The 144,179-nt window shown below is 40.9% G+C and overlaps 2 protein-coding genes and 1 pseudogene across 5 annotated transcripts; 2 read left to right on the forward strand and 1 right to left on the reverse strand.

Moving 5' to 3' along the window:
• The first annotated feature begins 8,904 nt into the window (after positions 1-8,904).
• On the forward strand, positions 8,905-26,771 carry LAS1L (LAS1 like ribosome biogenesis factor). 3 transcript variants are annotated; one of them, XM_081222798.1, is made up of 14 exons: positions 8,905-9,344; positions 10,125-10,250; positions 11,258-11,327; positions 12,157-12,238; positions 12,688-12,972; positions 13,257-13,303; positions 14,169-14,278; positions 16,020-16,105; positions 16,468-16,518; positions 16,852-17,058; positions 17,415-17,562; positions 20,856-21,412; positions 24,293-24,443; positions 26,377-26,771. In XM_081222798.1, exons 1-14 carry the CDS (start codon positions 9,154-9,156, stop codon positions 26,507-26,509), a joined length of 2,244 nt encoding a protein of 747 aa, XP_081078924.1. In that variant the 5' UTR covers positions 8,905-9,153; the 3' UTR covers positions 26,510-26,771. The 3 variants fall into 3 exon arrangements, with proteins under 3 accessions (XP_081078924.1, XP_081078925.1, XP_081078926.1); XM_081222799.1 differs by lacking the exon at positions 16,468-16,518; XM_081222800.1 differs by lacking the exons at positions 16,468-16,518; positions 16,852-17,058.
• Positions 26,772-35,758: 8,987 nt separating this feature from the next.
• On the reverse strand, positions 35,759-78,000 carry ZC3H12B (zinc finger CCCH-type containing 12B; the record flags this gene model as incomplete). Its single annotated transcript, XM_081222670.1, has 5 exons — positions 35,759-37,179; positions 38,365-38,471; positions 39,134-39,368; positions 40,796-40,935; positions 77,393-78,000. 5 exons carry the CDS (start codon positions 77,998-78,000, stop codon positions 35,759-35,761), a joined length of 2,511 nt encoding a protein of 836 aa, XP_081078796.1.
• Positions 78,001-124,004: 46,004 nt separating this feature from the next.
• Positions 124,005-124,864, forward strand: LOC308608937 (peptidyl-prolyl cis-trans isomerase FKBP1A-like; annotated as a pseudogene). Its single transcript has one exon. The product of its transcript is annotated as a peptidyl-prolyl cis-trans isomerase FKBP1A-like (transcript).
• Positions 124,865-144,179: the final 19,315 nt, after the last annotated feature.

The following is a 144,179-nucleotide window of genomic DNA, read 5'->3' on the forward strand; positions in this document are numbered from 1 at the left end:
GGATTCTGTTTGCTAGTATTTTGTTGAGGATTTTTCCATGTATGTTCATCAGTGATATTGGCCTGTAGTTTTCTTTCTTTGTGACATCCTTGCCTGGTTTTGGTATCAAGGTGATGGTGGCCTCATAGAATGAGTTTGGGAGTGCTCCTTCCTCTGAAATTGTTTGGAAGAGTTTGAGAAGGATGGGTGTTAGCTCTTCTCTAAATGTTTGACAGAATTCGCCTGTGAAGCCATCTGGTCCTGGGCTTTTGTTTGTTGGAAGATTTTTAATCACAGTTTCAATTTCAGTGCTTGTGATTGGTCTATTCATATTTTCTATTTCTTCCTGAGTCAGTCTTGGCAGGTTGTGCATTTCTAAGAATTTGTCCATTTCTTCCAGGTTGTGCATTTTATTGGCATAGAGTTGCTTGTAGTAATCTCTCATGATCTTTTGTATTTCTGCAGTGTCAGTTGTTACTTCTCCTTTTCATTTCTAATTCTATTGATTTGAGTCTTCTCCCTTTTTTTCTTGATGAGTCTGGCTGATGGTGTGTCTATTTTGTTTATCTTCTCAAAGAACCAGCTTTTAGTTTTATTGATCTTTGCTATCGTTTCCTTCATTTCTTTTTCATTTATTTCTGATCTGATCTTTATGATTTCTTTCCTTCTACTAGCTTTGGGGGTTATTTGTTCTTCTTTCTCTAATTGCATTAGGTGTAGGGTCAGGTTGTTTGCTCGAGATGTTTCCTGTTTCTTAAGGTGGGATTGTATTGCTATAAACTTACCCCTTAAAACTGCTTTTGCTGCGTCCCATAGGTTTTGGGTCGTCGTGTCTCCATTGTCATTTGTTTCTAGGTATTTTTTAATTTCCTCTTTGATTTCTTCAGTGATCACTTCGTTATTGAGTAGTCTATTGTTTAGCCTCCATGTGTTTGTATTTTTTACAGATCTTTTCCTGTAATTGATGTCTAGTCTCATAGCATTGTGGTCGGAAAAGATACTTGATACAATTTCAATTTTCTTAAATTTACCAAGGCTTGATTTGTGACCCAAGATATGATCTATCCTGGAGAATGTTCCATGAGCACTTGAGAAAAATGTGTATTCTGTTGTTTTTGGATGGAATGTCCTATAAATATCAATTAAGTCCATCTTGTTTAATGTAACATTTAAGGCTTGTGTTTCCTTATTTATTTTCATTTGGATGATCCATCCATTGGTGAAAGTGGGGTGTTAAAGTCCCCTACTATGATTGTGTTACTGTCAATTTCCCCCTTTATGGCTGTTAGCATTTGCCTTATGTATTGAGGTGCTCCTATGTTTGGTGCATAAATATTTACAATTGTAATATCTTCTTCTTGGATCGATCCCTTTATCATTATGTAGTGTCCTTCTTTGTCTCTTCTAATAGTCTTTATTTTAAAGTTTATTTTGTCTGATATAAGAATTGCTACTCCAGGTTTCTTTTGATTTCCATTTGCATGGAATATCTTTTTCCATCCCCTTACTTTCAATCTGTATGTGTCTCTGGGTCTGAAGTGGGTCTCTTGTAGACAGCATATATATGGGTCTTGTTTTTGTATCCATTCAGCCAATCTGTGTCTTTTGGTGGGAGCATTTAGTCCACTTACATTTAAGGTAATTATTGATATGTATGTTCCTATTCCCATTTCCTTAATTGCTTTGGGTTCGTTATTGTAGGTATATTCCTTCTGTAGTGTTTCTTGCCTAGAGAAATTCCTTTAGCATTTGTTGTAAAGCTGGTTTGGTGGTGCTGAACTCTCTCAGCTTTTGATTGGCTGTAAAGGTTTTCATTTCTCCATCAAATCTGAATGAGATTCTTGCTGGGTAGAGTAATCTTGGTTGCAGGATTCTCTCCTTCTTCACTTTAATTATGTCCTGCCACTCCCTTCTGGCTTGTAGAGTTTCTGCTGAGAGTTCAGCTGTTAACCTGATGGGGATTCCCTTGTGTGTTATTTGTTGTTTTTCTCTTGCTGCTTTTAATATGATTTCTTTGTGTTTAATTTTTGACAGTTTGATTAATATGTGTGTTGGCGTATTTCTCCTTGGATTTATTCTGTATGGGACTCTCTGTGCCTCCTGGACTTGATTAACTATTTCCTTTCCCATATTAGGGAAGTTTTCAACTATAATCTCTTCAAATATTTTCTCAGTCCCTTTCTTTTTCTCTTCTTCTTCTGCAACCCCTATAATTCGAATGTTGGTGCATTTAATATTGTCCCAGAGGTCTCTGAGACTGTCCTCTGTTCTTTTCATTCTTTTCTCTTTATTTTGCTCTGCATCAGTTATTTCCACTATTTTATCTTCCACCTCACTTATCCGTTCTTCTGCCTCAGTTATTCTGCTATTGATCCCATCTAGAGTATTTTTCATTTCATTTATTGTGTTTTTAATCGATGCTTGATTCATCTTTAGTTCTTCTAGGTCCTTGCTAACTGTTTCTTGCATTTTGTCTATTCTATTTCCAAGATTTTGGAGCTTGGAAATAGAATCTTGGATCATTTTTACTATCATTATTCTGAATTCTTTTTCAGGTAGACTGCCTATTACCTCTTCATTTGTTAGGTCTGGTGGGTTTTTATCTTGTTCCTTCACCTGCTGTGTGTTTTTCTGTCTTCTCATTTTGCTTATCTTACTGTGTTTGGGGTCTCCTTTTTGCAGGCTGCAGATTCGTAGTTCCTGTTGTTTTTGGTGTTTGTCCCCAGTGGCTAAGGTTGTTTCAGTAGGTTGTGTAGGCTTCCTGTTGGGGGGGACTAGTGCCTGTGTTCTGGTGGTTGAGGATCGATATTGTCTTTCTGGTGGACAGGTCCACGTCTGGTGGTGTGTTTTGGGGCGCCTGTGGCCTTATTATGTTTTTAGGCAGCCTCTCTCTTAATGGGTGGGTGGGTTCCTGCCTTGCTAGTTGCTTGGCATAGGGTGACCAGCACTGTAGTTTGCTGGTCGTTGACTGCAGCTGGTTGCTGGTGTTGAGATGGAGATCTCTGGGAGATTTTCGCTGCTTGATATTATGTGGAGCTGGCAGGTCTCTTGTGGACCCGTGTCCTGAAGTTGGCTCTCCCACTTCAGAGGCGCAGCACTGACTCCTGGCTGCAGCACCAAGAGCCTTTCATCTACCCGGCTCAGAATAAAAGGGAGAAAATGTAGAAAGAAAGAATTAGTAGAAGAAAGAAAGAGAGAGAGAAAGAAAGGAAGAAGGAAAGAAAGGAAGGAAGGAAGGAAGGAAGAGAGAAAGGAGGGAGGGAGGGAGGAAGGATGGAAAGAAAGAAAGAAAGAAAGAAAGGAGGCAGAGAGGGAGGAATGAAAGAAAAAGTAAGAGTGAATGGAAGAAGGGAGGGAGGGAGGGAGGAAGGAAAGAAAGAAAGACAGGAGGGAGGGATGGAGGAAGGAAAGAAAAGAAAGTGAAAGGAACAGGGGTGTGAGGGAGGGAGGAAGGAAAGAAAGACAGGAGGGAGGGAGGGAGGGAGGGAGGAAGGAAAGAAAAAGAGTGAAAGGAAGAAGGGAGAGAGGGAGGGAGGAAGGAAAGAAAGAGAGAAAGAAGGAAAGGAGGGGCGCAGGGAGGGAGGGAGGAAGGGAAGGTAGGAAAAAAAGAAAGAGCAGGTAAAGTAAAATAGAATAAAGTATGAAATATAGTAGCATTATTAAAATTAAAAAGTAATTATTAAAAAAAACGGACCGATAGAACCCTGGGACATATGGTGGAAGCAAAGCTATACAGAGAGAATCTTACACAGAAGAATACACATACACATTCACAAAATAGAGCAGGGGGAAAAATCAAAAATCTTGCTCTCCAAGTCCACCTCCTCAATTTGGGATACTTCGTTGTAAAAAGAGGAAAAGGGCGGGAAGTCTGAAATCTTGCTCTGTAAGTCCACCTCCTTAATTTGGGATAATTCGTTGTAAAAAGAGGAAAAGGGGGGAAAGTCTTAAATCTTGTCCTCAAAGTCCACTTCCTCAATTTGGGATGATTCGCTGTCCATTCATGCACTCCACAGACACAGGGCATATCAAATGGACCGTGGAGCTTTAATCCGCTGCCTCCGAGGCTGCACAGAGAGATTTCCCTGTCTCTTCTCTGCTCTCACAGCTCCCGGGTGTCAGCCTTGGACCTGGCCCCGCCTCTGCTAGTAGGTCACCGGAGGGCGTCCGTTCTTCGCTCAGACAGGACGGGTTTAAAGGAGCCGCTGATTCGGGGGCTCTGGCTCACTCAGGCAGAGGGGAGGGAGGGGCGCGCAGTGTGGGGCGGGCCTGCGGCAGCAGAGGCCGGCGTGACGTTGCACCAGACCGAGGCGCTCCATGCGCTTTCCCGGGAAAGCCGTCCCCGGGTTCCGGGACCCCGGCAGTGGCGGGGTGCACAGGTCCCCCGGAAGGCGGGGCGGACAGTGACCCGCGCTCACACACAGGCCCCGCGGCAGCGGCAGCAGCAGCAGCCCCAGCGTCCCACGCCCGTCTCCGGGGTCCACGCCTTTAGCCGCGGCTCGCGCCCGTCTCTGGCGCTTCCCAAAGCAGCCCTCTTAATGCCCTCTCCTCGCGCACCAGGAAACAAAAGGGAAAAAAGCCTCTTGCCTCTTCGGCAGCTCCAGACCCTTTCCCCGGACTCCCTCCGGGCTAGCTGTGGTGCACTAACCCCCTCAGGCTCTCTTCCTGCCGCCAGCCCCAGTCCTCTCCCTGCGCTCTGACTGAAAGCCGATACCCGAGCCTCAGCTCCCAGCCCCGCCCGCCACGGCGGCCGAGCAGACAAGCCTCTCGGGCTGGTGTGTGCCTGAGGGCACCGATCCTCTGTGCCGGAACCTCTCCGCTTTGCCCTCCACTCCCCTGTTGCTGTGCTCTCCTCCGCTACTCCGAAGCTTTCCCCCTCCGCCACCTGCAGTCTCCGCCGGCGAAGGGGCTTGTAGTGCGTGGAAACCTTTCCTCCTTCACGGCTCCCTCCCACTGGTGCTGGTCCCATCCCTATCCTTTTGTCTCTATTTATTCTTTTTTCTTTTGCCCTACCCAGGTATGTGGGGAGTTTCTTGCCTTTTGGGGGGTCTGAGGTCTTCTGTCAGCGTTCAGTATGTGTTCTGTAGGAGTTGTTCCACGTGTAGATGAATTTCTGATGTATCTGTGGGGCGGAAGGTGATCTCCGCGTCTTACTCTTCCGCCATCTTCCCCAGGACAAGTTATTAAATGCTCCTTCCACTCTGCTCTCCTGGTATTCACTGGAAGCCAGTCCCAGCCATCAGAGGATTTCACCTGCAATGAGCTTTCAGTGAAGCTTTCTCTCTGTGCTGATGAGATTCATGCTACCTGAGTTGCCCAAAGCCATAGAGCGCTTAACTGTTGGGGCTGGGGTACAAACCCAGCAAATCTGCCTCCAAGGTCTGTGTTACCTCACCCTAAACGCCTCACTCCCGAGAGCCGCCTCCTTAAACCCACCTCCCCTCCTTTCTTAATGGCACCACTTAAAGCCATGCAGCTGAGATTTGGTTTTCTCATCTGTAAACTGATGAGAATAAAACCAACTTCATAGAATTGTGAGCACTACGTGAAAGATAAAATGCACAGGGCAGTTAAGGAGATGATTTTATTCAGGTTATAGCCATAGGGAGAAGGCTCAAAGAAAAGAAAATAAATTTAGAGTTTTATAGAGGTAGGTAAACAAAAGTGTCTTCACAAGTCTATGGGAGTCATGAGAAAGTATGGAGAGGGTCTGATCTTGGAATATGCCAGGGCAGTGTGTTACTATACAATTAGCATCATTTTTAGAACAAGAAAGGGTGAGGGAGTTTTTCAACTGTGGCTGCTTTCTTGGAGCCCTGGGCTCAGATAAAGTTTAATGTTATCAAGCACTTAGCATGGGGCCTGGCCTGTGGTAGGCATTCAGCAAATGTTTCCTTCCTTCTCTTCCTCCAACAGAAGGATGTGGATAGTGGTGTGGTGGTTCAGAGAAGGGTCTGACAGATTTACTCTGCATGAGAGAACTAGATTTGACAAAGGATGTTGAGTCTTAAAGGATGAATAATTGTTTGCCAAAAAGAGGGAGGAAAGAACATTATTGATAGTGCTAATGTAAGAGATAAAGGCATAGAGGCTTACAGGAGATTTGCATGTTCAGAGACCAGCTGTAACTTCAGTGTGCTACAAGGAGTAATGAGACATAAGGTATGTTAGAACCAAATTGTAAAAACGCTTCAAAAGCCATTTAATGCCTGCTGTTTCAGGAAAATAGTCCAGGAATTTATGATTCTGACAAGATTAGGTTCCAGTTTATGAGAACCCTTTCCCTGCTGTGTAAGGGATGGAGGCAGGGAGACCAGTTAGGAAAGTAGTACATGATCCAGAGAGGATCAAGGCCTGAACTAGAGCAATGGCCATGAGGATGTCAAGGAGAGGACTGAATTTTAAAAAAATAGTAAGTAGAATTTACTGGACAGATTATGTAGTTGTGGGGAAGGTCAGCATGGAGGTGAGGGAGGAAGTGGAATAGTGGATGATGATACTGTTAAAAGCAGTATAGGCTAATATTTCAAGTACTTACAATGCGCTGAGCACAGTTCTAAGGGCTCTACACTTATCTCTCTTAATCCACATAAGAGTCCTATGAAGTAAGTGCTCTTTTTTTCTCAATTTTTAAATGAAGAAAATGAGGCATATAGAAGTTAAATAACTTGCTCAATTTTTACAGATAGTAGGTGGTGAAGCTAGAATTCAAGCCCAAGCTGTCTGAGTGCAGAGACTGAACTTTGGATGACTGTGTGAATAGTGTTGCCATTTACTGGGATTGAAGGCTATTGGATGGGGGCAGACTTACAGGGAAAATATTTTAGTTTTGGACAGGTTGATATTGAGTGCAATGATTAAGTGGGTCTGGAGCTCCAGAGAAAGATTAGGATCAGAGCTGGAGATTTGAAGGGCATCTACTTATAGGTAGGTGCTCAGAAGGGGCCTTAGGACTGCCTTAGGTGAATGGGATGCACAAATTGGGGGTGGGTAGAGGGAGGGAAATGGTGAAACATATAAGGGGAAGCAGTAGCTTGAAGACAAATTTGATCCACTTTAAGATTTTACAAACAATGCCTTAGACTTGGAGAGTGCTCATTTAATTCAAGCCCACTGGTACAGCTAGAGGTGTGCTGCAGCATCAAATGTCTAGGGATTCCTAGGATTCTTGAGCATGTGCTAGGATAGATTCCATAGTGCCTATGGTAGGCTGAATTGCACCCCCTACACACACTGACAGAACATCCACATCCTAATCCCTGGTACCTGTGAACATTACTTTGTATGGTAAAATAAATAAATAAAAGAATGCTATTTTATACAGTAAAATTAATTTTAAAAATAAATTTAATTGCAGATATAATTAAGTTAAAGTTCTTAAAGTGGGGAGATTGCCCTGGATTATCCAGGTGGGCCCTAAATACAATCACATGTAGTAGAGGGACGCAGAGGGAGATCTTACACACACCAAGAAAAGGTGAAGTGAAGACAAAGCAGAGAGACATTTGAAGATGCTGGTTTTGAAGATTGAAGTGATGTGGCTATAAACCAAGGAATGCCAGTAGCCTCCAGAAGCTGGAAAAGACAGGGAATGGATTTCCCCCTAGAGCAGCCAGAGGGACTCTGGTCCTGCCAGTACCTTGATTTCAGCCAAACAGTACTGATTTTAGACTTCTGACTTCCAGAACTGTGAGATAATTTCTGTTGTTTTAAGCCACCAAGTTTGTGGAAATTTGTTATAGCAGCCACAGGAAACTAATACAGTGCCTCCTCAAAGCTATCACTACTTAACAGACTTGATCCAGTAATTCCTAATTCTCAATAGGTGTCAGGCCTCATTTGCCACATATTAGGCATGGTACTCTGTTATGTACTTTGTCAAGTTTTCTTGGAACACATGGAATAGGGAGACCCTCAAATTCATAGGGAAGGAATGGGGAAGGATAGGGACCTTTACCTGAAAAGTACTATCCAAAAATATCCTCTAAACCAAAATGTTCATGAATGATTCCTGTAGACCTGGCAACTCCTCTGACTGGATTGAATCTTAAGGGGTCATATAAGCCATCTCCCTGTCTTTGCCTGCACACAGCTAAGAGCCTGAACATGGAGAGGGTATCTGGTTTCTGGAAGACACCTGGCCTACTGTTTGGCATGGCTACTCAGGACAGAGTAACTATCATTCAAGAACCATGGGCAGACTAGATCTTAGGAGAAGATGGCTGGAGAAAGAAGCACATATAGAGAATGGATTGGAATTTATTGCTGTAAAGTGGAAAAGAGTTACTCCCAGCAATGCTGTTAGAGTGTTAGCAACAGTTCTCTCTCATGTGTTAGATTGGGAAATAACTTCTGTGAGAAAGATTGGGACAGAGTCTTGAACATATTTTAGCCAACCCATAAAATCAGAAGGGTTTCATAATATTGCTTTCCCCTCCAGAACTCCAGAATCCCAAGGAATTGTGCATAAAAACTAAGTATACCTTTGTGGATGTTGAAACCAACATAGCAGTGGAATGCTGGCAGAGTAAAATCCTACAATTTTCAGTTATGGAAAAGAACCTAGAGATCACTCAGTCTAAGCTCCTCACTGTACAGATGGGAAACCCAGCAGATTTTTTTAACCCAACTTTAGATATTTAGATACTAGATATTTGCTCTGCAGTCTTGCTTTAGAGTCCATAGTGTTTTACTGGATCAGGTATTGATTCATGGCAATGAAAACATAAGCGCATTTCCAGTACACTGGACGACCACAATCCCTCCCCCTCCCGCCAGGGGGTGCAAACTAAAATTTCTCCTGCAGTCCAGAAGTGTCCCTCCGGGTCTGGGACAGAATCCGGTTAGCAACCAGGAAATTAGAGGAACCTTGAGGCTGAACGCTTGCAGCTGGTACGGTTGCTTTGAGGAAAGAACACTTCCGGTCGGAGAGGCCGTTCCAGACATTTGTAGTTAGGTCAGCCTCTAGCTCTCGCGTTTCGATTTGCCGTGCTAACGGTGGGAGGCGGGCTTGCGTTTGGGTCACACTCCCACTGGTTGCTGGTGCGGCGGCGGTTTGGAGTGAGGGTAGCACGTTGAGCTGGAGGCTGTTCGGAGTGCGGTGGCCCAAAGCCTGACAACGAGCCCGGTGTCTGCTAGGAATCCGGGATTGAGCCAGGCCTGAGTCCCCGGGGGATGGATCGCGTGTGGAGTGCGTGGTGCGGGAAGTGCATCAAAGAGAAAGGGTCGCCGCCACTCTGGGCCCAGCGCATCGTGGTCGCCTGGCTCAGTAGGGCCGAGTGGGATCAGGTGACAGTGTATCTGTTCTCTGACGACCATAAATTGCAGCGGTACGCGCTGAATCGCATCACCGTGTGGAGGAGCAGGTAAGGCGGCAGGCTTAGCCCTCCTGCCTGCGCGCTGGTGGCACTTCACCTCTTCCTTTGTAGAATTTCCGTAAGGCCTTATTACCCAGTTTTCTCCTAAATGCCTAATGGCCCCCCTACGCGTGGTTTGGGCATTGCTTGTCTCCCAAGTGCCCGGGGGAAGGTCGCAGCCAAGCTCGTGCACTAATCCCTTTTGCGGAAAGAAACGGGATGTGCCTCAACAGCCCTTTTGTCAAGTCTGTGAGCTTTGACCCTTACCTTCTCGCATCTTGGGGTGGGTGCCGATGAGAGGGCACCGCTGTGGCTGAGCCAGCCTGGTCTTAAAGAGTAGCACTCTAGGGTGGATTTCTGATTCGAAATAGGAAGGGGGTGGGGTGGGGGGAGCTTGCCTGCAAAAGCATGTTTGAATGGAGCACTTAAGTCCAGTTGGTAAGATTTAGTTGGGAGCAGACAAGGGGCTAATGTCTCCAAGAATAAGGTCTTTTCTAGGTGAATGAGTTGAGGGTTTCAGGGTGAAAGAAAGGGGTGTGCCCACGCTTAATTATTGATTGGCTGTGTAGCAGTTAGATATCCTTTGTATGCCCTAAACCAGCCTCTCATGTCCTGTGTAGTATTGGATCCCAGGGACATTACCCTCCCTCTTCCCAGCTTCTTGATTTGTGTCTATCCACGCACTCTTGAGCCGGTATATAATTGCAATAACCTACAACCTAGGTTCTGAGATGGAGGGTGGGCCTGTGTAAAGGACCTTTATGATGGTGCTGGACTGTGGCCCTTTAGGTTAGGCAACGAACTCCCCCTGGCAGTGGCTTCTACTGCTGACCTGGTACGCTGTAAGCTCATGGATGTAACTGGTGGCTTGGGCACTGATGAACTTAGACTGCTCTATGGCATGGCATTGGTCAGGTAAGACCTACATGGGTAGGGGTGTGGGGGGTGGTTTTTTGAGGGGCGGGGTGTGGGCTTAGCACATGATAAGCAAAGTTTGGCTTGGGGTTCTACCTGAAGCAAAAAGCCTTGTGTGTCCCTGTGTATGGGTCACCTTGTGATTGCTTGCTGTGACAGATTTTGGTGTCCCCCTGTTAACGCACATTCTTCTTTTTTCCTGAGAGCCTTCTTTCTTCCGTTTTTCTTCCCCTCTCTTTGGAATGTTGGGTGGGAGTGGTTCAGACCAAGTGGTCTCTATGGGTCTCTTCCAGCCTTGACAGTTTGATTTACTTTCCCCCTTTTACTCTTTAACCCAGAGGAACTTTTCTGCATGGTTCAATGTCCTTGGCCATGATTTAATGTGGATTTTCTAATCCTACCCCTATCTACACCTTTTTTCCATTCTCTCCATGAACACTGAACGGTTACTGAACTGTGGAAATGGAGACATGGGCCAGGAGTTCCTGATTTACAAAGTGACTCAGAGTGGTTCTAGCTGTATCATGTACACTAGGAAAAAGATTGCCTCTGAGTTTTCTCATCTGTCAGCGTCTTTGCTTAGCTCATACTGTTTGCCTTGTCTGCCTTGAGGTCCTCCCTAGCTCTTCTTACCTTCTCCATTGTTTAGCTGTGCTCCCCGTGTCATTTGATGTAGTCCTTTGTTGTAGCATTTATAACGTATTATGTTCTAGCATAATATGTTATATTATGTCATGATTATTTGTCCTAGACTGAACTCTTCAAGGCCAGAGCAGTGTCTTATTCATTTGTATGGCTTCAGTACAGGGCAGAGTCTCAGTAAATGTTAGACTGGATGGAACCATTCCTGCTCTGGCTGACACCAACCATAAGAACAGGACAAAACAGTCATTGGAAAGGTTGTGGAAATGCAAGGTGTCAGTAACTCAGCAAGGTGTTTTAAAGCCCCATTGCTTTGAATAAAACAGTTACTTGGGCTATGCCACTTATTTCTCCCGCACACTCAGGTTTGTGAACCTTATCTCGGAGAGGAAGACAAAGTTTGCCAAGCTCCCTCTCAAGTTCCTGGCTCAGGAGGTGTGTATGATAAAGTGGCCTTGCTAAATTCTCTCTTCTCAGGAGGACTCACTAAATGGGGCATGGGGTGATGTGGGTACAGTCAGACTAGCTCATCCCACCACTGTCAGCCAAGCCCAGCAAGAACCCCGGAGCCTCAGCTTCCAGCTTGAAAGAAGCAGAGTTGTTCCCTTGCTCATGGCTGCTATCTTCAGTGGGCTTGGCCTGCCCAGCTTGCTGGGAGTGGCCCAGGTGAGGCTGAAGCACCCCAATGCACCCCTGAGTGGGGACAGGAAAGAGGTGGCAGTTAAAGTGCCTGCCCTCTGGTTGACAGTCTGAAGGAGGAGACAAACTCAGCCAAGCAGGGTGAAAATGCAAGACATTCCTGCCTTGAGTGAGTATGGGAGGTGTGTAGAGATCCAGATGGCAAACAAGTTCTCAGCCATCAAAAGAAGCTTCCTGGAGGAGGTCTGGGAGAGAAGGAGGAAGGGAGGAAGAGAGGGGAGAGTAAAGGGTACCCTGGGAGAGCAACTGGTACAGACAAGGGCAGAGGGAGGCTGAAGAAGGTGATTGTTAATGCTCATTCACAGGAATCTCTTCATTGGAGGAGGGTAGTTGGTGGTTGGGGGAGGCGAGTGTCTTCCGATTTTCAAGATCACTTCCACAGAGCGTAAAGAGAATCAGGAGACCTGGTTTCTAATCTTGGCTCTGCCACTAAGAACGGAACCTCCTCTCAGGAGCTCAGTTTCTCTATCTGTAAAATGGGGAGAAGCCAGGTTAATTCATCTCTGTGGCCCTTTCTGCTTTAATATTTTCTACTTTCTGCACTCACACCCTCCCCCACAATCAGGTGAACATTCCAGATTGGATTGTGGAACTTCGCCATGAGTTGACCCACAAGAAAATGCCCCATATAAATGACTGCCGCAGGGGTGAGTCCCCAGGGAGTATACCTATCACAGTTAAGCCCCGAGGCCTGGGCTAGGTGGCACTGTTGGGGGAGAGAGAGGGAGGAGGGTCTTCACTTGGGGTCAGAGCTGAGACTAGGGTGAGGTGAGTGAGGCATTTGCCTTGGACACAAACTTTAAGGGGTCTCTGTTCTCCCACTTGCTAGCCCCGTGCCATTTTTGACATCCCATCTTCAAGTCTGGTATAAGTTTTTTCTAGGAAATGTGCTGGTGAGTGGGAGGAAGCAAAGAACTGGGGGATAACCCAGAGCAAGAGGGACTGCTTCTAGATATTTGAGATTTGTGCCTCCTTGGAGCCAAGCCTCTTACCTGGGGCCTCCCCATAATGTTTGCAAGATGAGGCTGGAGGCCTGCTAGGAGCTGCTTGCCTGGGCTGTTACTATGGCACTGCCTTCCTTCCTCCCCTCCTTTAGGCTGTTACTTTGTCCTGGATTGGCTCCAGAAGACCTACTGGTGCCGCCAACTGGAGAACAGCCTAAGAGAGACCTGGGAGTTGGAGGAGGACAGGGAAGAGACAGATGAAGAAGACCAAGAGGAAGATAAGAACATTGTCATTGATGACATCACAGAACAGAAACCAGAGCCTAAGGTTGAGGAGAAAGGTGCAGAGCTGGATATTAAGGCTGATGGAGACAGCGAAGGCAACAAAGAGGTTGATCCGCATTGGCAAAAGGCTCTGAGACATAAAGAGTTGTATGGTAGGTGTCCTTGATACAGAAAGGGGCCCATGAGCTTGGAAGACTCAGGCTTACGGTTGACTCTGGTTATTTCCCTGGCTCAGTATTTCCTCTGGGGTTGTAGTGAGGCTTAGCTTAAAACAATTACTGTCACAAATCATCTTCCTTGAGCCCCGTGAGGCAGGAGAGCCAAGAATTCTAGTTCCCAATTTACAACTCAAGAAATGAGGTCAGAGGGCTCAAAATTCCATCAGGAGCAAGGCACAGGGCTGGCTGCTCTATCTGTTTCCCTATTCTGTTTTCAGAAAGAGCCCGAGAACTGCTGGTATCCTATGAAGAGGAGCAGTATAAGGTAAGAAAGTGCCCTTGACTTGGCCTGTTCTCATCTGCCCCAGCCATTTCTTCCCTCTTGCCAGCTACCTGAGAGAAGTCTTGAGAATGAAATTGAAAGAAAAGTGGCAAAGCTTGGAAAGCTCTTCCAAAGCTCTTCTTGGAAAGAGAGAGGGGGGAAATAGGAAGGAGACAAGAGGAGAAGAGCCCAGTTGGCTGATCCTCCACATCACTGGAAGTTTGTGGATAATCGGTCCCACCGGGTGGTAGGGAACAACAGGGCTTAGGTGGTTGCATAGACCTGCGGTACTACAGCCGATCAGCAGATGGCGTCCAAGAACCTTCCTAGATCAGGTGAGCTTGAGGGGTGCTGTTTTAGCAGGAAGGGAGGTAAGCTTAGAAACCTTTCACCTCAACCCTTCCTTTTCACAGATGAAGAAATTGAAGGCACGGATGAGTGAAATGACTGGCCCAAGGTCACATATGCAGTTAGTGATAGAACCAGTACAAGAACCTGAGTCTCCTGATTCACTTTCTTCCATAACCCATTGCTTCCTTTCACCCCTTGGTCCAAGGGTCTCTGCCCAACTCCAACCAAATGCCCCCATTGGATATCTATGTATTGGATTATCTGGTTATTGACAGCCACAATAACAAGGGAATTTGGGGGGTGGGGAGGGAGGAAGAAGAGAAAGTCTGGATGGAGTCTGAGGGTCAGGATATTTTTAGTTGCAGGACCAATAGGGACATCGTGGGCTCACCTCTGCATACCCTGCCATATCCCCTGAAGGGACATGCTGAGAGGTCCTATGAGAAGGAATCCTGGAGGGATGGGGGGGTGTTACCTGGCTGAACCAGCCTTCTGATGGGACCCTCTTTGCTGGCAGGTGTTGGAGAAATTTAGATATTTACCTCAAGCTATTAAGGCGTGGAATAACCTGTCCCGACCTGTAGAATGCATCCTGGCAGAGCTCAAGGGCATTACATGGGAGAACAGGTGTGTAACTAGGTAATCAGGGGCTGCCTACTCTCTAGGGTAGAGCGTAGCAGCCTCACTGAAATTGGTTTTCATATCCCAGCTTGCCAACCTCTGCTGTAGGAAATCCCAGGGATAATCTTGACCCCCCCACGGGTGACCCTGCATTTCACATGATCCTCTTCCCCAAGCCCCGCCAGCTACCAGGTGGGGTTTGCCTACTCTGAGTAACTGAAATGGCCAGAGGCAGGAATGTCTACTGTCATCCATCCCCTGGCCAGCTTTGTTCCTGTTTGTCCAGTGGTATGTGGAGCTCTTGGCAACTAGGAAAAGCCATTAATCTTTTGCTTTTTCACTGCCGATCTCTTGTCCGAGTTTGAGGTAAAAGATATATGGTAGGCACTGCTGGTCTCTTGAGCTGCTGTTAGAGGGGATCAACATCCCCTGGATAACTGTGGTTGAGGAGAGAGAGGAGGGGCCTTCCCAGGGCCTGGATCCTCCAAAGACTAAGTCCTCACTGACCCACCCAGTATGGCCATGAGCCTTATTTTCCCCTCAAAATAGTACTCAGTTCAGTCAGAGCAGACAGTGTCTATCCATTCCTTTCCTCCCTGGCTCTTTGGGTCTTGCTACCTACATTCAGCTGGAAAGGGCTTTGGGAAGAGGATGGAAAGAATCTGGGATGGAGCGGAGAGTATAGGAAGGTGGTGTATGTGGCAGAGTGGGCCTGGGTGGGGACCCTGCAGTGCAGGTTAAGATTGTCCCTGGCGTCTTCTTTATTCCCGGGATACCAGTAGTTCCAAAGGTGTTTTATCAGTGTCTGCCCAGCCTAGGCTTCTTAGCTGTACCCTTCAGTAACGGGGTGAGTGGTGGCCCCCTCAGTAGCTTGGAAAACTATGCTTGTGCTATACAGTAGTGTCTGCCTGGTCATGCTGAGCAGGCAACTGGCTGACTGTTTTAAGTGCTCTTCCTGCATACTGACCTGAGGAGATGGGAGATGGACGGAAGGACAACTCTTTCCTCCTTGGGCCTGGTAGAGGGAGGGATCTGAGCATGACAACCCTCCAGACATTGAGACACCTTGGGAGCTCTTGTTCCCCCTCAGCCCAGTCAGCTAGGAGAGCCTCTTATAGGGAACTGCTACCTCTGGAGGAGACAGCTGGGTGTTGCTGGCTTTGGTTTGAGCTAGACGGGGTTGAGAGATTACCCCTATAGCTTATACTCTTAAACTCTGTATCTTAGTTCTGGGTTCTTGGGGGCCGTAGGAATGAGGATAATATAATATTTGGCCCAGCAATTGAGTCCCCAAAGTTTCTGCTTGTAAGATCTGAAAGAGGGTAACCAGGGCGAAGGGGAGGGGTAGGAGACTGGAGGACTGTCAAGGGAAACAACGACTGAGCAGGAACTAAAGTCTAAAAGCCCTTGACCCTATAACCTCAGGCATTTAACTCCTTTGTGGGCCTGGGACTTTTCTTCATCTGTGCTTTCGGGCTTGTTAAGCCACTACTGCCCTTGTTATGGGCCTTAGATTTGCCTGTGCTTGGTAAATGCTTGTTGAAAACCCACAGATCCCAGTCTTTGGCTCAGCCCCTGACTCAGGGAGGCTGAGGCCTGAGGACCAACTGTCAGCTGCCTTCCTTTTCCCCCATGCTGGTTTGGCCATTTGAGTCAGAGGCATTAGCTGCCTTGGGAGTGGGTAGGGGAGTAGGAGAGGGTCTTCTGCCTGTTTCCGTTTACTTAATTTAGTGTCCTCTTGCTCCAGGGAGGCTCTGCTAGATGCTTTTCTGGATGACGGCTTTCTCATCCCCACATTTGAACAGTTGGCAGCTTTGCAGTTAGACTACGAAGGTAGGGTCCTGGAGGCTCGATGCAGCCTTAGGGTACTGTGTATCCTGGGCAAGAACACCAGGGGTGGGCTGGGTGGCTCTGGACTGGGAGGTAAGGGCTGTTTACTGCTGTTCCATAGCTACTGGAAGCCCTCTTGGCTGAGCAGAACATGTAGCACCACTGATAAGTAGTTGTTGGGCTATCCTTAGGTGGCCTGGAATTGGGTGGGGTGAGGTGGGCTGGGGTGGGCTGGGGTGGGGGTGGGGGTCTTAATGCCATTATTGTGCCATGTTAATTGTGATCTAGCCACTTGCTAGAGAGCTAGAACAGCAGAACTGGAAGGGCCTTGTGAGGTCATCTAGTCCAACATCCTCATGTTACAGATGGGCAGACTGAGGTCCAGAGAGGGGAAGGTACTGACCCAAAGTCACACAGTGAGTTATTGACAAAGCCGAAGCTAGAACCAGAGCTCTTTTTCTTTTATATTCTATTTTGAGTCAGTTGTTGTTTACCAGATACTAACTGGTTTCTCTCCCCGCTGTTCTACTTTCCTCTTTCCTCCTGTTCTGCGGTGGCAACTCTGTTATTGTTGGTGGGACCCCCTCTTCTTCTCCATCTCTCTCTCCTCCTCTTCCTCCCTTCCTTCTCTCTCTCTCTCTCTCTCTCTCTTTCCCTTTCTCGCCCTCTTCTCTCCTCTCCTTCTTCCCTCCTTCTCTCTCCCTCCCTGCCTCCCCTTTTCCTGTCAATGGGTGTTTCTCACAAACCAGAAAACGTGGACTTGAATGATGTCCTGGTGCCAAGGCCGTTCTCTCAATTCTGGCAGCCCCTGCTCAGGGGCCTGCACTCCCAGACCTTCACGCAGGCCCTGCTGGAAAGGATGCTCTCTGAGCTGCCAGCCTTGGGGGACACCGGGATCCGGCCCACCTACATCCTCAGATGGACCATTGAACTGATCGTGGCTAACACCAAGACTGGTGAGGGAGACTAGCCCTAGCCCCAGGGCCTAATGCAGCCCAGGCAAGAGCATCTGCCACTGTGCTCAGCTCTCGACTGAATAGCACCAGGAGGACACATCCCTTGTGAAAGGTTTAGGTCTGCCCAAGAAGGCCCCGCAGCAGCAGTGGACAAATCTCCCTTCACATTTTTCTTCTCAGAGCCAAGTAAACTGGACTGGGGCAAAGGGTCCTGAATACCTTGAGCAGTTAGGAGGTATAGACTGGGGAGTCGGAGTCTGGGGGGACAGGGATGGGCAGAGCCAAGCTTTTCGAGGTGCAAGATTGGGTGGGGGGCTTTCTAGTTCCTTCTCCTCAGGCCCTCTCTTCTCTCTCAGGACGGAACGCCCGCCGGTTTTCTGCAAGCCAGTGGGAAGCGAGGAAGAACTGGAGGCTATTCAACTGCCCTGCCTCCCTTGACTGGCCCCAGGTGGTTGAGTCCTGCTTGGGCTCACCTTGCTGGGCCAGCCCCCAGCTCCTTCAGCTGTAAGTCTCTTGAATTCCATCCGGTAAGAGGGTGAGACCCTGCAGGCCTCAGGGCCACACAGCCCTAGAATGGCACAGTTGGACGAGCCCTTGCAAGGACACCTAGTCCTGTCCCCGTCCTACTAACAGATGAGAGAATTGAGTCCCAGAGAGGGGAGGGGTAGGGTATTCTTGCCTAAGATCACAGAGCTTAAGACGTGGCCGAACTGAGTCCAGTATGAAAATGGACAAGAACCCCCCTAGAGCGGTTAGCACAGTGGCCTGTACAGAGTAAGTGCACAATAAATGGTAGCTGCTGTTTATTATTGAACCCATTCTTCTGACTTTACGCCCAGTGCTGTCTCTATTATCTTCCCAAAGTATACCTCTCATAGGTGCTTAACAACCTTCAGTGGCTCCTTACTGCCTTCCTAATGAGGTCTAGGCTTCTTAGCCTGACATTCAAAGATCTTTCCGATTCTGCCCCAACCTATCATGATAACCATACCTCCTGTGATTCCCCTTTACCCAGTCTACCCTGGGCGCTGCGGTCAAACTGAATATTGCGCTGGTTCCCGTAAATACCTGTGGTTATCTCCCTTTTTTTCTGTCATCTCCTGACCCTGAGCCACTTCCCTCATACTCATGGAAGGCTTTAGCACCCAATTCTCCTCCTGCTTTCTGGAATGATATCTGTTTCATTTGAGTGACCCATCTGACACTGCAGCTCTCACCTCCAGTGACCTTCATTCTCCACTACACTCAGCAGCCCATTTCCATCACTGAGCTATTCCACCTCTGAAAGCTTACATCCCAGCATCCCACTCAGTGACCACCACCTCTTGTCCTACCAGTTCTCACCCTCGCATCCCACAACATCTGCTCTTTGCCTGCCTCCAGACCTCCGTCCCTCCATTTCTTACCCGCCTCAATTTTGCTTCCCCTCAGTCCTATCTGTGGTTGATCACTTCAGCCACCCATCATCAGCATCCTCAGCTCTGCCCATCCTTTGACGTGTCTGACTTGCAAACCCCCGAGCTGGGAGTGATCCTCCCCACTCTGCTTCTCCCACTCCTCAGTCTGGGTAGCTGAGCTCTGCTGGAGAAAACCACATAGCCCTGCGGATTGCTGCCACTGCAGAGGTGTGATTTTTAATCTCAAGCCAGGCCTCAGTTCTGCTTGTCTGAACTTTTACTTGTTTTCTGCCCACTTTCTCTCCTGTTTCCTGACTGTTCGGAAAACCCTTACCACTGATCTCAAGCCCGACCCCCCCTCCCATTTCACCCTAGCTTCCTCAAGCACATGGAGGCCTCCAGCAGGGCCCCCTTGACCTGAGGTCCAGCCCTCGTGAACTGATCTTCGGCTACCCTCAACGTTGTCGCCAGTCTCAGTGTGAGGTGGCCTTGCCCAACCTCAAAGCCTCCTCTCCACCTGTGCTCTGGAGCTACCTCTGCTAGCATCACTGGGGCCTCACCCCAGCCTCTCCCTTGCTCTACTGGCTCTTACTCTTCAACCTGTGAACAGTGCCTGAGTTTTTCTTATCTTTAAACCAGACAACAATAACAACAACACAAGCAAAGTCTCCTTTGACCCTGCATCCCTCTGTTGGGTTATCACTAGCTTATCACTCCTTCCTCTCCTATCAGAACATCTCAAAAGAGTAGTCTGCACTCAGCGGTCTCAATTTCCTCACTACCTTCTTACTCCTCAAGCTGCTGCAATTTGGCATTCATCCCCAGAGCTGCTTTGACCTAATTACCAAATCCAGGGGGCCCTTGTCCATTGCCTGTCTGCCGCATTGATGCTGTTTACCACTCCCTCCTTCAAATGCCTGTGCTTTTTTACTAGTTCCAGTAAAATACCAAAGCTCAAATCTCTTTATCTAGCTCAGGCCTTTCCCCTAAGATTCAACATCCTGCGTTTGACCGCATGCCAGATATCTCCCCTTAGATGGCCTTCAGGCACCTTACTGTGACCGAAAGAGCATGGGTCATCTTACTCCCCACCCCAGCCCCAAAGTGAACTTCCTCCTCTGCTCCCTATCTGACTCGGTGGCACTACCTACTGTGTCATGTTGATTCTCTCAAGTACTTCTCAAGTCTGAGATTCTGTCTTGCCATGTCTATTTCCCCTAGTGTCTCCTTCCCTCTATCAGACTAAGCTTTTCAAGGACAAGGATTCTGCATTAGCCATCTGTGCCCCAGCACGCCATGCAAGTCCAGGCCCCAAACAAACCTCAGTAAATGTTGTTGAACTGAACTGTACTCTGCTGTCTCATTGCCAGCAGTGCCGTCTTTGGTGGGAGCTGACTCCATGCTTGAGGAATAAATGAAGTAGGAGTCTGGATGCTAAGACCGTCTTAGTCCCCTGATCTTTCCCACGGAGTCAGAAAGTCTTTCTTGAACCCTAATGACATTTGGGGCACAGTTGTATCTTATAAGTAACTTATAAGAGAAAAAAGTAGCCTTGTTGACAAAAGACAGCCAGTGCAAGACCTCCAGGAGATGGGACTGAACCAAACAGCCAGGTCTCCAGATGTGTATGCTCTAGACTGGAAGTGATATGGATGGGTGGGAAACTGGGAGGAGAACCAAAAAATCCTAGAGGCATTTGAGCAATTCCAGCAAGAGAAAGAGTAAAGGAAACTTCAAAATTCTGAAGGAACATGGCATGTGTATGTAATGGGGGGAGGGAATGAAAAGAGCAGCATGGAGAGGTTGGATAAGTGGCCTTCAAGGTACTTTCCAATCCTGAGTGCCTACAGAGTGGAAGCTGCTGGTCTTGGAGAAGTCTGGACCACAGAGGTCTCCTCCCAACCCAAGCATACCAGCAGGATGGGACACATGCCAGCAGTAACAGCAGCTCACTTGGGTACGATTTCTTGTGCACAGATCCTGCCTTTCGCAGATAATCAGTGAATCTAGTCCTAATCATCCTGTTACACAGATTGGGAAATGGGGTTTCCCCAGGTATTAGGCTGCAAGTCAGTAACAAGTCTGCAAGTCAGAGCTGGGGCCAGAAACCAGAATCCAGATATACTGTCCTTACTCCTGTGCTCTTTCTACAGTGTTCCATTAGATTGCACATACAGTGCCCTTATTGTCCTCATTTTACTGAGAGTGGAAGTGAGCCACAGAGATGAATTACGGAGCTCATTCAGGGTCCATGGTCCTGTTGTATCTGTGTTCTGTCTGCTCTACTGCACTGCATTTCAGAGGCAGGTCTGGAAGCTCAGAGACCAAATTCAAACTGGAGTTTTGGGATATAAAATGACTTGAGATTTTGAATCTTTCTTACTTCATCCCTCTGCTCAGCATCTTCAAAGCCATGGGGCAGGTCCTGCCAGACGAGGAGCAGGAGAAGCTGCTGCGCATCTGTTCCATTTATACCCAGAGTGGAGAAAACAACCTGGTGCAGGAGGGCTCAGAGGCTTCCCCCATTGGGAAGTCTCCATACACACTGGACAGCCTGTATTGGAGCCTCAAACCAGCTGGCTCGAGCTCTGGACCTGAAGGAGAAGCCCAGCAACAGGAGGAACAGGGCAGCCTTAATGATGCCAAGGAAGATGAGAAGGAGAAGCAAGAGGCCTTGGAAGACCAGATGGAAGAGGATGATGAAGAGGAGGAGGAAGAGGAAAATGATGACCAGAAGTGGGAGGAGGGGGAGGAAGGTGATGATGACGACGACGATGACGACGACGACGACGACGACGACGACGATGATGACGACGACGACGAAGATGAGGAGGAGGAAGACAGGATGGAAGTGGGGCCTTTCTCTATGGAGGAAGAGTCCCCCACTGCTGAGAATGCCAGGCTCCTGGCCCAGAAAAGAGGAGCTTTGGAGGGCTCTGCATGGCAAGTTAGCTCAGGTAAGAAGCCTGATACCCACTTTCTCCCCACATCTCTCTTCCCTCTCTGGCTGGCTCTTGAGGCTTCCCTTCACCCTAGAGAAAGGATGGAAAGTAGCAGGAGGTAGCTAGCATGAGGCAAGCCTGGGAGACAGCCTGGTGTGTGGATGACAGCTGGTTTCCCTCCCCCTTAAGATGGAGCATGTGAGCGCCAGGGACCTTAGCACTGTCATGCTGCCAGCTGCCTCATGCAGAGAGCACATTCAGAGAGGTTGGTGTGGGTGTGGGCACTGGGCAGCAAAACACAGAAAGCTAGAGTTAGGTGGTTGATATATGTATGATTCTGCGTGTGTTTTTCATGTGCAGTGATCAGGGCAAGGAGCCGAGGAATACTGCTTTCTGTGTATATGTGAATGTGTATGGACACTTGGAGGCTGGTTGGTGATAGGACAGAATTTTTCTGTGTGTATGAGAAAGAAGGAACCCAGGGGTATTCAGTCAGTGGAAGTGGAAATGAGATCAGAAGGGGGAGAATAAGGAGCAGTGCAGTGTTTTGGTGAGTATACAAGTTAGTGAGACAAAGCCAGGAGGGAGCAGGGGGTTGAATGGTAGGTGGGGGAACATGAGTCAGCTCCTGAGGTTGGTTTTTTGAATGCCCTCATTTGGCTTGGGGAGCAGGAACCTTAAGGCAGGGGGACTCTGCAGGAATGAACAGTCTGATGTGTGCACATGGGCATGTGTGTATGTGTACATGCTGGAGGCAGGGTTAGACACGGGGCACAGCCCATGTGATGGAGCCTGGGGCTGGGACTGGGTATGGTGTGGGGTAGGCATGGTGGGGAACAATAGGGAGAGAAAGGGGAAGCAGTGAAAGAGCTTAGGGGGAAAGTGAAGTCTTTGCCCTTATATGGACGTGTGTGTGGAAGGGCTGGGACATAAAGACCCTGAGTGCTACGGATGGGGGAACATATTTATGTGTGTGTGTGTGTGTGTGTGTGTGTGAATGGGTATGTGCTTGCATCTCTTAGAGCAAGGAGGGCTGTGTTTGTAAATATTCGAAGGAAGGGGCAGTGACAGGCAGAATTGTGTGTGTGTGTGTGTGTGTGTGTGTGTGTGAGAGAGAGAGAGAGAGAGTAGGGGTTGTGAAAAGAGAAGGTGTGAAGTGGGCTGTATGTGCATCTGTGCATACATGCACACATGCACACATGGTCATATATGTTTTTGGAAGAGGAGGCAGGGTTGCTAAGACCTATGGGGACCAGGAGGCATCTGTATGAGGGAGAGAAGTGGAAACAATAAGAGGTGGGGGGATATGGAAAGGCCTGAGAACAGGCAGTGAAACAGCCATCTTGAGATGGCCTATGTGGTCTGTGCTATCACTGAGGGGACATGTACAAAGGTATCAGGCTAGAGAGCCAAGGGCAGTGATGTAGACAGGGTTGGGAGTAGGGAGGATGGTCAGGTCAGTGACAAACATGGGGGAATGGTCCCTGTGTACAAAGGTGTCTTTGTATGCATAGGGTAATGCAGGGTGTTAAGAGAGTCACAACTTCCTTCATGTAAGAGAGCCAGGGATGGGGAGATGGGCAAGCAGAGGTACAGCCCTCCCTGGGGGGGTTCTTTGAGTAACATAAGACTCTAGTCCAGGGTTGATACTTTCCAGAATGCCAGGGGCATAATGACAGGGAGAATTCTTTGGGTACCAGGGAGATGCGGGAGGCCAGAAACTGGATCTACTTGGAGGAGCTCACCAGTGAAGGCTTCACCTGAAAACACTGGATGCACTAGTGTAAGGATGGGGAAGGAATTTAATATAATACTGTGTGGAGGGTACTTAAGTGATAGGACAGAGTGGGTGGGGAGTGCCTGACATGGTCCATTCCGAAGTGGAGTATGGCAGGGGCGGGGAGGGGTTGTGAACGTGGAAAGGCTAGGGCACTGAAATCTTTCCCTCTCCCCCTTGCTGTTACTTCCTCTGTATGTGTATACACATATGTGGAGATGCAGGGACGTTAATATCTCTGGTTCGTGTGCCTGTGCATGAGAAGTATGAGAGGCAGGGAGTAAAACTGGAAACATTTGTTGAGTGGAGGGTTTGGTCTGTGTGCTTATGTATGTATACTGAGGCATCTGTAGGGGGTGGGATATGCAATGAGACAGGCGGGATGTTCTTTGTGTGCACATCTGGGGCAACAAGACCTTGCAGGGGGCAGGGAGAGCATGATAACTGCTGAGAGAGTGTTCACCCTGAGGTGGTATGTGGGCCTATATGTATATCTCTCAAGGCAAGGCTACTAAGAAATGATGTGGCGCTCAAACACGTTGGGAGGGGAGGGGTGGTTGTGCATAGATGTGTAGGATATCTAGGTCATTCAGATATGCAGAGGTATCTTTCAGTTTGGGGAGGAGTTGCGGTGGGAATTCTGGGGCATCCAGACTCTCCAGGATATATATATATATATATGCGTGTGTGAAAACAGCGGTGAGGGTGAGCGATTGAGGCAGTGATACAGCCAGGTCTGAAGAAGGTGTCATCTGTATCTGTGTAGGGACGTGTTTGGGGAAATGGGAGAAGAAGAGTGGAGAGGAACAAAAATGTCTACAGTTGTGATAGTTGTGTGCATGGTATGCGGGGGTTGGGGGTGGCTGTGGTGGAGGTGCTGCATGTGAACACATAGAAGGACCATGAAGAGTGTATGGGAGGGTGTGGAAGGGACGGGGAGTGCTAAGGTGGGGAGGAGAAATGATGAGAAATGATGAAGAGAGGAGTGAGGATGAAGATACACAGCCTGTGCTGAGCAGGCTAAGTAAGGTGGGTGGATGGACAGAGTAGGTGGGCTTGTGCACCCATATGAGAACTAGCTCATCAGCCCTCTCTTGCCTCCTCACTTTGCTCCACAGAAGATGTACGATGGGACACTTTCCCCTTAGGCCGAATGCCAGGTCAGACCGAGGACCCATCAGAGCTTATGCTGGAGAATTATGACACCATGTATCTTTTGGACCAGCCAGTGTTAGACCAGCGGCTGGAACCCCCAACATGCAAGACTAGGTGAGTGCCCATAGCAGCAGGATTTCTCACCCCTTTCTCTGCCTCCCACAGGAGGGAGGGAGGAAGGGAAGGACACAGAGTGGAGTGGAGTGGATGGGGGAGGTAACTGTCCCCAGTCAGGGCCTAAATGAGTGAAATATAAGCTCCAGTCCCTGGCTGGGCCCTTGCCAGGAGTCCCAGCCCCTAGTGTGGGGGACCAGTGAGGCAGCCACATAGAACTGGCTTGGCATCCCTCTCAGATTGCATCTGGTTTGTGCATGCGTGCATGTGTGTGTGTGTGTGTGTGTTTGTGTGTATGTATGTGTGTGTGTGTGTGTATGGGGAAGGGAGAGGTCCATAGCTTTCAACAGATTCTCTAAAGGATCCACCACTCCTAAAAAGTCAAGAACGGGTGCTCTAATTAACTTCTTCATGTTCCTGAGGAGAAAACTGAGGCCCAGAAAGGGGAAGGGATTTGTCCAAAGGTGCACAGAGTAATCAGTAGGCCTCCTTGCACTGTCCAGGCATCTTGGTAGCAAGGCCTATGCAGGGCTCCATGCTGTCCCTCGAAACTCATCTCTGGATCACAGGCATAGGAGCCCTTGGGTCATCAAGGAGGCAGGAACCAAGCAGCCCTTGCTGAGGGGCTCTGCTGGTAACACAAAGGAGCCCGTCCAGAGGGCCTGTACATTCTGGAATGCGGGGCCATTGTGACCAGAACAATCCTGTGAGTACCAGAGAGAGACCTCTGTGGGCCCCTGAAACAGTCTGTCCCTGTGCTGCCTGCCCACTTCATGGGAGATGAGCCCCTCTTCCTCTGGACATTCAGAGAGAGGGCTACGGAACCCAGGGACCCCAGCAGCAGGCCAGGCCCAAGGCAGTGTCATGGACTCTCTGTTGTAAGCCAGGGCAGCAGGCCTCTTGGAGAGGAGAGGAGGCAGTGGGGGAAGCCAGGCTGTCTGTAGTTGGGAGTGGGGCCCACATGTCTGAGAGAGAGACCTCCTCTCCCTTGAGTAGGGCTGTCTTGATGAACATCAAGGTATCAAGGGTGAAGTGTGGGTAGGTAGAGCTGTTATATCCAGAAGGAGGCCCACTCCCACACCCCCTGTAGTAGGGAGACTTCCTCAGCTGGAGCCAGTGTGCCCGCCCCTGCTCCTTGTCGCAGCTCCACCCCGACTTGGCTGTGTGGCCTTGAACAGGTCCCTTTTCATCTCTGAGCCTCAGTTCCCTTGTCTGTGAGATGGTGAGTGATGGGAGGGGATGGGGCTAGATCATCTCTAAGGGTTTTTTCAGCTGCATTAGTGTAACCGTGGATCTCCCTGAGAGGAAAGATGATGGCTTTGCTCTCAGCTGTCACCCCCATCTACCTGGAAGGACTTTTGACCTGCAGGAAGCAGGGGAAGCAAGAGTGTTCTGAGCAGCGCCAGGGAGGAGGAGGGCAGTCTTCTCCCTAGGGCAGTTCTGCAATCCTGAGATGGGAGCTGGGCCTAGCCCTGCAGCCTAAGCCTGGCCTTGGGCCCCTTAACCTGCTATTGGGGTGGGAAGGATCCAGCCCAGGGTCCTCTGGGCCCCCAAGATCTAGGGCCTTAGAAGAGAGCCTATTAAGGCAGCCACTTTTAATACCTTCCTGGGGGTAAGGTGGTGCGGGTCTCCCTTTCCTACCTCAACCCAAATAGCTCTGCTTTAATCTGGTTTTTGTACTGGGGTTCTATATAAAGTTTCATTTGAAAAGTTCCACTCCTTTTCTCCCTCCTCCCTCAACTGAGGGCAGGGCAGAGCCACCCCTGGGGCCCATCTTGAAGTGGTTTCTCAGATGTGTTCCAGTCTCTTTGTAAAGCCAAGCAAGAGGGTGGGCCCTTCCCATAGACACACACATATCGAGCACCCTTAGCCCCTCCAGAGCCTAAAGCTGCCTCCTTCCCTGACTGACCTCCCCTCTCGCCTCTCTTTGCAGCACCCTGGGCCTGAGCTGCAGCATTGGCAGTGGCAACTGCAGCAACGGCAGCAATGACGGTGGCAACTTGGACGGCCTTCTCTGGAGCCAGGGCCAGCTGCATGGGCTCAAAAGTGGCCTACAGCTCTTCTGATGCCAGCCCTGGTGCAGGTGTTCATCCAGTGCTACTGGGGCAACAGCCCACTCTCCCCCACTCCCCCAGTGCACCTAATGCTCCAGAAAACAAGCTGGGAGACAGCCTGCATCAGCCATATCAGCTCAGCTTTCAAAATCACAGTAGGATCCAAAATCACAGTAGGTTTTTGAATATGTTTTGTTTTGTTTAGCTTTGTTTCATTTTGTTTTTTGTTTTGAAAAACAATAAACAGGCAACTGTTCTGGTGTTTGTGAGATGAGGGGTTGTGTGCTTCTTCCTTTATTCTGGGGGCTCCGGAAAAGGTGGGATCATAACAGAGCAGGATCTGGGTCCACTGCCCCTTTTATGCCTTTTTTCTGACTCAAACCATATTCACTCCCCTCACTGGAATGTAGTGTGGGGCCAGCTCACTAGGAAGCATCAGGCCCCAGAAGAGGCATTGTTGGCCATAAAGCCCAGCCAGCATCAGGGGAATCTGCTCAGAACCTCCCTGACAGCTGGAAGACCCAGGTCTTCCTGTTGCTATTCAGCAGGCTTCTGACTCATTTACCTGCCTGCCCTCACTGGGCACCAAACAGCAGTTGAAAGTCAAAGAGAAACCTTTCTTTGTCACCTTTTTGCCTAGAAAAGATGAAGTGGACTTCCCTGTGGTATGCACGGGAGCGCAGAAATGTCTAAGGGACTGAACCAGAGTTCTTCTATGGTCACCCAACTCCTTCAGACACTCAAGAGTGCCTTACTTACCCTGTCAGCCCTGAGCTGCCAAGAGACAGGGATGAATAAAATATGTCTCACCCGTCAGAGCCCTCTGCCGGGCGGAAAAAGGACAAAGTCCACCAATTATGGTAATCTGCTGCCTTTGCTAAGTGTCTTAAGAAAGCCCCAGTGTACACAAGTTGTTTGTTTTTCTCAGGCAGGGTGATATTTCCAGGGTGGTGGTTGACTGAGGTTAAGATTGGCTACAGTATCTCCCACCCCAACTTGGGAAAGTGATAGCTGGGTGAGAGAGTGGGCATCTGTGGGGCCCGTTTGGGCCCAGACAAGGTGAAACAAGGGACAGAACCAGGCCACATTCCAGCCAAGAAGCTGGCTCTAGAAGTGGCTGAGCCAAGGAATGGTGAAAGGAAGGAGAGGGCATATGCTATAAAATGCCAAGGAGGAATTGAGTGTAAGTGTCCTGCCAGAGCCCAGTCAAGGGTTTCAACTAGTTAAGGCTCTAGGGAGTCCCCAACACCTCTTAAAAGATATCCTGGATATCTTTGTGGGTATGTATGTGTAATCATTTTTCTAGAGCCACTTCACAGGTTTAATCAGATTATCAAAGTGGTCCAGGAGCCCAACAGCTGAAAAGGTTACAATTTCCTATCCTGTGTGGACCCAAGCACCAGGCATGGGCCAAGCAGTCTCCTGCACAGGTTAATGCAAAGTCACTTTCCCTCCAACTCTTCCCTCTCCTGCCAAATGCTAAGTCTTAGCATCCAGGAATGTCAGATCTAACTGAGCCCTCAAGGAGTATCTAGGCCACACCTAAAGGGATTTGCAAATGTGTATTCTGGGACATAGCCTCAGCATCTGCCCTGTGGGGAGATGGGTGCTGCAAGCTCTTGGTTCTGTCCAGCACTTCTCTAAAGCAGCCTGGATTTTTATCTATTGTGTATGTATTGGTATTGTATATAAGATTTTTTTTCAAAGTGGGCTTTGCTGCTAAAAAAAAGTTTAGAAATCATAGTTCTGGTCTAGCCCCCTCGTTTTATACATTGAGACACTAAGGCAGAGAAAAAGGGAAGGGATTTGCCTAAGGAGAGAACAAGTTAACAGCTTGGTGTAGAACGAGTTTCTTGTAATATCAGCATCACCTGGGTACTTGATAGACATGCAAATTATTGAACCCCACTCCTGGCCTGGATCAGAAATGTTGAGGGTGGCCAGCAATCTGGTTTAACAAGCCCTTCACATGATTCTGATGCACACTGAAGTCTGAGATGCTCTGGTATAGAGGAAAAAGCTACCCAAAGACCTAGATTCCAGGCAAGCTCCACCACTTAACGAGAACAGCCTTGGGCAAATCATGTCACAGTTTCTTGATCTGTAGAAGGAGGATATTTGCCTCATGGGCTTGTAAGGATCAAATAAGATCATAGATGTTCAGTTGCTTTCTAAAGCTTTTCATGCTTTGTATGTGTGAGTGGTGTGGATTCATGCCAGGGTTCACAGGCCTTGAACTCAGGATTCAGGTCTCCGTATAACCTAGGACAAAGAGCTCTCCCCTGGCCCTCAAAGACTGATCTAAAGATGAGAAGTAGGCTATCATCAGAGCCATTTTTAGTCCAGGTCCAGGGAGAGTAAGAACCAAGCGTTATTGTTGGCTGGAGTCCTCCTGAAACCTGGGATTTGTGAAGCCAGGTCCCTGGGAAGGGCTACTTTAGATGGCGGGGGCTGGGGGTAGGAAGGGAGGGAGGGGGGTGTAGGGGAGGACAGGCCAGGAAGCAACCTTAGCTCAGTACCCTTGCACCTTTTCCTTCTGACTAGAGGCCAGAGACTGATTAGAGAAAGTCTTTGAACTGCACACATTTAACCGAGGAGCAGGGTTCGGGGTCAAGGGAAGGGAGCACTGATTATATTGCTATTCAACAACAATAATGAGAGTCACCTGATAAATGGAATATAAGTGGAATGGAATATTCATAAATGGAATATTTCCTGCCTTATCAATAAACAAAGGATGTCACAGTTATCAACGACTGCAGCCCTCCAACGTGAGCTGGTGAGCCCTGAGGAAACTCAGGATGTGAAAATACAGGATACTGGCCCCAGACGGCTGAGGTGCATGTCAAAGGAATGATGTCAGTGAGCCCAGACTCTTGCATCTTCCCATACACAGAAAAGCACTAAATTCCTTAACTTGAGCTATCTGGTTTTCTTTAATTAACAGTAATCTTTTGATGTTCCCGACTACCTGTCCTGTGTTGCAAAACTCCTCTATATCCTGGCTCCTCCCCTTGCATCCTCGGATCAGTTTCTCAGAGCTATCTGAAACGCTGTCTCCCCGGGCTTCAGTCCTCATTTTGCCCCAGATAAAACTTAACTCGCAACTCTCAGGTTGTGTATTTTTTTTAAGTCAACACACCCCTTCTGATAGGAGTTAATTTCATCAGTAATGAAGAACATGGTTCCTGCCCCTCAGGAGCTGCATGTTTTGTATGGGATCTGCATGCCAACATGATTGTAACAGAGTGGCAAGTGCTAAAATAGACATATTGATCAAGATGCCTGCAAGGCCCCCAGGGGGAAAGGACTCACGATGTCTGGACAAGGAGGTGGGACAGCTTAATAAGGAGGTGACTTTACTAGTCAAAACAAAGAGTGGAAGGAAGGTAAAGGTCTGGAGGGTTATAAGAAAGACCATGGCCTGTTGGGGCACCAGTGAGGGGTCCAGAATAATTGGAATATGGGTTAAGCGAAGAACGTGGGAGGTCCTGAGGCCAGAGAGGTTAAGCTAGAGAGGGATATTGTCAGACTCATTGATTTTCTGCCTGTGATTAGGGAGAAACATTGGACGTTGAATTGTCCCTTCTTAGAATTCTAATTATTCTTATCACTTCCTCCATCCTCACACTGTCACTGCCCTCTAAGAAAGGGAATTCATTTATTTTCTAAGCATGTTTCATTCCCTCACTGCAGTGCACGTTCCAGAAGACAGGAACTGTTTCCTCCTCTTCAGTCTCTCCCTAGCCCAGTATAGACCAAGCTCCTATTTGGTACTCAGTAAGAATTTGTTGTATGTATGTCTGAGAAATGTGAGAGGAGGCAGCAGGAGTAAACAGACAGAAGAGGAAAAAGATGGGGAGAGATGAACACACTTAGTCCCAAGAAGGATGATAAAAGAAAAGAAGATTCACAAATACTAACCCCTTCTGAAGTCTCCTAGCCTGGGGTCCCCTGCAGCCACTGTGTCCACCTCTGCCTTTAGAATGAGACTGGCCTGTTGCGTCGGGGAGGGGAGGAGGAGTGCAGGGGTAAGGATGAGGCTTCAGAGAGGCCTAAGGGAAGAGCAGCCACCACTGTGATAAAGGGCTCACTGGCCTGAGAGCAGTGAGGCCTGGGGCTCCAGTCCTGGCTTTGCCATTAACTCCCTGTTAAGCCTTGGTCGAATCTCTTCAGTTCTTGGTGCCTCAGTTCTCATACCTATAACTTGATTGCGTCCATGCAACTGAGCACTCCCCATGTGACTTCTCTGTGAACTGTAGGGTGCCAGGCTGCTTCTAGCTCTGATATTCTGGCTAAGGCTCGGCAGATGATGTCTCTGTGGCCCTGAGGCTATTCAGGGGGGAAACAGTAGGTTTTTACAGAAATAAACCTGAGCCCTGAGCCCTCCACCAGTTTCTGACCCACCAGTGGAGGCCTGGTCCAGCCCAGCCCTTCAGGAAACACCGATTGATCAGCACTTATAGATGTGTTAGTATACAAAAATTAGAGGGCATATGTTCGCTGTGACGAGATTCAGATGAACTCTGAATGGGGGAGTTCCCTCCCATTATAGCTTATCTCAAGATGCAAATCCCAAGGACAGAAATGTAATTTCTTAGGAGCTAAGTGTGTGTATTTATAGGTGTGGTATGGCTTTTGTTGGTGATATTCTTAAAGAAACAGAGCCCTTAGTGGTTAGTAAACAAAACATTTATGCAGTAATTAAGTGTGGTTACAGTTCATTGTTGTCAATGACACAGCATTTTCCATCATGATGATAGATGAAACAAATTAAAACCTCATGAAGTAGTCGTAGCACATTCATGCTAGTGAGAACATATTGCAAAGCCTTGCACATGCATTGGAGGGGCAGACAAAACTGGGGACCCAATATATTTTCACTCACCTCAGGTTAGCTTTGTGTATTTTGTCGTTGAGACTTACATGATGTTTGGGTCAAACAAAAAACCCAAAGAGATTTTATAAAAGTTTACAGCCATTATACAGTATCATTTAACCCCACAAATGGATAAAGCAAACTACTATAGCTCAGTGATACACAAACCAGGACTAAAATTAGTCAGTCTGCCTATGTATATAGCTAGCTACACTATGATAGATATGGAGTATGCTGAGTCTTTTGGCATCAGCTATTTAGATAAGCAGGTTCCCAAAATATACTAGTTTGGTTTCCAATGAGAACTAAGTGTAGTGCCTTTTCAGTTGAAGATTATTCACACCTCAGTGTCAGACCTGAGGAGAAGCAAACTAGGGGGAAGGCAGAGGAGGGTTGGGAGGACACCTGAGCAGGGCTCTTTGGACAGCTTGGCATTACTTTCCCTGTGCAGTTCCAGACCTGGTTCACAGAGTTAAAGTGTATTGAAATTGTTGGCCCTCAAAAAGGGTGTTTATACAAAGTCCCATACTTAAAGCATAGAGACACAGCACCTGAGCGCCTCTCAAAATGAACTCTTCTATATTAGAAGAAAACCCAGTGCCAAAGGTTAGTGGATATCAGTGTTTGAATTACTGTATAAAGATAATTTATTCTAAAATAGAAAAAATGGATTTAGAAGTATTCTCCTGGAAACTAGCAGAAAGAGAGAGAGAGAGAGAGAGAGAGAGAGAGACAGGATATATAGATATCGATATAGATATAGATATATAGATGTATATTTCATTACATAGAATAAAAGTTTTATATACCATTTCCATAAAGCATCTGTCATCCTCCCATTTCTTGCACCTTAAGAGAGAGTGCAATGGCTATATGTTACCTTTGAAAAAGCTCACTTTCCTTTGAGCAGTTTTACAGAAATAGTGCCCTGGATTGACCATGCCACTCCAGAGTCACACTTCTTCAGTCAAAATAAAAATAACAACAACAACAACAAAATCACAAAAAGAAAAAACAATTCACAAAATCTACAAAGTATAAGGCCTGAACAAGCACAGACTTGCTATGAGTTCAGAAACTCAGTGAAAGAATTAAAATTACAAAGCACCTCTTGCAAAATATACTTCTTGAAAACCACACAGAACACTGTGCAGTAACCCCTGCTTAGTGCTTGGAGGTAAGTATCCTGAAGGACACACACTTAGCCCTAGGAAGGAAGCTTGATTTTATTATCAAGGGAGCCAAAGGGGTTCCAGGGTTTCTTTGTATTTGCTGTTTTATAATTGCAGACCAAATGGAAGTCAAGAAGTGTGCAGACCTCAATGCATTCATAATTGTACAGCTCCATTTATATATGTTTTAAAAATATTTATTTATTTATTTATTTATTTATTTTGGCTACACCGGGTCTTAGTTGCAGCACACAGGATCTTCATTGTGGCATGCGGGATCTTTAGTTGCGGTACATGGACTTCTTAGTTGTGGCATGCAGACTCATTTGTGGCATGCGGACTTCTTAGTTGTGGCATGTGAACTCTTAGCTGTGGCATGCAGGTGGGATCTAGTTCCCTGACCAGGGATTGAACCCAGGCTCCCTGCATTGGGAGCATGGAGTCTTACCCCCTGGACCACCAGGGGAGTCCCCAGCTTGATTTATAGATTCTTGCAGATGAACCACTAATACTGACACTTTTTTTTACACAGTCTCTTTTGCAAGGATATATTAAACTTAATAGGCTAAAGAGAAACTTATGCAATATAGTGCTTGAAACTGTATGCACAATAGCTGTTGGACATAGTAATAAAGAGGCCTTGAAAAATTGTCTTTGTCTATAAACTGCTGCCCTTTGGAAATAAAAGCTCTCTCATGACCCCTGGGCTACTCCCTTGTGACACACAGTGCCACACACATCATAGTGAAAAGTCAATACCAAACCTAGTTTAAGATGAGTTTTGTACATTTGCTTCTATACAATCAGGAAAAAAAGAGATACAATTTGTATCAACAGAAGGTCATTTCTGGTTATTTGAGACATTGCTCCTAGCCGCTTTGATTCATACACATTTTATGAGAAGAATGACAATTGTTTTTGGAAGTAAGAAATACATACGCTGCCCTAAAAATATTTCCTGTATTTGGGGGAGCTTACAATTTTTTTGAGTACTAAACATGAACATGTTCCAGATGAACTGCAGCTGACAAGATTAATCTTGTGCTTCCCTGTACGTTGTGCAGCTAGTGGATACAGTGGTGTCATTGATGGTTTTGGTAGGAAGATGAACTAACTGGCACAAAGTCATCTAAGATTGTCAAATACCCTGATTTAGACATGGGACAGATTTAGAAGGTCCAAGAAGCTGAAGGTATGAAATGCTGTTTGTGTGAACTAGCAAGCGCTTCACTCTCTATGGACCTACCTGACAGAAAATAATTTTACATCTCAGTATGCTGGGGGATAGAAAGATCAGAGGGTAGGGGATGAATGTGAACTGTGGTTAACTGAAGAGAAACACCGAGATGAAGTTTTGAACAACTAGGACAGAGACACGAAGCCAGAAAGCAGCATGCAAGCCATTTTCAAACCACCAGAAACAACCCTGACTACAGTCTCACATTCGGAGTGTTTCACAGTAAGAAACATTTATAGGCAGTGTCACACCTTCTCATGAAGAAACAAAAGGCCAAGACCAGGCCTTCTCAACTTTCATGAAAAAACGACCATAGAAATTAGCAAGTTCCAGCTCAAGAAATACTGAGCTGGTCATGGTTCAAAATGTTGCAATATACAATGGATTCAAAAAGGGGTTCATTTAGTGCAGCTGTTAAAAAACCAAAAAACGATAAACGCCTCTTCTAGAGGCATTTAGCTACAAAGGTTCCCACCCTGAGCAAGATACAAGTTGCGCAGATTGTGCCGTCAACACAAAGTCCTGCCTTCTTTAGTAATGCATGTAAGAATTACCTAAGGTCAAGTGCACACTCTTTGTATGCATTTGAAGTGTGTAACTGAGCCAGCTATTAGCAAAGATGTAGCATCCCCTTTTGGAAGCTGCCTTTTCTCCACCTAGAAAATCCCCTAATTTTGTTTCCTAAAGAAATTCTGCTCCACCAATGATCAACCTTATTGCCCAAAGGGTGGATGGCAGGACAAAGTGGATTACATGGCTGTGCATTACATTTCATCCTGTAGTGTTGAATACTGCATAGGTCAGAAGTCCAAAGAGCATCCATTAGACCCTCCTTGAATGCAGCTTTTGTGTTCATCATTTAACGCCAAATGAGTTTGGCCATCTCTCCTGGGATTAAGGGAAGCGGATTCTGGTAGGAAATCCCTTGGTCCTGGTCAAACTCTTCTGTGCTTGTCTAGCGCACGCATCTACTATGCTTGGAACTTGAGCTTATCCGTCAGCTCCTCTGCAGAAGAAGGCTGCAATCTGATCCCTAATTTACTGAGGTGAAGAGACTTAAAAGCTAAGAACTGTCAATAAATGTTGACGAGTAAAAAGTGCAAAGGAAATAGAGCCAGTTTGCTCTGGTGCCTAAGAAAGCAATGTTCAAACATTAGGATGTAGTTTCACTTTCAAAACTAGTTGAAACTATGAAACGTGACATAAAATCAAGTCTGATTTGTGATCTACACAGCTGTAGACTAAGGGCTGTGCAGAGCCTATCTTTTTGTCATCACTATATAAAAGGTTATATAGAGATACACACACACACCTCTCAAACAAATACATACAGTCATACATGCAATATAACTGCTAACAATAAGTTTGAAATATAGCTCTAGAAGCTTCTGTGTGACCCTATACCTCGGTTAATAAAGGTATTGAATGGTCAGATATCCATGCAATAAAGTATGCATTTACTTTTAAATAGCTTTAAATATTCCTATTAAAAATCCTAAAAGGTTAATTCAACATATGGATTGATCCTGATGCTCTTGCTCTCTAAAATTAGATATATCATCGATACTTTGTAATATAGAATGTGTGACCAAGAAAACAGTTGGTAATGGAATCCCTTGGAGTTTCTTGCATTTGGGCCCTTCCCCTGGGTTTTGTCCTCCATTACCTGCATGGTGCAGTGCAAAAGGGCATAGGACTTGGAGTCAGAGGACTTGGGTGTGGGTCTTGACTTGGTCAATTGCTAGCAGTGTGACCTCGGCAAGTCACCTAATCTCACTGAGCTTCAGTTTCCTTGTCTAGAAAGCAAGACATTAGTAAGACTTACCTCACAGGGTTGTTATGCACGTCAATGACATAAACACTCCATAACTTGTAAAGTGTAACGCAAAATTATTAGTTACTATTATCATAGTATTAGTGCATTATTGGTATTCATATTTATATTTGTATAATGAAATAAGTCCTATGTCATGTCAACGTGCAGCCCTAAGCTTAGAAACAATCAAGGCTGCTAGTTGCTGGGCATCTGCTGTGTGGGGATTCTTCTCCATCACTGCAAGGACGATGTTTGAAGGGAAAATATTGCAGAGGTTCTTGTAGGTCTGATACTGGTGCTCTGGGATCATATGCTCCCTGGAATCATTGCACATTCCAACCCAAGGATTCATCCAAAGCTGCTCCATCTTTTCAGGCACGCTCCGTACCATGACTGGCTCATAGCATGGTTGCATGAGGCTGTTACTCAAGGGATAGGAGTGGTAGCCATAGGAGTCAGTTGCACAGGGCAGTGGGTCCCAGCTGGCATGTTGTTCCCGGCACAGAGGAGGGCGTCTTTGCCTCATGGGGTTGCTCTCATACAGGCGGGAATCAGAAATGCTGTCCATCCGAGTCATCACCAGGGCACGTCCTGGCTGGGGAGTTGCCCCAGGATGGATATTGGGAGGCATGGGATAGTCTCCAGGACAGCTGGAGTGTGCTCCAGTTGTCGGGTGCTGGGCATGCAGAACTAAGTGGGGGACTGATTGCTTGTTGGGGGCTTGCTTAGAGTCCTCTGGGCCATAGCTCTGCACTCGCGTTAAGGCTTCATGGTAACCATGAGGAAAAGGCTGAAGATGGTTCTGAGATGCTGAGCGATGCAGCTTCAAACTACCTTCAGGATGAGTATCGGCTACAGCCAAATACAGGTTGTTGTAAGAGGAATAGCTGTCGTTCCTGCTATGGCTCATACGATTGTCAGGACAGAGGTTGGGATTCCGGGCATACAGCCCCCGGTCTGTTTCAGCCATATAGTACTCTCTGTTATGCATGCTGTTGATGTTCAGTTTGGAGAAGTCACCTAACATTGAATAGTAGCCATGGTCCCCCAATGACTCAAACTTTGGGTATTGCTCAGCGTAGCTAATAGGGGTCCCATGGCTATTGGTAACCAGGATCGGGGGGTACTGCATGCTGGTCATGTGCTCCAGTGAGGACTTCTGGTGGGAGAAATGAGAGGATCCTGGCACCGGGCTGCTGGCTGAACGGGTGTTGAGTGCACCCACTGCATGGCTTTTGGGGGGTGGGATTGTGGGGACACTTAGAGCAGTCACAAGTGAGGGGACAGAGCTGGCCTCAGGCTTACGGGCAATGGACAGCCATTCCTCAGGCTCCACAGCCACGGAACGGATGCTGGGGTCCGATTGGCGCTTGGGGGCCACACGTTTGACTTCTGAGGTTATGTCACCTTTGGTACTAGACAGCCCTGTGCCACACTTGGCCAGGGTGCCGTCACTCATGGTTTTCACTGTGGACAGTTTGGCACTGATGCGGAGCTCATCAGCCACCGAACGCTGCGGTTGGTTGGCCCGCTCCGGATGGTAGTATTTGCACTTGTGGCCGTAGGTGCATTTTTTGCCTGAAAAATAACGCCTTGTGGTAAGACTCTCTCTCAGAGTGGTGCAACTCTCTGTGCCAGAAGCTGTCGTAACAATCTGGTCACTCAAGTTAGAGTTTTACTGTTTGGGGTTAAGGCAGAAAATTAACTGTTCATAAAGATGGGAGACAGACAACACCATGGTGGCATCACACACTGTGAGGGGAGAGAGAAGAAGTGGAAACCTAGGGAGGAAACTGCAATGCGAAAGCTAAGAGTTGAGCCGTTGAACAGCCTTCATTTTCCTGTAATTCACAGCTTTGCCTAGGCATAACCCACATGCTGAGGCAGTGTAGGGCAGCAGCAGGCAGGGTGGTTCAGTGCAAAGGGCACCGGCTTGGAGGCCAGTCAGACCTGAGTTTGAATTCCAGCTATGTCACTTACTAGCCCCGTGACCTCGGTAAGCGATTTTACTTTCTGTGCCTCATTTTCCTATTCTGTAAACAAGGTTCATAATAATGCCTTTATTACAGGGTCATTGTGAGGATTAAATGAAAATAATGAACATGAAATACTCTATGATATGAATAAATGATAGTTGAGAACAAACACCTAGTCATCCTATAAATAAATGACTATCCAAAAATAGTGAACATTCAGAGTAGCCTCAGACCAGGGAGCCCATGTCATACTATTAGGCTCACAAACTTTGTATCCTAGGGACTTGGGTAAGATCATGAAAGCACTCTAGAAAACTATATTTAAAAAAGGAAATGAAAATAAAGTTTGGAAGCAAGCTGGAAAGTACAGATTGGAAGAAAAGGGTATTATTAGTTGATAGAGTGTGCAGTCACCTGCCTGAAAGACACGTCCTTCTTCAGGCCAAACCCAACTTGGCATTGCCCTTTCTGATTCCATAGGCCAAGTGGGTTTCTGCACTTCCCTACACCCAGCAACCCTGCTCAGGACAGAGGCAGCTAGAACACATGCATAATTTTAACTAGTGACAATTATTCTTTCCTTCAATTCTAGTTACCTTTTCCTCATGTAATTTCTAAGATGTTTCTTTAAATGCCTAACTGATAATACATGAAGACACAGACTTTAACTCAGAAAGTGGACAAGCCAGGATTTCCCCTTTGGAAGGGAAACCTTGAAGAGAAAAGTATTCACAGAGTTCTTATGTTTCTCTCAGTACAGAACTTTGTTCTGCACGTAGGTACTCACCATAAGGGCATGGTTGCTTCTTGTGTTCGGGAACAACGGGTCTCTTTCTTAAGAAGTTTTCAAGGCTTGGGCCATGGCGTCCTAAAGGATCATCTGGAGGCATAAATCTGAAAGCAAGCAAGCAAGAGGCAAACGTCTTCCATTCTGTCCCCACTATCCCTTATCAGGAGTTCAGACCATCACTACCTCTTGCCTATACGGTTGTCACAGCCTTCTAATGGCCCTTCTTGCCTCAAGTCTATCTTCTGCTAAGCCAGCAGTTCTTCCCTCTGTTTCCACTTGAACACAAAAAAGGAATGATTTTCCCGTGCATCATTCTTCTGTGGATTATAAATTCCAGCCATACTGGCATGCCTGCTGCTTCCCCCAACATGCAACCCACTTTCACATCTTTACAGCTTTATTCATGATGTCTTCTTTACCTGAAATGCCCAGCAGCCCTCTTTCCTCTGCAGTAAACTTCATCTCAAATGTTATCTCCTCTGTGAGGCTTTTTCCTATCATTTCACATGGACAAAGCAATTTGAACAAATTCTAACCATAGCACATATCATGACACATTGTGGGAATCTCTCTCTCTTCTCCAGTACACTTTGAGCCTCTTAAGGGTGAGTCCTGTTACTCGTTCAGCCTTTTATCCCCATGGTGACCAGCATAATGCACTGTACACAGTAAGTGTCCAGCAAATGTTTATTGAAATGAAATGAAATCTATCCCTAGTAGTAACTGGGATTTAGGCTATTCAGAGCCTTACAGGAAAGAAACATACTTGTCATTCACAAAAGAATACATCAGCAACCGCTCCTCTATAAACTTCTTCCATTCTGGCTTTTCAATTTGAAGGTCTCTGTAGTTATCATTGGATACAATGATGCCATCAGAATCAAAAGCCAGTTTGACTATGAACCGGTCATCATAGCAAACAACTCTCCTGCCCTGGACCCTTCTGGATGGTGTGAAGACAAGAATCTTTTCCTTCTCCAGTTTACGTAGGATATCTTGATCTGTTGAAATATGGATTATATGCCAGAGGGTAGAAATAACCTTTGGAAATCAACAGCATTATCCCCATATTACAAATACAAAAGTTGGTACTAGATTAATATATTATTTGCCCTTAGAGAGAAAGTGGCCTCTATTCCTGGCTATGGCACCAAGTTGGATTGTGACCTTAGACGAGTTACCTTCCCCTTTGCATTCCAGTTTTCTTTCTGATAAAATGAAGGAAATAGATTCAATGACATCTAAGTTTTTAAAACCTACCATGAACAGCGAGAAATATCCTAGCACTCTTGAGGCTTGTTTTGCCCTTTCGCTGAAGCACCAGCTTTTTGTTGCTGAAGAAACCAGGGCAGTATGCTGAGGATGTGTCTGCCAGGAGGAGAATAAAGCATCCCTCCTAGGGACAACATTTTGCCTTCTGCCTGAGGGAAAGCCATGACTAAGGAAAAACATTAAGCGGTAGCATGTGAGTACTGACCCCTTTCCTTTTAGCTTCTTAATTACTGAGGAAAGAAGCCAGGATCCACTCTCAGACTGAGGCTGGGAGCCTGTTCAGCAGCTGGCAGAAAGCTCCATGACACAGTTCTAACAGCCATTCACTGAACCTTCTCATTTTGCACAACAGGCAAGAGCTGATACTCAGAGGACTGGGCTATTTATGCTCTCAAATGCTGTAAAGAGCTAGCTTCATATACTGCTACAAGTGAATGTAGTGATCCTCCTGCCAATAGGGCCACATCATGACTTTTGTGGACTTTAGGCACTTTTGCCTTCATGGGTCCCTTCTTCCATTAAAGAAATATTAAAATTTATACTTTACAACTGGGTTGGTATAAAAACAAATAATCCAGTTAGGTACATTATTATACATTCATTGTTATATTCAATTTTCCCCTCTGATGTTAAAAAAATAATAAAATTAAAACTTTTACATGGGACCCTAAAAGTATCTATCATGGGCCCTAGGCACTGGGCCTCCTGGGCCTCATGGATAAGTTCGCTCTGAATGCCATGGGACTTTTCTCTTTTTCTATTCTACCCCCTAATCTGCAAATCCCACAGTCACTTATCTGGTACAGAACAAGATCCATTGTCTACCATGGCTTCTTTAGTATTTTGGAAAACTCAGATTCATCCCCCTTTAGTCTGAAGTCTGTGGTCAAATAGAAAAAAACACTCCCTTTTTTCAACTGTGTGCTTTATTCTTTGCTTGAAATTGAAGTCTCTATTTAACTGCTGTATGCCACAGCACAATGGTTTATTTGGATCAGGAAAAATATGCTTTAAAATATACTTAATAAAAAACATTTTAAGTATACTTAATAAATTTAGAAGAGTAATTATCTAATTTGGGAACATCAAGCTCTCCCCAAACTGTCTTGCCAGCCTTGCCTCTGGATGAGAAGAAATGTCTTATTTGAAATGGTACCTGTAATTGGTGCATCAGGGCGGGATTGCTCCTTTCTCCATGCAGGCACAAATACAGTAATGTCTTTATGGCCTTTATCTAGAAACCATTCCACAGCAAGTTGTATTCCTCTGCAGGAGAACTCTTCTTTATTCCCATGGCTTCAGGAAGATAGAGAATGAGAGTAGAGAAGATTGACAACAGGTAGCAAAGAAATACTCTGAACAGGCTTTTTCTTAGCACCAAGGCATTAACGACAGACATATTAGTTCTTGAGGATGCCAAAAATGGTTTTTTTTTTTTTTTGCGGTACGCGGGCCTCTCACTGTTGTGTCCTCTCCTGTTGCGGAGCACAGGCTCCGGACGAGCAGGCTCAGCAGCCATGGCTCACAGGCCTAGCCGCTCCGTGGCATGTGGGATCTTCCCGGACCGGGGCACGAACCCATGTCCCCTGCATCGGCAGGCAGACTCTCAACCACTGCGCCACCAGGGAAGCCCCAAAAATGTATTTTAAAAAAAAACAAATTCTTTTTTTATTCCATCATTACAAATATTGCCGTTATTATTACACATTCATTCAAGGCCACAGGTAACACCTCCCAACTTATAGCAGCCTTAGTGACTATTTCCTATCATTATTTCCATTTTCTCTCATCTCTTTCTGTTTTTATTACCACTTTCTTTTCAAAGATTCAGATATTTATCAGATGAAAAAAGAAGAGGTGTCACCAGAGGTTTAGATAAAGTTTATATTGAGGATTAGTTGGAGATGAATTTTAAGCACATATAGTAAGCTTAAAAAATAACTGATAGCAAAAAAGACACACATAAATGCTGACTGAAAATAGTTATCACATTTAATTAAATATGATGTGCCACAAAAAGTCACAGTCTTGAAAATTTTAAGATGTGGGAAATGCTCACAGTGTAATGCTAAAAGAGAAAAGAAAGGATTTGGACTACATGTAATGTAATCCAAATTCTATAGAAGAAAGTCTATGTACAGTATTCTTTCCTTATTTTGGTTTCACTATGTGCAGTTCCACTTACCCACGGTCAACTGCAGTCCAAAAATATTAAATGGAAAACTCCAGAAATAAATAATTCATAAGTTTTAAATTGTGCACCATTCTGAGTGATGAAATCTGGTGCCATCCCATTCCATCCCACCCAAGGAGGTGAATGATCCCTTTGTCCAGCATATCCCATCTGTGAGTCACTTAGTAGCATCTCTGTTATCAGGCTGACTGTTGCAGTATCATAGTGCTTGTGTTCAAGTAACTCTTATTTTACTTAATAATGGCTCCAAAGTGCAAGAGTAGTGGTGCTTGCAATTTGAATATACTGAAGAGAGGCCATAAAATGCTTCCCTTAAGTGAAAAAGTGAAAGTTCTTGACTTAAGGAAAGAAAAAAAAAATCATATGCTGAGGTTACTAAGGTCTACTGTAAGAATGAATCTTCTATCCATGAAATTGTGAAGAAAGAAGAAATTCATGCTAGTTTTGCTGTCACACCTCAAACTGCAAAAGTTAAGACGGAAAAGACACCGAATTTGTACAATAAGATATTTAAGAGAGAGACACACTCATACAACTTTATTACAATATACTGTTATAATTGTTCTATTTTATTATTAGTTATTGTTGTTAATCTCTTACTGTGCCTAATTCATAAATTAAACGTTATCATAGGTATATATGTATAGGAAAAAGCAGAGTATGTACCAGACAGGGTTTGGTATTATCCCTAGTGTCAGACATCCACTGGGCTTCTTGGAACGTAACCCACGTGGATAACAGGGGACTACTGTAGAAAGTTAGAAAAACTATTGTAGCAGGGAAGAGCCAATTTTGACTCCAGTTTGGATCTGTTTCTTTGACTTTAGCCTTTGCTTTTCGTTGCTTTTGTTACTATAATCATACATAATGGCCTGCCTCAGAGAACCCTACCCACCTGTGAATGGCTGCAAGAAAAAAGAAATGAACACATCCATTCCCCAAGCCTGGCCATTCCAGGAGATGTTTTGCAAGACTGATGGCCCTTTTTACTTTACTTCCTCCCCACCTCTCCCTCTCTATTCTGCCTTTTTACTTTACTTCCCTCTCTGATTCTACAAAAGAAACTGGCATCCAGACCCCAATAAGATGGGTTTTTGGGGGACCCTAGTCTGCCATCTTCTCAGTCTGCCAGCTTTCCGAATACAGTCGCTATTCCTTGTCTCAACACCTCGTCTCCCAATTCATTGGCCTGTTGTGCGGCGAGCAGAGCGATCTTGGACTCGCTAACAAATTTAGCTTAGCCAGCCAGGAGGAGCCTTGCTGCTCGTGGCTAGGCCGCGCCAGGCAGGGAATAATGGGGCAAGGCCCTAGCAGCTGCGGGGACCATTTGTCCTGAGGATCTTCCCTTCAAAATTCCCTGAAGCGGCACCAGCTACCCCAGCTCCTGGCAGTTGAAGCAAGGAACCGACAAACTTCTATGAGTCGACAGACTCGATTTTGGAGAGTAAGTCACTCTGCCGTGCACAGTAGAACATATTCCCCCCTCAATTTGGGCTTTTCCTTTACGGGACAAACCAGTTTGTTTGGTTGGGGTACCCTGTTGGAGAGGGGAATTGTTGTGGGACTCTACCTGATTTTGGGAACCGGTTTGGTGGGTTTGGTTTTGGTTTTGTGTGTCTTGATGTTGGAATGTGTGCTTTTTGTGTTGGAATATGTGTCTTTTGTGTTCTGGTGTTATCAAACTTATGAAAATGAGAAATACTCCATCTATCCCAAAGGAGAGCCCTTTGGGGCATATATTAGATAAATGGGCAAAACATAACTGTGAGCCTATGACTAAGAAAGATATGATATACTATTGTAATAGGGTGCAGATCCAATATATGTTAGGAACAGAAGAACAATGACCCCTGAATGGCTCACTCAATTATTATATGATATCTCAGTTAGAAGTGTTTTGCAAAAGACAGGGAAAAGAGATGAGATTCCACATGTAGAAACATTGCATCAGGAGGAAAAGGAGTCAGAGGGCTGCCACCTTATGGTGCAGCGGTCTGAAAGAAAACCTAAGGGGGAACCTATTCTACAAGGGGAAGAAGGAGAAAATGAGAGTGGGGGTATGCTATTTCAAAACTTAAACCTCCCTCTAGCTTATCCAGCTCCCCCAACAGCTGAGCAAGCTGCCCTGGCAGTTGTTCCAACTGCCCTCCGACCCATGCTGCCAACATATTCACCACCTCCTAATTTCCTTACCCGTGGGGATCAAATAGTAGTTTCTATGTTAACCCCTGGAGCACAGGAACCTGGTTTAGTATCACCATCTAAGACCCGACAGAGCACCCAATTTGGACCGGGAGCCGTTTCCGCAGCAGGGCAATTTCCCTTCCTCCGATATCCTCTAAGAGGCGCGGGGACTCCCTTGGATTTGAGGCGCCCGATTCTAACTTTCCCACAAGAGCGCCCAGGTAACATTGACAGTGAGGAATAAGTTGATTGACTTTCTAATAGATACGGTGTCACATATTCTGTTGTAAACACCATAATGGCACAGAAAACATCTCAGTCTATTCCGGTCATGGGAGTTTCTGTAGAAGTACAAAACCATTTGTTCTTACAACCTCTAGAATGCCAACTAGGGGGCCTCACCCTACAGGGCCATGGATCCCGAATGAACGTGTATCCCTCCTCCCCCTAGGTACAGGCCCTTTTGGCTATGAATTTCATGGCCCAGTCTGCCCCAGCCATCAGGTGCAAAATTCAGAAAGCAACTGCTGGTCTTCAGACTCCAAAGAACGATTTGCTCCAATTGGCTTATTTGGTTTTCAATAATAGGTATATGGCCAAAAATGCTGAATGCATGGAGAGAAATATGCAAAAGGCCCAAATGATTGCAGTGGTTTTGTCCGCTCAGAGACCACCAACTGCGAGGCCGGCTTTTCCTGGACCACTATGCCCATGGATACCCAGACAGGACCAATGTACCCTGTGTGGACAAAAGGGGCACTGGAAGGAGAGTTGCGATCGATGTGCCCTTTGCAAACAGCCAGGGCACTGGAAGAAGGAATGCCCCAGACACCAGAGAGTGATGGGGGCCCCTCGGCCATTGACGGTTTCACAATCAGAAGACTGAGGGGGCCCGAGGCCAAAAGTGGCTTTGCCTAGAGATACCGTCTACATAATAAATATTGAGCCTTGGGTGGTCATTGATGTGGCAGGCCTCCTGACAGAATGTTGCTTATAGATACTGGTGCAACCTTTTCGGTCTTAATCCAAAGTATTGGAAAACTTAGTAACCATAAAGAGTATGTAATGGGGGTGTCAGGGAAAAGGCAGGGGCACACTCTCCTGGAACCCCTTTTGTGCAACATCAATGGCCAGTTGTTTTTACATTCCTTTCTGTTTGTGCCTGATTGTCCCATCCCTTTAATGGGAAGAAGTTTATTAACTAAGTTAGGGGTCACTATGTTTCTTGAGGGGCAAGGAAGCCACCCTCACAAATTTCTTAAACCTAGGGAAGATCCTCAAAAATGTTTGTACATAGATTACCAAAATAGGAGGCCACTGGTCTGACTAAATTAACCATAGCTGATATTCCGAGCCTGATTGGAATTTTGGAAGAGGCCGTCTCCCCTAAGCTAAATGAGGAAAAGTAAAACTTTCCAACATAGGTAAATGGGTATGTTAGTCCTTCTATATCATTGAGGTAGCCACCCAATTCTTTGAAAAAAGAAAAACAAAACTGTCCTTGTTTTACAAATGTTGTCTTTCCAAGACCAGGAGTGTGGCTCCAAAAAATAATCCAAAGCCCACCAATCCTTTTACCACTCCCAAACCTTCCCTATTTATCTTAAGAGGCTTGTAAGTATTAAACAAAGGGGAAACAAGATCATCCTAAGAGAAACTTGCCTGTACCTTTGAGATGCCAATGTGCTATCTGGCCTTCTAGGACCCCTTATCTCTGTCATCGTTTTAAAATGCAAATTTTGAAAAAGAGGGTAAAGTAATTTAGAACTTGACTTGTTTTCCATAAATATTAGTAAAAAGGGTTTAGCCATCTAGACAAGCGAGCTTGATTTGTTCCATCTGCCAGAAACCCAACTTTAATCCAGCCTCTTAAAAGATATGTTCCTTACCCAGAGAGGGAAAAGAGGAAAGAAAATAGGCAGGCCCAATTATTGGCAGCCCTACAGGGGCAACCCCCATCCAGAGAAACCCTGACCCGTCCCAGCAGAAGCCAAGACCGATGCTGGGTCTGCAGAAAGCCTGGCTATTGGGCGAGGGAATGCTCCCACAAAGACAAGCCTCCTAAGATGCCTTGTCCAAAATGCCAAAAAAGTGGCCATTGGGGAGCCAACTGCCCCTTGGTCCAAAGGGCTCAGGGGCCAGGGGAAGCCCCTCAGATGACCCCGGATTGACGGGACCCTCCGTTCCAAATGAACCCCCTGTTTAACGTCAGTATTACTGGATTGGAACCAAGGGCGAACCTGGATGTGGCAGGTAGGACCATATCTTTCTTATTGGATACGGGGGCCACCTACTCTGTCCTAGTTTTCCTTCTCTGGACCCTTCTCCTCCGACTCCTGTCAGGTTACAGGAGTCTCAGGTAAACTTACTACTAGGTCCTTTACTGTCCCTTTGTGTTGTTACTGGGAAGGATACACTTTCTCTCATTCCTTCCTGGTCATACCTGAATGTCCCCTCCTGCTGTTAGGTAGGGACATCATGAACAAGCTGGGAACCAGACTGCTATTTGGGGGAACCACCCCAGTAAAACCTCTGCAGTTCTTAGTCTTAGAGACACAGCCCCCTCTGAGAACTGGCACACCAGCCTTAGCTAAGTTGCCAGTAGACCCCCAGGTCTGGGCTGATAGAATCCCGGGGAGAGCTATAACCGCCTCCCCAGTGCTTATCACCTTAAAGGAGCCAACCTCTTTCCCCAGTCAGAAACAATATCCAATTTGCCCAGAAGCCCAAAGGGGACTGCAGCCTCTCATATCCAGATTTTTACAACACGGGCTACGTATTCCTTACAGTTCTCCTTGCAACACCCCTATCTTACCTGTTAAGAAGCCAAACGGAGAATACAGACTGGTCCAAGACTTAAGAGCTATCAATGAGGCAGTTGTCCCACTCCATCCAGTAGTCCTCAACCCATACAACTTGTTGGGGACCATCCCAGGCACAGCCTCCTGGTTTACTGTGTCACACTTAAAGAATGCTTTCTTTTCCATACCTCTGGACCCCCAGTCCTACTTCCTCTTTGCTTTTGAGTGGCATGAGGAAGGGCATAGAGGACAAAAACTCACCTGGACAGTCCTACTTCAAGGGTTCTGAGACAGCCCTCACCTTTTTGTCCAGGCCCTGGCCAAGGACCTCCAAGATCTACACCTGGAGGAAGGGACTATCATCCAGTATGTGGATAACCTTCTTATTTGCTCCCCAGACCATGAGAGAGCCTTAACTCATGCTACCCTGACCTTCAATTTTGGGGCCAAAAAAGCTATAAAGTTTCTAAGTCTAAGGTCCAATTGGCACAGCAGGAAGTCAAATATCTGGGAGTAATCCTCTCCCCAGGGGAACGAAGTATCTCCCCAGATAGAATACAAGGGATTTAGATCTGCTGGAACCAACTATCTGAAAGCAGCTCTGAGCCTTTTTAGGCCTCATGGGATATTACAGACTATGGATTCCTAACTATGGATTAAAAGCACAACCTCTTTATGAGGCCTCGAAAGGAAAATCTGACTCTAAACCTCGGCTCTCGGGCCCTAACCAAACCCAAGATTTCTAACAGCTAAAGACATTACTATCTCAGGCCCCAGTCTTGGGAATCCCAAGAACTGATAGACCTATCCAACTATTTGTGGCAGAAAAACAATGGATGGTTTTAGGAGTCTTAACTCAGGAACTTGGCCCTGTCTGGAGACCTGTAGGATATCTGTCAATGAGACTGGACCTGGTGGCCACTGGATGGCCCAACTCTCTTAGGGTAGTTGCTGCCTTGGCCTTATTAGTGGAAGAAGCCTCCCCTGACAGTATATACCTCCCATCAGGTTACCTCTCTCAGAAGAGAAAGACCATTTCTGGCCCACAGATAGCAGGATCCTCAAATATCAGGCATTACTGTTGGAGAATCCAGACTTACATGTCATGGTCTGTTCCTCTTTAAATCCAGCTAACCTGCTCCTCCTATCTGAAGAAGGTCTACCAGTTCACCAATGTGAAGATAATATATCATTCATTGTTGCCCCGGCCAGATCTATCTGATATTCCACTACAAAACCTGAGGAGGTTTGGTTTACTGATGGAAGTAATTTTGTTTCTGAAGGATGTAGAAGGGCAGGGTATGTGGTGGTCTCCTTGACACAGGTTATTGAGGCCCGGACTCTTCTCCCAGGGACCTCAGCCCAGTTGGCAGAAATAATTGTTTTAACCCAAGCCTTAACTGTGGCTGAAAATAAGGCCCTTAATATATATATATACTGACTCTAAATATGCTTTTTTGGTTCTGCATGCTCATGCTGTTATCTGGAAGTAATGTGGCTACTTGACGGTCCAAAACAACCCAGTTAAGTATGGACCTCAAATTCTCTCCCTCTTGGAGGTAGTCCTCAAGCCTTTCCAGGTAGCAGTGATTCATTGCAGAAGTCACCAGAAGGGTGATGATGAAATAACAAAGGGAAATCGGCTAGCTGATCAGGCTGCCTGACAGGCAGCCCTTCAGCCCTTTGTGATAGAGGGTGCCTTAGTTCCTTCCCTTAGTTCTCTTCCTTCCCTGTCTTACCTGCCTAAGGAAATCAAATGGGTCATAAATCATGGGTACCACCTTGACCCAGATGGATGGTACTGGAGAGAGGACTTAACTCACCTGCCCCAATCACTCCAGTGGAAAAGTATTAAATTTTTGCATGAGGCCTGTCACCTAGGGAGAGATGCCTCATACCAGATTGTTTCTTCTATCTTCTCTGGGAAGGGACTTTACAATGTAGTTAATAAGGTAACCTCATCATGCCCTATTTGTCTGACTAACAATCCTCAGGGAAATAAGCCACCCCCATTGGCCCTTCTATCTCAGAGACACAGAACATATCCAGGGGAAGCCTGGCAAATGGACTTTACAGTGGTTCCTCCCTACTGAGGATATAAGTACATTTTGGTGTTTGTGGACACCTTTACTGGTTGGGTGGAAGCTTTCCCCACCAGGACAGAAAAAGCTTTGGAGGTAGCCCAGATGCTTTTAATTGAAATCATCCCTAGATTTGACCTCCAGTTGTCTCTTCAGAGTGATAATGGTCCTGCCATTGTTTACCAAATTATTCAGCAGATATCCAAGGCTCTAGATATTGAGTACCACCTTCAGTCTTCCTGGAGACCCCAATCCTCAGGAAACGTAGAAAGGGCCAACCAACATTTAAAGAATGCCTTAAGAAAAGTAACCCAAGAGACCTCCCTCAGTTGGAAGAAAGCCTTCCCTATTGCTCTTTTAAGGGTCAGAACATCCCCAAAGGCCTTACTTAACCTTAGCTCTTATGAAATGCTGTATGGTAGGCCTTTCTTATGAGGGGACCTACTGATGTACTCTGTTACCTCCTTTGGACAATTCCAAAAAGCCCTCCAGAAATATGTGGTAAAAAGGCTTCCTTCCCCAGAGTCTTCTCCTTTTCTCTACTCTCCAGGAACACAAGTATTCATCAAAACTTGGAAGGATGGCTCCCCTGGTTCTCAACTTCAGCTGACCTGGAAGGGACCCTATCCAGTCTTGCTCTCTTCTCCTACAGCTGTTAAAGTACCAGGAATCGCCAGTTGGATCAGCCTGAAGTGATCCACAGTGTCTTTAGAGGAATTTTTTTGGTTTGCGGGTATACACCCCTTTGAGAGAAGCATTCTCAATCTTACCATCATGGTCCAGGAATCCTGGAAGGCTATGGTAGCAGCCACTGAAGAGCAACAGTCAGCCCTAGATTCTCTGGCTGAGGTGGTTTTACAAAATAAGAGGGCCCTCAATGTTATAACACAGTGGTCCCCAACATTTTTGGCATCAGGGACAAGTTTCATGGAAGACAATGTTTCCACAGACCGGGTTGGGGGCAGGGATGGTTCAGGCAGTAATGTGAGCGATGGGGAGGAGCAGATGAAGCTCCACTCACTTGTCTGCCACTCACATCCTGCTGTGTGGCCTGGTTCCTAACAGGCCACAGACCAGTACCAATCCACAGCCAGGGAGTTGGGGACCCCTGTTATAACAGCTGAGGCTGGGGGTGTCTGTGCCCTGCTAAATGAAACATGCTGCTTCTATGTTAATACCTCCAGCCAGGTTGAAGAAAACCTTCTGGTTTTAAAGCAAAACATCAAAATAATAGAAGATCTGAAAGAGAGAGCAGGACAGGGCCCTAGCTGGCTTTCTACCTTCCTCTCCTCTATGGAGACTCAGATATGGACATGGCTGTTGCCCTTGTTGGGACCATTAGTCCTGACAGCCTTTGTTTTGTTATTAGGCCCTTGTATCATAAACCTACTTGTTCGACTCATTTCAGAACGCATACAGGCTGTTCGATTCCAAATGGTTCTGCGAGGTAGCTACCAGCCCATTCAGCCTGGCCCTGAGACCAAGATCTACATGGGACCCCTTGATGGTCATCACTCAAACCTACCTCCTAGCTGAAGGAGAGCAAAAGGAGGGACCCAATCAAGACTCCACCCCTTAAAAGCAGGAAGCAGCCAGAGCAGTCATGGCCCATGTCCCAGAGAACTGGGTCCCATACTCTTTTTTTTTTTTTCACTGAAGAATGTCCACTTTTATTAAATTTCAATTCTTGAATACAAGTCTTTTTAATATTCTACGTGAAGAAATTAGAAGTATGCAAAAAGTGCCTCTGCTACTTATAAAGTGAGGAACTGCACTTGTGATACTATTTGAGTTGCACGCTGCGCTAGCCTTATTATTATTATTATTATTATTATTATTATTATTATTATTATTATTATTGTAGAACAATAGTTTTATTTGAAAGAACAACTGACAGGCAAACTGTGATTATTCAGGCTTGGGAATTTGGCAGATATTTTCTCAAAGAATGAAGTGAGCCTGTCACTTCAAGGAAGAAAACTGACAGTATATGTTGCCAATGATAAAATTTGAGTTTGCAAGCAAAAATTAGAATTTGGGTAAAATTATAGCTGCCTCCATGAGTTTGACAACTTCATACTAGTTACAGAATTTTCTGATGCAATTAGAGGTGATATGAAAGAGTGTAATTTTTTTTATTAGTTTCTGCTTTATAACAAAGTGAATCAGTCATACATATACATCTGTTCCCCCATCCCTTCCCTCTTGCGTCTCCCTCCCTCACACCCTCCCTATCCAACCCATCCAGGCGGTCACAAAGCACCGAGCTGATCTCCCTGTGCTATGTGGCTGCTTCCCACTATCTATCTACCTTATGTTTGGTACTGTATATATGTCCATGCCTCTCTTTCGCTTTGTCACAGCTTACCCTTCCCCCTCCCCATATCCTCAAGTCCATTCTCAAGTAGGTCTGTGTCTTTATTCCTGTTTTACCCCTAGGTTCCTCATGACATTTTTTTTTTCTTAAATTCCATATGTATGTGTTAGCATATGGTATTTGTCTTTCTCTTTCTGAGTTACTTCACTCTGTATGACACACTCTAGGTCTATCCACCTCATTACAAATAGCTCAGTTTTGTTTCTTTTTATGGCTGAGTAATATTCCATTGTATATATGTGACACATCTTCTTTATCCATTCATCCGATGATGGACACTTAGGTTGCTTCCATCTCTGGGCTATGGTGAATAGAGCTGCAATGAACATGTACTAACATGTCTCTTTTTGAAGTATGGTTTTCTCAGGGTATATGCCCGGTAGTGGGATTGCTGGGTCATATGGTAGTTCTATTTGTAGTTTTTTAAGGAACCTCCATACCGTTCTCCATAGTGGCTGTACCAATTCACATTCCCACCAGCAGTGCAAGAGTGTTCCCTTTTCTCCACACCCTCTCCAGCATTTATTGTTTCGAGATTTCTTGATGATGGCCATTCTGACTGGTGTGAGATGATATCTCATTGTAGTTTTTTTTTTTTTAAATTATTTATTTATTTATTCATGGCTGTGTTGGCTCTTCGTTTCTGTGTGAGGGCTTTCTCTAGTTGCGGCAAGTGGGGGCCACTCCTCATCGCGGTGCGCAGGCCTGTCACTATCGCGGCCTCTCGTTGTGGAGCACAGGCTCCAGACGCGCAGGCTCAGTATTTGTGGCTCACGGGGCCAGTTGCTCCACGGCATGCGGGATCTTCCCAGACCAGGGCTCAAACCCATGTCCCCTGCATTGGCAGGCAGACTCCCAACCACTGCGCCACCAGGGAAGCCCTCATTGTAGTTTTGATTTGCATTTCTCTAATGATTAATGATGTTGAGCATTCTTTCATGTGTTTGTTGGCAGTCTGTATATCTTCTTTGGAGAAATGCCTATGTAAGTCTTCGGCCCATTTTTGGATTGGGTTGTTTGTTTTTTTGCTATTGAGCTGCATGAGCTGCTTATAAATTTTGGAGATTAATCCTTTGTCAGTTGCTTCATTTGCAAATATTTTCTCCCATTCTCAGGGTTGTCTTTTGGTCTCGTTTATGGTTTCCTTTGCTGTGCAAAAGCTTTGACGTTTCATTAGGTCCCATTTGTTTATCTCTGTTTTTATTTCCATTTCTCCAGGAGGTGGGTCCAAAAGGATCTTGCTGTGATTTATGTCAAAGAGTGTTCTGCCTGTTTTCCTCTAAGAGTTTGATAGTGTCTGGCCTTACATTTAGGTCTTTAATCCATTTTGAGCTTATTTTTGTGTATGGTGTTAGGGAATGATCTAATCTCATACTTTTACATGTGCCTGTCCAGTTTTCCCAGCACCACTTATTGAAGAGGCTGTCCTTTCTCCACTGTACATTCCTGCCTCCTTTATCAAAGATAAGGAGACCATATGTGCGTGGGTTTATCTCTGGGCTTTCTATCCTGTTCCATTGATCTATCTTTCTGTTTTTGTGCCAGTACCACACTGTCTGGATTACTGTAGCTTTCTAGTATAGTCTGAAGTCAGGGAGCCTGATTCCTCCAGCTCCATTTTTCGTTCTCAAGATTGCTTTGGTTATTCGGGGTCTTTTGTTTTTGCAAGCATATTTTGAAATTTTTTGATCTAGTTCTGTGAAAAATGCCACTGGTAGTTTGATAGGGATTGAATTGAATCTGTAGATTGCTTTGGGTAGTAGAGTCATTTTCACAATATTGATTCTTCCAATCCAGGAGCATGGTATATCTCTCCATCTATTTGTATCATCTTTAATTTCTTTCATCAGTGTCTTATAATTTTCTGCATACAGGTCTTTGGTCCCCTTAGGTAGGTTTATTCCTAGATATTTTTTTCTTTTTGTTGCAATGGTAAATGGGAGTGTTTTCTTGATTTCACTTTCAGATTTTTCATCATTAGTGTACAGGAATGCCAGAGATTTCTGCGCATTAATTTTGTATCCTGCTACTTTACCAAATTCATTGATTAGCTGTAGTAGTTTTCTGGTAGCATCCTTAGGATTCTCTATGTATAGTATCATGTCATCTACAAACAGTGACAGCTTTACTTCTTCTTTTCCAATTTGGATTCCTTTCATTTCCATTTCTTCTCTGATTGCTGTGACTAAAACTTCCAAAACTAAGTTGAATAAGAGGGGTGAGAGTGGGCAGCCTTGTCTTGTTCCTGATCTTAGTGGAAATGGTTTCAGTTTTTCGCCATTGAGGACGATGTTGACTGTGGGTGTGTCATATATGGCGTTTATTATGTTGAGGAAAGTTCCCTCTATGCCTACTTTCTGCAGGGTTTTTATCATAAATGGGTGTTGAATTTTGTCAAAAGCTTTCTCAGCATCTATTGAGATGATCATATGGTTTTTCTCCTTCAGTTTGTTAATATGGTGTATCACATTGATTGATTTGCGTATACTGAAGAATATTTGCATTCCTGGAATAAACTCCACTTGATCATGGTGTATGATCCTTTTAATGTTCTGTTGGATTCTGTTTGCTATTATCTTGTTGAGGATTTTTGCATGTATGTTCATCAGTGATATGGGCCTGTAATTTTCTTTCTTTGTGACATCCTTGTTTAGTTTTGGTATCAAGGTGATGGTGGCCTCGTAGAATGAGTTTGGGAGTGTTCCTCCCTCTACTATATTTTGGAAGAGTTTGAGAAGGATAGGTGTTAGCTCTTCTCTAAATGTTTGATAGAATTCGTCTCTGAAGCCATCTGGTCCTGGGCTTTTGTTTGTTGGAAGATTTTTTTTTTTTAGCTTTTTTTTAAATTTTTTGCTTTATAAAAAATTTAATCAGCTATACATATACATATGTTCCCATATCCCCTCCCTTTTGCGTCTCCCTCCCACCCTCCCTGTCCCACCCCTCCAGGTGGTCACAAAGCACCGAGCTGATCTCCCTGTGCTATGCGGCTGCTTCCCACTAGCTATCTACCTTGCGTTTGGTAGTGTATATATGTCCATGCCGCTCTTTCACTTTGTCACAGCTTACCCTTTCCCCTCCCCATATCCTCAAGTCCATTCTCTAGTAGGTCTGTGTCTTTATTCCTGTCTTAGCCCTATGTTCTTCATGACATATTTTTTCTTAAATTCCATATATATGTGTCAGCATACAGTATTTGTCTTTCTCTTTCTGACTTACTTCACTCTGTATGACAGACTCTAGGTCCATCCACCTCATTAAAAATAGCTCAATTTCATTTCTTTTTATGGCTGAGTAATATTCCATTGTATATATGTGCCACATCTTCTTTACCCATTCATCTGATGATGGACACTTATTTTGTTTCCATCTCCGGGCTATTGTAAATAGGGCTGCTATGAACATTTTGGTACATGTCTCTTTTTGAACTATGGTTTTCTCAGGGTATATGCCCGGTAGTGGGATTGCTGGGTCATATGGTAGTTCTATTTGTAGTTTTTTAAGGAACCTCCATACCGTTCTCCATAGTGGCTGTACCAATTCACATTCCCACCAGCAGTGCAAGAGTGTTCCTTTTTTTCCACACCCTCTCCAGCATTTATTGTTTCTAGATTTTTTGATCATGGCCATTCTGACTGGTGTGAGATGATATCTCATTGTAGTTCTGATTTGCATTTCTCTAATGAGCAAAGATGTTGAGCATCCTTTCATGTGTTTGTTGGCAGTCTGTATATCTTCTGTGGAGAAATGTCTATTTAGGTCTTCTGCCCATTTTTGGATTGGGTTGTTTGTTTTTTGTTATTGAGCTGCATGAGCTGCTTATAAATTTTGGAGATTAATCCTTTGTCAGTTGCTTCATTTACAAATATTTTCTCCCATTCTGAGGGTTGTATTTTGGTCTTGTTTATGGTTTCCTTTGCTGTGCAGAAGCTTTGAAGTTTCATTAGGTCCCATGTGTTTATTTTTGTCTTTATTTCCATTTCTCTAGGAGGTGGGTCAAAAAGGATCTTGCTGTGATTTATGTCATAGAGTGTTCTGCCTATGTTTTCCTCTAAGAGTTTGATAGTGTCTGGCCTTACATTTAGGTCTTTAATCCATTTTGAGCTTATTTGTGTGTATGGTGTTAGGGAGTGATCTAATCTCATACTTTTACATGTCCCTATCCAGTTTTCCCAGCACCACTTATTGAAGAGACTGTCCTTTCTCCACTGTACATTCCTGCCTCCTTTATCAAAGATAAGGTGACCATATGTCCGTGGGTTTATCTCTGGGCTTTCTCTCCTGTTCCATTGATCTATCTTTCTGTTTTTGTGCCAGTACCATACTGTCTTGATTACTGTAGCTTTGTAGTATAGTCTGAAGTCAGGGAGCCTGATTCCTCCAGCTCCATTTTTCGTTCTCAAGATTGCTTTGGCTATTCGGGGTCTTTTGTGTTTCCATACAAATTGTGAAATTTTTTGCTCTAGTTCTGTGAAAAATGCCAGTGGTAGTTTGATAGGGATTGCATTGAATCTGTAGATTGCTTTGGGTAGTAGAGTCATTTTCACAATGTTGATTCTTCCAATCCAAGAACATGGTACATCTCTCCATCTATTTGTATCATCTTTAATTTCTTTCATCAGTGTCTTATAATTTTCTGCATACAGGTCTTTTGTCTCCTTAGGTAGGTTTATTCCTAGATATTTTATTCTTTTTTTTGCAATGGTAAATGGGAGTGTTTCCTTGATTTCACTTTCAGATTTTTCATCATTAGTGTACAGGAATGCCAGAGATTTCTGCGCATTAATTTTGTATCCTGCAACTTTGCCAAATTCATTGATTAGCTCTATTAGTTTTCTGGTAGCATCCTTAGGATTCTCTATGTATAGTATCTTGTCATCGGCAAACAGTGACAGCTTTACTTCTTCTTTCCGATTTGGATTCCTTTTATTTCCTTTTCTTCTCTGATTGCTGTGGCTAAAACTTCCAAAACTATGTTGAATAAGAGTGGTGATAGTGGGCAACCTTGTCTTGTTCCTGATCTTAGTGGAAATGCTTTCAGTTTTTCACCATTGAGGACGATGCTGGCTGTGGCTTTGTCATATATGGCCTATATTATGTTGAGGAAAGTTCCCTCTATGCCTACTTTCTGTAGGGTTTTTATCATAAATGGGTGTTGAATTTTGTCGAAAGCTTTCTCTGCATCTATTGAGATGATCATATGGTTTTTCTCCTTCAATTTGTTAATATGGTGTATCACGTTGATTGATTTGCGTATATTGAAGAATCCTTGCATTCCTGGAATAAACCCCACTTGATCATGGTGTATGATCCTTTTAATGTGCTGTTGGATTCTGTTTGCTAGTATTTTGTTGAGGATTTTTGCATCTATGTTCATCAGTGATATTGGCCTGTAGTTTTCTTTCTTTGTGACATCCTTGTCTGGTTTTGGTATCAAGGTGATGGTGGCCTCGTAGAAGGAGTTTGGGAGTGTTCCTCCCTCTGCTATATTTTGGAAGAGTTTGAGAAGGATAGGTGTTAGCTCTTCTCTAAATGTTTAATAGAATTCGCCTGTGAAGCCATCTGGTCCTGGGCTTTTGTTTGTTGGAAGATTTTTAATCACAGTTTCAATTTCAGTGCTTGTGATTGGTCTGTTCATATTTTCTATTTCTTCCTGATTCAGTCTTGTCAGGTTGTGCATTTCTAAGAATTTGTCCATTTCTTCCAGGTTGTCCATTTTTTTTGGCATAGTGTTGCTTGTAGTAATCTCTCAAGATCTTTTTTATTTTTGCAGTGTCAGTTGTTACTTCTACTTTTTCATTTGTATTTCTATTGATCTGAGTCTTCTCCCTTTTTCTCTTGATGAGTCTGGCCAATGGTTTATCAATTTTGTTTATCTTCTCAAAGAACCAGCTTTTAGTTTCTTTGATCTTTGCTATCATTTCCTTCATTTCTTTTTCACTTTTTTTCTGATCTGATCTTTATGATTTCTTTCCTTCTGCTAACTTTGGGGGTTCTTTGCTCTTCTTTCTCTAATTGCATTAGGTGCAGGGTCAGGTTGTTTACTCAAGATGTTTCCTGTTTCTTGAGGTGTGATTGTATTGCTATAAACTTCCCCCTTAGAACTGCTTTTGCTGCGTCCCATAGTTTTTGGGTCGTCATGTCTCCATTGTCATTTGTTTCTAGGTATTTTTTTATTTTCTCTTTGATTTCTTCAGTGATCTCTTCGTTATTGAGTAGTGTATTGTTTAGCCTCCATGTGTTTGTATTTTTTACAGATCTTTTCCTGTAATTGATGTCTAGTCTCAGAGCATTGTGGTCGGAAAAGATACTTGATACAATTTCAATTTTCTTAAATTTACCAAGGCTTGATTTGTGACCCAAGATATGATCTATCCTGGAGAATGTTCCATGAGCACTTGAGAAAAATATGTATTCTGTTGTTTTTGGATGGAATGTCCTATAAATATCAATTAAGTCCATCTTGTTTAATGTATCATTTAAAGCTTGTGTTTCCTTATTTATTTTCATTTTGGATGATCTGTCCATTGGTGACAGTGGGGTGTTAAAGTCCCCTACTATGAGTGTGTTACTGTCGATTTCCCCTTTTATGGCTGTTAGTATTTGCCTTATGTATTGAGGTGCTCCTATGTTAGGTGCATAAATATCTACAGTTGTTATATCTTCTTCTTGGATCAATCCCTTTGTCATTATGTAGTGCCCTTCTTTGCTCTTCTAATAGTCTTTATTTTAAGTTTATTTTGTCTGATATAAGAATTACTACTCCAGCTTGCTTTTGATTTCCATTTGCATGGAGTATCTTTTTCCATCCCCTTACTTTCAATCTGTATGTGTCTCTAGGTCTGAAGTGGGTCTCTTGTAGACAGCATATATATATGGGTCTTGTTTTTGTATCCATTCATCCAATATGTGTCTTTTGGTGGGAGCATTTAGTCCATTTACATTTAAGGTAATTATTGATATGTATGTTCCTATTCCCATTTCCTTAATTGTTTTGGGTTCATTTTTGTAGGTATTTTCCTTCTGTTGTGTTTCTTGCCTAGAGGAGTTCCTTTAGCATTTGTTGTAAAGCTGGTTTGGTGGTGCTGAACTCTCTCAGCTTCTGCTTGTCTGTAGAGGTTTTCATTTCTTCATCAAATCTGAATGAGATCCTTGCTGGGTAGAGTAATCTTGGTTGCAGGTTCTTCTCCTTCATCACTTTAATTATGTCCTGCCACTCCCTTCTGGCTTGTAGAGTTTCTGCTGAGAGATCAGCTGTTAACCTGATGGGGATTCCCTTGTGTGTTATTTGTTTTTTTTCCCTTGCTGCTTTTAATATGATTTCTTTGTGTTTAACTTTTGACAGTTTGATTAATATGTGTGTTGGCATATTTCTCCTTGGATTTATTCTGTATGGGACTCTCTGTGCCTCCTGGACTTGATTAACTATTTCCTTTCCCATATTAGGGAAGTTTTCAACTATAATCTCTTCAAATATTTTCTCAGTCCGTTTCTTTTCCTCTTCTTCTTCTGGAACCCCTATAATTCGAATGTTGGTGCATTTAATGTTGTCCCAGACGTCTCTGAGACTGTCCTCTCTTCTTTTCATTCTTTTCTCTTTATTTTGCTCTGCAGCAGTTATTTCCACTATTTTATCTTCCACCTCACTTATCCGTTCTTCTGCCTCAGTTATTCTGCTATTGATCCAATCTAGAGTATTTTTCATTTCATTTATTGTGTTTTTAATCAATACTTGATTCATCTTTAGTTCTTCTAGGTCCTTGTTAACTGTTTCTTGCATTTTGTCTATTCTATTTCCAAGATTTTGGATCTTAGAAATAGAATCTTGGATCATCTTTACTATCATTATTCTGAACTCTTTTTCAGGTAGACTGCCTATTTCCGCTCCATTTGTTAGGTCTGGTGGGTTTTTATCCTGCTCCTTCTCCTGCTGTGTGTTTTTCTGTCTTCTCATTTTGCTTATCTTACTGAGTTTGGGGTCTCCTTTTTGCAGGCTGCAGGTTTGTAGTTCCCGTTATTTTTGATGTCTGTCCCCAGTGGCTAAGGTTGGTTCAGTGGGTTGTGTAGGCTTTCTGGTGGAGGGGACTAGTGCCTGTGTTCTGGTGGATGAGGCTGGATCTTGTCTTTCTGGTGGACAGGTCCACGTCTGGTGGTGTGTTTTGGGGTGCCTGTGGACTTTTTATGATTTTAGGCAGCCTCTCTGCTAATGGGTGGTGTTGTGTTCCTGTCTTGCTAGTTGTTTGGCATAGGGTGTCCAGCACTGTAGCTTGCTGGTCGTTTAGTGAAGCTGGGTGCTGGTGTTGAGATGGAGATCTCTGGAAGATTTTCGCCGTTTGATATTATGTGGAGCTGGGAGGTCTCTTGTGGACCAGTGTCCTGAAGTTGGCTCTCCCGCCTCAGAGGCACAGAACTGACTCCTGCCTCTCAATTTTGGATGATTCTTTGTGTATTTATGTATTCCACAGATGCAGGGTACATCAAGTTGATTGTGGAGCTCTAATCCTCTGCTTTTGAGTCTGCTGGGAGAGATTTCCCTTTCTCTTCTTTGTTCTCATAGCTCCCGGGTCTCAGCTTTGGATTTGGCCCCATCTCTCCGTGTAGGTCACCGGAGGGCTTCTGTTTTCGCTCAGACATGACAGGGTTAAAGGAGCAGCCGCTTCAGGGACTCTGGCTCACTCAGGCTGGGGGCAGGGAGGGGCACGTAGTGCGGGTGGTGCCTGCAGCGGCAGAGGCCGGCGTGACGTTGCACCAACCCGAGGCATGCCGTGCTTTCTCCCAGGGAAGCTGTCCCTGGATCCCGGGACCCCGGCAGTGACGGGCTACACAGGCTCCCCGGAAGGGGGGCATGGACAGTGACCTGCGCTCGCACACAGGCCTCACGGTGGTGGCAGCAGTCCCAGCATCCCATGCCCGTCTCTGGGTCCACGCTTTCAGCCGCGGCTCGCGCCCATCTCTGGATCTCCTCCATGCAGTGCTCTTAATCCCCTCTCCTCGTGCACCAGGAAACAAAGAGGGAAGAAAAAGTCTCTTGCCTCTTCAGCAGGTCCAAACTTTTTCCCGGACTCCCTCCCGGCTCGCCGTGGTGCATTAGCGCCTTCAGGCTGTGTTCACGCCACCAGCCCCAGTCCTCTCTCTGCGCTCTGACTGAAGCCCAAGCCTCAGCTCCCAGCGCCACCTGCCCCGGTGGGCGAGTAGACAAGCCTCTCAGGCTGGTGAGTGCCAGTTGGCACCGATCCTCTGTGTGGGAATCTCTCCGCTTTGCCCTATCCAGTTACGTCGGGAGCTTCTTGCCTTTGGGGAGGTCTGAGGTCTTCTGCCAGCATACAGTAGGTGTTCTGTAGGAGTTGTTCCACGTGTAGCTGTATTTCTGGTGTATCTGTGGGGAGGAAGGTGATCTCCGTGTCTTACTCTTCTGCCATCTTCCCCGGAAGTCTGGGTCCCATACTCTTGAGGGGGGAATGTTAGGTAGTTAGTCAGACATTAGCAACAAGGAGGTGACAGTGGTGAAAAGACAAGAAGGAAACTATCAAGTCACACCCCAACCCTCTGGGCACCCTCCCCTGACATTAGGAGCAAGGAGGCAACAGTAGCAAAAAGACAAGAGGGGAGTAGTTGAGTCACACCCCAACCATCTGAGGACCCTCCCCTGACATTAGCAGCAAGGAGGTGACAGTGGTAAAAAGAAAAGTGGGGAATAGTCAAGTTACACCCCAATAATCTGAGGACCCTCCCCTGACCCCACCCAGAATGGGTGAAACTATGGTCAGGTGGTGGGCAACTTGTCCTGATAAAGATAATGAGGGAACCCAATAACACGAAGGAACTTCTTTGGGCTGAACATGCCCAGACCAGACAGGCGTATAACCTACAGTAAACCCAAACTCATTATACCATCATTATAATAAAATCTGTAAGTAGTTTTGCTCCCCCACTTCCGGGTAGGCTTTTCTTAGTGAATTAAGGGTAAGGGCATGCACAATAATGAACTTGTTACACAGTTCAGGACTGTCAATCAAATAATGATCCCCTGTCACCCATGATCATGACCCACCTCCTCACAGAACGCTCCTTACAAACACTCTTAAGCCTGTACAGGAGTGCTGGTTTCACTTCACAGAAATAGCCCACTCTCTCTCTGAGAGTGTAACTATGTTTTAGTAAACTTTGCTTTGCACTTAAGCCCAAAGTGGTAGCCTGTAATTCTTTGCTTGCTATCACAAGGACAGAGATTGCTGGTCTGGGTCTTCCTTTGACCTCCTTAGTTGAAGCTATTTGACACAAAGCACGCCAACCCAGTAACATGACATAAGGGCCCAGTATGCAAAGTTTAGAGATCAATACATATTTAAGGAATAAATGAAATAAAAAATGGAAAATAAACAAATCCTGCAAGATGACCTGTTTTAGCCTGAACCTGCAAAATGTCCTTTTGCAAGTTTAAAAAGCTAGGACCTAAAATCCTATCTAAAAAACAATATAAAACCTAGGACCTGAAAGTTACAGAATGTTTTAGTGACACTACAACTCACTTTGTTCTGTCAAGTGGCTTAGATATGTCTCACAATCTAAGTTCCAAGCCAAATTCTGTCTAGCAGATGGGTCACTGACCTCTCTCTCTGACTTTTTTTTTTGTAGGGTTCAAATATTTGGGCTTCTCCTAGACTTAAAAAAGAATATGGTGGGGTGGCTTCCTTGGTGGCCCAGTGGTTAAGAATCCACCTGCCAATGCAGGGGGCACAGGTTCAAGCCCTGGTCTGGGAAGATCCCACATGCTGCAGAGCAATTAAGCCCATGCACCACAACTACTGAGCCTTAGTGCTACAACTACTGAAGGCTGCATGCTTAGAGCCCATGCTCTACAACAAGAGAAGCCACTACAATGAGAAGCCTGTGCACCACAATGAAGAGTAACCCCCACTCACCGCAACTAGAGAAAGCCCATGCACAGCAATGAAGACCCAACACAGCTAAGAAAAAAAAATGGTGGTGTTTACATTTGAAAGCCTTAACTCCACTGAAATGGATCCCCCCCAACCCCCAAGGAAACAGCTCTCTGAATGAACAAACCCTTTAGGATTTTACCATACATCAGTATGTGAATTACAGGTACACCACTATTGCAAATGTTAAACAAATGCTATTAACGAGAAAGCATCATGATTTCAATGCAGTCTCATCCAATACACTGAGGAACAACAGAAATCAATATGTAGTTTGTTTAAGTACCAGTCTCATGATAAAGTTACATGAGAATGGGGAAAACAAAATGAATTGGGATTAATGGCACTAAAAAATCATGAACAGACTATGGCACTGAACTTTTGACCATGTGAAATGTGATTGCAGAATAAATGGGACTCATCAGTAACTTTGCTAGTCAGACAAGGAAGAGATGCTAACAAGCACACAGTTGTCAATTAAAAAAAATCATGTTGTCCATTACGCACTATTTTAACCTGCTCTTAAAAGTAAGGTTGAGTGCTGATTTTTTTTGCTTTCTTCAAATTGTGTGAGGTATCTTTAATATAGTAAATCAACTACTATAAAAGACAACAGTTTATCTTCCTATCAGCATGAGAGTTTACTATTGGCAAAGACTAGATATGTTGAAACTAATTACCTTGGTAATTAATCTCTTCATTATTCCTTACAAAGAAAAAGAACCATAAAGTGTCCTTCATAATCAGCAATCCTTGAACAGAACTCCAAATACAAGGAAGATCTTATATCACCATGAATTCAAAGTTCTCAAAGAAGTTCTGGGTTCTTCTCATCCCCACCTCCAAAACACAAAACACAAAGAAGAGTGGGTCTTGGGAAATGGGTCCAATCTAAAGTGTTTTGGGTGGCCTGATCTGGTAAAAAATTGATTTTAGCAGACCCATACCTCTTCCCCTCAAGAATCACTCTAGTTTATGCCTATTAGGGAGGGGGGCGAAGTTACCTTTGGTCCTTTGGACACAGAAATCACTCTCTGCTTTTCACCACCCATTGCATCAATCTGATTCCTGGAATATTGTGTACAGGTCACTTAACTTTCTTGTTACTATGCTTCTAGTTTCCCTCATTAAAACAGGGGAGATGTCTAGCCTCCTTCACACAGACTATTATGATGCTGTGATATTTAAACATATTTTAAAAGGGGGGAATCAAGATGGCAGAGTAGGAGGACGTTTGTGGGAGCTCACCTCCCCCAACAAACACGTCAAAAATATGGGCTTCCCTGGTGGCGCAATGATTGAGAGTCCGCCTGCTGATGCAGGGGACACGGGTTCGTGCCCTGGTCCGGGAAGATCCCACATGCTGTGGAGCGGCTGGGCCCGTGAGCCATGGCCACTGAGCCTGCGCGTCTGGAGCCTGTGCTCCACAACGGGAGAGGCCACAACAGTGAGAGGCCCGCGTACAGCAAAAAAAAAAAAAAAAAAAAAAAAAAAAAAATATATATATATATATATATATATATATATATATATATATATATATATATATATATATCTACATGTGTAGCAACTCTCACTGAAAACTAACTGGAGGCTGGCAGAAAGGCTCTTCTACAACCAAGGCTATAAAGAAAGATCTGCAAGGAGTCAGACAGAGAGGAGAAGTGATCAGGTTGGGACCTGCACTACTAGCAGGGGACACAGAAGAAGAGGGGTATATCATAGGCTTAGAGATACTTCCTAGGAAGTGAGTGGATGCCAAATATATGGTTCTAACCACATATTTGGCATTCCAGCACTGGGGTCTCACACTGGGAAGATGAGTCCCCTTACCTTGTTTGAAAACTGGTGGGACTTACTAGAGGGGCTGTGAGAAACTGAGACTCCATCTTGAACAGTATGCATGCACACTTCCTTACTCCCAGGAACAAGGCAAAGAAAGCATATTGAAAACAGCCTGGGACTCTGGCTGGTTTCTCACAACTGTCCCAGCATCCACTCCAGCTCTCACTGGGCTACTGTTCCAAATCTACTTGCTCTGGCTCTGCTCTCCACTAGGGTGAAAGTGCTGTTGCTGGGGGAGAATGCACACTTAGAGGGTATGGGACTAGCTTGGACCCAAACCTTAGGGCTTCTACTCCAGCATCTTGGACTCCAGCCCTATGCCCAATAAGGTGGTGACAACCATTGACCATAGGAGAAGCCCCAGCTCACATTTGTCTCTGGCTGTAGCTCCTCCATATCCAGCCCTACCACCAACTAGGGTGGTAGCTGTCAGCACACCCCAGGGGAAGATGTGACCTGTGTTCATTTCAGATCCAGCTCTCCCACCAAAGTCACTGGGCACACACAGACTGCATAAGGACACTCCCACAGAAGGACACCCCTTCAAGATGAGGATAAGTAACAGTTTCACTTAATTCTATAGAGACAGAGAAAGTTAAACAAAATGAGAAGACAAAAGAATGTGTTTCAAATGAAAGAAAAAGAACCTGCCTCTGAAAAAAACCCCTAATGAAACAGAGGTAAATAATTTACTAGATAAAGAGTACAAAACCTTAGTAATAAGGAGGCTAACTGAACTTGGGAAAAGAATAGACAAGCAAAATGAGAATTTTAACAAGGAACTAGAAAATATAAAAAAGAACTGGTCAGAGCTGAAGGATACAATAACTGTAATGAAAAACACACTGGAAGGAATTAACAGCAGACTAAGTGATACAGAAGACAGCATAAGTGATCTGGAAGATAGTCTAATGGAAACCACCCAATCAGAACAGCAAATAGAAAAAAAATTTAAAAAATGAGGATAGTTTAAGGGATCTATGGGACAACATCAAGCATACTAACATTCACATAAGGGTCCCAGAAGGAGAGGAGAGAGAGTAAGAGGTAAAGAATGTAGTTGAGGGGCTTCCCTGGTGGCGCAGTGTTTGAGAATCTGCCTGCCAGTGCAGGGGACTTGGGTTCGAGCACTTGTCTGGGAAGATCCCACATGCCGCGGAGCAACAAAGCCCGTGAGCCACAACTACTGAGCCTGCGTGTCTGGAGCCTGTGCTCCACAACGGGAGAGGCCGTGACGGTGAGAGGCCCACGCACCGTGATGAAGAGTGGCCTCTTCTCTCCACAACTGGAGAAAGCCCTCACACAGAAACGAAGACCCAACACAGCCAAAAATAAATAAATAAATTTATTTTTAAAAAAAGAATGTAGTTGATGAAGTTATGGTTGAAAAATTCAAGAAGAAGAGATTTCCATTCACAGGGAGCACAAAGTGACACATACCAAGGAATATCATAATTAAAATGGCAAAAGTTAAAGACAAAGAAAGAATTTTAAAGGCAGCAAGAGAAAATCAAAAGTCACATACAAGGGAACTCTCCCAAAGCTATCAGCTGATGTTTCTGCAGAAACTTTGCAGGTCAGAATGGAGTGGCATGATATATTTAAAGTGCTGAAAGCGAAAAACCTACAACCTAGGATACTATACCCAGAAAAGATATTCAGAATTGAAGAAGAGAAAAAGCACTTCTGAGACAAACAAAAACTAAAAGAGTTCATCAATATTAAACTGACCCTACAAGAAGTGTTAAAAGGTATTTTCTGGGCCTCCCTGGTGGCGCAGTGGTTGAGAGTCCGCCTGCCGATGCAGGGGATACGGGTTCGTGCCCCGGTCTGGGAGGATCCCATATGCCGCGGAGCGGCTGGGCCCGTGAGCCATGGCCGCTGGGCCTGCGCATCCGGAGCCTGTGCTCCGCAACGGGAGAGGCCACAACAGTGAGAGGCCCGCATACCGCAAAAAGAAAAAAAAAAAAAAAAAAAAAAAAAGGTATTTTCTAAGTAGAAAATAAAAGGTTACAACAAGAAGTAAAAGTTTATAGGAAAGAAATAGTCCTGCTAGTAAAAGCAAATATATAGTAGATGTGGTGGATCAACAATTTACATAAGCAAGTATGAGATTAAAAGACAACAGTTGTAAAATAAACTATAATTACAATAGAGAGTTAAGGGGTAGACATGATGATATAAAATATGACATGAAACACAAACTGTGGGGAAGGGGATTATAAAATGTAGATTTTTTTAGAATGTGTTTGAACTTAAATGACTATCAGTTTAAAACATGACCTATACATTTAGTTATAGGTCAACATATACAACCCTCATGATAACCTCAAATCACAAACCTATGATAGGGACTTCCCTGGTGGTACAGTGGTTAAGAATCTACCTGCCAATGCAAGGGACATGGGTTTGAGCCCTGGTCTGGGAAGATCCCACATGCCGCAGAGCAGCTAAACCTGGGTGCCACTACTACTGAGCCTGTGCTCTAAAGCCCATGAGCCACAACTACTGAGCCCATGTGCCACAACTACTGAAGCCTGCGCGCCTAGAGCCCGTGCTCCACAACAAGAGAAACCACTGCAATGAGAAGCCTGCACACTGCTACGAAAAGTAATCCCCGCTCACCACAACTAGAGAAAGCCCACATGCAGCAATGAATACCAAACACAGCCAAAAATGACTAAATAAATTTATAAACAACAACAAAAACCTATGATAGATACAGAAAAACTAGAGAGAAAGGAACACAAGCATACCATTAAAAAAATCATCAAACCACAAGAGGAAGAAAAGAATAGAGAATAACTACAGAAACCATCAGAAAACAAGCAACAAAATGGCAATAAGTACATACTTATCAATAATCACTTTAAAAGTCAATGGATTAATGCTCCAAATCAAAAGATACTATATATACAAAACCCTAAAATCTCCACAAAAAAACTACTAGAATTAATAAATTAATTCAGTAAGGTTGCAGGATACAAAGTTAATGTAAAGAAATCTGTTGCATATCTATACATTAAAAATGAACTGTTGGAAAGAGAAATTCAGGAAACAATCCTTTCCACCATGACATCAAAAAGAATAAAATAGCTAGGAATAAAGCTACTTACAGAGGTAAAAGGCATGTAATCAGAAAACTGTAAGACACTGATGAGAAAAATTGAGGAGGACACAAACAGATTGAAAGATATACCCTGTTTTTAAATTGGAAGAATTAATACTGTTAAAATGACTATATTACCCAGTGCAGCCTACAGATTCAATGCAATCCCTAACAAAGTATCAAGGACATTTTTCACAGAACTACAACAAATAATTTAAAAATTTTGTATGGAAACACAAAAGGCCCCTAATAGCCAAAACAGCTTGAGAAAGAAAAACAGAGCTGGAGAAATAATGCTACTTGAATTCAGACTATACTACAAAGCTACAGTAATCAGAACAGTATGGTACTGGCTCAAAAACAGAAACATAGCTCAATAGAAAAGAATAGAGAGCCTAGGAAAAAACACACACTTATGGTCAATTAATGTACAACAAAGGAGGCAAGAATATACAATGGAGAAAAGACAGTCTTCAATAAGTGGTGCTGGGAAAACTGGACAGTGACATATAAGAAAATGAAATTAGAACATTCTCTAACACCACATAAAAAATAAATTCAAAATGAATTAAAGTCCTAAATGTAAGACCTTAAACCATAAAACTCCTAAAGGAAAACATAGGCAGAACACTCTGACATAAATCAGAGCGATATGTTTTTGGATCTGTTTCCCAAAGCAAAGGAAATAAAAGTAAAAATAAACAAATGGCACCTAATTAGACTTAAAAGCTACTGCACAGCAAAGGAAAGCTTTGACAAAATGAAAAGACAACCTATTGAATGGGAGAAAATATTTGTTAGTGATATGACTGTTATGGGGTTAATGTCCAAAATATATAAACAGCACATACAACTCAACATTAAAAATCCAAACAACTCAATTAAAAAATGGGCAGAAGACCTGAATAGACATTTTTCCAAAGAAGACATACAGATGGCCAACAGGCACATGAAAAGATGCTCAACATTTCTAATCATCTCCGAAATCCAAATAAAAGCTAAAGTGAGACATCACCTCACACCTGTCAGAATGGCTATTGTCAAAAGGACCACAAAAAATAACAAGTGTTGGTGAGGATGTGGAGAAAAGGGAGCCCTACTGTACTGTTGGTGGGAATGTACACTGGTGTAGCCATTATAAAAATACTAAGGAGATTCTTCAAAAAACTAAAAATAGCACTATGATATGATCCAGCTATTCCATCCCTGTGTATACATCTGAAGAGAACAAAATCACTGATTTGGAAAAAATATATGCACCCCAATGTTCATAGCACCATTAATTACAATAGGCAAGATATGGAAGCAACCTTAGTGTCCATAAACAGAAGATTGGATACAGAAGCTGTGGTATATATTCAAGGAAATATTACTCAGCCTTAAAAAAGAATGAAATTTTGTCATTTGCAACAATTTGGATGAACCTAGAGGGTATTATGCTTGGTGAAAAAGTCAGACAGAGAAAGGCAATTACTATATGCTACCACTTATATGGGGAATATAAAAAATAAAACGAATGAATATAGCAAAACAGAAACAGACTCACAGATATAGAGAACACACTAGTGGTTATCACTGGGAAGAAGGATGGGGGAGGGGCAATATAGGGGTAGGAGATTAAGAGGTACCAAGTACTATGTATAAAATAAATAAGATACAAGGATTTATTGTATTGCACAGAGAACAGTCATAGAGAAATAGTCAATATTTTAAAATAACTTTAAATGTAGTAAAATATTGAATTTTACTATACTGATTCAATACTATAAAACACTGAATCACTAAGTTGTACACCTAAAACTAACAAAGTATTGTAAATAACTGTACTTTAATAAAAAATAAAATATAATATTTGAAAAAAGAATTCTGTAAATGTATTCCCTGATACTAGAAACTATGTCAGATGGATTTGAGAAGATGGTGGAAGAGTAAGATGTGGAGATCACCTTCCTCCCCACAGATACATCAGAAATACATCTACACGTGGAACTGCCCCTAGAGAACATTCACTGAATGCTGGCAGAAGATCTCAGACCTCCCAAAAGGCAAGAAACTCCCCACATACCTGGGTAGGTCAAAAGAAAAAAAGAAAAGACAGAGACAAAAGGATAGGGATGGGACCTGCACCAGTGGGAGGGAGCCATGAAGGTGGAAAGGTTTCCACGCACTAGAAGCCCCTTTTCGGTCTGAGACTGCAGGTGGCAGAGGGGGGAAGCTTCAGAGCTATGGAGGAGAGCACAGCCAGAGGGGTGTGGAGGGCAAAGCAGAGAGACTCCCACATGGAGGATTGGTGCCGACCAGCACTCACCAGCCCGGGAGGCTTGTCTGCTCACCCACCGGGGTGGGCGGGGCTGGGAGCTGAGGCTCTGGCTTCAGTCAGATCACAGGGAGAGGACTGGGGTTGGCGGCATGAACACAGCCTGAAGGGGGCTAGTGTACCATGGCTAGCCAGGAGGGAGTCTGGGAAAAAGTCTAGAGCTGCCGAAGAGGCAAGAGACTTTTTCTTCCCTCTTTGTTTCCTGGTGCGTGAGGAGAGGGGATCAAGAGCGCTCCTTAAAGGAGCTCCAGAGACCAGTGCGAGCCGTGGCTATCAGCACGGACCCCAGAGATGGGCATGGGATGCTAAGAATGCTGCTACAGCCACCAAGAAACCTGTGTGCAAGCACAGGTCACTACCCACACCTCCCCTTCCCAGAGCCTGTGCAGCCTGCCACTGCCAGGGTCCCGTGATCCAGGGATAACTTCCCCAGGAGAACGCATGGTGTGCATCAGGCTGCTGCAACATTATGCCGGCCTCTGCTCACCCCGCATCCGTACCCGTCCTTTCCCCCGTCCTGAGTGAGCCAGAGCCGCCAAATCAGCTGCTCCTTTAACCCCGTCCTCCCTGAGTGAAGAACAGATGACCTCAGGCGACCTGCACACAGAGGCGGGGCCAAATCAAAAGCTGAACCCCGGGAGCTGTGCGAACACAGAAGAGAAAGAGAAACCTCTCTCAGCAGCCTCAGAAGCAGCAGATTAAAGCTCCACAAACAACTTGATGTACCCTGCATCAATGGAATACCTGAATAGACAGTGAATCATCCTAAATTGAGGAGGTGGACATTGGGAGCAAGATACCTTATTTTTCCCCCTTTTCCTCTTTCTCTGAGTATGTATATGTATGCTTCTGTGTGAGATTTTGTATGTATAGATTTGCTTTCACAATTTGTCCTAGGGTTCTATCAGTCCGTTTTTTTTCCTTCAAAAATTGTTTTTTCGGGCTTCCCTGGTGGCGCAGTGGTTGAGAGTCCGCCGGCCGATGCAGGGGGCACGGGTTCATGCCCCGGCCCGGGAGGATCCCACATTCTGCGGAGCAGCTGGGCCTGTGAGCCATGGCTGCTAAGCCTGCGCTTCCGGAGCCTGTGCTCCGCAACGGGAGAGGCCACAATGGTGAGAGGCCTGTGTACCGCAAAAAAACAAAAAACAAAAAACAAAATAAAAAAATTGTTTTTTCTTCATAGTTATTTTCTATTTTAGTAACTTTATTTTATTTTATTTTATCCTCTTTTTTTCCTTTCTTTCTATTTTTTCTCCCTTTTATTCTGAGCCAAGTGGATGAAAGGATCTTGGTGCTCCATCCAGGAGTCAGTGCTGTGCCCCTGAGGTGGGAGAGCCAACTTCAGGACACTGGTCCACAAGAGACCTCCCAGGTACATGTAATATCAAAGAGTGGAAATCTCCCAGAGATCTCCATCTCAACACCAACACCAAGCATCACTCAACGACCAGTAAGCAACAGTGCTGGACACCCTATGCCAAACAACTAGAAACACAGGAAAACAGCCCCATCCATTAGCAGAGAGGCTGCATAAAATCATAATAAGGCCACAGACACCCCAAAACACACCACCAGACGTGACTATGCCCGCCAGAAAGAGAAGATATGACCTCATACACCAGAACACAGACACTAGTCCCCTCCACCAGGAAGCCTACACACCCCACTGAACCAACTTTAGCCACTGGGGACAGACACCAAAAACAACAGGAACTACGAACATGCAGCCTGCAAAAAGGAGACACCAAACACAGTAAGATAAGCAAAATGAGAAGACAGAAAAGCACACATCAGATGAAGGAGCAAGATAAAAACCCACCAGACTTAACAAATGAAGAGGAAATAGTCAGTAAACCTGAAAAAGAATTCAGGATAATAATACTAAAGATGATCCAAAATCTTGGGAATAGAATAGAGAAAATGCAGGAAACGTTTAACAAGGATTTAGAAGAACAAAAGAGGAAACAAGCAATGATGAACAACAAAATAAATGAAATTAAAAATACTGTAGAAGGGCTCAATAGCAGAATAACTGAGGTAGAAGAACGGATAAGTGACCAGGAAGATAAAATAGTGGAAATAACTACTGCAGAGCAGAGTAAAGAGAAAAGAATGAAAAGAACTGAGGACTGTCTCAGAGACTTCTGGGACAACATTAAATGCACCAACATTCGAATTATAGGCATCCCAGAAGAAGAAGAGGAAAAAGAAACGGACTGAGAAAATGTTTGAAGAGATTATAGTTGAAAACTTCCCTAATATGGGAAAGGAAATAGTTAATCAAGTCCAGGAGGCACAGAGAGTCCCATACAGGATATATCCAAGGAGACACATGCCAAGACACATATTAACCAAACTATCAAAAATTAAATAAAAAGAAAACATGTTAAAAGCAACAAGGGAAAAACAACAAGTACCACACAAGGGAACCCCATAAGGTTAACAGCTGATCTTTCAGCAGAAACTCTGCAAGCCAGAAGGGACTGGCAGCACATATTTAAAGTGATGAAGGAGAAAATCCTGCAACCAATATTACTATAACAAGGAAGGATCTCATTCAGATTTGATGGAGATATTAAAAACTTTACACACAAGCAAAAGCTGAGAGAGTTCAGCAACACCAAACCAACTTTACAACAAATGGTAAAGGAACTGCTCTAGGCAAGAAACAAAAGACAAGGAAAAGACCTACAATAATGAACCCAAAACAATTAAGGAAATGGGAATAGGAACATACATATCAATATTTACCTTAAATGTAAATGGATTAAATGCTCCCACCAAAAGGCACAGACTGGCTGAATGGATACAAAAACAAGACCCATATATATATGCTGTCTATAAGAGACGAACTTCAGACCTAGGGACACATATAGACTGAAAGTGAGTGGATGGAAAAACATATTCCATGAAAATGGAACTCAAAAGAAAGCTGGAGTAGCAATTCTCATATCAGAAAAAACAGACTTTAAAATAAAGACTATTACAAGTGATAATGAAGGACACTACATAATGATCAAGGGATCAATCCAAGAAGAAGATATAACAATTGTAAATATTTATGCACCCAACATTGGAGCACCTCAATACATAAGGCAAATACTAACAGCCATAAAAGGGGAAATCGACAGTAAGACAATCATAGTAGGGGACTATAACACCCCACTTTCACCAATGGACAGATCATCCAAAATGAAAACAAATAAGGAAAAATAAGTTTTAAATGATACATTAAACAAGATGGACTTAATTGATATTTATGACATTCCATCCAAAAACAATAGAATACACATTTTGCTCGAGTGCTCAGGGAACATTCTCCAGGATGAATCATACCTTGGGTCACAAATCAAGCCTTGGTAAATTTAAGAAAACTGAAATCATATCAAGTATCTTTTCCAACCAAAATGCTATGAGACTAGATATCATTTACAGGAAAAAAAATCTGTAAAAAATACAAACACATGGAGGCTAAACAATACATTACTTAATAATAAAGGGATCACTGAAGAAATCAAAGAGGAAATAAAAAAAATACCTAGAAACAAATGAAAATGGAGACACGATGACCCAAAACCTATGGGACGCAGCAAAAGCAGTTCAAAGAGGGAAGTTTATAGCAATAAAATCCTACCTTAAGAAACAGGAAACATCTCAAATAAACAACTTAACTTTGTACTTAAACAATCAGAGAAAGAAGAACAAAAGAACCCCAAAGTTACCACAAGGAAAGAAATCATAATGATCAGATCAGAAATAAATGAAAAAGAAATGAAGGAATTGATAGCAAAGATCAATAAAACTAAAAGCTGGTTCTTTGAGAAGATAAACAAAACTGATAAACCATTAGCCAAACTCATCAAGGGAGAAGACTCAAATGAATAGAATTAGAAATGAAAAAGGAGAAGTAACAACTGACACTGCAGAAATACAAAGGATCATGAGAGATTACTACAAGCAACTCTATCCTCATAAAATTGACAACCTGGAAGAAATGGACAAATTCTTAGAAATGCAGAACCTGCCGAGACTGAATCAGGAAGAAATAGGAAATATGAACAGACAAATCACAAGCACTGAAATTGAAACTGTGATTAAAAATCTTCCAACAAACAAAAGCCCAGGACCAGATGGCTTCAGAGGCGAATTCTATCAAACATTTCGAGAAGAGCTAACACCTATCCTTCTCAAACTCTTCCAAAATATAGCAGAGGGAGGAACACTCCCAACCTCATTCTATGAGGCCACCATCACCTTGATACAAAAACCAGACAAGGATGTCACAAAGAAAGAAAACTACAGGCTCATATCACTGATCAACATAGATGCAAAAATCCTCAACAAAATAGTAGCAAAAAGAATCCAACAGCACATTAAAAGGACCATACACCATGATCAAGTGGGGTTTATTCCAGGAATGCAAGGATTCTTCAATATATGCAAATCAATCAACGTGATACACCATATTAACAAATTGAAGGAGAAAAACCATATGATCATCTCAATAGATGCAGAGAAAGCTTTCGACAAAATTCAACACCCATTTTTGATAAAAACCCTGCAGAAAGTAGGCATAGAGGGAACTTTCCTCAACATAATAAAGGCCAAATATGACAAATTCACAGTGAACATCGTCCACAATTGTGAAAAACTGAAAGCATTTCCAGTAAGATCAGGAAGAAGACAAGGTTGCCCACTCTCACCACTCTTCTTCAACATAGTTTTGGAAGTTTTAGCCACAACAATCCAAGAAGAAAAAGAAATAAAAGGAATCCAAATCTAAAAAGAAGAATTAAAGCTGTCACTGTCTGCAGATGACATGATACTATACATAGAGTATCCTAAAGATGCTACCAGAAAACTACTAGAGCTAATCAATGAATTTGGTAAAGTAGCAGGATACAAAATTAATGCACAGAAATCTCTGGCATTCCTGTACACTAGTTATGAAAAATATGAAAGTGACATTAGGAAAACACTCCCATTTCCCATTTCAAAAAAAAGGATAAATATCTAGGAATAAACCTACCTAAGGGGACAAAAGACCTGTATGCAGACAATTATAAGACACTGGTGAAAGAAATTAAAGGTGATACAAAAAGGTGGAGAGATATACCATGTTCTTGGATTGGAAGAATCAACATCGTGAAAATGACACTAGTACCCTAAGCAATCTACAGCTTCAATGGAATCCCTATCAAACTACTACTGGCATTTTTCACAGAACTGGAATCAAAAATTTCACTATTTGTGTGGAAACACAAAAGACCCCAAATAGCCAAAGCAAACTTGAGAATGAAAAATGGAGCTGGAGGAATCAGGCTCCCTGACTTCAGACTATACTGCAACTTTACAGTAATCAAGGCAGTATGGGAGTGGCACAAAAACAGAAAGATAGATCAATGGAACAGGATAGAAGGCCCATAGATAAACCCACGGACATATGGCCACCTTATCTTTGATAAAGGAGGCAAGAATATACAGTGGAGAAAAGACAGCCTCTTTAATAAGTGGTGCTGGGCAAACTGGACAGCTACGTATAAAAGAATGAAATTAGAACACTCCCTAACACCATACACAAAAATAAACTCAAAATGGATTAAAGACCTAAATGCAAGGCCAGACACCATCAAACTCTTAGAGGAAAACATAGGCAGAACACTCTATGACATAAATCACAGCAAGATCCTTTTTGACCCACCTACTAGAGAAATGGAAATAAAAACAAAAATAAACAAATGGAACCTAATGAAACTTAAAAGCTTTTGGACAGCAAAAGAAACCATAAACAAGACCAAAAGACATCCTTCAGAATGGGTGAAAATATTTGCAAATGAAGCAACTGACAAAGGATTAATCTCCAAAATTTACAAGCAGCTCATGCAGCTCAATAACAAAAAAAACAAACAATCCAATCCAAAATAGGCAGAAGACCTAAATAGACATTTCTCCAAAGAAGATATACAGATTGCCAGCAACACTGAATGAATGCTCAACATCTTTAATCATTAGAGAAATGTGAATCAAATCTACAATGAGATATCATCTCACACCAGTCAGAATGGCCATCATCAAAAAATCTACAAACAATAAATGCTGTAGAGGGTGTGGAGAAAAGGGAACATTCTTGCACTGTTGGTGGGAATGTAAATTGATACAGCCACTATGGAGAGCAGTATGGAGGTTCCTTGAAAAAGTAAAAATAGAACTACCATACGACCTAGCGCTCCCACTACTGGGCATGTACCCTGAGAAAACCATAATTCAAAGAGAGCCACATACCAAAATGTTCACTGCAGCTCTATTTACAATAACCAGAACATGGAAGCAACCTAAGTATCCATCAACAGATGAATGTTTAAAGAAGATCTGGCACATATATACAATGGAATATTACTCAGCCATAAAAAGAAATGAAATTGAGTTATTTGTAGTGAGGTGGATGGACCTAGATTCTGTCATACAGAGTGAAGTAAGTCAGAAAGAGAAAACCAATACCTTATGCTAATACATATATATGGAGCCTAAGGAAAAAAACGTCACAAAGTACCTAGGAGTAAAATGGGAATAAAGATGCAGACCTACTAGAAAGTGGACTTGAGGATATGGGGAGGAGGAAGAGTAAGCTGTGACAAAGTGAGACAGTGGCATGGGCATATATACACTACCAAACGTAAAATAGATAGCTAGTGGGAAGCAGCCGCCTAGCACTGGGAGATCACCTTAGTTCTTTGTGACCACCTAGAGGGGTGGGATAGGGAGGGAGGGAGGGAGAAGCAAGAGGGAAGAGATGGGCTTCCCTGGTAGTGCAGGGGTTGAGAATCTGCCTGCTAATGCAAGGGACATGGGTTCAAGCCCTAGTTTGGGAAGATCCGACCTGCCAAGGTGCAACTAGGCCCGTGAGCCACAACTCCTGAGCCTGCACGTCTGGAGCCTGTGCTTTGCAACCTGAGAGGCCACAATTGTGAAGAGGCCCATGAACCGCGATGATGAGTGGCCCCCACTTGCCACAACTAGAGAAAGTCCTTGCACAGAAACGAAGACCCAACACAGCCAAAAATAAAAATAAATAAATAATTAAATACAAGGTTACTATTAAAAAAAAAGGAAGAGATATGGGAACATATGTATATGTATAACTGATTCACTTTGTTATAAAGCAGAAACTAACACACCATTGTAAAACAATTATGTTCCAATACAGATGTTAAAAGAAAAAAGAAATTATGTCAAATATTCTTTTTTTTTTCTTGAGGTACACGGGCCTCTCACTGCTGTGGTCTCTCCCGCTGCAGAGCACAGGCTCTGGATGCACAGGCCCAGTGGCCACGACCCATGGGCCCAGCCGCTCCGTGGCATGTGGGATCCTCCTGGACCGGGGCACGAACCCATGTCCACTGCATCGCCAGGCGGATTCTCAACCACTGCCCCACCAGGGAAGCCCAATGTCAAATATTCTTAATAACATTAATAGCCACGTACTGTTGCATGATATTGCAGAAGGAGCATTGGAGTCAGATTCAGGTTTTAATACAAACTGCCATTTATTACTTGTGTAACCTTGGCGGTTACTCAACCTCTGAACTTGAGTTGGCACACCTGCAGGTTAAATCATATATGCAAAGTACTTTGCACAAAATAGATTACAAATGTTAATTTTATTTCATTCATCTGAAGCCAGAAAACTTAAATTTAAATCCTCACTTTGCTACATATTACCTATATCAAGTGTTCTCAAGGAAGTCATTTAACCTTGCTGAACTCTAGTTTTCTCATTTGTGAAATAAAGTTGCTATGAAGATTATATAGAACTGTATATTAAAATGTACCTCCAGATAGCCTGCTAAGCAATGCCTGCATACAGGGCAGTTTTAAAGAAAGAGAAAGAAAATATACCAGTCTTACCTCATTGCCACATTACTTCCATCTATGACAACTGGCCTCAAATTGTCACTGTTGTCTATTTCATCTTCAAGAGACTGTTCAGGGCTTGCAACTTCTCTGGAGCTGGGACCCTGAGGCACTAACAAACTCAAGTTGACTTGCCCTTCCAAATCACCTTTGTTTCCAAGTCTGACAAGCTCTGCCAGTACATCATTAATAAGCGATTCTGGACCCAGCTTGTTCAGCACTAATTGAATCTGTTCCTCTGCATAGCCCAGCTTTAAAGCAAAATCCATCTTGGTTTGGTATTCTTTTTCCAAGTCAAGCTTCCCATCCTGTAGAATGCTACTCTGGGAGAAGCTTGGATGATCTAGGCAGGGTGATCTACAAAGCTGGCGGTGTGGCTTAGAGGGAATCTCCTTTTTCTTCAACTGAACATCTCCAGGTTGGCAGCTGTTGTCATTACTGCTGCTTTTAAGGATCATCTGTTCAGGGTCACTCTCAGAGCTCAACAACTCTTCAGAATCAGCATTATGCTGCTCTGTGTTCTCTTGCTTAGGCTGCTGCTTCTGTTCCTTGGAGGCATTCTTCTTCATTTTTGGTGTTTCCACTGCAGCGGTGGCCGTCATCCCGTTCAGTGGGCAATCTGAGGTCTAATCAGCTCTTTTTCTTTTTAGCCTTCTTGCAATCCATGTACATTGGCCTCCCTTTGTGTAAAATGGGGTGGTAGTGATGGCGCAAGGGTTTGCCTGTTTGGTTTGTTATGTTTAGATGTTACCAGTTCCTACAAATAAACACACATACCATAATAATGTTTAGTAAACTTATGAAAAAGTATTTTAGAGTACAGTGTTTTCTTCCTAAGAAACTACAGTTGTCTGACATTATATTTTTCTGCTTAAAATGATTGGACTCTTGAAATAATACCAAGCATCTTTTCAGACCACAACAATATGAGACTATAAAATCAACTACAACATAAACAACTAAAAGAAAATAATCAAACACATGGAGTCTAAACAGCATGTTACTCAATGACAAATAGGTCATTGAAGAAATCAAACAGAAAATAAAAAATATTTTGAGATAAATAAAAATGTAAACACAATGATACAAATATTTATGGAACTGAAACAAAGCAGTTGTAAGAGGGAAGTTTATAGTGATGCAAGCCTGCCTCAGGAAACAAGAAAAGTCTCAAATAAAGAATCTAACCTAAAGGAACTAGAAAAAGAAGAAGAAGAAACAAAACCCAGAGTTAGTAGAAAGAAATTAATACTAAAGGTTAGAGAAGAAATAAATGAAATACAGACTAAAAAGCAATAGAAAAATCAATGAAAGTAAGGCCTGGTTCTTTGAAAAGATATATAAAATTGACAAAACTTTATCCAGACTCATCAAACAAAAGAGACAGAGAGGGCCTAAATAAATAAAATCAGAAATGAAAAAGATGTTACAACCGACAGCACAGAAATACAAAGAATTATAAGAAATTACTACAAACAATTATATGCCAAAAATTGGACAGCATAAAAGAAATGGATTAATTCTTAGAAACACAGTTTCTCAAGACTGAATCGGGAAGAAATAAAAATATGAACAGACCAATTGCCAGTAATGAAATTAAATCTGTAATTAAAAACCTCCCAACAAACAAAAGTCTGGCACAAGATGGCTTCACAGGTAAACTTCACAGGTAAACATTTTAAAAAGAGTTACTGCCTCTTCTTCTCAGACTATTCCAAAAGTTGAAGAGGAGGGAATGCTTTCAATGCTGCTTCCAAGCCAGCATTACCCTGACAAGAAAACTAGACAAAGACAGCATAAAAAAAAAATTACAGGCCCAAATCACTGATAAACATAAATGCAAAAACACTCAACAAAATATTAGCAAACTAAATTCAACAGTAAGTTAAAAGGTTCACACACCATGATCCAGTGGGATTTATCCCAGGGATGCAAGGATTTTTCAATATCTGCAAATTAATCAATGTGATATACCACATTAACAAATTGAAGAATAAAAATCATATGATCAGTTCAATTGATGCAGAAAAAGCTTTTGACAAAATTTAACACCTGTTTATGATAAAAACTCTCCAGAAAGTGGGTATAGAGTTAAGATACCTCAACATAATAAAGGCCATATATACCCCAACAACGAACATTATACTCAACTGTGAAAACCAGAAAGCATTTCCTCTAAGATCAGGAACAAGACAAGTTGGCCTACTCTCACCACTTTTATTCAACACAGTATTGGAAGCTCTAGCCACAGCAATCATACAAGAAAAAGAAATAAATATAATCCAAATTGGAAAGAAAAGTAAAACCTCTTGCAGATGACATTATACTATATGTAGAAACCCTGAAGACTCCACCAAAAAAGCTATTAGAACTGACAAATGAGTTCAATAAAGTTGCAGGATACAAAATTAATATACAGAAATCTCTAGTGTTTCTATACACTAAAAACCATCTATCAGAAAGATAAATTAACAAAACAATCCCATTTACAATTGCATCAAAAAGAATCAAATACCTAGAAACAAATTTAACCAGGGCAGTGAAAGACCTCTATTCTGAACGGGATAAGATACTGATGAAAGAAATTGAAAACAACACAAACAAATGAAAGATATACCTTGCTCATGGATTGGAAGAATTAATATTGTTAAAATGTCCATACTACACAAAGCAATCTACAGATTCAATGAAATCCCTATCAAAACATCAATGGCAGTTCTCACAGAACTAGAACAAATAATTGTAAAATTTATATGGAACCAAAAAAGACACTGAATAGCCAAAGCAATTTTGAGAAAAAAGAAAAAAGCTGGATGTATTATGCTCCTTGACTTAAAACTTTACTACAAATTTATAGTAATTAAAATAGTATGGTATTGGTACAAAAACAGACACATAGATCAATGGGAGAGAATAGAGAGCTGAAGAATAAACTGAAGTCTATTGGGTCAATTAATTTATGACAAAGGAGACAAGAATATAAAATAAGGAAAAGACAGACTCTTCAATAAATGGTGTTGGGAAAACTGAACAGCTGCATGTAAAAGAGTCAAAATGGATTAATTTCTTACACCATATACAAAAATAAATTCAAAATGGATTAAAGATTTAAGTGTAAGACTTGAAACTATAGAACACCTAGAAGAAAACATAAGCAGTATGCTTTTTGACATCAGTCTTAGCAACATGTTTTTGGATCTGTGTCCTCAGGCAAGGGCAACAAAAGAAAAAATAAACAAATGAGACTACATCAAACTAAAAAGTACTTGCACAGTATCAACAAAAGAAAAGCAACCTACTGAATAGGAGAAGATATTTGCAAATGACATGTTAGATAAGAGCTTAATATTCAAAATATATAAAGAATTCATACAACTCAATAACAAAAAACCCCAAACTTTCTGATTAAAAACTGGTCAGAGATATGAAAATATTCCTAACTTCATTAATCATCAACAAAACACATCAAAACCACAATATCACCTCACACCTATCAGGATGGCTATCATCAAAAAGACAGCAAATAACTAGTGCTGGTGAGGATGTGAAGAAAAGAGAATACTCCTGCACTGTTGGTGAGAATGTAAATTGGCACAGCCAATATGGAAAATAACATGGAGGTTCCCCCCAAAATTTAAAATAGAACTACTAGCATTTCGACTTCTGGATATTTACACAAAGTAAGCAAAAACACCAATTCAAAAAGATATATGCACCCCTATGCTCATTGCAACATTATTTATAGTAACCAAGCTATGGAAGCAACTTAAGTGTCTATCAATAGATGAATGGATAAAAAAGCTGTGAGATATATTTGTGTACACACACACACACACAGAATATTATTCAGCTATAAAAAAGAATGAAATCTTGCCTTTTGAGACAACATGAATGGACCTAGAAGGTATTATTTTTGTTGTTGTTGTTTTTTGTTTGTTTTTAGTTCCCTGATCAGGGATCAAACCTGGGTCCTTGGCAGTGAAAGCATGGAGCCCTAACCACTGGACCTCCAGAGAATTCCCTAGAAGGTATTATGTTAAGTGAAATAAGTCAGACAAAGAAAGACAAATACTGTAAATTTCACTTATATGTGGGATCTAAGAAACAAATCAAATGAATAAACATAACAAAACAGAAACAGACTAATAGATACAGAGAACCAGCTCATGGTTGCTGGTTGGGGCTGGGTGGTGAGAGTGAGGGGTTGGGTGAAACAGGTGAAGAGGATTAAGAAGTACAGACTTCCAATAATAAAATAAATGTCACAGCGATCCAATAAACAGCATAAGGAATATATAGTCAACAATGTCATAATAATTTTGTATAGTGACAGATGGTTATTAGACTTTTGGGGTGATAATTTTGTAATGTATTTAAATGTCAAATCATTACGTTGTAAACCTGAAACTAACATAATATTGAACATTAACTATAATTCAATAAAAAAATGCTTGGACTCACATTAAAAAAAATAGAGTCTCGAGAAGTCCGATGTTCTATCCATTGCACTACAGAGCCACCTAAGGGTCTCTAATTCTCTACTAAATCTAGACACAAAATTTTCAGTGGTGGCCATAGTGCTTTAAGGACCCCCCCCACAAAAATCATATCTAAAGTTAACTGCTTATCACAAAAACGAAGGAAGAGAAACATGGTATTTCAACAGGGTGCAGAAACATATACATCTTTTAAGAACTCTTTTTTACTTTCTGCCAGGTAAATTCTCCGAATACCACACCATATTCTTCTAGCTAAAGCTGAACTCCACTCCTGAAGAGGACAACTTCTCTAGCATTACTTTTTCCAAAATATCAGGGTCCCCATCTACTGGGGAGACTGGTAAACCATTAAAATTGCTTTAAAGCAATTGAAGCTGGCTATAAGGGTCACAAATAGAGACGTGTGCTCCAGATAAGAAAAAAAGGTGTGTGCACACTCATGAATTGTATCTTCAGCCTCTTTTATCTATTGTAATTTTATTTATTATATTGTAAAAAGGAGAAAATCAACTCACTTTGCATGAGAAACTAGAATACTTTAAAAGAACATTAATTACAGAAGAGAAATAGGAGTGTTTTATTTCTAAACTCCTTTCACCTACATCATCTGTCCCCTCAGGTTTGAGTTCTAACCTGTCCAAGGTGTTTCCTTTACTTTGAGCCTCAGTTTCCTCATATATGAAGTGAGGATATGGATAGTTACCTCACAGAACAAGGATTACATTAAATGAGTAAGGAAAGTGCTTAGAAAAGTGAACAGAACATAGTAGGCTCTCAATATATGTAAAGGGTACAACAGACACCACCAGAAGTTTGGTTTAAAAAAAGAGAAGACTGACAGTGCAGCAAGACTATAGACCTGTGAGCATTGATAAGCTCTTCAGGTAGCAGCTGTGCTCACTAATCTAAAACCAGACTATCTATGTAACTAGTGTACTAGGATTTTCCAGTTACACTTTAATTCTATTCATTTAAACAAGAAGAAAATTAATCAGTAGTTTTATCTAAGAATAATATAGATAACTGCATACTTATCTTAGGAAAGTCACGTTTGGAAACAATATATGCACACAGAATTGACATCTCAGACCTGACATTCAGGCAGCATACAGTGACTTCCCTAATGATTATATCACCACTTGTTACTTCAAATTTTTCCCTTAATGAATAGACACATAGACACCCATTTCACTGTCACTTCTCCATTAATCTTTGTTACATAAATTTTAAATCCTATTTCCCTTATAAGTTCCATATTTACTACTGACTTACATTTTATTATCTTGAAAATAATTTCTAGTGCACACAGGAAATTGAGAAATTTCCTCTTGCATTTATTCAAAGCTCCAAAGTCACTTAACAACTGTTTGTAAGACTAAATGTGTATTTTCCTGGCAAATGACAGGTACCTGTAAAAGACAAACTTGACTGCTCTTAGCTAGGAGACCAAATGTCTAGTTATTACTGTGAAATTTTCTTACTCAATAACCTAATGTAGAAGAGAAATAAATGACTTGGCAGACATAAACTTTGATTTACTTTTTAAAGCCTTAAGCGAGTTTTTAAGAGAAATGCTGGTTGTCTGTCCTAAGAGCTACGTAGGTATGTAAGTATCATGTGTTTTTTTTGTGTGTGTTGTTTTACAATGCAAAGTTCTTGAGGCAAAGATAGCAGGAAAGTCTTTTCCTTCAAAAGAACAATCACTGAGCGCCAGAGACTGTGATAAGCCCTGGGTCTAGAAGGAGAGATCAGAACTGATCCTGTCCTCAAAGAACTCTCAAACTAATTTTTAAAATGGCTATAAATGTCCCTAGGGAATGCTGAAACACAATTCTATAGAAGGTGATCATATCAATTTTAGTTCAAGTTGGGACAACTTTGAGAATGAAAGATCATTACTAATAATTATGTCAGAACAATAGGCATGAACTGGGGAAGTCACAGGCAAATATGGATATATGGTTGGTGCTTCAAGTTACTTGAAAATTTCCATTGACATACAGAAGTGGGAAAGTTCAATTCTATCCACAGGGTGGGAGATGAGTGTAGTGGTTGAAGGGATTATGAAGAATTCAAGAAAGATACAATAATTGGAGTAATTTTCTGACTAATTAATTAATTAACATCTACTTAGTGCTATGTACCAAGAGACATGTTAGCTGGTAGGGTGAAAAAACAGACAAGGAGGTAACCCTTCGGAAGATGGCAGAAGAGTAAGATGCGGAGATCACCTTCCTCCCCACAGATACACCAGAAATTCATCTACATGTGGAACAACGCCTACAGAACACCTACTGAACGCTGGCAGACCTCAGACATCCCAAAAGTCAAGAAACTCCCCACATACATGGGTAGGGCAAAAGAAAAAAGAATAAACAGAGACAAAAGGATAGTGATGGGACCTGCACCAGTGGGAGGGAGCCGTGAAGGAGGAAAGGTTTTCACACACTAGGAAGCCCCTTCATGGACAGAGACTGTGGGTGGCAGAGGGGGAAAGCTTCCGAGTCACGGGGGAGAGCACAGCAACAGGGGTGCGGAGGGCAAAGCGGAGAGATTCCCGCACTGAGGATCGGTGCCGACTGGCACTCACCGGCCCGAGAGGCTTGTCTGCTCGGCCGCCGGGATGGGCGGGCCTGGGAGTTGAGGCTCAGGCTTTGGTCAGAGCGCAGGGAGAGGACTGGAGTTGTTGGCGTGAACACAGCCAGAAGGGGTTAGTGCACCAGGGCTAGCCGGGAGGGAGTCAGGGGAAAAGTCTGGAGCTGCCGAAGAGGCAAGAGACTTTTTCTTCCCTCTTTGATTCCTGCTGCACAAGGAGAGGGGATTAAGAGTGCTGCTTAAAGGAGCTCCAGAGACGGGCACGTGACGCGGCTAAAAGTGCACACCCCAGAGAAGGGCGTGGGACGCTGGGGCTGTTGCTGCCACCACCCAGAGGCCTGTGGGTGAGTGCAGGTCACTGTCCATGCCCCTTTCTGGGGAGCCTGTGTAGCCCGCCACTGCCGGGGTCCCAGGATCCAGGGACGGCTTCTGCGGGAGAGTGCACGGCGTGCCTCGGGCTGGTGCAATGTCACGCTGGCCTCTGCCGCTGCAGGTTCGCCCTGCCCTCCGTACCCCTCCCTCCCCCCGGCCTGAGTGAGCCAGAGTCCCTGAAGCGGCTGCTCCTTTAACCCTGTCCTCTCTGAGAGAAGAACAGACGCCCTCCAGCGATCTACGTGCAGAGGTGGGGCCAAATCCAAAGCTGAGACCCGGGAGCTGTGAGAATAAAGAAGAGAAAGGGAAATCTCTCCCAGCAGCCTCAGAAGCAGCAGATTAAAACTCCACAATCAACTTGATGTACCCTGCATCTGTGGAATACACGAATAAACAATGAATCATCCAAAATTGAGGAGGTGGACTTTGAGAACAAGTTTTATGATTTTTTCCCTTTTTCCTCTTTTTGTGAGTCTGTAGGTGTATGCTTCTGTGTGAGATTTTGTCTGTACAGATTTGCTTCCACCATTTGTTCTAGGGTTCTATTCGTCCGTTTTTTTTCTGAATAATTACTTTTTATTTTAATAACTTTATTTTATTTTATCTTACTTTATTTTATTTTGTGTTATCTTCTTCCTTCCTTCCTTCCTTCCTTTCTTTCTTTCTTTCTTTCTTTCTTTCTTTCTTTCTTTCTTTCTTTCTTTCTTTCTTTCTTTCTTTCTTTCTTTCTTTCTTTCTTTCTTTCTTTCCTTCCTTCCCTCCTTTAGACAACGAAACATCCCAAATTGAGGAGGTGGACTTTGAGAGCAAGATTTATGATTTTTTCACCTTTTCCTCTTTTTGTGAATGTGTATGTATATGCTTCTGTGTGAGATTTTGTCTGTATAGCTTTGCTTCCACCATTTGTCCCAGGGTTCCATCTGTCTGTATTTTTTTAATAATTATTTTTTTATTTTAATAACTTTATTATATTTTACCATACTTTATTCTATTTTACTTTATCTTCTCTCTTTCATTTTTTCCTACCTTCTATCCTTCCTCCCTCGTTCCCTCCCTCCCTTCTTTCTTCCTTTCTTTCCTTCTTTCTTTCTTTCTTTCTTTCTAGTTTTACTACTTCTTTCTTTCTACTTTTTCTCCCATTTATTCTGAGCCATGTGGATGAAAGGCTCTTGGTGTTGCAGCCAGGAGTCAGTGCTTTGCCTCTGAGGTGGGAGAGCCAAATTCAGGACACTGATCCACAAGAGACCTCCCAGCTCCACATAATATCAAATGGCGAAAATCTCCCAGAGATCTCCATCTCAACACCAGCACCCAGCTTCACTCAACGACCAGCAAGCTACAGTGCTGGACACCTTATGGCAAACAACTAGCAAGACAGGAACACAACACCACCCATTAGCTGAGAGGCTGCGCAAAATCATAATAAGTCCACAGACACCCCAAAACACACGACCAGATGTGGACCTGCCCACCAGAAAGACAAGATATAGCCTCATCCACCAGGACACAGGCATTAGTCCCCTCCAACAGGAAGCCTACCCAACACACTGAACCAACCTTAGCCACTGGGGACAGACACCAAAAACAACAGGAACTATGAAACTGCAGCCTTCAAAAAGGAGACACAGGGCTTCCCTGGTGGCACAGTGGTTGAGAATCTGCCTGCCAATGCAGGGGACACGGGTTCGAGCCCTGGTCTGGGAAGATCCCACATGCCGCGGAGCAACTAGCCCAGTGAGCCACAAATACTGAGCCTGCGCGTCTGGAGCCTGTGCTCCGCAACGAGAGGCCGCGATAGTGAGAGGCCCGCGCACTGCGATGAGGAGTGGCCCCCACTTGCCGCAACTAGAGAAAGCCCTTGCACAGAAACGAAGAGCCAACACAGCCATAAATAAATGAATAAATAAATAAATAAAAATTAAAAAAAAAAAGGAGACACAAAACACAGTAAGATAAGCAAAATGAGAAGACAGAAAAACACACAGCAAGTGAAGGAGCAAGATAAAAACCCACCAGACCTAACAAATGAAGAGGAAATAGGCAGTCTACCTGAAAAATAATTCAGAATAATGATAGTAAAGATGATCCAAAATCTTGGAAATAGAAGAGACACAATGCAAGAAATATTTAACAGGGACCTAGAAGAACTAAAGATGAATCAAGCAATGATGAGCAACACAGTAAATGAAATAAAAAATACTCTAGATGGTATCAATAGCAGAATAACTGAGGCAGAAGAACGGGTAAGTGACGTGGAAGATAAAATAGAGGAAATGACTGCTGCAGAGCAGAATAAAGAAAAAAGAATGAAAAGAATGGAGGACAGTCTCAGAGACCAGTGGGACAACGTAAAATGCACCAATATATGAATTATAGGGGTTCCAGAAAGAAGAAGAGAAAAAGAAAGGGACTGAGAAAATATTTGAAGAGATTATAGTTGAAAACTTCCTAATATGGGAAAGCAAATAATTAATCAAGTCCAGGAGGCACAGAGAGTCCCATACAGAATAAATCCAAGGAGAAATACGCCAACACACATATTATGCAAACTGTTAAAAATTAAACACAAGGAAAACATATTAGAAGCAGCTAGGGTAAAACAACAAAAAACACACAAGGAAATCCCTATAAGGTTAACAGCTGAACTTTCAGCAGAAACTGTGCAAGCCAGAAGGGACTGGCAGGACATATTTAAAGTGATGAAGGAGAAAAACCTGCAACCAAGATTACTCTACTCGGCAAGGAATTCATTAAGATTTGATGGAGAAATTGAAAGCTTTAGAGACAAGCAAAAGCTGAGAGAGTTCAGCACCACCAAACCAGCTTTACAACAAATGCTAAAGGAACTTCTCTAGGCAAGAAACACAAGAGAAGGAAAAGGGCTACTATAACGAACCCAAAACAATTAAGGAAATGGGAATAGGAACATGCATATAGATAATTACCTTAAATGTAAATGGACTAAATGTTCCCACCAAAAGACACAGACCTGCTGAATGGATAAAAAAACAAGACCCATATACATGCTAACTACAAGAGACCTACTTCAGACCTAGAGACAAATAGAGACTGAAAGTAAGGGGATGGAAACAGATATTCCATGCAAATGGAAATCAAAAGAAACCTGGAGCAGCAATTCTCATATCAGACAAAATGGACTTTTACAAGAGGGAAAGAAGAACACTACATAATGATCAAGGGATCGATCCAAGAAGAAGATATAACAATTGTAAATATTTATGCACACAACATAGGAGCACCTCAATACATAGGGCAAATACTAGCAGCCATAAAATGGGAAATAGACAGTAACACATTCATAGTAGGGGACTTTAACACCCCACTTTCACCAACGGACAAATCTTCCAAAATGAAAATAAATAAGGAAACACAAGCTTTAAATGATACATTAAACAAGAAGGACTTAATTGATATTTATAGGACATTCCACCCAAAAACAACAGAATACACCTTTTGCTCAAGTGCTCATGGAACATTCTCCAGGATAGATCATATCTGGGGTCACAAATAAAGCCTTGGTAAATTTAAGAAAATTGTAACTGTATCAAGTATTTTTTCAAACCACAAAGGCTATGAGACTAGATATAAATTACAGGAAAAGATCTGTAAAAGGTACAAACACATGGAGGCTAAACAATACACTACTTAATATCAAAGTGATAACTCAAGAAATCAAAGATGAAATAAAAAAAATACCTAGAAACATATGACAATGGAGACATGACGACCCAAAACATATGGGAGGCAGCAAAAGCAGTTGTAAGAGGGAAGTTTATAGCAATACAATTCCACCTTAAGAAACAGGAAACATCTCGAGTAAACAACCTGACCGCTCACCTAAAGCAATTAGAGAAAGAAGAACAAAAAACCCGTAAAGTTAGCAGAAGGAAATAAATCATAAAGATCAGATCAGAAGTAAATGAAAAAGAAATGAAGGAAATGATAGCAAAGATCAATAAAACTAGAAGCTAGTTCTTTGAGAAGATAAACAAAATTGATAAACCATTAGCCAGACTCATCAAGAAAAAAAGGGAGAAGACTCAAATGAATAAAATTAGAAATGAAAAAGGAGAAGTAACAACTGACACTGCAGGAATACAAAGGATCATGAGAGATTACTACAAGAAACTCTATGCCAATAAAATGGACAACCTGGAAGAAATGGACAAATTCTTAGAAATGCACAACATGCCAAGACTGAATAAGGAAGAAATAGAAAATATGAACAGACCAATCACAAGAACTGTAATTGAAACTGTGATTAAAAATCTTCCAACAGGGCTTCCCTGGTGGCGCAGTGGTTGAGAGTCCGCCTGCTGATGCAGGGGACGCGGGTTCGTGCCCCGGTCCGGGAAATCCCACATGCCGCAGAGCAGCTGTGCCCGTGAGCCATGGCCGCTGAGCCTGCGCGTCCGGAGCCTGTGCTCCGCAATGGGAGAGGCCACAACAGTGAGAGGCCCGTGTAACGCAAAAAAAAAAAAAAATCTTCCAACAAACAAAAACCCTGGAGCAGATGGCTTCAGAGGCGAATTGTATCAAACATTTAGAGAAGAGCTAACACCTATACTTCTCAAACTCTTCCAAAATATAGCAGAGGGAGGAACACTCCCAAACTCATTCTACGAGGCCACCATCACCTTGATACCAAAACTAGACAAGGATGTCACAAAGAAAGAAAACTACAGGCCCATATCACTGATGAACATACATGCAAAAATCCTCAACAAAATAGTAGCAAACAGAATCCAACAGTACATTAAAAGGATCATACACCGTGATAAAGTGGAGTTTATTCCAGGAATGCAAGAATTCTTCAACATACGCAAATCAATCAATGTGATACACCATATTAACAAACTGAAGGAGAAAAACCATATGATCATCTCAATAGATGCTGAGAAAGCTTTTGACAAAATTCAACACCCATTTGTGATAAAAACCCTGCAGAAAGTAGGTATAGAGGCAACTTTCTTCAACATCATAAAGGCCATATATGACAAACCCATAGCCCACATCGTCCTCAATGGTGAAAAACTGAAACCATTTCCAGTAAGATCAGTAACAAGACAAGGTTGCCCACTCTCACCATGCTTATTCAACATAGCTGTGAAAGTTTTACCCACAGAAATCTGAGAAGAAAAGGAAATGAAAGGAATCCAAATTGGGAAAGAAGAAGTAAAGCTGTCACTGTTTACACATGACATGATACTATACATAGAGAATCCTAAAGATGCTACCAGAAAACTACTACAGCTAATCAATGAATTTGGTAAAGTAGCAGGATACAAAACTAATGCACAGAAATCTCTTGCATTCCTGTACACTAATGATGATAAATCTGGAAGTGAAATCAAGAAAACACTCCCATTTACTATTGCAACAAAAAGATTAAAATACCTAGGAATAAACCTACCAAAGGGGACAAAAGACCTGTATGCAGAAAATTATAAGACACTGATGAAAGAAATTAAAGATTATACAAATAGATGGAGAGATGTACCATGTTCTTGGATTGGAAGAATCAACATTGTGAAAATGACTCTACTACCCAAAGCAATCTACAGATTCAATGCAATCCCTATGAAACTACCACTGGCATTTTTCACAGAACTAGAGCAAAAAATTTCACAATTTGTATGGAAACACAAAAGACCCCGAATAGCCAAAGCAATCTTGAGAACGAAAAATGGAGCTGGAGGAATCAGGCTCCCTGACTTCAGACTATACTACAAAGCTACAGTAATCAAGACAGTATGGTACTGGCACAAAAACAGAAAGATAGATCAATGGAACAGGATAGAAAGCCCAGAGATAAACCCACGGACATATGGTCACCTTATCTTTGATAAAGGAGGCAAGAATATACAGTGGAGAATAGACAGCCTCTTCAGTAAGTGGTGCTGGGCGAACTGGACAGCTATATGTAAAAGAATGAAAATAGAACCCTCCGTAACAACATACACAAAAATAAACTCAAAATGGATTAAATACCTAAATGTAAGGCCAGACACCATCAAACTCTTAGAGGAAAACATAGGCAGAACACTCTATGACATAAATCGCAGGAAGATTCTTATTGACACACTTCCTAGAGAAATGGAAATAAAAAGAAAAATAAAAAAATGGGACCTAACGAAACTTAAAAGCTTTTGGCCAGCAAAAGAAACCACAAATAAGACCAAAAGACCTCCTTCAGAATGGGCAAAAATATGTGCAAATGAAGCAACTGACAAAGGATTAATCTCCAAAATTTACAAGCAGCTCATGCAGCTCAATAACATAAAACACAAATAATCCAATCCAAAATGGGCAGAAGACCTAAATAGACATTTCTCCAAAGAAGATATACAGATTGCCAACAACACTGAAAGAATGCTCAACATCATTAATCATTAGAGAAATGCAAATCAAAAGTACAATGAGATATCATGTCACACCAGTCAGAATGGCCATCATCAAAAAATCTAGAAACAATAAATGCTGTAGAGGGTGTGGAGAAAAGGGGACACTCTTGCACTGCTGGTGGAATGTAAATTGATACAGCCACTATGGAGAACAGTATGGAGGTTCCTTAAAAATCTACAAATAGAACTACCATATGACCCAACAATCCCACTACTGGGCATATACCCTGAGAAAACCATAATTCAAAAAGAGTCATGTACCAAAATGTTCATTGCAGCTCTATTTACAATAGCCAGGACATGGAAGCAACATAAGTGTCCATCAACAGATGAATGGATAAAGAAGATAGGGTAAATATATACAATGGAATATTACTCAGCCATGAAACGAAACAAAATTGAGTTATTTGTAGTGAGGTGGATGGACCTAGAGTCTGTCATATAGAGTGAAGTAAGTCAGAAAGAGAAAATGAAAAATCTTATGTTAACACATATATATGGAATCTAAAGGAAAAAAAAGTCATGAAGTACCTAGGGGTAAGATGGGAATAAAGGCAAAGTCCTACTAGAGCATGGACTTGAGGATATTGGGAGGGGGAAGGGAAAGCTGTGACAAAGTGAGAGAGTGGCATGGACATATATACACTACCAATCGTAAAATAGATAGCTAGTGGGAAACAGCCACATCACACAGGGAGATTTGCTAGGTGGTTTGTGACCAGCTAGAGGGGTGGGATAGGGAGGATGAGTGGGAGGGAGGTGCAAGAGGGAAGAGATATGGGAGCATATGTATATGTATAACTGATTCACTTTGTTTTAAAGCAGAAACTAACACACCATTGTAAAGCAATTATACTCCAATAAAGATGTTAAAAAAAACCCCACAACCTACCTAAGGAGACAAAAGACCTGTATGCAGAAAACTATAAGACACTGATGAAAGAACTTAAAGATGATACAGGTGGAGAGATATACCATGTTCTTGGACTGGAAGCACCAACACTGAGAAAATGAATATACTACCTAAAGCAATCTACAGATTCAAGGCAATCCCTATCACACTACCAGTGTAATTTTCACAATACTAGAAGAAAAAATATCACAATTTGTATGGAAACACAAAAGACCCTGTATAGCCAAATCAATCTTGTGAAAGAAAAACGGAGCTGCAGGAATCAGGCTCTGTGACTTCAGAGTATACTACAAAGCTACAGTAATGAAGACAATATGGTACTGGCACAAAAGAGAAATATAGATCAATGGAACAGGATAGAAAGCCCAGAGATTAAGCCATGCACATATGGTAGCCTTATCTCTGTTAGAGGAGGCAAGAATATATAATGGAGAAAAGACAGCCTCTTCAATAAGTGGTTCTGGGAAAACTGGACAGCTACATGTAAAAGAATGAACTTAGAACACTCCCTAACACCATACAAAAAAAATCTCAGAATGGATTAAAGACCTAAATATAAAGTCAGACACTATGAAACTCTTAGAGGAAAACATAGGCAGAACACTCTATAACATAAATCACAGCAAGATCATTTTTGAACCACCTGCTAGAGAAATGGAAATAAAAACAAAATAAACAAATGGAAGCTAATGAACCTTAAAACCTTTTGCACAGCAAAGGAAACAAGAAACAAGGAGAAAAGACAACCCTCAGAATGGTAGGTAATATTTACAAATGAAGCAACTGACAAAGAATTAATCTCCCAAATATACAAGCAGCCCATGCAGCTCAATATCAAAAACCAAACAACCCAATAAAAAAATGGGCAGAAGTCCTAAATAGACAATTCTCCAAAGAGGACATAAAGATGACCAGGAAACACATTTAAAGATGCTCAACATCACTAATCATTTGAGAAACGCAAATCAAAAATACAATGAGGTAACACCTCACACCAGTCAGAATGGCCATCATCAAAAATCTACAAACAATAAATGCTGGAGAGGGCGTGGAGAATAGGGAACGTGCTTGCACTGTTGGTGGCAATGTAAATTGATACAGCCATTATGGAGAACATTATGGAGGTTCCTTAAAAAAATTAAAAATAGAGCTACCATATGACCCAGCAATCCCACTACTGGGCATATACCCTGAGAAAACCATAATTCAAAAAGAGTAATGTACCCCAATGTTCACTGCAGCACTATTTACATTAGCCAGGAAATGGAAGCAACCTAAGTGTCCATTGATGGATGAATAGATAAAGAAAATGTGGCACACATATACAAAGGAATATTACCCAGCCATAAAAAGAAACAAAATTGAGTTTTTTTGTGGTGAGGTGGATGTACCTAGAGTCTGTCATACACAGTGAAATAAGTCAGGAAGAGAAAAACAAACACTGTGTGCTAACACATATATATAGAATCTAAAAAAAAAAAAGTTTCTGCTGAACCTAGGTGTAGGACAGGAATAAAGACACAGACCTACTAGAGGATGGACTTGAGGACACAGGGAGGGTGAAGGGTAAGCTGGGACGAAGTGAGAGTGACATTGACATATATTCACTACCAAATGTAAAATAGATAGTTAGTGGGAAGCAGCTGCATAGCACAGGGAGATCAGTTGGGTGCTTTGTGACCACCTAGAGGGGTGGATAGGGTGGGTGGGAGGGAGACGCAAGAGGGAGGAGATATGGGGATATATGTAAATGTATAGCTGAGTCACTTTGTTATAAAGCAGAAACTAACACACCACTGTAAAGCAACTATACTCCAATAAAGATGTTAAAAAAAAAGATTGCTTTGGCTATTTGGGTTTATTGTGTCTCCAAACAAATTTTAAGATTTTTTGTTCTAGTTGTGTAAAAAATGCTATTGGTAATTTGATAGGGATTTCATTGGCTCTGTAGATTGCTTTGGGTAATATAGTCATTTTCAGAATATTGATTCTTCAAATCCAAGGACATGGTGTATCTCTCCATCTGTTTGCATCATCTTTCATTTCTTTCATCAGTGTCTTATAGCTTTCTTAGTACAGGTCTTTTATCTCCTTAGGTTGGTTTATTCCTAGGTATTTTATTTTTTTTGCTGCAATGGTGAATGGAATTGTTTCCTTAATTTCTTTTTCTGATCTTTCACTGTCATTGTATAGGAATGCAAGATATTTCTGTGCATAAATTTTGTATCCTGCAACTTTACCAAATACTTTGATTAGCTCTAGTAGTTTTCTGGTGGCATCTTTAGGATTCTCTATGTGTAGTATCATGTCATCTGCAAACAGTGACGGCTTTACTTCTTTTCCTATTTGGATTTCTTTTGCTTCTCTGATTGCCATGGCTAGGACTTCCAAAGCTATGTTGAATAGTATTGGTAAGAGTGGGCATCCTTGTCTTGTTCCTCATGTTAGAGAAATTGCTTTCAGTTTTTCACCATTGAGAATGATGTTTGCTGTGGGTTTGTTGTATATGGTCTTTATTATGTTGAGGTCGGTTCCATGTATGCCCACATTCTGAAGAGTTTTTTTTTTTTATCATAAATGGGTGTTAAATTTTGTTCAAAGCTTTTTCTGCACCTATTGAGAGGATCATATGGTTTTTATTCTTCAATTTGTTAATATGGTGTATCACATGGATTGATTTGCATGTATTGAAGAAGGCTTGCAGCCCTTGGATAAATCTCACTTGATAATGGTGTAAGATCTTGTTCATGTATTGTTGGATTCTGTTTGCTAGTATTTTGTTGAGGATTTTTGCATCTATATTCATCAGTGATAACGGTCTGTAACTTTCTTTTTTTGTAGTATCTTTGTTGGCTTTTGTTATCAGGGTGATGGTTGCCTTGTACAATGAGTTTGAGCGTGTTCCTTCCTCTGCAATTTCTTGGAAGAGTTTGAGAAGGATGGGTGTTAGCTCTTCTCTAAATATTTGATAGAATTCACCTGTGAAGTCATCTGGCCTGGACTTCTGTTTGTTGGATGTTTTTTTTTTTTTTTTGCAGTATGTGGGCCTCTCACTGTTGTGGCCTCTCCCATTGAGGAGCACAGACTCCGGAAGTGCAGGCTCAATGGCCATGGCTCACAGGTCAGCCGCTCCGCGGCATGTGGGATCTTCCCAGACTGGGGCATGAACCCGTGTCCCCTGTATCGGCAGGTGGACTCTCAACCACTGCCCCACCAGGGAAGCCCTGTTGGATGGTTTTTAATCACAGTTTCAATTTTATTACTTGTGATTGGTCTGTTCATATTTTATATTTAATCCTGGTTCAGTCTTGGATGGTTATACCCTTCTAAGAATTTGTCCATTTCTTCCAGGCTGTCCATTTTATTGGCATATAGTTGCTTATAGTATTCTTTTATGCTACTTTTATTTCTGCGGTGTCTGTTGTAACTTCTCCCTTTTCATTTCTAATTTTATTGATTTGATTCTTCTCTCTTTCCTTTCTTGATGAGTCTTGCTTAATGTTTGTCAATTTTGTTTATCTTCTCAAAAAACAGCTTTTAGTTTTATTGATATTTTCTATTGTTTTCTTTGTTTCTATTTCATTTATTTATTTTCTGATCTTTATGATTTCTTTCATTCTACTAAGTTTGGGATTTGTTTCTTCTTCTTTCTCTAATTCCTTTAGGTGTAAGGTTAGATTGTTTATTTGAAATTTTTCTTGTTTCTTGATGTAGGATTTTATTGCTATAAACTTCCCTCTTCAAACTGCTTTTGCTTCATCCCATAGGTTTTGGGTCATTTTGTTTTCATTGTTATTTGTCTCTAGGTATTTTTTGTCTTCCTCTTTTATTTCTTCAGGGATATCTTGGTTATTTAGTAGCATATTGTTTAGCCTCATGAGTTTCTGTTTTTTACGTTTTTTTTTACTGTAATTTATTTCTAGTCTGATAGTGTTGTGGTCAGAAAAGATGTTTGATATGCTTTCAATTTTCTTAAAGTTACCGAGGTTTGATTTGTGACCCTAGATGTGATCTATCCTGGAGAATGTTCCGTGTGCACTTGAGAAGAAAGTTTAATCTATTGTTTTCGGATGGAATGTCCTATAAATATCAATGAAATCTATCTGGTCTATTGTGTCATTTAAAGTTTGTATTTCCTCATTAATTTTCTGTCTGGGTGATCTGTCCATTGGTGTAAGTGGGGTGTTAGGGTCCCCCACTATTATTATGTTACTGTCTATTTCCACTTTTATAGTTTTTAACACTTGCCTTATGTATTGAAGTGCTCTCTTGTTGAGTGCATATATATTTATAATTTTTATATTGTCTTCCTGGACTGACCCTTTGGTCACTATGTTGTGTCCTTCCTTGTCTCTTTTAACATTCTTTATATTAACGTCTACTTTGTCTGATATGTGTATTGTTACTCCAGCTTTATTTTGATATCCATTTGCATGGAATATCTTTTTCCTTCCCCCTCACTTTCAGTCTGTATGTGTTCCTAGGTCTGAAGTGGGTCTCTTGTCAACAGTATATATATGAGTCTTGTTTTTGTATCTATTCAGTGAATCTCTGTCTTTTGGTTGGAGCATTTAATCCATTCACATTTAAGGTTATTATGTTTATGTATGTTCCTATTACCAACTTCTCAATTGTTTTTTGTTTGTTTCTGTAAGTCCTTTTCTTCTCTTGTGTTTTCCGCCTAGAGAAGTTCCTTTAGCATTTGTTGTAGAACTTGTTTTTTAGTGCTGAATTCTCCTAGAATTTACTTGTTTGTAAAGCTTTTGATTTCTCCATCGAATCTGAAGGAGATCCTTGCTTGGTAGAGTATTCCTGGTTTTAAGTTCTTCCCTTTTATCACTTTAAATATATCATACCACTCCCTTCTGGCTTGCAGAATTTTTGCTGAGAAATCAGCTGTTAACCATATGGGAGTTCCTTTGCATGTTATTTGTCATTTTTCCCTTGTTGCTTTTAATAATATTTATTTGTCTTTAATTTTTGTCAATTTGATCACTATGTGCTTAGGTTTGTTCCTCCTCGGGTTTTTCCTGCCTGGGACTCTTGGCACTTCCTGGACTTGGGTGGTTATTTCTTTTCACATGTTAGGGAAGTTTTTGTCTATAATGTCTTCAAATATTTTCTCATGTATTTTCTCTCTCTCTTCTCCTTGTGGGACCCCTATAATGAGAATGTTGTTGCATTAAATGTTGTCCCAGAGGTCTCTTAGGCTGTCTTCATTTCTTTTCATTCTTTTTTCTTTTTCTGTTCCACGGCAGTGATTTCCACCATTCTGTCTTCCAGGTCACTTATTTGTTCTTCTCCCTCAGTTATTTGGCTATTGATTCATTCTAGTGGATTTTTCATTTCAGTTATTGTATTGTTCATCTCTGTTTGTTTGCTTTTTTATTATTGTTTGTCTTTGTTAAATGTTTCTTGCATCTTCTCGATCCTTGCCTCCATTCTTTTTCTGAGGTCCTGGATCATCTTCACTATCATTATTCTGAATTCTTTTTCTGGAAGCTTACCTACCTGCACTTCATTTAGTTTTTTTCTGTTTTTTTTTTCTTTTTCCTTCATCTGGGACATAGTTCTCTGCCTTTTCATTTCGTCTTTCTGTGATTGTGGTTTTCATTCGGTGGGCTGCAAGACTGTAGTTCTTCTTGCTTCTGCTGTCTGTCCCCTGGTGGATTGATCCTTTATTATATTGTTGGATTCTGCTTGCTAGTATTTTCTTGTGGATTATTGCATCTATGTGCATCAGTGATACTGATTTTTTTTTTTTGTGGTATCTTTGTCTGGTATCAGAGAGGTGTTGGTCTCAGAGAACAAGCTTGGGATTGTTTCTGCCTCTGCAACTGTTTGGAAGAGTTTCAGAAGGATAGGTGTTACCTCTACTCTAAATATTTGGTAGAATTCGCCTGTGAAGCCATCTGGTCCTGGACTTTGTTAGTTGAAAGTTTTTGTACCTATGGAGACAAAAGACCCGTAGTCTGAAAACTAAGATGCCGATGAAAGTAATCAAAGGTTACACAAACAGTTGGAAAGATATACCATGTTCTTGGATTGGAAGAATAATATTGATAAAATGAATATACTATCCAAGGCAATCTACACATTTAATGCAACCCTATCAAATTACCAATGGCATTTTTCACAGATTAGAACAATAAATATTAAATCTTGTGTGGAAACACAAAAGACCATGAGTAGCCAAAGAAGAAAGAAAGAAAAATGAAAAAGAAAAAGAAAAAAAGAAAAAGAAAATGGATCCAAAAAAGAAAAAAGAAAAGCCAAAAACCCAAAAAAGAAAAGTGGAGCAGGAGAAATCAGGCTTCCTGACTTCAGACTATACTACAAAGCTACAGTAGTCAAAACAGTATGTTACTGGTGCAAGGACAGAAATATAGATCAATGGAACAGGATAAAGATCCCTGAAATGATGTTACACACCTATGGTCAGTTAATCTATGGCAAAGGAGACAAGAATATACAACGGAGAAATGGCAGTCTCGTCCATAAATGGTGCTGGGAAAACTGGACAGCTACATGTATAATAATAAAATGAGAAAATTCTGTAACACCACACACAAATACAAACTCAAAATGGATTAAAAACCTAAATATAAGACTGGATACTCCAAAGCTCTTAGAGTAAAACATAGGCAGAACACTCTCTGACATAAATCACAGCAATGTCTTTTTGGATCCACCTCCTAGAGTAATGGAAATAAAAACAAAAATAAACAAATGAGACCTAATTGAACTTAAAAGTTTTTGCACATGAAAGGTGACCATAAACAAAACGGAAAGACAACCCACAGAATGGGAGAAATTACTTGCAAAAGAAGTGACCAACAAGGAATTAATCTCCAGAATACAAAAACAGCTCTTGCCACTCAATAGCAAAAAAATAAACACAAACAACCCAATCAAAAAATCAGCAGAAGATCTAAATAGACATTTCTCCAAAGAAGACTTTACAGACGGCCAAAAAAGCACATGAAAAGATGCTCAAATTCACTTATCATTAGAGAAGTGCAAATCAAACCTCACACTGGTCAGAATGACCATTATCAAAAAGTCTACAAACAATAAATGCTGGAGAGGGTGTGGAGAAAATTGTACCCTCCTACACTGTTGGTGGGAAGGTAAATTGTACAACCACTATGGAGAACAGTATGGAGGTTCCTTAAAAAACTAAAAACAGAGGTATCATTCAATCCTATTCCTGGGCAATATCTGGAGAAAACCATACTTCAAAAACATACATGTCCCCCAAGGTTCATGGCAGCACTATTTCCAATAGCCAAGCCATGGAAGCAACCTAAATGTCCATCAACAGATGAATGGATAAAGAAGATGTGGTACATATATACAATGGACTATTACTCAGCCATAAAAAAGAATGAAATAATGTCATTTGCAACAACATGGATGGATCTAGAGATTATCATGCTAAATGAAGTTAAGTCAGAGAAAGACAAATAACATATGCTATCACTTATATGTGGAATATTAAAAAATGATGCAAATGAACTCATTTACAAAACAGAAACAGACTCACAGACTTAGAAGACAAACATGATTATCAAAGGGGAGACTGGGGGGAGAGAGGGATAAATTAGGAGGTTGGATTAATATATATACACTACTATATATCAATATAAAATAGATAATCAACAAAGACCTACTGTACACCACAGGGAATGCTACTCGATACTCTGCAATACCCTATATGGGAGAAGAATATGAAAAAGGATATGTAAATGTATAACTAAATCACTTTGCTGTACTCCTGAAACTCATACAACATTGTAACTCAAATATGCTCCAATGTAAAAAAAAAAAAAAGAAAAAGAAAAAAGAAAACTAACTTAGATATCTTCTCTGGTAAATACCACCAAATGTTTTAAGACCTCTTCCAAAAAATAGAATGGGAGGAAATACTTCCCAAATATGGGACCAGTATTACTCTGACACCAAAACCAGAAAACGATATATCAAGAAAAGGAAACTACAGACCAATGTCTTTTATGAATACAGGTGCAAAAATCCTCAACAGAAATGTACCCAAGAACATTAAAAAAAATTGCACACCATGATAAAATGGGAATCATCTCAGGAATGTCAGTTTCGTTCAACATATGAAAATCAATCAGTGTAATATACCATATTGATTAAATTAAGGACAAAACCACAGGATAGTCTCATAGACAAATAAAAAACATTTGATAAAATCTAATATTCTTCCATGATAAAATTAAACTATACCCTAGGAATACATGGAGATTTCCTCAAGCTGATAAAGGGACTCTAAGAAAAACCCACAGTTAACATACTTAATGGTGATAGGCCAAAAGCTTTCCCCTAATACCAGGAAGAAAACAAGTATTAATATTCTTGGTAATTTTATTCAACATTGTTATTGAAGTTATAGCCAAGACAGTTACACATGCAAAAGAAAGAAAAACCATCCAAGCTCGAAAGGAAGAAGTAAAACTATTTCCATTTACAGATGATATATTTTATGTAGAAAAATCTAAGGAATCCATGAATGAATGATTAGAATTAATAATTAAATTCAGCAGTGTTGCAGAATATTAGATCAGTATACAAAAACTAATTATATTTCCATACACTAGCAATAAAAAATCTTAAAATGAAATTAAGAAAATTCCATTTATAATATCTTCAAAAATAATAAAATTCTTAGGAATAAACTTAACAAGTAAGTGCAAGACATAGACTCTGAAAATTCCAAAACCTCATAGAAAGACATTAACGACCTAAATAAATGAAAAGTCATCCTCTGTTCATGGATTGGAAGACTTATTGTTAATATGGTGATACTACAAAAAACATCTACAGTCATGATGCAGTTCCTTTCAAAATTCAGGAATATCTTTTGCAGAAATTAATCAGCTGACCCTAAAATTTATATGGAAATGCAAGCCTGAATAGCCAAAACAATGTGTAAAAGAACATAATTAGAAAATTGTTATTACAAAAGTATAGTTTTAATTATACTTACTAGCTATGAAACTGAAAAACTTACCTAGCCTCTCTGAGCTTCAATTTTAACATTTGTAAAGTGGTGATAATACTACTTCATGGTAAAGAGTAAATAAGACAAAAAATGTAATGAAATTTATAAATCATGAATCAGTTTAAAAGTTCAATAAATATTTATGAAGTATTTGATATAGGCCAGGCATTATTTGTCATACAAAGATGTATAAACAGCCCCTGACCTCAAAAAATATACAAAATTAATGAATCTTTACAAGTGGTGTGTCAGAGTGCAAATAGCACAGACACTGTAGTCAGAGACTATGTTTAAGTCTTATTAGCTCTGCTATTCCTCAGGCAAAGGATCTTATATAATTCCCCTAAATTCATTGCATTTTAGTTTCCTGATGTTAGGTAGAGATAATGATAAATTCCCTACATTGTGAAACTGATTTTTTGAAGGTAAGTTGATATAAACTATAATAATAAAACCACTTTTATTATGAAAGTTAAGTAGCATATTCTGAGTTCATCTACAGCACACTAAACTGTCACTATGTCTTTACATACATAAAAGCAGTAGGTGTAGTAGATGTTGGTGTGGGAACTATATTCAATCTCCTTTTTTAAAAGAGATTTATTGAGATACAACCCATATACCATGCAATTCATTCACTCAAATTATTTAATTTAATGATTTTTGGTATATTCACTGATATGTGCAACCATCATCAGTAAAGTTTAGAACATTTTATCACCTCATAAAAAACCCCCAAGTGTTCATAGATTAGAATATTTAATATTGTTAAGACATCATTACTTCTCAAAGTGATCTACAGATTTAAGGCACCCCCTATTAAAATTCCAATGGCATTTCTTGCAGAAAAAGAAAAATCCACCCTAAAGTTCATAAGGAATCTCAAAGTACCCAGGATAGCCAAAACAATCTTGACAAAGAAGAACAAAGTTGGGGGTCTCACACTTCCTGATTTCAAAACTTATTACAAAGTTATACAATAAAAACAGTGTGGCACTGGGATAAAGGCAGACATATAGGCCAATGGAATACAACATACAGCCCAGAAATAAACCCTCACATATACAGTCAAACTATTTTCTACAAGGGTGCCAAGTCCATTGAATGGGATAAAAGACAGTCTTTTCATCAAATGGTATTGGAGAAACTGGATAGCTACATAAAAAATAATGAACTTGAACCCTTACCAAATAACATATAAAAAATTAGCTCAAAATGGACCTAAATGTAAAAGCTAAAACTATAAAATTCTTAGAATAAATTATATAGGAAAAGTTTCATGATATTGGATTTGTCAATAATTTCTTTGATATGACACCAAAGAATAGGCATCAAAAGTAAAAATAAATATATTGGACTCTATCAAACTTAAAAACTTCTGAGCATCGAAGTACACAATCAACAGAGTGAAAAAAGAAACCTATGGAATGGAAGAAAATATTTGTAAAATACATATCTGAAAAGGGATTAATAGCCAGAATGTATAAAGAATTCCTAAAACTCCACAAAAAAACTAAAAATGGACAAAAGATGTGAATAGACAATTTCCCATAGATAGAGACATGGCCAATAAGCACAAAAAAGATGCTCAACATCACTAATCATTAGGGAAATGAAAATTAAAACCACAATGAGATACCACCTCACACTCACTAGGGTGGTTATTATCAAAATATACACACAAACACACACACACACACAGAAAATAATAAGTGTTGACAAGGATGTGGAGAAATTCTAAGTCTGTACACTGTTTCAGGAAATGTAAAATGGTGCAGCCACCATGGAAAACAGTATGCAGCCTTCTCAAAAAATAAAAAAAAAGAATTATCATACGATCTAGCAATTCCACTTCTGGGTATATACACCAATGAATTTAAAGCAGGCTCTCAAAGACATATTTGTACACCCATGTTCATTGCAGCATACTCACAATACCCAAAAGGTGGAAGCAACCAAATTCTCCATCAGTGGATGAATGGATAAGCAAATTGTGGTATACACATATAATGGAATATTCAGCCTTAAAAGGGAAGGAAATTCTGACACCTGCTACAACATGGATGAACCTTGAGGACATTATGCTAAATGAAACAAGCCAGTCACGAAAAGACAAATACTTCATAATTCCACCTATATAAGATATCTATAATAGACAAATTCAGAAACAGGAAGTAGAATTGTGGTTGCCAGGGACTGTGGGAAGGGAGAAAAGGGGATTTGTTGTTCAATGGATTTAGAGTTGCAGTTTTGCAGGATTAACAACTTCTAGAGATCTACTGCACAACAATATGTTTATAGGTACTAGTAGTGTACTGTACATATAAAAATGGGTTAGATGGTAAATTTTATGTTATGTGGTTTTTACCAGAAACAAATATTAAAATAAAATTTTAAAATTCCAATGCACATGGCTTGTTATGACAGAATGAGAAAGAGACAGTCTATTTAAATTTTAAAAAATGGTTAAGATAGTAAAATGTATGTAATGTGCTTTTAACCACAAGTAAAAATAAAATATATATATACACTGAAACCTTTAGCTTTCACACACCTATTCCCACATCCTCACTCCAAACCCTAAATATCCACTAATAAACTTTCTATAGATTTTCCTGTTCTGACTTTCATATGAAAAAAATCATGTAATATCTATTCTTTTGTAACTGGCTTCTTTCACTTAGTGTAATGTTTTCAAGATTCATCCATGCTATAGCATGCATCAGTACATAATCTTTTTTATGGTTGAATATGTGTGGATATTCATATTTTATTGTCTGGATGTAACACATTTTGCTTATCCATTCATCTACTGATGGACATGGGTTGTTATCATCTTTTGGCTACTGAAAATGATGCTGCTATAAATATTCACATACAAGTGACTGTGTGAACATATTTTTTCATTTCTCTTGGGTATAAATGCATGAATGGAGTTTCAGCGTCTTATGGTAATTCTATGTTTAATAGAATGCATAACTGCCATACTGTCTTCCAAAGGGGCAGCACCATTTAACATTCCCACCAGCAATGTAGGAGGCCTCTGATTCCTCCACATCTTTGTCAACATTTGTTGTTACCTGATTAAAAAAAAATCTAGCCATCCTTGTGGGTGCAAAGTAGTATCTCATTGTGGTTTTGAATTGCATTTCCCTGATGATGCCAAGCATCTTTTCATATGCTTATTGGCCATTTGTATATCTTGAGAAATGTCTATTCAGATTCATTGCCCATTTAAAAATTGGGTTGTCTTTTTCTATTAAGTTGTAAGTGTTCTTTAAATGCTTGGAATAAATCCCAATTAATCATAATATATAATTCTTTTAAAAATGTTTCTGGATTTTGTTTGCTAGTATTTTGTTGAGGATTTTTGTGCCCATATTCATAAGATATATTGGCCTGTAGTTTTCTTGTGATGTCTTTGTCTGCTTTTCATATGGGGAATGATATTGGCCTCATAAAATGATTGTAAAGTGTTCCCTTCTCTTCTATTTTTTTGGAAGTGTGTGAAGAATTGGTATTAATTCTTCTTTGAGTGCTTGATAAATTTAGCCAAGAAGCCATCTGGGTCTGGGTTTTTCTTCATGCATAGTTATTATTATGATGATATTTGATATTGTTATTATTATTATTGCTGATGAAATCTCTTCATTTGTTAAATGTCTATTTAGATGGTCTTGTTTTTGAGCCAGTTTCGGTAGTTTGTGCCTTTCTAGGAATTTTCCCATTTAATCTAAGTCCTCTAATTTCTTTAAATACAATTGTCATAGGATTCCTTTATAATACATTTTTATTTCTGTAAAGTTGACAGCAACATTCCTTCTTTCATCTTTGATTCTAGTAATCTGAGTATTTCTTGGTCAAACTAGACAAAGGGTTGTTAATTTTGTTGATCTTTACAAAGAACCAGCTTTTGGTCTCATTGATTTTCTCTATTGTTATTCTATTCTTTATTTCATTAATTTCCACTACAATCTTTATTATTTCATTTCTTCCTCCTGCATTTCATTTAGTTTGCTGTTTTTTCTCCAGTGTCTTAGATTTTTCCTTTTTTTCACTATGGACATTTATGGCTATAATTTCCCCTCTAAACACTGTTTTAGCTGCATCCCATAGCCTTTGGCATTTTGTGTCTTCCTTTTCATTCACCTCAAAGCACTTTCTGATTTCCCTTTTTATTTCTTCTTTGACTCATTGGTTGTTTTAAGAGTGTGCTGTTTAATTTCCACATATTTGTGAGTTTCCTAATTTTTTCTTGTTGTTGGTTTTTAATTTTATTCTTTTGTGTTCAGAGAACATATTTTTTATTATTATTTATGGCCACAAATATAGTCTATCCTGAAGAATGTCCCATACGCAGTTAAGAGAATGTACATTATGTTGTTGTTGGGTGAAGTGGTCTATAAATGTCTTCTACGTCTAGTTCATTTTTTATGTTGATCAAGTCTTCGATTTCCTTACTGATCTTCATCTTCTGTCTAGTTATTGTAACCTTGCTGAATGTAATGTAGATTTTCTATTTCTTCTTTCATTTCTGTTTATGCTTTATGTATATTCATGTTCTCTTGTTAGATGCATATGTTTATAATTGTTATATCTTCCTGATGGATTGATCCTTTCATCATTATAAATGTCCCTCTTTACCTCTAGTAACCTTCTTTTAAAAGTCTATATTCTATATTATTATAGCTACTCGTTTCCCTGTGATGCTCTGTACATGAAATATTTTTTTCAACTTTTTACTTTCAAACTATTTGTGTCTTTGAATTTAAAGTGTATTTCCTAAAAAAAGAGAGAAAGAAACCCACAGCAAACCTTTCCTGACTGTCAAAACTCTCCTAATCCTACAGTAACTTGTAAGTCATGTTACGTGAGGTAAGTCTTGGAAGCACTACAGCAGCCTGTGCCCTTTGTTCTATAACAGGATAACTGGCTCTAGAGCTTCTGGACAGCAGAACTTATTGCTTTTTTTTTTTAATCGTTAAGCCATCTCATCTAAGGTTTTTGGTTTGTTTGAGAAGTGAACTTGTTTTATAGATTATATATATATATATATATATATATATATATATATATGTATGTATACATACATATGCAGTGTTTGTATAAAGCAGAATGCCTGTCCTTCCTGATTATTTTTGTACCATATTGTAAATTATATTATTTATTCTTTACCCATTTTAGGAATAAAGGGAGTTTGGTTATTTAATATAATAAACAAAAGCTGTTAAACTTCTTATGTTTCAATTTCCAGTTCAACTTGTAAATCTGTTTTTATTATTGTGCATAAATACATACTAATACTTGATCTAAAAAAATAAAGTATATTTCCTGTTGTCAATAAATAGTTGGAGCATGTATTTTTATCTAGTCTGACCATCTCTGCCTTTTTTTTTTTTTTTCCATTTTTTTTTAAGTTTATTTATTTATTTTTTTAATTAGTTTCTGCTTTATAACAAAGTGAATCAGTCATACATATACATCTGTTCCCACATCCCTTCCCTCATGCATCTCCCTCCCTCCCACCCTCCCCATCCCACCCCTCCAGGCGGTCACAAAGCACCGAGCTGATCTCCCTGTGCTCTGCGGCTGCTTCCCACTATCTATCTACCTTACGTTTGGTAGTGTATACACGTCCATGCCTCTCTTTCGCCTTGTCACAGCCCACCCTTCCCCCTCCCCATATCCTCAAGTCCATTCTCAAGTAGGTCTGCGTCTTCATTCCCGTTTTGCCCCTAGGTTCTTCATGACATTTTTTTTTTTTAAATTCCGTATATATGTGTTAGCATACGGTATTTGTCTTTCTCTTTCTGACTACCATCTCTGCCTTTTGATAGAATTGCTTAATTCATACACCTGTAATGCTTACTGATATAGTTGTATTTACATTTGCCATTTTACTTTTTGTTTTCTATGTCTCACATCTTTTTCCTTCTCTATTCCTCCCTTACTGCTTTCTTTTGTATTTATTGAATATTTTTATATGTAACATTTAAATATCATTAAAGATTTTCTGTGGAAAATGCCATTGGTAATTTGATAAGGATTATATTGAATCTGTAGATTAATTTGGGTAATTCAGTCATTTTCACAATATTGATTTTTCCAATCCAGGAGCATGGTATATCTCTCCATCTGTTTGTGTTCTTTGATTGTCTTTGATTTCTTTCATCAGTGTCTTATTGTTTTCTGCATACAGGTTTTTGCCTCCTTAGATAGGTTTATTCCTACGTATTTTATTCTTTTTGTTGCAATGGTAAATGGGAGTGTTTCCATAGTTTCTCTTCCTGATCTTTCATTGTTAGTGTATAGGAATGTGAGATTTCTGTGTATTAATTTTGTATCCTGCAACGTTACTAAATTCGTTGATTAGTTCCAGTAGTTTTCTGGTGGCATCTTTAGGATATTCTATGTACAATATCATGTCATCTGTAAGCAGTGACAGTTTTACTTCTTTCTCAATTTGGATTCCTTTTATTTCTTTTTCTTCTCTGATTGTGTTGGCTAGGAGTTCCAAAAATATGTTGAATAATAGTAGCGAATGAACACCCTTGTCAAGTTCCTGATCTTAGGGGAAACGCTTTCAATTTTTCACCATTGAGAATGATGTTTCCTGTCGGTTAGTCATACATGGTCTTTAATTTTTGAGGTAGGTTCTCTCTATGCCCACATTCTGGAGGGTTTTTATCATAAATTGGTGTTGAATTTTTTCAAAACCTTTTTATGCATCTATTGAGATGATCATATGATTTTTATTTTTCAGTTTGTTAATATGGTGTATCACATTGATTGATTTGTGTATATTGAAGAATCCTTGCATTGCTGGGATAAATCACACCTGATCAGGGTATATGATCCTTTTAATGTGTTGTTGGATTCTGTTTGCTAGTGTTTTGTTGAGATTTTTATGTCTATGTTCATCAGTGATATTGGTTGGTAATTTTCTTTTTTTCTCTTATCTTTGTCTGGTTTTTGTATCAGGGAGATTGTGGCCTCATGGAACGAATTTGGGAGTGTTCCTTGCTCTTCAATTTTTTGGAAGAGATTGAGAAGAAAAGGTGTTAGGTCTTCTCTAAATGTTTCATAGAATATGCCTGTGAAGCCATCAGGTCCTGGACTTTTGTTTTTTGGAATTTTTAAAATCACAGTTTCAGCTTCATTACTTGTGATTTGTCTGTTCATATTTTCTATTTCTTTCTGGATCAGTCTTGGAAGGTTGTACTTTTCTAAGAATTTGTCCATTTCTTCCAGGTTGTCCTTTTTATTGGCATATAATTGCTTGTAGTAGTCTCTTATGATCCTTTGTATTTCTGTGGTGTCGGCTGTAACTTCTCCTTTTTCATTTTTAATTTTATTGATTTGCGTCCTCTCCCTTTTTTTCTTAGTGAGTCTGGTTATAGATTTATCAATTTTTTTATCTCCTCAAAGAACCAGCTTTGAGTTTCATTGATGTTTGCTATTGTTTTCTTCATTTCTATTTCATTTATTTCTGCTCTGATCTTTATGATTTCTTTCCTTCTGCTAACTTTGGTATTTTGTTTTCTTTCTTTATTTGCTTTAGGTGTAGTTTAGGTTGTTTATTTGAGATTTTCCTTGTTTCTCTAGGTAGGATTGTATTGTTATAAACTTCCCTCTTAGAACTTCTTTGCTGCATCCCATAGGTTTGGGGTCATTGTGTTTTCATTATCATTTGATTCTAAGTTTTTCTTTGTTTGATTTTCTTTTTGATTTCTGCAGTGATCTCTTGGTTATTTAGCAGCATATTGTTTAGCCTCTATCTGTTTGTGTTTTTTACAGATATTTTCCCTGTAATTGATTTCTAGTCTCACAGTGTTGTGGTTGGAGAAGGTGCTTGATACTATTTCAGATTTCCTAAATTTAGTTAGGCTTGATTTGTGGCCCAAGAAGTGATCTATCCTGGAGAATGTTCCATGTGCACTTGAGAAGAATGTGTATTCTGATGCTTTTGGATGGAATGTCCTATAAATATCAACTATGTCTATCTGGTCAACTTTGTCATTTAAGGCACTTGTTTCTTTATTAATTTTCTGTCTGGATGATCTATCCATTGATATAAGTGTGGTGTTAAAGTCCCCCACTCTTACTGTGTTACTGTTGATTTCCCCTTTTATGGCTGTTAGCATTTGCCTTATATATTGAAGTGCTCCTATGTTGGGTGCAGAAATGTTTACAATTGTTATATCATCTTCTTGGATTGATCCCTTATTCATTATGCAGTGTCCTTCCTTGTCTCTTGTAATAGTCTTTATTTTAAAGTCTATTTTATTTGATATGAGTATTGCTACTCCAGCTTTCTTTTGATTTCCATTTGCACAGAATATCTTTTTCCATCCCCTTGCTTTCCATCTGTATGTGTCCCTAGGTCTGAAGTGGGTCTCTTGTAGACAGCGTATATCCAGGTCTTGTTTTTGTATCCATTCAGCCAGTCTGTGTCTTTTAGTTGGAGCATATAATCCTTTTACATTTAAGGTTATTATCAATATGTATGTTCTTATTACTATCTTCTTAATTATTTTGGGTTTGGTTTTGTAGGTCTGTTTCTTCTCTTGTGTTTCCCACCTAGAGAAGTTCCTTTAGCATTTGTTGTAAAGCTGATTTGGTGGTGTTGAATTCTCTTAGCTTTTGCTTGTTTGTAAAGCTTTTGATTTCTCTGTTGAATCTGATTGAGATCTTTGCTGGGTAGAGTAATCTTGGTTGTACTTTTTTCCTTTCATCACTTTAAAAATATGCTGCTACTCCCTTCTGGCCTGAAGAGTTTCTGCTGAAAAATCAGCTGATAACCTCACAGGGATTCCCTTGTATTTTATTGGTTGCTTTTCCCTTGTTGCTTTTAATATTTTTTCTTTGTATTTAATTTTTGTTAGTTTTATTTATATGTGTCTCAGCATGTTTCTCCTTTGGCTTATTCTGTATGGGACTCTCAGTGCTTCCTCGACTTGTGTGACTATTTCCTTTCCCATGTTAGGGAAGTTTTTGACTATAATCTCTTCAAATATTTTCTCAGACTGTTTCTCTTTCTCTTCTTCTCTACAACCCCTACAATTCAAATGTTGTTTCACTTAATGTTGTCCCAGAGGTCTCTGAGAATGTCTTCTTTTCTTTTGATTCTTTTTTCTTTATTCTTCTCCACAGCAGTTATTTCCATCATTCTAGCTTCCAGCTCACTTATTCATTTTCTGCCTCAGTTACTCTGCTATTGATTCCTTTTAGTGTATTTTACATTTCAGTTATTGTGTTGTTCATCACTGATTTTTCTTTAGTTCTTCTAGGTCCTTGTTAACCATTTCTTGTACCTTCTCGATCTGTACCACTATTCTATTTCTGAGATTTTGGATCATCTTTGCTATCATTACTTTGAATTCTTTTTCAGGTATATTGCCTATTTCATCTTCTTTTATTTGGTCTTGTTGGTTTTTACCTTGCTCTTTCATCTGCAGCATATTTCTCTGTCATCTCATTTTGCCTAACTTACTGCATTTATGGTCTTTCTTCAGGCTGCAGTGTTGTAGTTCCTTTTGCTTCTGTTTTCTGCCCCTTGGTGGGTGAGGTTGGTCCAGGGGCTTGTGTAGGCTTCCTTGTGGGAGGGACTGGTGCTTGCACTCTGATACGTGGAGTTGAATCTTTTCCCTCTGATGGGCAGGGATGCATCAGGGGGTGTCTTTTGGGGTATCTGTGAGATTAGTATGACTTTTGGCGGCCTGTCTGCTGGTGGGTAGGGCTATTTTCCTGTCTTGCTGGTTGTTTGACATGACGTTTTCAGCACTGGAACCTTCAAGCAGTTGGGTGGAGCCAGATCTTGGTGTTGAGATTTATACCTTTTGGGGGAGCACATGGTGGTTAATATTCCCTGGGCCTGGAAATACTCTGGTGGTCCAGCCTCCTAGACTTGTCACTCCCACTCTGGATGTCCAGACCCGACCCCTGGCCAGGGAACTGACAGCCTGCAAGCTGTGAAGTGCAGCCAGAGGAAATAGAAAAAGAAAAGAAAGAAAACATACAAAGAAAACACAAGACAAATATGAAAAACAAAAGCAAAGAGCAGCAACAACACAAAAAAAGAAGAAAGATAACAGACAAACCAAATGCAGGATAAATAATAAAAACAAAACGAACAAACAGAAACCGATAAAAAAGAAAGGCAACAAAAAACAAGAGAACAAACAAAAAAACAAGAGAACTCAAAAATGAAAACAGGCAATAAAAATTGAACTAAGAAAAACAAAAAATAAAAATGTAAACAAAAATAGAAAGCAAACTAAAAAAGCAAACATAAAACAAACCCACAAAAATGATTTTAAAAAAACCCCAAAGAACAAAAACAAGAAAAACCCAAAACAACAACAAAGTAAAAATAAAAAAATAAAAATGTATAGTAAATTTTTTAAAATAAAAAAGTAATAGGGGCTTCCCTGGTGGCACAGTGGTTGAGAGTCCGCCTGCTGATGTAGGGGACACTGGTTTGTGCCCTGGTCTGGTAAGATCCCACATGCTGCAGAGCGGCTGGGCCTGTGAGCCATGGCTGCTAAGCCTGCACGTCCGGAGCCTGTGCTCCGCAACGGGAGAGGCCACAACAGTGAGAAGCCCGTGTACTGCAAAAAATAAATAAATAAATAAATAAATAAATAAATAAAATATAAAAGTGACAACAACAACCACTGAACAAAACAAAACAAACAAAAAAATAATAATATTAATAAGAATATTTTCCTGGTGCCTCTGCTTTCAGTTTTCTTCCTGCCACAGTGAGCCACAGCCAACCCTCACCTCTCCAGGAGGCCCTCCTATACCTCTAAGTATGTCTCTGGACCTGCTGTGGGCACTGTGGGGGCAGCTCAGACTCTGATCTGGCCCAACTCCTGCGTGTACTTGCCCCCAAAGTCCATTGCTGCTATAGCTAGACCAGTCTCAGTTGTGGGAACTCTCATTGTCTATTCAGATATTGCACAGTTGCAGGGATTACCAAGCCAATGTGGGGGAGTTAATCCACTGCTTGTGCCACTGCACAGAGATATTTCTATTCCTCTTCCTTATTTGCACCACCTTTGGGGCTCAGCTTTGGTTTTAGCCCCAACTCTGCATGTGTACCATCCTCAGGTGTCTTTTCCCCACCCAGGCTAGAGGGAGCAAAAAGAAGCGGCTGATTGGGGCACACTTATGCACTCAGGCTGGGGTGGGGTACGGCAGCCACTACAGGGGTGTGCGCACAGTTCCTGTGGCAGTGGAGACTAGTAGGCAGTTGCAACAGACTGGGGTGTGCTCACTATGGTGGGAGTCCCTCTCAGTGCCCACAGAAGCAGGAGCTGGCATGTGGTGGTGGTGGCAGTCCTGCCCCTTGCACACCACTCAACAATCTCACCTCATTTCCTAAGCAGACCACGCTTCCTCTAGGGGCATTCCTTGCCATGGAGTCCCTCACTCCTGTTCCCTCAGGTTGTCTCTGCACAGCCAACAGCTCTCCTCTTCTTGGATCCACTATCTTAACCCCATGCTTTAGCACTCAGCCACACCACTTTGGCAGACTCCTGTCTCAGGCAGGGATGCCCAGTGCTGATTCCCAAGAAGGCTTTGGCATGGATGGTGCTCAAGACCCCAGAGGCTACAGGGACAGAGGAGGCCTTGGCTTGAGTGGGGGGCAAGGCTGCTCAGATGGGTGCCCCTCCCAGTGCCCATGGAGGCTGAAGGGGGTTGCAATGGTGTCCTTGCCCCTTGTGTGCCACTCAGCAATGACACCTTGCTTCTATGTTTTCCTGGGTTTCTTCTGCAAACCTTCCCAGTTGTGGAGCTCCTTACTCCTGTCCCTTCAGGCTGTCTTTTCACAGCCAACAGCTGTCCCCTCCCTGGGTCTGCACTCTGAACTCACTTTCCAACACCCAGCCCCCTTCCACAACAGGAGACTCAAGACTCAAGCTGGGGTGTGCAGGGCTGTGGCACAGACCATGTGTTCAGTTCTTACTTTGTCCTGCCTTCCACAGACTGTCCACTGTGTTCCCCTTCAATCCCCCAAAGTTCCCTTTATGTCCTAGCTGATTTCCCAACCGTGAGGGGGTTTTTCTGAGTGTGGTAACCTCTCTTCAACTTCAGCTTCCCACCAGGGTTGCTGGTCCTTTTTTGATTACTCTTTTCTTTTTTTTTTTTGTTTCTTTCATCTTACCCTGTTGTGATGAGATTTTTCTTGTCTTTTTAAGTGTACAAAGTCTTCCTCTAATATTCGTCAGGCTCTCTGTGAGAATTGTCCCATTTGTAGATGTATTCTTGATGTACTTGTGAGGAGAGACAAATTCTTTGTCCTCCTATTCCACCATCTTGACTCCTCCCCCATTGTGTCTTTTATAATAACACAGTTACCTTTATTGGTGCTGTTTGTTCATGTAGATTCCAGTTACCTCCTGGGATCACTTGCTTTCATTCTGAAGAAACTGTCTTTAGTATTTCTTGTAAAGTTGTCTTGCTAACAACAAATTATCTCAGTTTTTGTTTATCTGAGAAAGTTTGTTATTTCTTCTTCATTTTGGAATGATAGTTTTGTTAGATATAATATTCTTGGTTGACTGCTTTTTATTTGATCAATTTAAATATGTGATAATACTGCCTCCCAGCCTCTCCTGCTGAGAAGTCAGCCATAAATCGTATTGGGTTTCTTATGTTCTGACATGTCATTTTTCTGTTGATGCTTTCAACATTTTCTGCTTTGACATTCAGAAATTTTCATATGATATGTTAATTTATAGGTCTTTTTGTGTTTATCCTTCTAGGAACTTATTAAGCTTCTTGGATTTATAGGTTATCATCTTTCAATAAATTTGGAAAATTTTCAGCCAGTATTTCTTTGAATATTTTTTCTTCTCCTTTCCATTCTTCCTCCACTCTTTCAGTACTCCCATTGTGTTTATATGGTGTGCTTAATGGTATTCCACATTTCTTTCAAGGTCTGTCCATTTTTCTTCATTATTTTTGTTCTTTGTTTTTGGCTTGCATAATCTCTACTGATCAATTTTCAAGTTTGCTAATTTTTTCTTCTGCCAGTTCAAATCTGTTGTGCACCTTTAGTGATTGTTTTCATTACTTTTATTTTTTTTTAACTCCATAGTTTCTATTTATCCTTTTTAAAAAATAATTCTATCTTTATTGATATTCTCTGAGGCATTATACCTTCCTTTATTTCTTTAATCATGATTTCCTTTATTTCTGTGAACATATTTATAAAGATGTCTTAGTTTCCTGTGGTTTCTGTAACAAAGTACAATAAACAGAGTCACTTAAGAAAAGGAAATTTATAGTCTACAATTATAGAGTCTAGAAGTCTGAGATTAACGTGTTGGCAGGACCATGCTTTCTCTGAAGGTGCTATGAATGTTCCTGTTCCAGACCTCTCTCCTAGCTTCTGGTAGTTCCTTGGTTTGTGGCAGCATAACTCCAGTCTTCATATGGAATTCTCCTATAATGCCTTGTCTCTGTCCAAGTTTCCCATTTTTATAAGGACATGAGTCATATTGGATTTGGGACCCACCCTACTTTAGTATGATCTCATCTTAACTAATTTCACCTTTAATGGCCCTATTTCCAAATAGTCACATTATGAGGTACTGAGGATTAGGACTTCAACATATGAATTTTGGGGAATGCAATTCATCTCATAACAAAAGCTACTTTGAAATATTTTTCTTTTGACTCCAACATCTGATTGCTCTCACTGGCAGCTTCTGTTTCTTGATTTTTTTTTTTTTGTATATGGGTCATGCTTTTCTGTTTCTTTGTATGCTTCATAATTTTTGTTGGCAACTGGACATTTTAGATAATATGTTGTAGCAAATCTGGATAATGGTCCCCTCTCCAGGGGCTTTTATTGTTATTTCCTTGTTTATTTGTTTATTGAGTGACTGGATTATTTTAGTGAAGTCTATACCTCCACTCCCAATGTCAAGCCTCTGATATTATTCCTCAGGTAGGCACAGCTTTTGGTACATCCATAGTCACCCTGGGATGCCAGTGGTACTGGCAGGGTTCTCTTCTCTTTCCCTGACCACATACCGAGTGGTTAGACTCCACTAATTGCTCGCTGATTGCCTTATTGTTTTTAATAGTGCCCTGGGGCATAAGTTACTTTACAAATAAATCCAATCAAATTATAGCTCCTTTGATGAAATAGGGTCTGAGGTCAATGTTTGACATTTGTTCTCACACTGGCGGGCCTCTTTTTAGCTGTCTTACTCCCTGTTTTCCTCTTGTGAGCTTGTTGGCCTACAGTCTAGCCTGTATTTTCATTAGATCTACATTTCTTTCCAATTGTCCTTCACCAACCTCCACTGTTGTTGAGATTACCCTCAGGATTAAACTTCTCCTCACTTTGCTGCAAATGAAGTTAGCTCCTTTAGGAAAAGATTGCAAGCTATCTGTTTTATGGCAAAATCTCTGTGCCAGGGCTGTGGAGCTGGAGGTGGGGAAAAATAGCAAACTTCTTTCTGAATGACATTCTCACTGTAGTAGCCTAGTAGTGGTGGGGCAGGAGACTGAGGTCCTTTTGGCTTGCTTCTCCTCCTGTGTAAACACTGACTCATGAGCTGTGGAATGGCTATCAGAGCCCCAATATAATTACTGCACTATGTCCGAGGTAAAGCTCTGTTCCATGAGTGGGGTGGGACAGAAGAAAGGAGCCCACCTCTTTTTTATTGTACTTGCTTAGGACTTAGCCACAACAATGTGTAGCTGAGGGCAGGATGGAAAATATTGAGGTCTGGCTTTTCCCAGAATGAAAGCCCTCTGGCTGGAAACTGGGGAGATGTAGCCCTGTGTTCTTGGTTGCAGCAGTCTGGAGTAGTCTCTGCTTCATTGAGCTATGAGGGGAAAGGAAGAGAGCAGTCTTGGATCAAATACCACAGAATCTCTCACCTTTCTTAATATATTTTTTATAGATTTTCTTGAATAGATGTTTCTTGATTTGCTGCTTGCTCTTAAGACACTTTCCAGAGGCTTTAAAAGGTTGTTTTCAAAAAAGTTTTCACCAGTTTTACTGAGAAGGTCAGCAGAGCTCCTCATGCTATTATGCTGGAAGCTTATTTCTTTAATATTCAATCTTGGTTCACATTTATTAAAGTAGTTATTTTCTTACATTTATTGAGACTATAATAAAGTGTCTAGGAGAACTCCTGCACCATCTATTCTTTTATACCTTAACAACAAATTATATCCAGTGAACTTGTCTCATAATGAAAAATTATATTTTTCCCTGGTGGTCTAGTGGTTAGGATTCGACACTTTCACTGCCATGGCCTGGGTTCAATCTGAGATCCCACAAGCCACGTGGTGCAGCCAAAATAAAAATTTTAATATATATATATATATATATATATATATATATATATATATATTTCAAGCAGTAGAAGATAACCCTTGAAGCTAATACATTGGACTTCTGATTGATTTCTTTTCTTTTCTTTTCTTTTTTTTTTGGTGAGTGTTAGGATCTGTCCTCCTTTTGATAACAAAAAGTGTCAAAAGAATAGTAAAAAACTTTAAAGCAGGCTTAGCCCTCAAGGATTATCTAGTTAGGGGCAGAAGTAGAAGATTAGAATCCAAGTGCCTGGATGCTCAGCCTTGTGCCCTTTGTAGGTGAACATAATGGATGTCAAACAATGAACAAATTGAGCACACTTCAGAATTTATTAAACATTTGTATCTATCTATGTTATGTGATCTTCACAAAAACCCAGGAAGGGGGTCTGGGCAGTATACTATTATTTTCATTTCACAGATGAGAAAACTGTAATTCAAATCTCCAATACAGAGGTGAAATGAGTTACATGGTTATCTGACTCAAATATCCTGTTCTTTCCATTATACCAGGCTTCAAATGAGGCACCCAAGTTGGAGCACAAGCCCTCAACCTTGAGACTAAGAGTCTCACATTTCTACTAATAATATTAATGTTAACTCAGAGGCATAAACTGAACTAGGAAACTTCACACTTGGGCAAGATTTTTTAACCATGTTCTCACCAAGACCCTGCCACTTACCACCTGATGCTTGCCTCTTCTTTCCTCCCATCCCTCCTCCAATTGATATTCCATATTTTTTCTATGTCTCCTTTGTTATATAAAAGTAGAGTCGTTGAGGCAGTTGTGGCAGTAGGAAATCAGTATCAAGTCAGAAAGCATGCTCTGAGCTTCTTGATGATCCCTACAGGAGCTACCTCACTGGTGCCCAAGCCCTTTGTCTACCCGGAGAACCAAAATATTAAATTATACTGTAGTCAGCAAAAAAGTCTTGGGACTCAGAATATTTTCTTTGAAAAGTCAGACAAAAACAGCTGTATAAATATACTATGAAGGAAGAAAGCAACTTGAACCTAATCTGTTAAGTATATTTCTTACTCTTATCACACCTTGCCATACAAGCAAATGTTAATATACAGTTTATGAAATGCTTTAAAAAAACAGCTACAAATGGCTGAATAAAAAATAATTTAGCTTGTCACATACACATTAATTCTTTTCTTTCCCTAACTCAATATTTGAATTATTTTGAATCATATAGACCCTGCTTCAAATTTTGAACCTGCAACTTGCTACTTGTGTGATCTGTAGCTTTAAGCTCCTCATCTGCAAATGGGAATAATAAAACTTACATCAAAGTATTCTTATGAGAAGACAATGAGATAATGTATATGAAGGAGTTAGCACATTGACTAGAACACTGTAGATATTCAGTAGATGTTCTTTTTCTTCCTTTTCTTTTATAATCACAGTGAAGAAATTAGTAACCATGAAACTCTCAGAGAACAAGTCAGTCTATTTCATTGTATTAAATTATACATAGGGAAACATTCAGAAAAGACAGATCAGGGCTTCTCTGGTGGTGCAGTGGTTAAGAATCCGCCTGCCAATGCAGGGGACACAGGTTCAAGCCCTTGTCTGGGAAGATACCACATGCCGCAAAGCAATTAAGCCCGTGTGCCACAACTACTGAGCCTGTGCTCTAGAGCCCGAGAACCACAACTGCTGAACCTGCATGTCTAGAGCCCGTGCTCCACAACCACCCACAAGAGAAGCCACCACAATGAGAAGCCCGTGCACTGCAATGAAGAGTAGCCCCCACTCGTCGCAACTAGAGGAAGCCTGTATGCAGCAATGAAGACCCAATGCAGCCAAAAATAAATAAATAAAATAAATAAATTGATTAAAAAAAGGAAAGACAGATCAGTGAGAGGATTGCAATGATCAGGGAAGTTTTCCTGAAGAAAGTGGGATTTGAGTTTCACGTTAGTGGATATTCCAGTGTATCTCAAAATCCTCTATTAGAGCACTGGGATTTTGAACAATGGGCCAGGTTGCCCCACTATTTAGCTAAAGAACTAGTAATCACTTCTCAATATTCAAAACAATTATGATAATGTTCTCTTAATTTGAAATTTCCCCTCCACAGATTTCTTTAATTCTTTGACACTTGCTACAGCTTTTCTAAATTAAAACACAGAATACGGTAATAATGAATTTAGCACAATCACATAGTTAGCTATTTTATGTTTAATAAAGTTATTTTGTGATATTCTACAGAGTGAATTATGACTTTGGGTGCTCTACTGTCAGAACACATTTGAGACTCACAGGGATGGGTGAAAAAGATGAAGCAGATGAGGAATAGCATAAAGATAGCATAAGAAAAATTGTTCGATCGTACAGTGAGCAGATCCACCTGGAGTGGACAGTATATGTTATGGATTAATAGAAAATAATGGCTAAGTAATAATAAGATATAGTACTATCCTGAGTATAGTAATTTATAATTTGCAAAGAGTTTACACATATCTGAGCTCATCCTCATAAAAATTTTGTGAAATAAAGAGGGCAGGTAATAAAGTTACCATCAATAATGACAGATTCTAATGACTAAGCACTTACTATGTACCAGACATCATTGCTAGATGCTTCACTTATATTATCTCTAATGCTCACAACAACCCTGTGATATAGCTGTTATTATCCTATTTTCACAGTTTAGTAAACTAAGGCTCAGAAAGTTTAAGTAATCTGCCCAAGTCCATATACTTAGAAAAGAGCAGATGCTTAAATTTGAATCTCAGGTCTGTCTGATTCCAGATCCACTACACTATCATAACAGCATGTAAATAAGAGAGGGAAGGAGTAAAAACGGAGAGTGTAGTAACAAGTGCATGACATTATAGCTTATGTACAACAACCTTAAGGTTGGATTGTCCAGAAAATAAACTAAAATAATTTTTGAAGTCCATTTCCTAAAAATAGCTTCAACTCCATCAATCCTGAAAATCAATAGACTCTATTTTGGAAGGCACAATTGCCATACTGAGATATTTGGGGGGTACTAGTTTCACTTTAGAGCTCATGATTTGGAGTCATTTATCCAACTCCAAATGGGAGAAATAAAAAGATTTCTAGGTTAACATCCTTTACCTTGCTTTTCCTCCTTGTGGGGATGCCAGCAACCTACACAAGCTCCCTAGGACATGGTGGGTGGTGGGGAAGGGGAAACTAGGTTGAAGTGAAAGACTAGCATTGACATATATACACTACCAAATGTAAAATAGATAGCTAGTGGGAAGCAGCTGCACAGCACCGGGAGATCACCTAGGTGCTTTGTGACCACTTAGAGGGGTGGGATATGGAGGGTGGGAGGGAGGCTCAAGAGGGACGGGATATGGGGATATATGTATACGTATAGCTGATTCACTTTGTTATACAGCAGAAACTAACACAGCATTGTAAAGCAATTATACTCCAATAAAGATGTAAAAAAAATAAAAATAAAGTAATCCACAAGGTGACACATAAGGAGTTTCCATGACTGGTTCCCTGTTAAGGCATTTCATTTACATAAGGAGAAGTCCAGAGATTGCCCAAACCAGGGGTCAGCATGAAGGCCTTCCTCAGAGGCTCATTCCCTCTTGAAAGGATGAAACATTCAGGATGCTCATTCAGAGGGAACAAATGGTTTCACCTGTGGGAAAAGCCGTGGTTTATCAATCAATACCCTTCAGGGAGGAGACAAATGCTGACACTAGAGCTTAGACTAGAGAAAGGACAGCATCTATTTTAGCTCCAAAGAGAAAGATGTGATCTGTCACAGAATTTTGACCTTCGTGATAGGGGAGCTTTGCCACCCCTTTTCTACTGGAGGTATACTTAAAACATAGAAGGACAGAATAAAAGCCCTCTGAAAAGCCTGAAAAGATGACACTGAGTCTAGAAACTCAAGCTCATAGAACTTTATTCAATGGAGAGTTCCTCCATTCTGTATTTAAAGCCAACTAACTCATATTGTATGATTAAAACAAATCATTTTTTAAATTTATGAATATGCACCATTGAAAAATATTTTATTTTAAAGAAAATGATATTTTTTGCAAAAACAAGGAAGACATACTATTTTTGTTTATAGAAAAATTCGAGTTAAAAAGCATTCAAAAACAAAGTAAAATAAGAACTCTTATAAATCACCTACTAGATAAGGTTCTAGGATCTTACTGCTCAAACGTGGCCCACCGGCTAACAGTATAGGTTTCACCTGGGAGACCATTAAAATGCTGAACCCCAGACCTATTAAATCAGAATATGCATTTTAACAAAGTCCCTAAGTAAGCTTAAGAAGCACTGGTTTAGGCTTGGGAAATGTTTGCCTAAGTGTGTCTTTATTTTCATCAGAATAATCCAGGTTATTGGTTAAAAAATTAAGGCTCTTGGGCCCTACCACAGACCTACTAAATCACATCTCTCATAGTGGGACCTGGGAGTGTGCATTATTAACAAGTGTAGTAGGGCAGTAAATCTCAAACTTGAGCATGCATCAGAATTACTTGGAGGGCCTATTAAAACACAGACCGCTGGGATCTACCCCAGAGTTCTGTGATTCAATAAGTCTGGAGTGGGTCTGGAGAGTTTGCATTTCTAACATGTTTCTTGGTGATGTTGATGCTAGTGGTCCAAAGACCACAATGAAAGAACCACTGCTTGGGCATAATTTTAACAAGTTTAGTTATCTGGTTGTCCAATCTAGACTAGCAGGAACAATTAGAAGGGGAGTAGTCAGAGGCATTATACTGATAGCAGCAAGAAGCAGCATCTGATAGGCTGAGAATGAGGGGGAAAACAGTAACTATAAAAAGAGACATAGAGGGCTTCCCTGGTGGCGCAGTGGTTGAGAGTCCACCTGTGATTCAGGGGACACGGGTTTGTGACCCGGTCTGGGAAGATCCCACATGCCGCGGAGCACCTGGGCCCGTGAGCCATGGATGCTGAGCCTTCACGTCCGGAGCCTGTGCTCCTCAACGGGAGAGGCCACAACAGTGAGAGGCCCGCGTACACCAAAAAAAAAAAAAAAAAAAAAAAGAGAGAGACATAGAAATAAACATATTTTTTTTAGTGTAAGTCCCCAAACCTTGTGTCTCACTCTCATCCCGCTCCCACGACTACCAGTCTCCGAGTTCTTGAGGGTTATCATTGTATCTTATTTGACAGCAATGTGAGATGTTCATTAATAATGACCCCACAGCCATCGAGAAGATGCTTAATTCTGTTTAGTTTACTGTTTAAGCAGGTATAGAATTGTATAATATATTTTAGAAATATTTCCATCGAGGGTCAACTTTTAAACACTAACGCTTAAGTTGTCTGATAAATTCACTTTTGAAAACCACTCTAAAATGATGCAGCATAAATGAGTATTATCTAACACTGGAGTTCAGGCAATCCAAAGGTGATAATGACAATATCTAACATTTATAAACCAAATTCATTTTTTCATGTAATACAATAATACTTTGAGACACATTATCACCATTTCTTAGAGGATGGCTATGTAAACTAAGATTCAGGAAAGTGAATCAAATTGTTGAGATCACATAGGTAGTTAAATGGTAGTGAGACTAAATTTCAACTTAGGCCTATATGACTCTATTTCTCTATATTATTCTGCTTTCTTTATAGGGGAAAAAAGGCTCAGGCTGAGAAACTGGATATGTAGACAGTTTTCTTGGGTTTCTGCAGGCCATACTTCTTGTAGAGCTTCCTGTAAGACAGACATCCAAACTTTATTAGCCTTCCCAGTTTCTTTCACTTACAGAAACCACAAGAACTCCCTTAATGCTTCTGTGTGCCATAACTTACAATATTCCCTTTCTTTCTCATTTACCACTTTGCATATTTCACTGTTACCTGGAGTCACTCCTACCTCTTCCTACACCTAATCTTTCTTGCCCCAGGTTCCAATTTTTCAATGAAATCACAAAGGGGCTAGTGGGGATAGGAGAGGCAATCAGAGACAAGGAGAGAGAAAGCCTTTAAGGCCTGTGTAGCTGTTTCTCCTCTCCCATTCCCCTATGGGGAATTCAGATTCCTCACAGCCTCATCACACTCCTATGATAAGGGCCTCAAACACTGAGGCTGGTGGTCCACTGGAATACAAATGCTTCTTTATTTCTCCAAGAACTCAGGCCCCACCATTCACACATATGCACACATTCAGTTGTTCTGAGAGAGCTAAGTAAACGGAATGCTTTAGAGTAGGAACTCTTTTATTTGCTGTTTCTTGTAGTTGTTGGTGGTTGGTATTTTTCAAAACCTCCAAAAGAGAAGTGTAGTTGCTTCATTCAGGATGGGCAACTTAGAAAAAGATTTATTTTCTTCCGTAGTGATTATCAAAAGAAAGAAACTGGAAAAAAATAAAAGGAGCAGAGATTTTATATGCAGTAGACCTAGACAACATTCCTACCACTGCCAATTACAGATGATGGCATAGAACATCATTTCTTGTATCTGATTTATAAAATGGAGTAATAATCCCTATCATTCTTACCTCAAAGAATGGTTATGACAGTCTGAAGGGGTAATAAATATGAAATTTCTCTGGAAAATATAAAGCAGTGTATGGGTATAAATTTTGCTTGCTAATACAATATTCTGCATCCCTGGCATTTCACATGTTACTATGTAATTGCTGTTATTACTAATAGTTAGATTTTATAGTACTATTCATTTATTCAAAATGCTTTTCTTGAGAGCTTGCTTTATTACAGGCATTATACTAGGAATTGGAAGTACAAAAATATACCAGACACAATTATTTTCCTGGGGGTGTGAATCTATTGAGGTATATTTATAGGTTTATTAGGTTTTGGTGGTGGAAGAGTGGTGACTGGACTGGGAATTCAACCACCATTTTTTTGCCAGTAATTTGGAAATTATTATGCTATTTATGTATGGAGTCGTATCAGTAAAATTGGTGAAGTAGGCAGCTCCAAACTCCTATCCCCCTATAGAAACATTGAAAAATAAGTAGAAACAGTCAGAACTAACTTTGTCAGAACTCTGGAAAATAGTCAAATGTCTATAGTAACCAAGCAAATGGGGAATCAAGAAAAAGCCAACTTAAAAATTGTGGAAAAGCTTTATAGTGTTTTTATTCACCTTGCCTCACCCACCCCCAGATCAGCTGTAGTCTTGAAGATGGAAGCCCCTATTCCCAGTGTGAGACCCTGGTCCCTGTTTGCAGAGGGAGCAGACAAAATCTCATTTGCAAATTATTGTGTTAGTCTCTTCTAACCTGCCTGAAGACTACCTGAAAGAGTGATGCAAAGTGTTCGTATCTGTTTCGCCTAACTTGCAACTCAGAGTGGAAAAGCAGCAGGCATAATTTGAAAACATTGTAAGTGTGGATGAAAAATATGCAGTCGTCAAGGTCAAAAAATTACAGGCCAGCTCGCCCAGCGTCCGCAGCCGACGCCGCTATGGGAGTGCAGGTGGAGACCATCTCTCCCGGAGATGGGCTTACCTTCCCGAAGTGCAGCCAGGCCTGCGTGGTGCGCTATAAGGGGATGCTTGAAGATGGAAAGAAATTCTATTCGTCCCTGGACAGAAACAAGTCCAGTAAGTGTGTGCTGGGCAAGCAGGAGGTGATCCGAGGCTGGGAAGAAGGGGTTGACCAGATGAGCATGGGTCAGAGAGCCAAGCTATCTCCCCAGACTATGCCTATGGTGCCACTGGGCACCCAAGCATCCTCCCACCAAATGCCACTCTCTTCTTTGGTGTGGAGCTTCTAAAACTGGAATGACAAGAATGGCCTCCTCCCTGAGCTCCCCACTCTTGGATGTGCCATGGAAGGATCTGGCGCCTCCAGATGCGCACAGCGAGTCCATACGGAGCTTTTCCTGATGTTCCAGTACATTGTATAAACATCTTCCCTGACAATGTGTTCTGTCACCAGCTTTGCTTTTCCCCTTTATCTTCATATGTGTGTTGACCTGAACTATATGCCATAAACCTCAAGTTACTCATTTTAGTTTGTTTTTGTTTTGAGGTGAAATTGAGTTTCAGTCCTTTGGATCTAGATTTCCAGTTAAGTATTAGTCAAGTATTACCAGCACAAGTCATGGGTTAACTTTAGAATAGGAATTGGTATGGGGGGGGTGCAAGAATCTTTATTTTATTTTATTTTTGGATGAAAGTTTTATCTATTATATATTAAATATTATTGCTGCTGTGCTGCAAAGCCATAGCAGATATGAGGCGCTTTTGAGGGCCGAATTATTCTCCAAGTTGAGAGATGTCCTTGTGTTGAATTAAAAGCCCTACCCAAAACTAAAGTGGGAAGGGGGAGAACCTTTGTCTCCACTGCCCCACTTCCACCCTCCCCTTAAACCCTCTGCCTTCTGAAAGGAGATCATTTTCACTGAGATGTTGGACTCTACAGGTGTCTATCCCCAGGCCAGCAGGGACCTCTGAAGACTTCTTCATGGCCTGGCTTTTTCCATCCTGTGGTTTTTCTAATGGATATTCAGGATTTTTGTAATCTCATAGCTATCCAAGCTCCACTTCCTAAATTTTAAGAACTTTAATCGAAAGTTAAATTGGCGGTGCTGTTCTTAGACAGTTAACACCCATGAAAGCCCAGCCATCATGACAAATCCTTGAGTGTTTTCTTAAGAAAATGATGTTGGTCAGCACAGCTTCAGCATCTCCTGTTTTTTGTTGCTTAGCTTCCCCTGCTGATCTCACAGTTTCCTGGCTTCTCCTTCCTCCTTCTCACCCCTTTGCTGTCCTTTGTAGTGATTTGGTGAAATAAATTGCTGCCTACTCCCCCCCTCCGCCTGCACTACATATGAATTTCAAGTTTTATTATTTCAATAAAAGTGCTTTATGCTGGCTTTTCTCAAAAGAAAAAGGTCAAAAGATTACAGTTGAAGGTTCCAATTCAAGATGGAGATGTAGGAAAATCCTGAACTCACCATCTCACAGAGACACACTGAATTACAACTATATATAGAACAATTTCCTCAGGAAAAAAATTAAAGGCTGGCAACGTGACCCCTTCACGTTGGGAAAATGAGAAAACACACACACACACACACACACACACACACACAGTGAAACAGATAGGAAAGGCTGAGAAACAATCTTACTGTAAACCCCACCCCTGGTGAGGCAACGTTCAATCAGGAGGGAACTCAAAACCCAGAACTTCACCCTGAGGGGCATAGGGTTCATATCCCACATTGGGCACCACATCTTTTAAGACCCAGCTCCTGAGAGATGAGCCCCCAAAACATCTAACTTTGAAAACTCATGCCCATGAGACATGTTGCTGTGGCGAACTGAGAAATGGCTCTTAAAGGGCTTGTGCACAGATTCACCTGCCTTAGGGTCCAGCAGCCTTTTGAAAAGTGCCCAGATGTATGTTAAGGAGACTCATTTGCTAATTTTAAAGTATTAGTCTGAGAAGCAGGAGCATGCTGGGGTACTCTGTGGAAATGGAGGCTGATGAGCATCATCTTTCTGTTCTCTTTTTGCCTTACTAAATCCAGCAGGCATAATCTTTTTATTTTCCTTTCCAATGAGTGCCATCTGTATGCTCCAGCTGGTGGACGCTATCTTCCATGTTCTCCCTCTGCTTTGCTAAAGCTGGCAGGTGTCATATAATTCTTTTTATTTCCTTTTTCTTTCTTTTTCTTTTTCCCCTTTCTTTTCTTTTATTGGTAGGTGCCACCTTGGCACTCTCCTTCTGCCTTATTCCAGCCAGTGGGCACCATCTCCACACTCTCCCCCTACTCTGCTCCAGAGCACAAGTATCTCTCAGAGGAGAGCTTCTACAGGCATCTGGTGCCCTTGTTTTTACATCTGGTAACCTGGTTTTTGAAGCTGCCACCCAGAGGACACCCCTTGATTGCCTGGCTATGAAGGCCAGGGGAACATGTGTTCCTGGGTTCCATGGGACTGTAAAAATTGGAAAGACAGTTCTAGGCAGGGTACCACCCCCAGGGTACTATACAGACAGCAGACTAAAACTTATACTCTAAGCCTTTCTGTGAAAGAGGTCTATTTACATGTTCAGGAGCTATGGCCTTAGGGGCAGGCTTCTGGTTTGGTACACTTATAAGGGCCTGTAGAGGTGCTCTTAGAGAATGGAAGCTGGTGGATATAATCTTTGTGCTTCCCTCTGCCTCACTTGCTGGTACCTTCCAGAAAGGAGCTTATACCCTAGTTTGGTGTCCTGATTTTTGTGGCTGCTGCCAGGGGATACCTCTACATCGCCTGGCTCTGGTGTTTATAAGGCATATAACTGTAGGTCTCACAGGACTGTAGCCAGTTGCAAAAGTATTCTTAAACAGCTATGACCCCAGGGCACAGAAAGAGGTAACAGCTCCAGGAGCTCAGTCTTATTGTGAAAGAGGCCTATTTGTTTACTGTCATAGCTGCAGCCCAAGGGTCATTTTTCTAATTAAGCACACATGTAAGGGTTGATTGTAAACCTTTCCTGATACTTTGAAGGGGGGAACTATCTTCATGCTCTCCCTCTGTCTTACTCCAGATGACCAGTATGTCTCAGAGGGGAGCACTTATATATGTCTGGTGCCCTGGTTTTTGTGACTTCTGCCCAAGGGATAACTGTTGATCACCTGGCACTGGTGGCCATGGGGACTTGGTTTCTTGGGTCCCACAGGACTGTAACAATCAAAGATACAGTTATTGGCAGGCTACCACACCCCAGCAACTGCACAGACAGCAGATTGAAACCCCCAAAGCCTTTCTGTGAAAGAGGCTTGTCTTGGAGCTTCAGCCTTAGGAGCAGGCATCAGGTTTGGTACATACCTCGACTATGAGGGTGTTCTTAGGGAACGTAGGCCAGGGGACACCATCTATGCACTCACATTTAGCCTCACTATGGCTCATTGGTATCTTTCAGAAAGGAGCATATACACATGCCTGGAGCCCCAATTTTTGTGACTGATACTCAGGGGACATCTCTTGATTGCCTGGCTCTGGTGGCTAGTGAAGCTTAGGCTTGCAGTCCCAAAGAACTCTATGTATATGAATGTTTAAAAGCTGCTGCTTGAGGATCTGGTTTCCAGCCAGCCTGAATCTAGGTATGGAATGAGATCCTCCCCTTTGGGACATTGACAGGTCTTGACATAGCCTCAATTACTGAAAATCACTAAAAATAAAATACACTGCTTGGAAAATCACAAAGGCTTGAGAGACTAACAAGACCTAGGGCAAGGATGAGTGATATTTCATCTCCAATACAAGGCCAATCATTCAAGTCTGGGAGAGGTGGTTGTTTCATCAAATGCATAAACCAACACAGAGAATCAAGCAAAATGAAGAAGCAGAGGCATATACTCTAAATGAAAGAGCAAGATAAAACCTCAGAAAACCTTAAAGAAAGGAGATGAGTAATTTACCTGATAAAGAGTTCAAACTAATGGTCATAAAAGTGCTCACCAACCTCAGGAGAAGAATAGATGAACACAGTGAGAACTTCAAAAAAGAGATAAAATATATAAGAAAGTACCAAACAGAAGTCACAGAGATGAAGAATACAATAACTGAACTGAAAAATACACTACAGTAGTTCAATAGCAGACAGATGAAACAGAAAAAAGTTTCAGTGAACTGGAAGACTGGGCAGTGGAAGTCAGCAGAAAAAAAAAGAATGAAAAAGAGTAAAGATAGCTTAAGGGACTAATGGGACAACATCAAGTGGACCAACATTCACATGATAGGAGTCCCAGAAGAAGGAGAGAGAGAGAAAGGGGCAGAAAACATACTTGAAGAAATAATGGCTGTAAACTTCCCTAACCTGGGGAATGAAACAGGCATACAGATCCAGGAATCCCAGAAAGTTCCAAATAAGATGGACCCCCAAAACACATACCAAGACATACTATGATTAAAATGTCAAAAGTTAAAGACAAGGAGAGAATTTTAAAAGCACCAAGAGCGGGAAAAATCTTATTACATAACAGAACCCCCACAAGAATATTATCAGATTTTTTAGCAGAAACTGCAGGTCAGAAAGAAGTGGCATGATATATTCAAAGTGCTTAAAGATAAAATCTTCAAATCAAGAATACTCTCCCCAACAAAGTTATCATTCAGAAATGAAAAAAATATAGAGTTTTTCAGATAAGCAAAAGCTAAAGAAATTCATTACCACTAAAATGGCCTTCCAAGACACTTTAAAAGGGATTTCTTTAAGCTAAAAAGAAAAGGTGCAATTTAGTAACAAGAAAATATATGAAAGTCTAAATCTCACTGGTAAAAGTTAATATATAGAAAAGGTAGTAAATTAATTACTTATAAAGCTAGTATGAAAGTTAAAAGACAAAAATAGTAAAATAACTGTAGTTACAATAATTAGTTAAGGAATACACAAGAAAAAATGCTGTAAAATGTGACATCAAAATATAAAACTTGACTCACTCCCCACTGGGGTTGGAGGGGCTAGAGCATCAGTGTTAGTAGCTGTGAGCAGCTGAGGCTGCAGCAGTGCAATATTGCAGCTGCACCATCTGTCAGAAGCAGAGCCAGCAGGGAGGGGGCTGCTGTGAGCAAAGAAGAGGGGTTGCTGTGAACTAAAGGCAGCTGAGACCCACCCACTGGCCAGCCATGGAAGCAGAGGTGATGCTGCCCTCAGAGCTGTGTGTCCACTGTGCATGTGGGGGGTAAAATGTAGAAATTTAGAATGCATTTATACTTAGTTGTGATCAATTTAAAATAGTCTGTTACAAATAGTTGTTATATGTAAATCTCATAGTAACCACAAAACAAAACCTATAGTAGATACATGAAAGATATAAAGGATCTGAGCATATCACTAAATAAAGTCATCAAACCAAAAAAGAAGAGGGCAAGAGAAAAGAAAGGAATGCAGGAACTACAAAACAGCCAGAAAAAAATGGTAATAAGCATATCCCTATCAATAATTGCATTAAATATAAATGGACTAAATTCTCCAATTCAAAGACATAGAGTAGCTAAATGGAGACCCATCCATATGCTGCCTGCAAGAGAGTCACCTCAGAGGTACAGATACTTACAGACTGAAATTGAAGGGATGGAAAATATATTCAGCACAAATGGAAATTAAAAGTATGCTGGGACAGCTATATTTATATCAGACAAAATAGACTTTAAAACAAAGTGTATAATAAGACAAAGAAGGGCACTGCATAATGATAAAGAGGTCAATCTAACAAGAGGATATAACATCTGGAAATATTTATGCACCAAACATAAGAGCACCTAAATATATAAAGCAAATATTAACAGAGTGAAAGAGAGTAATAGACAGCAATAAAATAACATTAGGGGACTTTAATGCCCAACTTACATCAATGAATAGATCATTCACACAGAAAGCCATTAAGAAAACATTAACCTTAAATGACACATTAGATGAGATGAACTTAACAGATATACACAAAGCATTCCATTCAACAGCAGCAGAATATACATTCTTTTCAATTCCACATGAAGCATTCTCCAGCATAGATCATATGTTAGGCCACAAAACAGACCTTAAAGTATTTAAGAATACTGAAATATATAAAGTGTCTTTTCAAACAACAGTGGGTTGAAACTAGAAGTCAATTACAATAATAAAACTGGAAAATTCACAAATATATGGATATTAATCAACATGCTACTGAACAACCAATGGGTCAACAAGAAATCAAATGAGAAATCACAAGATACCTTGAGACAAATAAGAATGTAAATACAACTTATGGGATGCATCAAAAAAGTTCCAAGAGTCAGGTCCATAATAATAAATGCCTGTCTTAAGAAATTTTAAAAATCTCAAATAAACAACCTAAGTTAGTACCTTAAAGAACTTGAAAAGAGAACAGATTGAACCCAAAGTTAGTAGAAAGAAGGAAATAACAAAGATCAGAGCAGAACTAAATGAAATAAAACTAAAAAGACAATAGGAAAAAAATCAATGAAACCATGGTTTGTTCTTTGAAAAGATAAAAGATATTCAAAACTTTAACTACATCACCAAGAAAAGGGGGAAAACGTACTCAAAAATAAAATCAGAAATGAAAGAGGAGACATTACAATTGATTCCACAGAAATAAAAAGGATCATAATGGACTGACATGAAAAATTATAAGCAACAAAATTGGACAACCTGAGGAAAATGGATAAACTCCTAGAGACTTACAAATCACAAAGACTGAATTATGAAGAAATAGAAGATCTGAATAGACTGATTACTAGTAAGAGGATGGAATCAGTAATAAAAAACCTCCCCCCAAATGAAAGTCTACAACCAGATTGCCTCACTGATGAGTTCTACCAAACAATCAAAGAAGGATTAAACAAAACCTTCTCAAAATCTCCCAAAAAGTATAGAGGAGGGAACTCTGCCAAACTCATTTTATGATGCCAACATCACCCTGGAACAAAACCAGACAATGATACCACAGAAAATAAAATTACAGGCCAATATCCCTGATGAACATAGATTAAAAAAATCCTCAAAAAATATTAGCAAACTGATTTCACCAATACATTAAAAGTATGATACACCACGATAAAGTGAGATTTATCTCAGGAATGCTAGGATGGTTCAACATCTGCAAATCAAACAGAGTGATACACCACATTAACAAACTGAAGAAGAAAAAGCATATGACCATCTCAACGGATGCAGAGAAAACTTCTGACAAAATTTAACATCCATTTATGAGAAAAAAACAAAACTTTCAACAAAGTGGGTATAGAGGGATGTACTTCAACATAATAAAGGCCATATATGAAAAGCCCACAGCTCACATCATACGCAATGCTGAAAAGCTGAAAGCTTTTCCCCTAAGATTAGAAACATGACAAAGATGCCAGTATTGCCACTTTCATTCAACATAGCATTTGAAGTCCTAGTGAGGGCAATTAGGCAAGAAAAGATATAAAAGGTATACAAATTGGAAATCAAGGAGTAAAATTATCAGTACTTATAGATAACATGATAATATTTGTATACAGAAAACACTAAAGATGCCACAAAAACCCCACTAGAATTGATACAGGAATTCAGTAAAGTTTCAGGATAAAAAATCAATATTCAAAAATCTGTTATGTTTCTATACATTTATAAAAAAACTATCAGAAAAAAGTTAGATAACTCCATTTATAATTACACCAAAAAGAATAAAGTACCTAGGAATAAATTTAACCAAGGAGTTGAGAAACCTGCACACTGAAAACTTCAAGATATTGATAAAAGAAATTGAACAAGATGTAAATAAATGGAAGAGTAAATATGCTGTGGATTGGAAGAATTAATGTTGCTAAAATGTCCATATTACCCAAAACAATCCACAGATTCAACACAATTCATACCAAAATTCCAAAATTCTACTTCATAGAAGTAGATCAAGCAATCTTAAAATTTCTGTGGAACCACAGAAGACCCTAAATAGCCAAAGTAATTTTGAGAAAGAAGAACAAAGCTGGAGGCATCACATTTATTGATTTCAAATTATTTTACAAAGTTATAGTAATCAAAATAGTATGGTGTTAGCATTAAAACAAACACATAGATAAGTGGAACATAATAGAGAACCCAGAAAGAAACCCACACACATATGGTCAATTAATCTATGACAAAGGAACCAAGAATATACAATGGGGAATGACAGTTTCTTCAGTAAAAGTTGCTGGGGAAAGTGGACAGCCTTATGCAAAAGAATGAAGTTGGATCACTGTCTTACACCATTCATTAAAATTAACTGAAAACAGGTTAAAGACGTGAATGTAAGACCTGAAGCCATAAAAATTCTAGGCGAAAACATAGGCTGCAAACTCCTTGAAATCAGTCTTGGGAATGATCTTTTGGGTTTGACATCAAAAACAAAGGCAATAAAAACAAAAATAAACAAGTGGGACAAAACCAAACTAAAACTTTTTGGCACAACAAAGGAAATCATCAACAAAATTAAAAAACAACCTACTAAATAGGAGAAAATATTTGCAAATCATATATCTGATAAGGGGCTAATACAAATAAATATCAAAACACACAAAAAAATAAAAACCCAAATGATCTGATTAAAAAATGGGCAGAGGACCTGACTACACTTTTTTTTTCCAAAGAAGACATACAAAAGGCCAACAGGTACATGAGAAGATGTTAAATATTACTTATCATCAGAGGAATGCAAATCAAAACCACACTGATACATCACCACACACCTGTTGGAATGGCTATCGTTTAAATGACAACACAGAAAAGTTGGTGGAAAAAACAGAAATATATATCAAAGGAACAGGATAGAAATCCCAGAGATAAACACACACACATATAGACACCTTATTTTTGATAAAGTAGGCAAGAATATACAATGGAGAAAAGACAACCTCTTCAATAAGTGGTGCAGGGAAAACTGGACAGCTACATGTAAAAGAATGAAATTAGAACACTCCCTAACACCATACACAAAAATAAACTCAAAATGGATTAAAGCCGTAAAAGTAAGACTAGACACTATCAAACTCTTAGAGGAAAACATGGGCAGAACACTTTATGACATAAGTCACTGCAATATCCTTTTTGACCCACCTCCTAGAGAAATGGAAATAAAAACAAAAATAAACAAATGGGACCTAATGAAACTTAAAAGTTTTGGAACAGCAAAGGAAACCATAAACAGGATGAAAAGCCAACCCTCAGAATGGGAGAAAATATTTGCAAATGAAGCAACTGACAAGGGATTAATCTCCAAAATTTACAAGCAGCTCATGGAGCTCGATATCAAAAAAAAAAAAACCCAATCCAAAAATGGGCAGAAGACCTAAACAGACATTTCTCCAAAGAAGATATACAGATTACCAATAATCATATGAAATAATGCTCAACATCACTAATCATTAGAGAAATGCAAATCAAAACTACAATATGGTATCACCTCACACCAGTCAAAATGGCCATGCTCAAAAAATCTACAAACAATAAATGCTGGAGAGGGTGTGGAGAAAAGGGAGCCCTCTTGCACTGTTGGTGGGAATGTAAATTGATACAGCCACTATGGAGAACAGTATGAAAGTTCCATAAAAAACTAAAAATAGAACTACCATATGACCCAGCAATCCCACTACTGGGTATATACCCTGAGAACACCATAATTCAAAAAGAGTCATGTGCCCCAATGTTCTTTGAAGCACTATTTCCAATAGTGAGGACACGGAAGCAACCTAAGTAAGTGTCCATCGACAGAGGAATGGAGAAAGAAGATATGGTACCTATATACAATGGAATATTATTCAGTCATAAAAAGAAAGGAAATTGGGTCATTTGTAGAGATGTGGATGAATCTAGAGACTGTCATACAGAGTGAAGTAATCAAAAAGAGAAAAACAAATATTGTATATTAACACATATATGTGGAACCTAGAAAAATGGTACAGATGAACTGGTTGGCAGGGCAGAAATTGAGAGACAGATGTAGAGAACAAAAGTATGGACACCAAGGGGGGACAATGGCAGGGGGAGGTGTGATTGTGTGATGGATTGGGAGATTGGGGTTGACATATATACACTAGTATGTATAAAATGGATAACTAATAAGAACCTGCTGTATAAAAAAATAAATAAAATTCAAAAATAAAAATAAAAAATAAATATATTTTTAAAACAGAAAAATAAAATAGAAATGTAAATCAAAACTACAATGAAGGGGTTTCCCTGGTGCGGCAGTGGTTGAGAGTCCGCCTGCCGATGCAGGGGACATGGATTTGTGCCCCAGTCTGAGAAGATCCCACAGGCCGTGTAGCAGCTGGGCCCATGAGCCATGGCTGCTGAGCCTGCACGTCCAGAGCCTGTGCTCTGCAATGGGAGAAGCCACAACAGTGAGAGGCCCACATACTGGAAAAAAAAAAAAAACTATAATGAGATATCACCTCACACCAGTCAGAATGGCCATCATTAAAAAAATCTACAAACAATAAATGCTGGAGAGGGTGTGGAGTAAAGAGAAACCTCTTACACTGTTGGTGGGAAGTAAATTGATACAGCCACTATGGAGAACTGTAGGGAGGTTCCTTAAAAAAACTAAAAAAAAGAACTACCATACAGCACAGCAATCCCACTACTGGGCATATACACTGTGAAAACCATAATTCAAAAAGAGTCATGTGCCACAATGTTTTTTGCAGCTCTATTTAAAATAGCCAGGACATGGAATCAACCTAAGTGTCCATTGACAGGTGAATGGATAAAAAGGATGTGGCACACATATATGATGGAATATTAGCCATAAAAAGAAATGAAATTGAGTTATTTATAGTGAGGTGGATGTACCTAGCGTCTGTCATACAGAGTGAAGTAAGTCAGAAAGAGAAAAACAAATACCGTATGCTAACACATATATATGGAATTTAAGGAAAAAATGGTTCTGGAGAACCTAGGAGCAGGACAGGAATAAAGATGATGATGTAGAGAATGGACTTGAGGACATGGGGAGGGGGAAGGGTAAGCTGAGATAAAGTGAGAGAGTGGCATGGACTTATATATATATATATATACTTATATATACTACAAAATGTAAAACTAGTGGGAAGAAGCTGCATAGCACATGGAGATCAGCTTGGTGCTTTGAGACCACCTAGAAAGGTGGGATGGGGAGGTTGGGAGGGAGACTCAAGAGGGAGGAGATATGGGGATATATATTTATATCTGATATATATATATATGTATATGTACATATATATGTATAGCTGTTCACTTTGTTATAAAGCAGAAACTAACACACCATTGTAAAGCAATTATACTCAAATAAAGATGTTAAAAAAAAGTGTTGGTGAAGAAGGAATAAAAAGGAACTCTTGTTCATTGTTGGTGGAAATGTAAATTGGTGCAGCCACTATGAAAGGAATCATGGAGTGTTCTCAGAATTAAAAATAGAACTATCATGTGAACAAGCAATTCTATGTCTGGGTATTTATTAAAAGGAAACAAAACCCTAACTTGAAAACATATATGCACCATCATGTTCATTGCAGCACCATTTATAGTAGTCAAGATATGGAAATAACCTAAGTGTCCATTGATAGATGAATGGATAAAGAAGATGTGATAGAGACAGATATAGCTATAAATATGGATTATGAAATATTCAGCCATAAAAGAATGAAATCTTGCCTTTTGCAACAACATGAATGGACCTTTTGGGCATCACAGTAAGTAAAATAAGTCACATAGAAAAGGACAAATACCATATGATCTCACTTATATGTGGAATCTAAAATTTAAAAAAAAAACAAAAAAAAAACAAAAGAAAACAAGCTTATGGATAAAGAGAAAAGATTGGTTGTTGCCAGAGGTGTGCACTGGCTGAAATGGGTGGATGAAGGGTGTCTAGAGGAAGAAACTTCCAGTTATAACGTAAGTAAATCATGAGATGCAATGTGCAGCATGGTAACTATAGTTAATAACACTGTTCTGCTGTTTGAAAGTTGCTAAGAGAGTAAATATTAAAAGTTCTAAACACAGTAAAAACATCTGTAACTGTATGGTGATGGATATTATAAGACACATTGTGATCATTTTGCAACATATACAGATATGAAATCATTATGTCATATACCTGAAACTAATATATTATTGTTTGTCAATTATACCTCAAATTAAAAGAATAGTATTGCTGAAACATATTATAGACTGCCTAAAGCCTTGGAGGAGAACCTGGGGAAAGCATTTCTTTGGGAAATTTAGGCCACTGAAACTGTCTCTGTACTAGGGGGAATTTTCAAATCCTCATGAATGCCCAGGGCAGAATACATGCTCAGAACCGACCTGAGAAGACCCAAAGCCTTCACCTCCAGTTGATCTCTGGGCTCAGTGCAAGGAGAAAGGAAAGGTCAGGCAGTTGCATACAGCCTAGGAACTGCTAAAGGAGTGCCCAGTACAGAGTCAATTTGCAAAGACTGAGAGAAGTGTTTTACTTTTTATTTTTAGTTCTTGGAGTTCAAGGAAACCTGTGAAAAATCGAGTGAAACATAAGGTAAAGTAACAGAGACCTGAATGACCTTGCATAACATGGAATATAGTCTTTGTAAAAAAAAATTGCTTGGAAAATTTACTAAACAGACAATAGCAGCATTCAACAATTGAAAACAGCAAACACTGGGTAAAGGGGAAAATTCGTATTTCCAGCTAGCAGATAATAATATGAAATTAAAAAGGAAACTACAGTATATTCACTGGGAAAAATGGCCAGAACCATCCTTAATGAAGTCCAGAGATAGAATTTACTAGACAAAAGTTTTAAATCAACTGTCTTAAATATGCTCAAAGAGCTAAACAGCAACTATGAACAAAGAACTAAAAGGAACAGAGAGTTATGTATGGAAAAAAGAAAAATTTAAAAAAATGACATAGAAACTGTTTAAAAAAGAACAAATTTCCAGAGATGAAGAATACAACTAAAAGGAAAAAAAATCACTGGAGATGTTCATCAGCACATTTCAGGAGGCAGAAGAAAGAATCAGATAACTTGAAGATAAATTTATTGATACTGAGAACCAGAAAGAATGAAGAAAGCTAAACAGAATTTAAGGGACCTGTGTGACTCTATCAAGCATACCAATGAACACATTATGGGAATCCGAGATGAAGAAGAGAAAGAGAGTGGCAGAAAGAATATGTGTACAAGTGATGGCCGAAATTTACCAGCACTTGATGAAAGACATGAATCTACACATCCAAGAATTTCAACACACTTTAAGAATGATGAACTCAAAGCGATCCACACTGAGGCAAATTATAATCAAACTGTTGAAAAACAAAGAGAAAAAGAATCTTAGAAGCAACAAGAGATATGCAACATATCAGATACAGGGTTCTTAGTAAGATTAGCAACTGATATCTTATCAGAAACCAAAGAGGTAGGGACTTCCCTGGTGGTGCAGTGGATAAGAATCCACCTGCCAGTGCAGCAGACATGGGTTCAATCCCTGGTCTGGGAAGATCCCACATGCTGCAAAGCAAAAAAGCCCGTGCACTGCAACTACTGAGCCTGCACTCTAGAGCCTGTGTGCCACAACTACGGAAGCCCACATGCCTAGAGCCCATGCTCCACAGCAAGAGAAGCCACTTCAAGGAGAAGCCTGTGCACCACAACAAAGAGTAGACTCCACTCGCTGCCACTAGAGAAAGCCCGTACACAGCAATGGAGACCCAACACAGCCAAAAAAAAAAAAAAACCAAAGAGGTAGAAGATAGTGAGATGATACATTTAAAGTGATGAAAGAAAAAAAAAAGCTGTCAACAAAGAATTCTACATCAGGCAAAACTATCCTTCAAAAATGAAGGAGAAATTACAACATTCCAGATAAAGAAAATCTAAAGGAGTTTGTTTCCAAGAGACTGCCCTACAAGAAATGATAGAGTTTTCAAGGTTGAAATAAAAGGACAGATAATAGTAAACCATATGAAGAAATAATGATATTCAGTAAAGGTACTACAATAGGTAAATGTAAAATCCAGTATTATTTCAATTTTGGCTTGTAACTGCACTTTTTATTTCCTACATATTTAAAAGAAAAATGCATAAAAATAATTATAAACCTGTCATTGGGCACACAATGTATAAAGACATAACTTGTGTCAACAACAATATGAAGAGGGGCATAGCTGTATAGAAGTAGAATTTTTGTATGCTATTAGAGCTAACCAGACATCAACTGTTATAGATTTAAAATATTAGTTGTAATGTCTGTGGCAACCACTAACAACATATGTAAAAAAAAAAGAGGGGCTTCCCTGGTGGCGCAGTGGTTGAGAGTCCGCCTGCCGATGCAGGGGACACGGGTTCGTGCCCCGGTCTGGGAAGATCCCACATGCCGCAGAGCGGCTAGGCCCGTGAGCCATGGCTGCTGAGCCTGCACGTCCGGAGCCTGTGCTCTGCAATGGGAGAGGCCACAACAGTGAGAGGCCCGCGTACTGCAAAAAAAAAAAAAAAAAAAAAAAAAAAGAGGAAGTGAGAAGTGAACCATAGTGATACAATACAAAAACTCAATTAAACAAAAAGAAGGCAGTAATGGAGGAAATGCAGGACAAGAAGGTATAAGATACACAGAAAGAAAAAAAGCTAAATGACAAAAGTACTTCCTTAATAATTACTTTTAAATGCAAATGGACTAAACTATCTAATCAAAGGGCACAAACTAACATAATGGATAAAAAGTCATGATCTAGCTGTATGTTTACTACAAGAGATTCACTTTATATCCCAAGACAAGAATAGGTTGAAAGTGAATTAATGGAATAAGTTTTATGTAAATAATAACTAAAATATAGCTGGAAAGGCTAAAGTAGTATAAAACAAAATAGACTTTAAGTGAAAATATATTGCAAAAGACAAAGAACATTATATACAGATAAAGGCCTCAATTCTCCAAGAAAATATAACAATTATAAACATATATGTACCAATAAAGAGCTCCACAATATATGAAGTAACCATAAACAGAATGAAAAGACAACCTTCAGAATGGGAGAAAAAAATTTGCAAATGATGCAACTGATAAGGGATTAATCTCCAAAATACACAAAAAGCTCATACAGCTCAATATCAAAAAAACAAACAAATAACCCAATCCACAAATGGGCAAAAGATCTCAATAGACACTTCTACAAAGAAAATATACAAATGGCCAAAAAGCACATGAAAAGATGCTCAACAGTGCTAATTATTAGAGAAATGCAAATCAAAATTACTATGATGTATCATCTCACACCAGTCAGAATGGCCATCATCAAAAAGTCTACAAACACTAAATTCTGGGGAAGTTGTGGAAAAAAGGGGACCCTTCTACACTGTTGGTGGGAATGTAAATTGGTACAATCACTACGGAGAACAGTGTGATGTTCCTTAAAATACTAAAAATAGAGCTACCATATGATCCAATAATCACACTCCTGGGCATATATCCAGAGAAAAACATGGTTCAGAAGTATACATGCTCCCCAATGTTCATCACAGTGCTGTTTACAATAGCCAAGGCATGGAAGTAACCTAAATGTCCATCTACAGATAAATACATAAAGAAGATGTGGTATATATATACAATGGAATATTACTCAGCCACGTAAAAGAATGAAATAATGCCATTTTCAGCAACATGGATAGACGTACTAAGTGAGGTAATCCAGACAGAGAAAGGCAAACATCATATGAAATCGTGTATATGTGGAATCTAAAGAAAATTATACAAAGGAACTAATTTACAAACAGAAAGAGACTCACAGACCTAGAAAACAAACTTAAGGCTACAAAAGGGGAAATGATGGTAGTGGGAGGGATAAATTAAGATGTTGAGATTAACATATACACACTACTATTTATAAAATAGATAACCAAGAGGTGCCTACTATATAGCACAGGGAACTATATTCTGTATTTTGTAGTAACCTATAATAGGAAAGAATTTGAAAAGGAATGTGTATATGAATATATATATCTATATCTATATATATATATATATATATATCACTGAAACACTGTGTTGTATACCTGAAACTAATGTGATATTGTAAATCAACTATACTTCAATAAAAAACATATTTAAATACTACAGATATCACCTCACACCAGTCAGAATTGCCATCATCAAAAAGTCTACAAACAGGGCTTCCCTGGTGGTGCAGTGGTTGAGAGTCCTCCTGCCGATGCAGGGGACATGGATTCATGTCCCAGTCTGGGAAGATCCCACATGCTGAGGAGCAGCTAGGCCCATGAGCCATGGCCACTGGGCCTGCGCGTCCAGAGTCTGTGCTCCGCAACGGGAGATTCCACAACAGTGAGAGGCCTGCATACCGCAAAAAAAAAAAAAAGAAAAAAAAGTCTACAAACTATAAATGCTGGAGAGGGTGTGGAGAAAAGGGAACCCTCCTAACACTGTTGGTGGGAATGTAAATTGGTACAGCCACTATGGAGAACAGTATGGAAGTTCCTTAAAAAACTAAAAATAGAGCTACCATATGATCCAGCAATCCCACTCCTGGGCATATATCCAGAGAAAAACACAGTTCAGAAGTATACATGTTCTGCAATGTTCATCAAAGTGCTGTTTACAATAGCCAAGACATGGAAGCAACCTAAATGTCCATCAACAGATGAATGGATACAGAAGATGTGGTACATATATACAATGGAATATTATTCAGCCATAAAAAAGAATGAAATAATGCCATTTGCAGCAAAATGGATGGACCTTGAGATGATCATACTAAGTGAAGTGAGACAGAGAAAGACAAATATCATATGATATCACTTATATGAGGAATCTAAAAAATGATACAAATGAACTTATTTACAAAACAGAAACAGACTCGCAGACTTAGAGAAGGAACTTATGGTTGCCAGGGGGGAAGTATGGGGGAAGGGATAGATTAAGAGTTTTTTATTGACAAGTACACACTTCCATATTTAAAATAGATAACCAACTAAGACCTACTGTATAGCACAGGGAACTCTGCTCAATATTCTGTAATAACCTAAATGGGAAAAGAATTTGAAAAAGAATAGATATATGTATATGTGTAACTGAATCACTTTGCTGTACACCTGAAAGTAACACAGTATTGTTAATCAATGATATTCCAATATAAAATAAAAATTAAAATAAATAAAAAATAAAAATTAAAAATAGGAGAAAAACAACAAAAAAAGACACAGACAAACAAAATATATGAAGTAAACCTTTACAGAATTGAATGGAGAAATAGACACTTCTACAGTAATAGTTGGGGAATTCAGTACTCCACTTTCAATAATGGATACAGCAAGCAGAGAGATCATTAAGGAAATAGAGTACTTGAACAACACTTTAAACTAAATCGATCTAACAGACATATATAATAGAACATGCTCAACAAAGAAAAGTTCAGGACCAGATGACTTCAACTGGTGACATGTACACAAACATTCAAAAAATAATTAATACCAGCATTTCTCAAGCTCTTCAGAAAAATAGAAGAAGAGGGAACACTTATTAATATACTCTATGAGGCCAATATTATCCTGACACCAAAGCCTGATGAAACATTACAAGAAAAGATTACACACCAATATTACTTATCCATATAGATGCAAAAATCCTTAACAAAATGCTAGCAAATCAATCCAACAACATAATAAAATAATTATATGCCAGCAATGAACAGTTTACAAAAGTAAATTAATAAAGCAATTACATTTGCAATCCAAATGAATAAAATACCTAGGAGTAAATTTAACAAAGAGGTGAAATACTTGTACGCTGAACACTACAAAACATTGCTGAAAGCAATTGAAGAAGCCCTAAATAAGTGGAAAAACTTCCTGAATTCATAGTATGGAAAACAATAATGTTAAGATGGCAATACTGCTCAAAGTGATCAACAGATTCAAAAGAATGTCTATCAAAATTCCAAACATCATTTTTGCAGATATGAAAAAGCTGATCCTCAAATTCATATGGAAATGCAAGCGTCCCTCAATAATCACAATATTCTGAAAACTGAACGTAAGTCCACAAACAGATGAATGGATAAAGACAATGTGGTATATACAAACCTTGGAATATTAGTCATCCTTCAAAAAAAGGGAAATTCTTTCATTTCCAAATGAATGAACCTGGAAGTCATTATGCTAAGTGAAATAAGCCAGTCACAGAAGGACAAATACTGAATGATTCCACTTATATGAGGTATGTAAAATAGTCAATCTCATCAGTAGTAGCTGGTGGGAGAGGGGAAATTGGTTTTCAATGGGTATAAAGTGTGTGTCATGCAAGATGAGTAAGTTCTAGAGATGTACTGTACAACATAGTACAGTAGGATAGATCTCATGCAAGGTGTTCTCACCAACAAATAAATCCCCATCAACCCACAAAAAACATAAGGAAATTTTTTGGAGGTGACTGATAATGTTTGGTACCTTAAGGTATAGTGATGATATGCTTATGTCCAAACTCATCAGGATACATACACTAAATGTGTTAAAATTTTTGCGTATCAATTATACCTAAATAAGCTAAGGAAAAATAAAGACACACAAAAAACTCACACTTCCTGATTTCAAACCTTAATACAAAGACACGGTTATCAAAGTAGTGTGGCAGGGGCATATGGCTAAACATATTTCTCAATGGAATAGAAACGAGAAACCAGAGACAAACCCATACCTCAATAGCCAATTGATTTTTGACAAGGTTGCCAAGACTATTCAATGCAGGAAAATAGTCTGTTTAACAAATGCTGCTGTGACAACTGTATAGCAACATGCAAAAGAATGAAGGTTGACCCATACTTCATACCTTATACAAAAATTAACCAAAAAATGATTCCTTGACCTAAATATAAAAGCCATAAAACCTTTGGATGAAAACATAGTGTAAATCTTCATAATTTGGATTTGGCAACAAAGTCTTAGATATGACACCAAAAGCACAAGCAACAACAAAAAAATTGATTCACTGGACTTCATGAAAATTAAAACATTTTGTGCATCAATGGACATGATAAAGAAAGTGAAAATACAACCTACAAAATGAGACAAAATATTTGCAAATCATATATCTGATAATAATGTAGCATCCAGAATATATAAAGCAGGTTTACAACTTAAAAACAGAAAGACAAACAACCCACTTTTTTTTAAATGGGAAAAAGATGTGAATAGATATTTCTCCAAAAAAGGTATACAGAGGCCAAACAAGCACTTGAAAACATGCTCAACATCATTAGTCATCAGGAAAATGCAAATCAAAACCACAATAAGGTCTTTTTTTACTGAAAAATCTCATTTAATTTTATTTTAAAGAGTAATGCATTTGCATAAAAATGTACTAATTCTAACTTGAACACTGAATTTTGTACCAGTCCTAGTAGACATGGCTCCCAATTCCAGGAATAACCACTTAGCATCTTTTCTATGCTGGAGAAAAGAGAGATGATATCAGCAGAAAATGAAGTAGAAACAACAGAAGCTTCATAATACAGGTTATGATTTCCTTGGTTAAATAGTTGTTCACATTTCTCCAGGTTCTTAATGGTTTTAGAAACCTCAGACTTCACTCAGGATGGTACAGTGACTTCCCTCTGTGTCCATGCATCCTGTGCTTATTTCAGCTATGACATTTATACCTACAGAAAATTCCATGTTTATATGTGCATCTCTTCCACTAGCAGGTGAATTCCTTGAAAGTTAAGACTTTCTTTTTCTTTTTTTAAAAGTTGAAGTATAGATAATTTACTATATTACATTATTTTCGGGTTTACAACACAGTGATTCAATATCTTTATAGATTATACTATAGATTATACTACGTTTAATGTTACTGCAAAATAATGGTTATTATTTTGTGCTGTACAGTATATACTTGTAGTGTATTTATTTTATACATAGTAGTTTGTCCTTAATCCCATACCTCTATCTTGCCCCTCCTCCCTTCCCTCTCCTGACTAGTAACCGTAACCACTAGTTTGCTTTCTATATCTGTGAGTCTGTTTCTGTTTTGTTATATACATTCATTTTATTTTTATATTCCACATATAAGTGATAACAGGGTATTTGGCTTTCTCTGTCTGACTTACTTTACTAAGCCTAATACGCTCTATGTCCATCCATGTTACAAAT

Source organism: Mesoplodon bidens (assembly GCF_964165515.1).
Source record: "Mesoplodon bidens genome assembly, chromosome: X".
In the NCBI taxonomy this organism is placed as follows: Eukaryota; Metazoa; Chordata; class Mammalia; order Artiodactyla; family Ziphiidae; genus Mesoplodon; species Mesoplodon bidens.

Excerpts from the sequence above, each read along its gene's own strand:
- LAS1L (XM_081222798.1), top strand. The coding sequence starts at position 9,154 with ATGGATCGCGTGTGGAGTGCGTGGTGCGGGAAGTGCATCAAAGAGAAA. Across the intron at positions 9,345-10,124 it reads ATCACCGTGTGGAGGAGCAG|GTTAGGCAACGAACTCCCCC; the intron begins GTAAGGCGGCAG and ends GTGGCCCTTTAG. Across the intron at positions 24,444-26,376 it reads CCCCCAACATGCAAGACTAG|CACCCTGGGCCTGAGCTGCA; the intron begins GTGAGTGCCCAT and ends CTCTCTTTGCAG.